Source organism: Panthera pardus, unplaced genomic scaffold (genome assembly GCF_024362965.1).
Source record: "Panthera pardus isolate Hobbes unplaced genomic scaffold, ASM2436296v1 HiC_scaffold_13, whole genome shotgun sequence".
Classification (NCBI taxonomy): Eukaryota; Metazoa; Chordata; class Mammalia; order Carnivora; family Felidae; genus Panthera; species Panthera pardus.
The window spans coordinates 33,752,034-33,896,212 of NW_026526688.1; the positions used below are offsets into that span (position 1 = coordinate 33,752,034).

General features: G+C 39.3%; 1 protein-coding gene across 1 annotated transcript; it reads right to left on the minus strand.

The window, feature by feature from the left end:
- Positions 1 to 44,379: 44,379 nt before the first annotated feature.
- Positions 44,380 to 111,069, minus strand: ADAM7 (ADAM metallopeptidase domain 7). Its single transcript, XM_019467059.2, has 22 exons — positions 111,018 to 111,069; positions 109,920 to 110,023; positions 105,361 to 105,437; positions 89,852 to 89,930; positions 88,226 to 88,302; positions 87,074 to 87,266; positions 85,139 to 85,192; positions 79,657 to 79,728; positions 71,508 to 71,677; positions 69,108 to 69,192; positions 67,606 to 67,736; positions 65,825 to 65,999; positions 63,831 to 63,920; positions 62,622 to 62,817; positions 62,103 to 62,205; positions 60,926 to 61,115; positions 54,498 to 54,578; positions 53,201 to 53,279; positions 52,588 to 52,693; positions 52,116 to 52,215; positions 48,533 to 48,589; positions 44,380 to 44,469 (listed from the first exon to the last, which is right to left on the minus strand). Exons 1-22 carry the CDS (start codon positions 111,067 to 111,069, stop codon positions 44,380 to 44,382), a joined length of 2,361 nt encoding a protein of 786 aa, XP_019322604.2.
- Between the last annotated feature and the right edge of the window lie 33,110 nt (positions 111,070 to 144,179).

Consider the following 144,179-nt stretch of genomic DNA (forward strand, 5'->3'; position numbering starts at 1 on the left):
GGACACAATCCATGAAATAAACAATGAATAGCTAGCCTACATTAAAATTAAACTTGCGCTGTGGCAAAGACAATGTTGAAACAATAAGAAGAGTCACAGACGAGGAGGGAGACCTGATAAAGAAGTATCATCCCAAATTTACAAAGAACTCTTTAAACAATAGGAAAAGAAATCAGTTTCAAAGTTGGCCAGAGATCTATCTCAACAGACACCTCGCAAAAGATGAGAAGGTACAGATAGAAGAGTGAGCATATGAGAAGATGTTCCACATCATATCTTATTGGGGAAACGCAAATTTAAACAATAATGATATACCACTACACCTCTATTAGAATAGACAAGATGTGGAATGCTGATCACACAAAATGCCGGTAAAGACGTGGGGCGATGGGAACTCTGATTCACTGCTGGTGTGAATGCAAAATGGTACCGCCATTTTATAAAACAGTTTGGGGGTTTCTTGCAAAACTAAACATAATTTCACCATATGATCCCACAATCCCACTCTTGGTATTTACCCAGGAAGTTGAAACTTATGTCCACACAAAAACCTACGCACAGATGTTTATAGCAGTTTTATTCACAATTGCCAAAACTTGGTGGCAACCAAGATGTTCCTCAGTAGGTAAATGGATAAATGAACAACCCAGACAATGGAATCCTATTCGGTACTAATGGGAAGTGAGCTATATCAAGGATGAAAAGATGCGGAGTGACCAAAGATGTGTATTACTAAGTGAAAAAAGCCAATCTGTGAAGGCTACCTACGGTTTGATTCCAGCTGTGTGACATTCAGGACAAAGTGAAACCATATAGGCGGCAGAAAGACCAGTGTTGTCATGAGTTGGGAGGGAAGAGGAATGAGCCGAGAAAGCACAGACTTTTCAGGCCAGTGAAAAAACTGTGTGATACCATAATAATGGATGCATGCCACTCACGAAACAGTTATCCAAACGTGTAGAATGAATCCCGATGTAAACTGAGAACTTTGGGTGGTTCTGCTGTGTCCGTGTTGGCTCATCGGTTTTAACAAGCGTGGCATTCTTTTGTGGAATGTGGATAATGGGGGAGGCTATACGTGTGTGAAAGTGGGGTGTATACGGGAAATCCCTCTACCGTTCTCTCAATTTTGCTATGAACCTGAAGCCGCTCTATAACAAGTTTTAAAAATATTGCGTATATGGTCATCTGCCGTACACATGAGGTAGATAAGCAGAGAGGTAAATTTGCATAATGGAATTTATCTATGATGAATAAATGTCTATTGTATTAACAGTATTTATAATTTTGGTTTAAGGACTTAAAACATTTTGTCTCCCTTCATACAGCTTTGTCTTTTTTCCCAATTTGTACAAAGATCACGTCAGGATTAGTGGGGGCAAAGACACCTCTAGGTCAAAATAAATACTATGTAAAGTAAGCTTGAGGCTGCCTGAGTTTTGGAACTCTTCCTGGGGATCTAGAAATATCCAATTACAGACGCTATTTTAAGAAAGAATGTGATTCTATTATTTGGTGGCTGTCTGAATTGCACGTCTTGTTTCTTACCAGTTCAAGTCACATGCCCCCATAACTCAGAGGAGGCTGATCAGTAGACTTGCTCTGTGGTCAGCAAGGCTTTGGAGGGAGGTGCCGTGTGCTTTCATTGTCAAAGAAGTCAGCATCTTTCCTTAACTAATTGTATCTGGTAAGCTCAAAATTTACTGTTGCTATTTTAACTGTTCCGAGAAAACCATTAGAAGGTTTTAGCTAGAGTGTGTCTATGAATATTCATAGATAGTCAGCTTCTGTATTAAAAACCACACCCACATCTCTGCCGTATCTGCAGCATGAATAAGGGCTCTGTAGGGCAACATGAAAACTTGACACTGGGCTGCCTGCAGAATGCACATAAGGGCTGCTTTGCTGTGCTGACTTTTATAGTTTATAGAAAAGCCTTTCTGCTTTACCTTTTTGTGTCATGGAAATGTTTTTAAGCTTCGTTTGTCTGTTTTGCATGATGTGCCTAATCGCAAAGCCCTCATAAAATTAAAATTGTCATTTTCTAAAATCAGAGATTGATATGTAGCTTTAAAAAGAGTGCATATACTATTGTATTATTTTGGGACGTACAATGAAGCAGCATTTTGCATATATACATAGTAATGAAAGTAGAAAGGCGGTTAAATATATAGACAAATATGGTTCATACTAAACATCTCGATAAGGCTATCATTTTGAATTTGAATTTGATATATGAATATAGGCGCATAGATAAATGAGTTGACATAGAGATAAATATTTGCAACTTGCCTAAGATCACATAGCCAGCTGGCTAAATCCATTAAAATACATTTCATCCACATGCATCATTTATGTACATCTATACTGTGTAACACAAAGGTCACCTGGAAATTTCCTGTCCCTGTGGGAAGCAGGGAGCCCTCTATACAAACTTTTTGTCAGTTCTTACGGCCCAGTCTCTCATGACCTCCTCTATCTTGTACATTGTCTTTTAATTGCACTAAGTAGGCAAAGTGGAAATCAATAGATCTTTGAGAATTGACCACGCCCTTCCTGCCATGCCACTGAATCCACAAACACAAAGACATCAGTGAACTATGGACTTACTGAAGCTTTCATGTGAGGACAGGAATTTAAAGCTGAGCATAGAATTTCAAATCTCTTTCGCCATGTTCCTGGCGGGGTTTCTGTGGTCTCACTAAGTATCTGGCCTTTCTTTCTTGTTCTCTTTCCCCCTATTTTTCTCTAAAGCATTTCAGTTCTTCTTTCAATCTGCAGAGTAATACAGCGAATTTGCATATCCCAAATTTGCTTGTCCAAGCCTATCAATGTGTGCTCGACATAAGGCTTTTCTCATTAACATAATGCACATAAGAATAGTTGGGATTATATAATATAAAACTTGCTTTTTTTTTTAAACTGGACACACGATGCTTTTTCCAAACATTAGTGCATCCAGGGTTACATTTTTGACTGCCCCCTCATGGCGTTCTTCCTATATACCCTTTTCCTTCTCCAGTGTTTCAAACTCTCATTTCTATTACAGTGACCTGCGAATTCCTGTCTCAGCTTCTTCCTCCTGGGGTGCAAACCCACACCCAGATCGGCATACTGGACTTCTAGATATGAAAGCCCCTCCACCACCTTAAATTCAACACGTTCAAAGCAACCTTACTATATCCCGCAAACATCCTGCAGTTTCTTTTTGTGCTCCTTAGATCTGTACATGCCGCCGCTGTTTTTACAAGCACCAGAGCACTGAAATCTAGGAGCCACTACTAATCCCACCTTTTCCTTGTAATTAACATTACCTCACTAATGGAAGCCTGTCTCCCCTAAAATCTGTAGTCTTCTTTCCAGGCCCATTAGCCCACTTTGAGAACATCAGTGTTTGTTCTCCTAGGCTCTGGGAACTACCCAAATCCCTTGACTTGGGTTTGGTCTGTTCCAACTCCCATCCGTATTCGTCTGTTTCTGCCAGGGAGAGCTTTCTAAACTAGAAATCTGACTCTCGTTCCCCTCCCTCACTCAAAGGTCAAGCCCAAGTACAGGAAGTATTAAATATTAAAGTACAACGTCCTTCACAATCTGGCTCTAGGTGACTACTGCCCTCATGTGTTCCCATCCCCTCCAGACTGCCAGCACTGGGTCCAGCGTCTTGCTGTGTTCCTCAGTGAGCTATGTCATATCTGATGTTTGGTTTCTGTACCTGTTTAAGTGCTGTTGCTTTGACCTTGAAAGACCTTCCCTGATCTTTTTTTTTTTCTTGACACTGGTAAATGCTGACTCTTCCTCCAAGACCAGACTGAAAAAAAAATCTTTGTCTGAGAAGTTCTACTTAACTCTCGTTCTTTTCTCTCCTGCTTAGCATTAATCCTATCCCTGCCCCTGTGTTCCCTTACACTTTCCTCAACACGTTACTAAGGCATCTGTTGTCTTACATTTTAATCATTAACTTAACACCTTCGTCTCCCCATTAGAGTGGGGACTCCCAAGTCAGGATGGAATCGTACTCAAATTGATTTCCTCCATATTTAGCACGGTGCCTACAGCAAGGTCAGCAGATGCAAATGGTTGAATTAAATAATGGGTGATTCTTACTGAACTATTGATATATGTAGACAAAGGGACTTCAGACGGGCTCTTAAGGTGACCTTTTATGTGACAAAATGTCTCCTCTTGACCCAACTTTAGCCAGGTTCCTCTGAGCATCCCTCCCCGCCCCCCCAACTCATTTATTCTTATTTATTTATTTACTTATTTATTTATTTTTATTTTATTTTATTTCTTGCTAGAACTTGACCTTGGGTCCTGTCCTTGGCCTGCCTTGTTCAGTTTTAGCAAGAATTTTGCTAAGTCAGTTTAGCAATAATCTCCCTACCCTTGATATTTTATTACCCACAGTATCTGATCAAATTCCTGATCCCCCATATTTGATGTATAAACCTCTGGCCTGCCTTCAATAAGAATCCTACTGAGACGGTTTAGCAAGAGTCTCACTACCCTTTACGTCTTCTCTTAGTACTTTTCCATCCCCTGACCCGCTCCCTCTGCTCTTTGGCTATAAATCCCTAGGTCTTTTTTTTTTTTTTTTTCATGCAGAATTAAGGCTCATCTCTCTCCCCTATTGCCATAATCTTGACACCTATTGCAAAAGTCCTGAATCAAGTCTTCTTTTACTCTAGTATATGCCATGTTGATCCTTATGAAGATGCTACCCTCTGCACATACATGAGGACCTCTGAGAGGTATGCTGATCGTTCCAGACCTCTTTTTGTCTACATAACTGAGCTTAGCTAAATGTTCTTCTCAGCCTCCATGATGTTTAACTTACGTTCAGAGAGTAACTTACTGATACGTCAGGATGTGTCCATATTGAATACATTAGATAAACTTTTAAATGATCTCATTAGCACATATATGTGTTTACACTTAAACATGTGAAGGACTGGTTTTATAAAGAATGCAGAAGAATTTGTACATTTAAATGATTATTGACCACTGGGATTCCCTGAAAAAGGCTGAAGAAAGAAAATCACCCATGTCTGAGTAATCGTGAGCATTCATCATATGCTGCTTTCTCTTTTTTCCCTAATCAAAATAATGTCCTTCATGTCCTTAGTCAGTTGTACACTTATTCTGATAATTTTGACACTGATTGAATGCCAGAAGTCTCTTCTGGGGACGTAGAAATTGTAATATTTGTAGAATCAATCCTAACACTTCATAATTACACTTTGGTTTTCTTTAAATATTAAAATATGCCATGCATACCTCAAATTAGATAGTAAAACAACACCTTTCATTGGTACTTTGTTAAATATTTTTTTAAATCTTACTGCTAGACGCTGAGAATGTAAGGGGAAAATTCAGACCAGGTTCTTGTCCTCATGGAGTTTATTTTATAGTGCAAGAGAACGATAGACAATAAGCAAGAAAATATGAAGTCTACCAGATGACGGTGAGAAATGTGGAGGAAAACCACAGCAATTAAAAGAGGTGCGGTTTGTATAGAAGATGCCATTTTATATGGAGTAGTCTGAGAAGACTTCTAAAAAGGTAATCCTAGGCAGGGGCACCTGGGCGGCTCAGTTGGTTAAGCATCCGACTTTGGCGCAGGTCATGGTCTCACGGCTTGTGAGTTCGAGCCCCACGTCGGGCTCTGTGCTGACAGCTCAGAGCCTGGAGCCTGCTTCGGATTCTGTGTCTCCCTCTCTCTCTGTTCCTCCCTTGCTTGTTCTCGGTCTCTCAAATAAACATTAAAAAAAAGTGATCATAGAGGAGAAACCTGGAGAAAGATAGAAACACACACACACACACACACACACACACACACACACACAGAGGAAGAGAGAGAGAGGATTGGTTGGAGGGAAATCCCATACAGAATAAATTCCCAGTGTGAAGGTGAGGTGGGAAAGTTAAAAGTATTCAAACAGCCGAAAGAGGCAATGGTAAGAGAAGATGTAGGTAATTGGAAAACAGGTGGTGGTGGGGCCAGCTCACTGTAAAGCCTCTGGCTCTTATTTTCAGTGAGGTGGGACCACCGGAGGGTTGGGAGCAGAGTGACATAGCTGACTTACTCTTTTTTTTTTTTTTTTTAACGTTTATTTATTTTTGAGACAGAGAGAGACAGAGCATGAACGGGGGAGGGGCAGAGAAAGAGGGAGACACAGAATCGGAAGCAGGCTTCAGGCTCTGAGCCATCAGCCCAGAGCCCAACGCGGGGCTCGAACTCACGGACCGCGAGATCGTGACCTGAGCTGAAGTCGGCCGCTTAACCGACTGAGCACCCAGGCGCCCCTGACTTACTCTTTTAAAAGAATCCTTCAGGTTATTGTGTGAACAGTAGACTGTATGAGGGCAGAGGCATGAGCAGGGAGAATAGTTGAGAGTTCCTTGTTATAACGCTGGGGAAGGTGACAGAAATTTCGACCAGAGCTGTAGCAAAGCAAGTAGTACAAGAGGGCCTTGTTGTTGCTATCTTTTGAAGATTGGCCTACAGGATTTTCTTATAGACTCATGATTGAGTGGAAAGAGAAAAAAGAAAGCAGGGTGACTCCTTGGTGTTTTGTCGGAACAGCATAAATAAGGAGATTACCAGTAACAAGCATGGCAGGAGTGATGGCTTTGGAAGGTAGGAATTGGGTCATAAGGATAGCCAGAGTTCTGCTTTTTAAATATGTTCATTATCTATAACCAGCCCTATCTCCCAGAAAAGGAAGGATTTCTTTTTCGCATTTCGCATTTCCTTTCTTTCCAGCAGTAAGACGTGCCCGTGCAGGGGGCTGTAGGGCTGCATGGTTTGCCATTGCAATGTGAACGAAGTATGCTGTTTTCATCAGAGCCTAGTGGGTTTAGAGATGGGAATGAAGTCTCCCAATGCCATGGCAACCTACCAAAATTTCACAAGGATAAGAACAATGTTCTAATTAATTAAGCCTCAAGGCAGTTTGGCTTGGATAGAACAGTGCCCAAAGTAAGCCTGCGACTTTCTCCCTAGTATTAAAGCACAGATTGCTTTCCTAGCCCCTGAGATTCTTTAACATATGGAAGTGCCACTTCTAGCAAAGAGGCTTTCTGTGCTCGCTTGTAAAGGGTGCTAACATCACCTCAAAAAGAACCCATCGATGCTGTCTTTCTTAAAATAATAGGCAACTCGGGATGTTGCGATCAACATTTACACGTTTCAGAACGCTTGCACATACAGTATTTAATTAGATGCCCTCGCACGCAAAAATTCTATGAAATGGGTTGGACTACCACAATCGTCACTGTCAGTGACGCAATCCGAAAGTTGAAGCAAAACAGGAACAAAAACAAAAACAAAACAAAACGCCCCAAAAGCGAAGGCACTAAATTCCGGAAGTAGTAAGTAGCAGCACAAGGTTGCAAAGGTGACTGCTCCAGAGCCAGAACAAAGAACCGTCTAAACTTGTAGCGCAGTATCCTTCACACCACAGCACACAAATATAGTCAGTGAGCATTTCCCTCTGTATTTATTAATCTCTTATGTAGGTTTTCTTTTGGAACCAGCAGCAACTTCTGCAGTCTACTTTATATATGAGTGCTGTTGGGAAATAAGTCAGAGGAGGCGATTGGCAAGTTGAGGAGGGACCTGCTTTTATTGAGCGATCATAAAATATCTTATATAAGCAACTGGAGGCTATCCAGTTCTTTCTGGTTGCAGAGAAACTTGTCCTCCAACTCCTGGAAACAGGAATTTTAGACTCAACCAATGAAGCTCGAGCAAATAGCATTACCTCATTGCAAGAGCGTTTCATTGGCTGTTCACTTTCCAAGCAGCTTTAGAATAGTTTCTAATACTTTAACCCTTGTGTTTATAAACCCTGCATAGTGCCGTGTTGGAGCTAACTAGATTCTAAAGACATTCTATGCGATGTAACATATGATTAAATTAGAGAAGCAAATGCCACTTCTTTCCATCCAAAACCTATAACTGTATAATGGTCAACTTGAGTTAAAAAAAAATTTTGATTTTCTTTTTGCTGAATCATAATATCTCTATTTGCATGCTAGAAAAATATCGGTCCTTGAGAAAAAAAAGAGCAAAGAGAACCAGAAACTGATGCTCTGCTCTGTGTGCTGGGGCCTCTGAAATAGCCAATATTTTCCACGGGTGATGCCTCCTCACACATTCGTCTTTGTCAAATGAAGAGTTAGCATTGGGTGTAAGTGCCGGAGAGGGGAGTAGAAATAGAAGAAAGATGGAAGAAAACGACCATCACAGCTGAGTGATGGGAAGAGCGTTAAAGGGATCCGGGGGTGGAGAATTCCTGTTGTTTCTCCTGAGCAGATATTTTCTCTTCCGGTTATAGGAACACCTTTACCTGTCTTTCTAATCCCATGGATCCTTTAGGCAAAAGTAAAATCTCACTTATTCTATTTAAAGCAGCTGTCACTAGTCTGACCCCACATTTTGACCCCTCACCTTGGTTCTTCTGTTTCATGGCAGTTCGGCTCTAATATTGGGACCTAGTATATTGTCATCTAATAATTTTTTATGTTGTCAATTAGACTGCAAATCCTATGAGATCAAGATTTAGGAGTTACACATTTTGCACCTGCCTCAGAGAACCTAGCACAATATGTACCTGAAGCCCAGTCAATGTGGTGAGGGGTCAAGTCAGAACTTGAGCAAAAGAATTCAAAAATAACCGTACATCTTAGCTAACAGAATGGGGACAGTCCACTCCAGAAAAGGAGACCTGGGTTTTCTTTTCTTTTTCGGTTCACAGGTCTGTTGGCTCCGTCGTCAGGTTGCTGAAGGTGTAATGAGCTTAGAAAAGAGATTTGACACCCAGCTCTGTCACTTTCTGTACTGTCACGTTGGGTGAGCTATTTAAATATCATGAACTTCAGCTTCCTTATCTAGGAAGATATGGGAGAAAACCGGGAAAAAATGGAGCCTGGTTCCCAAGATAGTTGTAAGGATTAAGGGAAGGTGCATAGATCCACCCACCTGGCCATCTTCTGCACCATCTTTCCTTTACTTTGGGTGAGACTTCTTCATTCTGGATGGTGAGAAAGAAAATTTTGTACTTAGCAAGAACTTTCTGGGATCACTTCCTACTTTACTCATTCCTGCTCAGCTATGAGATGCTGAAGCATTTAACTTGTGCCTTAACCTTCTTCTAAGTCTCTAGCCAAAGCCCCGGAGACAGAAAGAAGTGCATTGGTGGCATCCAACTTGTGAATTACTAGATTCCGAATTACATTTGTCGTCATTGACCTACTTCATCTATGATGAATCTTGAGCATATGAATGTCACCGGGCTATAGCCTTCAGTTTTACCTCTGACTTATAGGCCTCTTTGTTCCAAATGGCTGTGTCTTGTTTCCTGCTCAACGCTTCAGCTCCATGTTGAGGTGAGAGTCTTAACCTCAGGTGCAGCTACTTTATTAGGACTTAAACATCGTGGCTGGCAGCTGGCTTTCCTCTAGACTGGGCTGCACTCTCTTCTCAAAGTATGGGGACTTAATGTCATCAAACACGGGCTTGACATAGATTCTGCATTATCACTGCTCGTAACTATTTGTCTTCATGTCTTCGGGCATTACATTGGATTTCTAGGCAGACAATTAGCAAATGCATCCTTCAAGCTTAGTTAATTCATTCACGTTTCATTTTTTCATCCATTCTTTCATCCATTTCCTTAGAACATTAACTCTATTTCACCCTTGCCTAAGTGCTAGGATGCAGAGTTAAATACACTAGTTAGTTCCACTGGTTTTGATCTGACCATGTCTCAGCTTTACTGCCTACTGCACTTATCCCAACATGACTCAGAGCTGAGCTTGAATTATCCTTAAATGTTACCTTATACTGTTTACAGGAAAAGATATTCAAATGGGAAATGAAGAAAATGTTGTTAACAGATCCAAATGCATATTGAATACTTTGGAAATTTCCTGAAACCTAATTCACCTCAAAGCAATGGCAAATGATCTTTCCTAAGTAGAACTATTTACAGTATAAACAAGGGACCAACAAAATAAGCTAGCACAGAGAAATCTTTAGAAGTATAGTTAAGTAACATATTGCACTTGCCTAGTGAGAGGCAGAGCATGAGCCAAAGCAAATTTAATGCAGGACTCTGTCTTCTCTACACAATTCTAGTTTTAATAGATGGCTGATTTCTTACAGTTCTAATTAAGTAAATGGAAGTAATCAAAACCTTTCCAAGTATTTCTTGCTTTTATTTTAAAAATCAATACCCTGCTTTCCATCAAATTATGATAAGGAATCAAGCCAATATGTAGACTTTACAGAGACTGCCAAGGGTGTCGATTTAAAATGATCTAATGCAGGGACAAATACCCTAAAGTCTTTGTGACTCTCCAGTGCTCGACCCACTTGCAGTAAGCCTGGTGGACCCTGAGCCAGCTCTAATAAGTACAGGGACCATAAATGACAGTTACTCCTCTCTTGTTAGACTTGAGATTAAGTCACACTCTCCAGCCTGCATTTTAGTGGTCCCATGGAATCCCCTTTTCCGCCAAGTTGACCATGGATCTTGTAAGTGGAAGTGAGCCCATACCACAGCCAGAATTTCAGCCTGGCCCATAGGACGCCAACGTGATTTCCATTTTAGAGATTTCTCTGCCTGATTCGGAAATGTTTTTTTTCTTTTTTTCTCTTCTATCTGGTCTCCAGGGTTAGGATCCTGTTGTTCTGTGTCGGTTGTTCATTCATCTATTTTTGCAACAAATATTTACGTGAACCACTACACTGTGCCAGCTAGGTCCTGGGTCAGAGCAGGAACAAGGAGAGACTCCCCTTCCACCGTGGAGTTTGAGGTGATAGATCTTTAACAAGACATTACTAGCAATGTAATGAGTGTTACTACAATGATAGCTGCTGTCTCCGCTAGGGGCTTGATCTCGACCTGTGCTCAGTGAGGAAATTTCCTAGAACCCTAACAACAGTTGACCCGCTTGCCAAGAATTGTGCAACCAGGACTTCCTCCCTCTTCGATTTCCCGACCCCTTGTCCTCCCTTCCGTATGCTATTTCTCCACACTGACCACGTTGAAATTCGTAATTGAGGCCTGGCTCCCTGTTTCACTGTGCTCAGAGCTGCGTGGCCATTGCGTAGCCAATCCAGTGACTTCCAGCAGGGCTCTGGCATTTGTGCCCCAGGATACCACTGTGCCTCATTCTTCCCCTCAGTTCATGTTGCAAAAGTCCCCGAATCCTGCACATATCAGCCTGTTAGGCTACACAGATCTCTCTGCAAATGGATTTTCATGCAAACTTTGACTTGAAATTGTCTCTCTCTGTGGCTAGACCATGTGGGTGCCTTCTTAAGATACGGTGCAGTGTTTCCTTAAGGAACTTGATCCACTTGAGGTTCCCTGCTGTACTATACCCTTTCTGAATCAGGCATGCACTGTTTTCTCACGTGCAAAATGCAAATAGTAAATACTGGTTAGAGGTAAGTGCTGCTAAGAGAGAACACATGAGAAAATACTTCCAGCTAACTGGCTGCAATGCATCCATCCTACACCCACGTGACCAATATTTTTACAGCTGCTTGCTACGGGATACCCTAGTGGGATGAAAGAAATATTATGACCATCGAGATTGGCTTGCTCGTGTCCAAGAGAGTAAAATTTGTTCTTCCTTGACTGTCGATTTTCCCTTTCCTGAAATGAAGGGATTGCGTTGAATCCTTTCCAGCATTAACATGGCTTCTGCGACACTGTTGTGTTTTGCGGATGCTTGAGTATTTCAGCAAGATCAAATAATAGACAGATCTATCCTTAAATGTTTATTACACACAGAGCAAGTACAAGGAATCATATTGAGCGCTTGGTACAGACAGTGATTTCACACGTGATCATGACCGCTGAGGGACTTTTCTACTTTGGAAGAGAAGCAGCACATATGGAAACGTAGAAGTGTCAGCACGGAGTTCAATATTCAATAAGTGACACTAGAGACAAAGATACAGTCCCCCAGGTAGGGGACAAGTGAGTCACGGGAATAAAGAGCAGATACTTGGAATACAGTCAATGATATCGTAATAGCCGGGCAATGGGACAGATGGTAACTACACTTGAGGTAAGCATACCATAAAGTATAAACTTGCCAAATCACCAAGCTGTGCACCTGAGGCTAAGGTAACCTTGTCTCAAGTCTACATAACTCAAATTAGAAAAAAATATATTAAATAAGCGACACCAAAAGTATCTGGAAATCAAGCGTGGGAACAAACTTTTACCGAGAGGCGATGCCCCTTATATTCTTTAATCCTCATGATAAATGCAGGATTTATTTTGGTATCCCTGTTTTGCAAATGAACGATACGGCGCTGAAATAACTCCCGTAACTGAACCAAACGAAAACAGCTGGCAACAAACCACACGCAAGTTAATTTTATAACAGAATGTAGGTTTTGGCACAAAGCCAGACATTTGAGGAGTGCCCAGACTACAAGCTTCTTACCGCGTCATCCGCTACCCAGACGGAGAAGATGTGAGACCACAAAGTGGCACTGTTGATAACTACCATGGAACAACAAGACGGCAAAGAGAAATGACCTGGGAAAACCAGGATGTGCGGGCATGCTACTTAACCATGTTTTATTTAAAATGTGACAAAAAAAGAAAAGGGTGTGGGAATAAGTTGGAGAAGGATGGCAGGCAAGTGTCCCTATCACCAGCTTGGTGGAAGGGCCTCTCTCTGCTCTCCCACCACCTGCAGCTCTGTTCTCAGACCTCCAGTGCCCAAGTCTAATATTCTTTAGCCGCATAGTCTTGATAGCCTCCAATGATTCTTCTTGCGTAGACCCAACAGTCCTTTGCATGAAACTTGAAGTTAGTTAATACTGTGATCATGAACTTGGGATCACAGGATGGGTCCCCCAAGGAACCTGTGAGTTTGAATAGTCACCACCATAACTTGTTTCTAGATAGCTGCCTAATTAATACTTGGTACGTCGAACAGAGGGGTGGTGTTTCGGAGTCACCAACAGGCCTAGGTTTGAAGCTTCCCTTCTCTTCTTAAGTGTGCGATATTTGGCAAGTTACTTAACTTGTCTTCGCCTGACTTTTCACATTAGTTAAAAGGGATGGGGCGCCTGGGTGGCTCAGTTGGTTAAGCTTCCGACTTCCGCTCAGGTCACGATCTTGCTGTTCGTGAGCTTGAGCCCAATGTCGGGCTCTGGGTTCACAGCTCAGAGCCTGGAGCCTGCTTCAGATTCCATGTGTCTCTCTCTCTTTCTCTCTCTGTCCCTCCCCCACTCACGCTCTATCTTTCTTTCTCTCAAGAATTGACAAACGTAAAAAAGGAAGGATGAGGATGGTGTCTCTGAGATATAGAAAATTCTTTCCAAAAATATTTTTATCTACTTTTGGCGTTAGTATCAGATAATTAGAATTTTATTTCTTTCTACCAAGTACAGGATGCAATAAACGGCTCAATAAGCATGATTTTTGGACACTTGACAAAGAGAGTCACTGGTAGCAGAGTTGGATTCGAGGTTACAAGCCTTGGGTGAAGGTCCTAGCTTTCCCATGGGCAAGTTGCATCACCTCTCTGAGTCTCAGTTCCTCCTCTGCATAAATCAGAGCAATGCTGACCTTCACACAGTAATGTCTACCTCACAGGGTCATTGTAAACATCAGAATAAAGTATCCTCTATTCCAAAAAATGCTACCTAAAAGTAAATGATTATAACTTGTAATCCTAGCATGTTTTATTACAAAGAATTTAATAATTACTCCTAAGAAAATGTGTATGGCACTTGGCACCGTTCAAATATTTTTAGGTAGAAACGTACTCCTCGCAGCTCTTGTATCGCCTGTAACCGAAAGGTGAATTATTCGCAGGATTGAATTAAGATCTTTAAAAGAACCCAATTACCATCAGTTTTTGGTGACATAAACTCTTGTCCAGAATTTGCTTATGGGACAAAAGAGTTGCCAGGGAAGCAGTCAGATACAATCCGCTCATCATATCCAGGCGTTTGAAGAACAGACGCCACCCTCTTAATGCACTCCATATGCAAAAATTGAAATAGATCATACCTTAAAAAATACGAGAATGAGAACATTACCGGGATTAGGGCTAGCTCTGATTGGAAGAGATTCGTGGTGCATTGCAGAGAAATATGAGTAGCAATGATGAATCCAGTGATAGAAGTCAGCTTCAGTTCCCGTTTGCAACCTTGGTCAAACAGCCAAAGAAACCAAGAGAAGGAGAGTTCAGCAACTGGCCAGAGAGAACCCCCTGGGGCAAATTTTTCAGAGAAAGGTGATAAATCAGGTGATGGAGAAAAGCCTCCACACTGCTTTCAGTTACTCTAAAAATCAGATTCGATGCAGAAGTTCCCAAGCGAAAAACCTGTTAAAGCAAGCAATCAAAAGTAATTTTGTGTAAAATTTGTATTTTAAAAGGACATCCTGAGATTAATATCCACTGCCCTTGGAAAACATGTGAGCATCTCAATCATGATTCCCAGGGCATGTGTGATGCCATTAATGCCATTATCCTGATCATTATTCCCAGCAGGCAGGACAGTACCATTTTCCAGTTGGAGAAACGGATTGGGTTAGCTGCCCCAAGCTCACGACTGGCCATTTTCAGGCTTGTTCTTTCTCGCTGGTAAACCCCGCCATCATTCAAATATGTCAAGCAGAGAAATTTTATAAAACGCTTTTAAAACTTAAGTGGTTGAAAGAGCTCATGGTTGCCTAGCAACAGAGCTTCCCGAGGTAAGCAATGTGACATACTGAGGAGGTCTCTGGAGAAGAGAGGAAACCTTGCTTCTAGCTGTAGCTTTCTCACCATAGTACGTGGGAAAAGCATTTCAGCACTGAGGCTAACTCGCCAATAAAATGACATGCTTGAGCTAATCATCAGCAGAATTGCATTCGCTATTTTATTGGATGAACCATCAAGTTATAGTCTTAGCCTCTGAGGCACGACACTTGGGTTTAGATCCTCGTTTTGTCATTGATTACAGCATCTTTGGTTATTCCCAAATTGCTTAGTCACTTGCCTCTGTGTAAGACAAACACACGCCGTCAACATATGGATCTTTCGCATGATTTGCTTAAAGAACAAATTATTTCCAAGCAAGCGCAGTGTGCAAGGCACTGACCTTGTACGAAGGGAGTAAACGTGAGTAAAACACAAGCTCCATCTTTCAGAAGCTTGTGGCTCTGCAGAGGGAAAGCATGCACAAATCTTTTGAAAACTTGGAGACAGTCATGCAATTCGCAGTGACGTTAGAATTCCCCTAACCGACTTCTATTTGGCTCCCAAGGTTCCCTAGAGACCCGGACGCCATTTATTTTATGACGAGGTTTATATTGCCAGGTGTCCTAGGAAGTCTGATGCCTCTCCCACATTTTGACACAAGGGAAAACTGAGGCTCAAGGGAAGTGACTTGCCTCAAATCACTCAGCTGATAGGTGGCGAAGGTCAAATTCAAACTCACAGTTTCTGGTTACACATTTCACATTTTCACGTAAGGTGGGCCCCTGACGTAAGGTGCAAATTGATAGACGCACACAACAGCTATAAAAGTAAATGATGGTCTTTGAAAGGAGGGAAGAATTGCATCAGGAAGGAAATGGGGGGAAAATCATGAAAGAAATGGCATTTGAATTGGAGATCGTAGGCCATGTGGACTCACGTCTCTGAAAATATTAGGAAAGATATTTTTGGCAGAGGGGATATTATGAGCAAAGGAAGCAAAATGCGCATAGAAGGACCACGCAGTTCAGGGGCCTTGATTTCAGTCAGCAGGCAATTGAGAGATGATAACCTTTTTAAGCAAAGGAATGGCATCGTTGTACGTATGATCTTGAAGGAATTATATTATGGTAGGTATAAAGGGCCTTTGTAAAGACCAATCAGGTGGCTGCTGCAGTTGTCCAGGAAAAAGCATGAGAGTGTCAAGCAGAATGACAATGGTCAGGGCAGGGACGACAGAATGGACCCATGTGATTGTAGAGGCTCAGAGAATGATATTGTGGGATGAGGTGGGGGAGTGCTCAAGTGACCACATTGTATCGAGTCTGGTTGACAAGAGGGCAGCCATGTTGGTGCTACAACTATAGATTCTAGCATCATCTGCCCATAGGAAAATATTGCCGGGATGAAGGTGGATAAATGGGTAAGGGAAAGATCATGTAGTATTGATAAGTCTGTAGTCACCACACTAAGTAGCAGGGACTTTGATTGCAGGGACTATATTTTTATGTTTTAATGATACCTAATTACGATGTGACATACATTCAGCAAAGTGCACAGATACAAAATGTGAAAATGTCTCTTCACAGAGCAATTGTAAGAAAACATTATCTGCATCCCAAAAGGCACCCGCATGTCCCCTTGATTTTCCTCTTCTCCCCAGAGATAACCACTAATTCCTTCTTAGTTTTCCCTGGTTCTGTCCTTTATATAAAGACAACCATCTAATATAAGTTCTCTTGTGTGTGGCTTCTTTTACTGAAAATTATGCCTGAAAACTCATCTCATCTATGATATTGCACGTAGCAGCAAATCATTTTTTTTTCATTCCTGTGTAGCATCCCATTGTATAAATACACCACGACTTACTTACACAATCTGCTATTCAGTGACTTGAAATGAAAAAGACACTCTCACGCGCGTTATTCTTGCACATTTTTGACATTCTTGTGCATCAGCTGTGTGTACGCATGGGCAAAAACCTGGGAGTGTTATTTCTGGGTCTTAAAATGCACACACACAGGGGCGCCTGGGTGGCTCAGTCGGTTGGGCGTCCGACTTCAGCTCAGGTCACGATCTCGCGCTCCGTGAGTTCGAGGCCCGCGTCGGGCTCTGGGCTGACGGCTCAGAGCCTGGAGCCTGTTTCAGATTCTGTGTCTCCCTCTCTCTGACCCTCCCCCGTTCATGCTCTGTCTCTCTCTGTCTCAAAAATAAATAAACGTTAAAAAAAAATTAAAAAAAAATTTATCTTCCTATTTTACACACACACAGACACACACACACACACACACACACACACACACACATAAGCCTTTTGTATTGTATCAAATCAGTTTAGGAAGAACACACATCCTTAAAATATTGAGTCTTCAAAGCCATAAACATGATGCATTTCTTCGTTTATCAGACTTTCTATTATTTCCCTCCAAAATGTTTTATAGTTTCCAGTGTAGAGGTTTGTATACATTTTTGTTAGATTTAGTCTTAATTACACAATTTTGAGTCTCTCGATAGTTTTTGTTAGTGTCACGAGATGCAATTTATATCTGCATGTTTATACAGCATGGCTTTATTAAATTCACTTAAAGTTGTAACAATCTGGGGGCGCCTGGGTGGCTTAGTTGGTTGGGCAACCGACGTCCGCTCAGGTCATGATTTCACGGTTCGTGGGTTCGAGCCCCGCGTCGGGCTCTGTGCTGACAGCTCGGAGCCTGGAGCCTGCTTCGGATTCTGTGTCTCCCCCTCTCTCTGCCCCTCCCCTGCTCACGCTTTGTGTCTCTCTGTCTCTCAATAATAAATAAACGTTAAAAAAATTTTAAAAAATTGTAACGATCTGTAGCTTCTGTTGTTTATTCAACAATGCAAAGTCACATTATCAAAGCAAATTACTGCCTCCTCTGGGTCTTTGTATTTCTTTTCCTTTTACTTGCCTTAATATACCAGCTAGGACTGCCGATACAATGTTGAATAAGAGTAGCAGTAGGGGGGCGCCTGGGTGGCGCAGTCAGTTAAGCGTCCGACTTCAGCCAGGTCACGATCTCGCGGTCCGTGAGTTCGAGCCCCGCGTCAGGCTCTGGGCTGATGGCTCGGAGCCTGGAGCCTGTTTCCGATTCTGTGTCTCCCTCTCTCTCTGACCCTCCCCCGTTCATGCTATGTCTCTCTCTGTCCCAAAAATAAATAAAAAACGTTGAAAAAAAAATTAAAAAAAAAAAAAAAAAGAGTAGCAGTAGGATTGGTCCTTGCCTCATTTCTCGTGTCAGAGCCAAAGCTACATATTTTTAACTATTAAATATGAATTTTGCTTTACATGGTTGTAGCTGCTTTAAATCAGATTAAATAAACATCCTTTTATTACTATTCGACTAAGAATTTTTGTCATAAATGGATGTTCCATATTATCCAATAACATTCCGTCTATATCAAGATGGCTGCATAATTTTTCTTCCTTAGTCTCTTAGTATGGTGCTTTATATTGATTAAATGTTAATGTTAAATGAACCTTTCTTTCTAGAATAAAGCCAACTTGATTGTGATATATTATCCTCTTTATACCTGAATTAATTGTATTTGAACCTATTTTGCTTTTGACATTTGCAACCATATTCTTTTTTTTTTTTTTAACGTTTATTTATTTCCAAGACAGAGAGAGAGAGAGAGAGAGAGAGAGAGAGAGAGAGAGCATGAACAGGGGAGGGGCAGAGAGAGAGGGAGACACAGAATCTGAAACAGGCTCCAGGCTCTGAGCTGTCAGCACAGAGCCCAACGCGGGGCTCGAACTCATGAACTGTGAGATCATGACCTGAGCCGAAGTCGGACGCTCAACCAACCGAGCCACTTAGGCGCCCCTGAAACCATATTCTTGATTGGCCTGTAATTTTCCATTTGGAAATATCCTTTTCTGTGTTTGGCATCATGTTTATTCTCATCTCATAAAATAATATGGGGGAGAGTTTGCATCTTGCTACTTATAGAAGAGTTAGTGTAGAATTGAAACAGTTAATCGCTTAAACACTTGGTAGAATTCACTGGTTTAGCATCTGGATTTAGGGCTTACTTTGTGGGAAGTTTTACATTTTTGTCAACTCTAGCTTTCATATTTTAAAATTTCGATATTAATATTTTAAAATATTAAAACTATTTTAATATTCAGAATTTCCATTTCTTCTTGTATTGGGCCATGTCTCCTTAATCTTTTATTCTTCCCCTGCTTTCCAATGCCTGGCATGTTGTAATTGCTCTAATACTATTTAGTTTGTATTTAATGAGTAAATGAAGAAACGATTTAGAAGTGGATTGATCATATGAATACATGAGAAAATACCTCCTAGTAACCCAGATTGTATATTTGTGTACATGCATCTACCCTTATACATACATATAAATGTGTGCATGTGTAATTCTAATTTTTTTAATGTTTATTTATTTTTGAAAGAGAGAGAGGGAGACAGATATGAGCAGGGAAGGGGCAGAGAGAGGGAGACACAGAATCTGAGGCAGGCTGTCAGCACACAGCCTGATGCAGGGCTCAAACCCATGAACCATGAAATCATGACCTGAGCCGAAGTCAGACTCTCAACTGACTGAGCCACCCAGGTGCCCCTGTAATTCTAATTTTTAAAGTTTATTTATTTTGAGAGAGAGAGAGCGAGCAAGAGAGAGAGCACACATGAGCAGGGGAGGGGCAGAGGCAGAGGGAGAGAGAGAATCCCAAGCAGGCTCTGAACTGTCAATGCAAAGCCCCACGTGGGGCTCAAACTTATGAACTGTGAGATCATGTCTTAAACTGAAACCAAGAGTCAGATATCTAACCAACTGAGCCACCCAGGCACCCCTGAGGTTCTAATTTTTTTAAATGTTTATTTATTTTTGAGGAAGAGAGAGAGAGAGTAGGGGAGGGGCAGAGAGAGAGGGAGACAGAGGATCCGAAATGGGCTCTCCACCGACAGCAGAGAGCCCGAAGTGGGGTTTGAACTCACGAACCATGAGATCGTGGCCTGAACGAAATCGGATGCTTGACTGACTGAGCCACCCAGGAGCTCCTGTCATTCTACTTTTTAATGAAGCATGGCTATAAGAGAGCCTGTTATGGGGCATGTTAAACCATCTTAGCTTCTCACTGAGAGTAAGAGTAAGTAGACATAGGCTGGATCACAACTGACAAACCCAAATCTAGTCCTGATCTCTGAGAACGTAAATAAACCTTACTGAGATTATCCACAAGCAACGTTACTTAATTAATTAATTGTTATTGATTTATTTTTTAACTTCATTTATTTACTTAGAGAGGACGAGTACAAGTGGGGAGGAGCAGAGACGAGGAGAGACAGAATCCCAAGCAGGCTCCGTGCCATCAGCGACAGCCTGATGCGGGGATTGAACTCACGAAACATGAGTTCACGACCTGAGCCGAGACCGAGAGTCAGATGCTTAACTGACTGCCACCCAGGCGCGCCCACATTAATTGTGTCCTCATCCGAGGTGTCATCTATACAGGGAGTGGGATCCTGAATGCTGCAGATAAAGAGAACTTCTAGATCGTGGACAGACACCTCGTCAAACAAAATCAGCATCGTGTTTGCAGGTGGTCTATTCAGTGTAAACAAAACAGAAACCAACAAACGAAGCAGAAAACACAGTTCCAGCCGCCAGAGTAAATACCAATGAAGCGTACGTATGTCGTAGGGCAGAATGCTATCTAGTTCAGTTGGGATTCAGCTCCGATTTCCAATGCCACTGGGGACAGCAGTACCAATCAGGAAATAGAGAGGGAAGCCCAGGCCAAGGTCTGGGGACTGATGGTGGAGGTTAGTGCAGCTGTTCAGTGGACCACTGAATGTGAAAAACGACAGACAGAACGGCCCCTGGGCTTGGTGAAGTAAGACTGATCCTTGACCCTCCCTAAGGGAAGCAGCCAGTTTCCTTAGAGGCTTTTTTGGTTTTGTCTAATTTCGTTCAGAGCTGAGTCTCTGCCTGCTAGGCCAAGGGCTACAGCAAAGCCTGACGGGCTAAGGCAGCAATGGGCTCATCGTCACCATATTGCAAAGTTTTCGAACCCTATGTGTTCAAAGGAGGTCCAATTCTAAGTAGAGTACCTGTTTCAAAGACAAAATTAGGAGTTTTATTGCCTTACTGCTTTGGAAACCATTTTCTCTTCTCAGTGGCATGTGAAATCGAGACAGGTACAATCTCTGAGTTATACATAAGACATAGAATCAGAAATAGTGCTTCCCCAGTGGGATTCTAACGAGCGTACAGGAGGAGGACGTGCCAGTAAATTAATTGCAGTGGGTATACACAGGCAGGAAGTGCCAGAAAATTAATGGCCTCAAAAGCAAAGCTTATAATAACTGTCGTATGATTAGGGCATTCGTTTTTACTCTAGGATGTGAGAGTGACCTGGGGGATCTGGGGATGTGTCAAATATTTATTCCTACATTTTTTTTTAATTCTGAGAGAAAGAGAGAGAGGAAGAGAGAGAGAGAGAACCAGCAGGGGAGGGGCAGAGAGAGAGAGGGAGACAGAGGATCCGAAGTGGGCTCTGTGCTAACAGCAGTGAGCCAGATGCGGGGCTCGAACTCACAAACCGTGAGATCATGACCTGAGCCAAAGTCGGACGCTCGACTGACTGAGCCCCCCAGGCACCCCTATTCCTGCTCTCTAGTGATTAACTTTTGCTTTCAGGTTTCCCTGTTTTCCACTGGGCCTTTCAGTGTTCATAAATATATTTAATAGAACATTGTGGAAGAGAATAAAAACGGGGAATCATACAGTTCATGAAGCTATTTTTAACATGGTAGTATTTGCTGATATGTACTAATGTTTCCCATATACAGACTCTGTCCTAATGGCCTTACATGTATTAACTCACTTAATTATTACAATAACCTTATTGGGTGGGTACATTATTACATTTACATTTGAAGAAAATAAGGCACAGAGAGGCATGAGCACTGGACCAGGTTAACATGTGTAAATAGTATAGTTAAAGTTCAAACACAGGCTTTCTGGTTCCAATCTATACACTTAACCACTATATACACCCTGCCTCTTAATGATGCCCGAGTGCTATAGGCAATAAGTAGACCAAATTCAAATTTATTCAAAAGACCTAACTTCACTATCTTCTGTGACACTGAGCTGTACTCTAGGTGTGATAAATATATGTCAGACAAGTTGTTAGTAAGGTATAGAGGTATATACCCCAAATTACAGACGTGGAAAGGTACCCAAGTCCAGCTTTTGATTCTAAGATTACTCAAAAAAAGTTAGCGCTCAACTAGGAGCGAGTTCGGGTTTTTCTAGCCCCTGGCTTAGACTTTAGTTGTAACCCAGTCGATTTTAGCCACAACGTTTTACAAAAGAATTGGTTTCCGCAAATTTCTCATACCTGCTCACGGCAGTCTTTTGTCACTGTTTCATGACTTGTTTTGTATTTTGCTCATGATCTAACTAGACTTTTACAGTCTACCTATTTCTATAGCTGGAGGTAGCTGAGGAGACAGACTCCCACATCTTAGTTCAACCTTGCAGCCGCTCAGTACCCTTTAAATAGACCATTTGCAAGTATTCAGTTCTGCGAACGATGAGACCAGAGTCTCTGGAGAACTGGTGTTGCTAACCAGAGGCACCTGCAGTATAAACCAGACTGACGTCTATGCTGTGTGTGAGTACATTCACACAGCGTAATCAATACGGCCAAAGGAAAAGGGTGTGAGTGCAGTCAGCCTGTCGGCTGCTGCATAGAAATGTTGTGACACTGGGACATCGTCTCCTGTTCTTCCACCCAGTAGGTGTTTATTACATTATGCATTGTTAGGTGGCTTGGGGCTGACGGCTGTTAAGTTTCATAGAATCATTCAGATTTCCGTGGTGGTAATGAGACTTCCACAAATCACAAACATTAGATCCTGTGACTCCGGGATCTCTATTTGTAGCATTTTTCATTCTCCGCTTTAACAGGGAGACCTGGTATTTTAGAGATTAGTTCTCAATGGTCTTGGCAATGCTATACCAATTTTATACTTAAAACTGATGGGCTTATCAACCTAGGATAGTGACAAAACCCCAGGGAACTTTAAGCACTGTAATCCTTTCCTTGCCTCTGAAGCTGTACAATGCCAGAACCATCGCTGCTTAGGGCCCCTCCCTGTGTCTTGCCTTCTTTTTTCTTTTCTTTTCTTTTCTTTTCTTTTCTTTTCTTTTCTTTTCTTTTCTCTTCTCTTCTCTTCTCTTCTCTTCTCTTCTCTTCTCTTCTCTTCTTTTCTCCTTTCCTTTCCTTTCCTTTCCTTTCCTTTCCTTTCCTTTCCTTTCCTTTCCTTCCCTTCCCTTCCCTTCCCTTCCCTTCCCTTCTCTCTTCTCTTCTCTTTCTTTTCTTTTCTTTTTAAATCACTATGACTTCCAAAAATTGCTTGTAAAGATTTTCCTCTTCAACCAAGCAATGAAAAAGGAGGCAAAAAAAAAGGAGGCATTTGGGAAATGCAAAATGCTACATAAGTTTAAGCACACTTCTGTTCATTCCAAAGCCAGAACTATACACATATGATTACCTTGCATGAAAGCAAGTAATTGTTTTTGCCTAATTTAGGGGAAGAGTTGACGCATTCGAGGAGTAAACTGGTGAAGACCAGAATTTATTTTCAGCGCTGCCACTTACTGGATATAAGACTTGGACAGATTACCTTTCAGAGCCCATTTTCTAATCTACATAATAAAGGTAATCACACACACACACACACACACACACACACACACACACACACACACTCATACCCCCAGAGACTTGTGACAGTTGAATGAGATAACGCAGGCAAAATGTTAAGCAGGATGTCTATCTTAGTTTTCCTAATGTTTGACATTCTGAATTATTAGAGTGGGCGGTGCTCAGTTTAAGACACAGGCCAACAAGTGGTTCATCCCAGCAAAGTTGTTACAAAAGAAGAGGAAACCCTGTTGGTGTCCTTTTTTCTCTCCCTAGCTGTTCTCCTTGGAATAAGAATCTATGTGGCCCCAGAATAGTGTTGAATGAGTACGGGGAGCTCGTCTTGACTCTTTTGGATACTGCTCCGTAATGGGTCCTTGGAAGTTCATTCATAACGAGAAAATTACATTGGCTAAGACATCAAAGACACATGGTGCCGTGGAAGTGATACCGGAAAAGCGCCAGGTGCCCGGGGTTCTGGTTGCATCTGTTTGCTAGCACATCCTCCAGCCTTTGGGGGTGTTGCTTTCCTCTGCTGAACCAAAAAAAAATGAGAAAAAATGGCCCAATGACCTTGATAGCCCTGAACCATTCTTCAAATTTGTGCAATGAAATGCCTTCATGAAAGAGAGATTTTCTGCAGCTCAGAAAAAAGGCCAGTTGCTAAAGAATTGCTATGAGCTTTCAGAGCAGGCAAGACACTGATTTCTGTCATTTCCCGAATGTGAATTTAGCTTAAGCAGTCTCTGGAGCACTGGCTGTTGGCCAAGCAGGGGCTCCATCACTGAAGAGTAAAGCATACATGACCTTCCTCCAGATGAAATTGTTGACTGTAGACGCAGCAGCATGTTTGGCCATTTCATTAATAGAGTTGTTCTAGACCTTGAGGATTTTACAACAAAGTCATCTGTAGTTAACAGGCATTTCATGTGGAATATTTTTAAGAAACAACCCACGCATTTTGAAAAGCCTATTGTGTATTAAGATCCCGCAATGCGTTTTTGTTCTTTCCCAACACCCTGTGAATCCAAATGTGTTAGACGCCTCCATTGGCATTTCAGCCTCCTCCACATTAATGCACCTTTTCTAGGGCAGGGACCTTGGGTTGCTTTCCTCATTATGCATGGAACGCAGCACGGGTACTCGGTTGTTTATTCAGTCGATATGATAATGAATCCGTGGTCACAAAGATCTTGTGAAACACTGATCTGTGAGTGAAATAAGTGGGCATTCAGTGCAATGACATTCTACCAAGAGATTTAAATTTAGAAAGAAGTCTAACTCGGACACTATCAGATGCAGGTAAGTAATTTTCACCTCTCTGAACTTGAACATCCTCCTTGACAAATGACAGAGTGGAACAAGGTGTCTAGCAGGATGTCTTATCTTAGTTTCCTATGTTCTAGTTCTAAATTCTATGCTTTCATTCTACATATATATTGGAATTTTTGATAATCCCACAATTGTATTTGGAAAGTACACAAGTTTAAGGGGTACTAAAAACTATAAAATGACTTCCCAGCATCCCGATAAATTTCAAGTACCTTACACCTGGCCTTCAAATCCTTCACAACATACTATTTATCGCATCAACATGATATATTTTCTAGGTTACTTTCAACATACAATAATCAACAAACATACAATATTAGAGGTCACAATGGTCCATTCCCTATCTTTGTAAAAACTCCTTGAGGGAAGGATTTCCGTTTCAATTTTCTTTGAGTCCTCACTAACACCTTGCACATAAGAGCAAAGATATATAAAAATAGAAGTGAAGAAATGACATTAAATTTTATTTTCTTTTGAACACACACAAATGAAGGAACAAAGGCAAACAAAGAAATAAACAAACCCCATGAAAGTGTCAGGAAAGGAAAACAGAATGGATCTCCTTCAACCAGAGGTTTTATTTATTTATTTATTTATTTATTTATTTATTTATTTATTTTTAACGTTTATTTACTTTTGAGACAGAGAGAGACAGAGCATGAACAGAGGAGGGGCAGAGAGAAAGGGAGACACAGAATCTGAAACAGGCTCCAGGCTCTGAGCTGTCAGCACAGAGCCCAACGCGGGGCTCGAACTCACGAGCCGTGAGATCATGACCTGAGCCGAAGTCGGATGCTTGACCGACTGAGCCACCCAGGCGCCCCAGAGGTTTGATTTAGATCAGAGAGATAGAGGACTGGTTGCAGGCAGGCAGGAACTTAGCTCTGTAGCACACCTGTTGAAAATTCTTGGAAGAAAACGCCGATCTATGGGGTTGCGCCTAGACACATCCAGAGAGACTGTTTCTGTACAATTATACCAGTGAGTAGCCTATGAAAGGCATTGATTGTTGATGATGGGGCGTCCTGCTTTAACGCCTTTTGCTGTGTGATCCTGATGCAACCACTTCATACCCCTGTGCGTAATAAAACTGTTATTAAATGAGCAAATGTAAAGAATGTAGCACAGCGCTTGGTTCTGCTTAAATGTTCAAAAGTATATTATTTTTTTCCCTTCCACTAGTTGTGTATTTCTATGAGATAAAAAGAAAAAGTCGTACCCAGATCATTTAGATGACCCCAAAGCTTGGGCCACTTTGTGACCTGTAATCTTTTTTTTAATATATAATTTATTTTCAGATTGGTTTCCATACAACACCCAGTACTCATCCCAGCAGGTGCCCTCCTCAATGCCCATCACCCACTTTCCCCTCTCTCCCACCCCCCATCAACCCTCAGTTTGTTCTCACTATTTAAGGGTCTCTTATGGTTTGCCTCCCTCCCTCTCTGTAACTTTTTTTTCCCCCTTCCCCTCCTCCATGGTCTTCTATTAAGTTTCTCATGATCCACATATGAGTGAAAACATAGTGTATCTGTCTTCAGACAGACTGACTTATTTCCTCTGACTGACTTATTTCACTTAGCATAATACCCTCCAGTTCCATCCACATTGTTGCAAATGGCCAGATTTCATTCTTTCTCATTGCCAAGTAGTATTCCATTGTATATACAAACCACATTTTCTTTATCCATTTGTCAGTTGATGGACATTTAGGCTCTTTCCACATTTGGCTATTGTTGAAAGTGCTCCTATAAACATTGGGGTACAAATGCCCCTGTGCATCAGCACTCCTGTATCCGTTGGGTCAATTCCTAGCAGTGCTATTGCTGGGTCATAGGGTAGATCTATTTTTAATTTTTTGAGGAACCTCCACACTGTTTTCCAGAGCGGCTGCACCAGTTTGCATTCCCACCAACCGTGCGAGAGGGTTCCCGTTTCTCCACATCCTCCCAGCATCTGTTGTTTGCTGAGTTGCTAATTTTAGTCACTCCGACCGGCGTGAGGTGGCATCTCAGTGTGGCTTTGATTTTTATTTCCCTGATGATGAGTGATGTTGAGCATCTTTTCATGTGTCTGTTAGCCTTCTGGATGTCTTCTTTGGAAAAGTGTCTATTTCTGTCTCCTGCCTATTTCTCCACTGGATTATTTGTTTTTGGGGGGGGGGTGTGGAGTTTGGTGAGTTCTTTATAGATTTGGATACTAGCCCTTTATCCCATATATCATTTGCAAATATCTGTTCCATTCCATATGACCTGTAATCTCATCAGAGTCCATGCCAAATGGACATGTTTGTAGCCAATTCTGGTCCTTTTCATCTCTCTGCCCTTTTCTCCATTAGTGGTTCTTCTAGACTGCAAATCAAGCAGGGTGTCCTTAGAGATGAAGCATGGGCCTAAAGAATTATCATTGACCCATTTTTCAAGAAACGGAAATTAAAAAAATTGTTCTTGTGTGGCAACTGCTTCTGCATCAGTTTCTGAACACTTGGACAGCTTCTCAGTTTCCAAGTGCAGAATTATGTTAAAGACCTATTTATCTGTCAGCTCTCTTCTGCTGAACAAAGATTTAGAGAAGCACCATAACTATCTGTAAGATCCCTTAACTAAAGATTTCAGTATTTCCACATGAGCCGTACTGGGAGAATTAGCCTGGCTTCTACTGGTTTCCACACTTTCCTGGAGGTCTGTTGTAGTCATTCTGAGGTGAGCACCAACACAGATCCAAAATCCAGTTAAAGTAATTGAAATTGCTAACACAGAATTTCTCCTGTGGTCTAGCTACATTTAGCGTATAACTTCAATGTTTTCCTATTGTCATCTACATCTAATTTAAATATTTCCACCTTGGGGCGCCTGGGTGGCTCAGTCGGTTGGGCGGCCGACTTCGGCTCAGGTCATGATCTCGCGGTCCGTGAGTTCGAGCCCCGCGTCGGGCTCTGTGCTGACAGCTCAGAGCCTGGAGCCTGTTTCGGATTCTGTGTCTCCCTCTCTCTGACCCTCCCCCGTTCATGCTCTGTCTCTCTCTGTCTCAAAAAATAAATAAACGTTAAAAAAAAAAATTTAAATATTTCCACCTAGATGTTAAGCTCTTCTGCCTAGTGGCTCTGTCCACCCATTCAACCCCAACTTTCGTTGCTCCTCAGTACATGGTGCCCACCGTCTATTAATGTTCTACTTTGTTACCCTTCTGTAAATGTTACATTTCTCTGACGTGTATTCCAAGCTCCTTAAGGTAGCCTCATGTTCTTTCTCTTGTCAAGATAAAATTGGTCTCAGGGCGCCTGGATGGCTCAGTCGGTTAAGTGTCCAGCTCTTGATTTCGGTTCGGGTCATAATCTCAGGGTCCTGAGATCAAGTTCTGGGTGGGCTTCATGTTGAGTGTAGAGCCTGCTTAGGATTCTCTCTATCTCCCTCTCTCTCCACCCCTCCTCCACTAGAGTGCGTGCGTTGTCTTTCTCTCTCTCTCTCAAAATATATAAATAAACTTTAAGAAATTATTTTTTTAACAGATCAAATTGGTCTCATATTGTTCATAAAAACTTTTTAAAAAAAAATTTTAATGTTTATTTTTGAGAGAGAGAGAGAGACAGAGACAGAGGGTGAATAGGGGAGGAGCAGAGATAGAGGGAGACACAGAATCTGAAGCAGCTCCAGGCTCTGAGCTGTCAGCACAGAGCCCGAAGTGGGGCTCGAACTCACAAACCGTGAGATCATGACCTGAGCCAAAGTCGGACGCTTAACCGGCTGAGCCACCCAGGTGCCCCCATAAAAACTTTTCTGATGAGTCCAACCTTTGTAATTCTGAGTTTCTTACCCAACCCCTATCCCCCCACCTCCTGCAAACACACCCAGTTTTAAAAACATTTTTTTAGTTTATTTATTTATTTTGAGACAGAGACAGAGAGAGACCGCACAAGTGCGAGTGGGGGAGGAGCAGAGAGAGAGGGAGCAAGAAAGAATCCCAAATAAGCTCGTGTTGTCAGCGAGAGCCTGACACAGGGCTCAATCCTACCCCCATGAGATCACGGCCTGAGCCAAAACCAAGAGTCAGATACTCAATGGACTGACCCATCCAGGCACCCCAAACACACCTACTCTTATGATTGGAACTGAGAATGTTTTGCTCGGGATAAGTTAGCGCTCTGTAAGCCAGGCCCCTTCCCTTCTTATGCACGGTCCAGCCATGCATACAACTTTGCATCCAGGTCTTATGCCTGGAAGGGGAGTTGTGAATAGGAGGAGCAGGGCCTAAAGAGAAGGACGGAGGGAATGCTTTTATTTCTTTATTTATTTTTGCCTGTTTTCCAAGACTGTAGGGAACTGAGTTTCATGGGATGTGTTGTAACTGACTTAACTGGGTATAAGCTGATCTGCTCTAGGGCTCATGTAATTGCACTGGAAAAGGGGGGTCGGGGGGTGGAGGATGAATATTCCCCCTGCTTCTGCATGAAACTAAGTAGAATTAGGACACTGTAGCCATCAGGGTCTGGGCCAATCACAGAAGCCATACATGGGGTCATTGGTGAGTGTTACTGAAAGGGACACGGGGGGAGAAATTGCTGTTTCATAAAGAGGTGTGATTAGGGTTTCAGGAGGCTCAAAAATGATGGTTAAGCATCCCGAGAATGTCAAGAGGAGCTAGGCCTTATCATCCTTAGTCTGAAGGGGCAAAGGAAGCCACTGTTCCTGCGAGGGAAGGAGGGGAGGAGAGGGGAGCCGGGAGAGAGACTGCTGTGGGAGAGGGCTGCATTGCATAGCACCCGCTGCCCTGTAGTCCAGTGTGGAAGGATCAGAGACATAAAAGGATTGCTGTGCTGCCCTCTCCCTACATTCCTGTCTGCTGTCTCCACTTAGACAAACCCAAAGGCAAGGCGAGGGTAGAAAGTGAATCTCAGGGGCCCACGGAGAGTACCAGGGGCCAGCGGCCTGATGATTGGAAGTCTTTTGAGACCTGCAGGAGAGGAATGGACAGCACAGGTGACAGAGATGAGACACAATCGAGCATGCCCCCAAGCAGGTGAGTGGGTGTGACTGAAGGCACCCTGGGATTTGTTGGTGAGAAACCCTGGGGGGACTTCCCAGAAATAACTGGAGGGCATCTCGACGTCGGATAATGTCTTCAAGGGAAGAGCACAGAGAAGTCCAGTAAGACCCAAAAATATACCACTACCTTGTGTCAGAGCCCAGAGGTCCAACGGGGCGGGGGGGGGGGGGGTGTTGCTGCAGAGCCTGCATTGTGGGGACTTCACTTTTCTGCCTCTATTTTGTACAGTACAGAGAGACTTGAGATATGTGGATTGCAGAACACTTCCTATTCTGTGCCCTACAGACCAGGTTTGAATGGCCTACACTTTTGTATTATTTATTGGTAGATATTACTTTCACTATCTAAATCGAAGGGTGAGAACTATTTTTTCCCACATTTGTCATATATATTTAATATCTTTAAGGACTGAGCACATGGCAATTATATATTTGCTGATGGCTTAACAGCCTTTGAAAGTAAGATTTTGATAAAATCAGTTGATGATAGATGGAAAGATAGATAGAGACAGATAGATAAAAGCGACTGTCTGCTTCTGGCTATCTTATCCACATAAACTTTCTAGTGAATGACCCATAAAGATGCAAATGAGTATCTATAAATGAATTTCTAGAAGCTGCTTTCTGGGTATCTCCATTCCCAGTTGCTCATGCACTTAACAGGGGAAGAAAGCTATTACATTTTCTATATCTGGTGTGCATTGTCGCTGGTAAGAACAAAGGATGTTAGGGTATCGGGAACAGGAATTACTGAGAATTATTTTGGTACTTTCTATGGAAAATTAAAGAGAAATATCATCCAAAGCTAGAGTCAATGCTTTGCTGTATGAATACATCAGATCAACTGCTGTGTTCTACAAATGACTGTCACTATGCACTTCATTGTTGTAACAGGGGAAGTGGCTATTCTCACTTAAAATTAAACAATGAAAAACTGAGAGAACAAGACAGGCCAAACATTTCACACCAACCGGATGCAAAAACCTTCCTATTTAGTATACTTAGCGTCCTTCCAAGGTCTTGTGTGTGAGTGTATTTGTTTTACAGTTTATTTTGATTTGTTTTGAGGGAGAGCAAGAGGGGAGGGGCACAGAGAGAGGGAGACAGAATCCCAAGCAAGCTACTCTCTTCAGCGCAGAGCCTGATGCAGGGCTCGAACTCACAAACCCTGAGATCATGACCTGAACCAAAGTCAAGAGTCGGACGCTTAACCAACTGAGCCATCCAGGCGCCCTTGTTTGCTTGTTTGTTTTTTAACTTTTATTTTTTTTTAAAGTTTATTTATTTTGAGAGAGACAGAGACAGTGCACTTTGGGGAGGGGCAGAGAGAGAGGGAGACAAAGAATCCCAAGCAGACTCTGAACTGTCAGCACCGAGCCCTATGCGGAGCTTGAACCCACGCAACCATGAGATCAGGACCAGAGCCGAAACCGAGAGTCGGAGGCTTACCCGACTGATTCACCCAGGCGTCCCCTGTATGTTTTTTTTTATTTCTATTTTATTTTATTTTATTTTATTTTATTTTATTTTATTTTATTTATTATTTTTCTTAATATGAAATTTATTGTCAAACTGGTTTCAATATAACACCCAGTGCTCATCCCAACAGGTGCCCTCCTCAATGCCCATCACCCACTTTCCCCTCCTTCCCACCCCCCATCAACCCTCAGTTTATTCTCAGTTTTCAAGAGTCTCTTATGGTTTGCCTCCCTCCCTCTCTAACTTTTCTTTCCCTTCCCCACCCCCATGGTCTTCTGCTAAGTTTCTCAGGATCCACCTAAGAGTGAAAACATATGGTATCTGTCTTTGTCTGTATGACTTATTTCACTTAGCATCACACTCTCCAGTTCCATCCCCGTTGCTACAAAGGGCCATATTTCATTCTTTCTCATTGCCACTTAGTATTCCATTGTATGTTCGTTTTTTAACTAGGATTTCTTTCTCATGTTATTCATTGCGGAAGCCGCATGGAAGGAAACAGGGGCCCAGTATCCTCATCCTTAATTCTTGTTCTCCAAGAACGTGGAGGGCAGGACCCTGAGTAGCTTTCTGCCCAGGAGACAGGTGGGCAGTGGGGCTGAAAATGCGCTTAACGATCTCCCTTCGGCGCTGGCAGAGAACGAGGACGTGATGCCTTTGTTACGGAAGAAGGTCATTTGTTCTGGTTCTCACTGTTCTAGGGCCTCAGACAGCCGTTTGCTATGGTGACAATGGAGGTGAAATTCAGACGTCACTCATTTTCCACCTAAAAAACACATTGTTTCTTTTTAAATTACAAAAAGTAATCTCCATTTGGCCTTAACTAGTAAATGATGCAAAAGAATACAGAGGAATTTAATGATCGCCTTGTCTCTTTTATTTTCTCTGGCCCATAATAATTATAAACTTTAGAGCCTGAGAGATAGTCTTTCTCAAGGTCCCTCAGGTTCAGACCCCCATATGCTCACGCATGATGTAGTCCACTCTGTGCTCCTCATCTATTTAAAGTTAGTGCTTGCCACTTTACATGGGGTTTTTTTCTTTACACATTGATCTTAAATCCCAAGCTGGTATAAGGGCCTTGAGGACAAGGATGATTTTAAAGTTTTTCTGTGCTTCCTGTCAAATACATTGCCCCATCCCAAACCCACCCTAGCCCACACAGCACCAAAATGAGTTGCCGACCCCATCTTGGCCTTTCCAACCATATTCTGGTTACCATTAGAAACACGGAAATTTCTGGGGCACCTGGGTGGCTCAGAAATTTCAGCGTCCGATTTTGGCTCAGGTCATGATCTCATGGTTTGTGAGTTCGAGCCCCGTGTCGGGCTCTGTGCTGACAGCTCAGAGCCTGGAGCCTGCTTCAGATTCTGTGTCTCCCTCTCTCTCTGCTGCTCCCCCACTCACACTCTGTCTCTCTTTCTCTCCCTCAAAAATATATAAACATTAAAAAATTTTTAAAAATAAGTAAAAAAAATAAAAAACTAACTAGCTAAAATAAACCAAACTTGTAATTTCTTATATTTCCAATATCTTGTTAAAATGTACCTGTCCTGAAGGACAACTTTGTACCTCTTGTAACTAAGGGAAGATATATACTGAACATATGCATAATAGAAAAACGTGAGTGTAAAAAAGGGAAGGGTTTTAACCACACGATTGCAAATATTAACATCATTAGCTGATTGAATTTGAAATTCTTCCATGTGATACGGCTATTCCTTTTCAGGAAACCATCACGACTGGTCTTACACGTGTGTGCGTTCTCTGAATCCACGAACGCAAATTATTCCTAGTGATAGAAGGAAAATTGCACTGTCATCTTCGAAATATTGTGGAGTAATGCAAAAGAGTTCAACCATGAACGCATCCAATTAAAATAGTAAATCACTTTTAAAAACCCTCACGTTATTATCGAAGGTTTGAGCGTAACCGTTCTATATTAGCTGTGCTCCTTAAAGCAAAGAGTTGTGAAACAAGCACATGACCCACAAACACATGACAGCCTCACTGTTTTTGACGAAGAAGCCCAGCCCCATGAATGATGCTGTTTCAGCCCTGCAGCAAAGCAGGGTTCTCGTCTTGATCACTCGACCTGCAGACGGATGATCGCATCTACCTCATTTATTTCGGTGGCTCCCAGAGGCTGTGCATTGCATTTCACGATAAGAGAACAATTTACCCTCATGTGTGTGTGTGTGCATGTGTGTGCGTGTGCATTTGTTTAATTTTTGAATCCTCCCTTTGTGGTGTTCTTTTACATCGCAGCCCCTTTAATGGGTGAACTCTCAAATGCCCACGTGCGGAGAATGCATCTAGGAGCAGTGGACTTGGGCTCCCCTCTTTGGAATTATTCTAGACCACCTCCTGTTTCACTCATTGCAGCCAGTTCTCCACGAAGTACGGCACTCTTCCATTCCAGTTGATTTCAATAGACAGGCTCTCAATGCATCCTTTGTCACTGAGTGAAGGACCTGCTTTGCGCACGTCTCTTTGGATCAGCCTCAGTTTTGTCCCTCAGTTGCACTTTTACATTGTCCTTGTAGCACCATGTAGGGATGACGATGGGACCATCTTGCTGCTTGCTGAATCAGCCCCTGAACACACTGCCTTCAGCCTGCCTGCCTGGGCTCTCCACTGAGGGAAACCAACTTGAAATAATGAGGAGAGATTACAGTGAAGGTCAGAAAAAAAATTGCATTTCTTGGCATATCAATCAGAAAATCAGGATGTTAAAGTTTGATCAAGTCACTTATTTATTTATGTGAACCAGAACTCTAATTTCTTTAAAAAAGTTTTTTATGTTTATTTATTTTTTAGAGAGAGACAGAGCACGAGCACAGGACAGGCAGAGGGAGAGAGAGGGAAAGACAGACTCCAAAGCAGGCTCCAGGCTCTGAGCTGTCAGCACAGAGCCTGATGTGGGGCTCAAACTCACAAACTGCAAGGTCATGGCCTGAGCCGAAGTCAGACGCCCAACTTACTGAGTCGCTCAGGCGCCCCCAGAACTCTAATCTCTTAATTAGATTCCTAAATCTCATGATTGCCATATCTGCTTTAACATTGTTTTTTCATTAGTTTCAAATATCAAATGATAGTATCAAATATAGTTTCAAATATCAAATGATAGGTAAAGATTTACAATGAAAGACAGGAGCCTCTGTCTCCTACTTTCTCATTCTTGGTCTCCATTCACTGTATCCTAAACATTCCATACTTGTCTGAAACTCAGGGTTTTTTGACCTTGGAACTACTGACATTTTGGTCCTAGAATTCTTTGATGGGATGCTAATGGGCAGGAGGCTGTCCTGTGCACTGTAGGATGTTCAGGCACATCCCTGGTCTTGTCCTACCGAGTACCAGAGGCACCCCCATCTTGTTGCAACAACCACAAATGTCTCCAGACGTTGTCAAATGTCTCCTGAGGAAAAAAAGAATCACCCTCATTGAGAGCTACCGCTCCAGAAGAACTAGAAACCACATCTCAGAATCATAAAGACACCTTGTTCTCAATCAGGTCAACTGTTGTTGATTTCCTCTTGGGGACGGCTCTTCTGGAGCTGTCAGTGGTCTTGCTGCGATGAGAGGTGCTCCCTAGGGCTCCCTAGCGCGGCAGTCATCCCAAAAGTTCAGTTCACCCATCTCTGGGAAACGCCTTTTCTTTCCCCTCTGCTGAATCATCTGTTTACCAAATCTTTTGTCTCCTTTATGTTTTTAATCCTCTAAAATGTTGAAGCACAACCTCTGCTACCTTCCTGTAAGTGAACAACAGGTAAAATTTGCATGAATTGTATGGTGAAAATGTCTATTTTCTGTTCATCTGGATTATTAAGTCCGGCTGAGTTTAGACTTCTCGGTTTGAAAAACATTTCCCCTCAACATTTGAACATACGGATCATCTTACTTCTATAACCTTCCGCCCTGCATTGAAAAATATAATGCCCTCCCTGATTCTCCAATCTTTCTTTATAACCTGTATTTTCCCTCTGAAGGTTTTGAGTTCTTCCTTTTAAACCTGATGATTTGAAATTTCTGTATACTTTTAAGACAGGTACTTCACATCTGGGAAGTCACAGGCTCGAGTGCTGATTTTTTTTCTTTTTCCCTTGCCATTTCCTTCTTTCTCTCCCTACTGGAAAATATTTAGCTGTAATTTTATGAATAATGTCTACTTTGGGACTACAGCTAGATACAGCTTAATCTTTTCACCTTCTGCTACATCTTTAAACTATTCTTTTATTCTTTTCCTCCAACCCTATCTCATTAGGCTGCCTTCTGGATATGCTGCTGAACACAACCATATTTTTTTAATCTTAATTATTTTATGGATATATTTAAATCTACAGGCTAGTTTGGTTTCTTATTTCTGTTGTTCTCTGGTCTTTTAACGCTTTAAATATATGTGCCTTTTTTCTATTCTGAATCTGTTAATTCCAACACAAATTATCTTTGGAAACTTTCATCCGCCGGTTATTTTTTCTACTGATTCTTCTTCCTGACGACTTAATTCCGCTTCTGCTTTGCAATTTTATAACATGTCATATCCTGTCCATCGGACCCTGACCGTGAGATAAAAATTGAGTTTGTCATGAAAGTGGCTTTTATATAGCTCTCGATTCACATTTGTCAGTGTTTCTGGACTCTGAAATTTTCCTTGGCTTTCTTATCAATACAACAGTGAATCAGGAAAAACAAAGGTATTCCAAAACCTTTTGGTATTCTGTACCAGGTATATTTCTTTAGCGTTCTAGTTCGCCATATTGCCAGAAAAGGAAGCTGCATTATTAAAGCCTATTAAAAATAGGCTTCATGCCCAGCGTGGAGCCCAATGCAGGGCTTGAACTCATGACCTGAGATCAAGACCTGAGCTGAGATTAAGAGTCGGTTGCTTAACTGACTGAACCACCCAAGCTCCCCTCATGTTCTTCTTTCATACAGAATACATTAACTCCATCCCAACAGCCCCAAATATCTTAACTCATTCTATCATATACTCTAAAGTTTCATCTAAATATCATCTAAATCTGGTGTGGGTGAGACTCAAGGTATGATTCATCCTGAGACGAAATCCCTCTCCAGCTATGAATCTGGCCACTAGAAAATTTAACTGCTTCCCAAATACAATGGTGGGACAGGTAGAGGATAAACATTCCAATTCTAAAAGGGAGAAATTAGAAAGAAGAAAAGGGTGATGGGTTCCAAGCACATCTGAAACTTGGCAGAGAAAACTCCCTAAGATTTTAAGGTTCAGGAATAATCCTTTTTGGCTCTATGCACCTGGTTAGCGGCCCTGCCTTTTTAGACCAACCAGTCCAAATGGAGTGGCTCTGTTCTTTTGACTGTGAACAGTGACCCTGACCCCTCAGGCCTTGGCCTTCTGGCTCTTGGTAGAATCACCATTCCTGCCCACGTTTGAACCACCCTGAGGGTCATTATTTCCTTTTCTTGAAGGATAGCATGTTATACCAGAAAAGCTCTGGTAGTCCATCTTATAGAATCTCAGAAGTCCAACAGCCTTCCTTCATTTCATCCCATCTCTGCAGTGTTTCTAAAGGTATAACCCAATGCCTATCCCTGGCTTCTGCTGAGATGGCTGACTGGATCCATAAATCACACATCAGCCATCTTTTAACAAATTATTATGTAGTCATACTCGTGATGTTCTCTCCAAAATATGCTTTCTTAGTTTTGCAGTATAGATAGGCTCAGAAATTTCCAAATCTTCAAGTTCTGGTTCCCCTATGCTTAACAATGGTTTCTTCAATTCCTCTCTCTCTCTCTCTCTCTCTCTCTCTCTGACTCCTTGCATTTTGTTACAAGCAGCAAGGAGAAACCAGGTGCCCCCTTCAACACTTTGAATAGGAATATCATCAGCTAAATAGCCAAGTTCATCACTTGCAAATGTTACTTTCCATAAAACACTAGGACACAATTTAACCAAGTTCTACGACTGTATAACAAGAAAGGCCTTTCATCTGGTCCAATAACATGTTCAGCATTTCCCTCTGAGACCTCACTAGAAGCACCTTTAACATCCATACTTCTAACAATATTCTATTTGTGATGATATATGTATCTCTCAGAGAAACTTTCTCAACAGCTCTCTTCTTTTTCAATACAAAAAGAGTTACAGAGTTATCTTCAACAGTCATATTTGTGCCGAAATGCCTCTTGAAGGCAATCTATGCCTCTTCTAACATGCATCTCAAAACTTCCAGCCTCTTCCCACGGTCCAGTTCCAAAGTGACTTCCACATTTTTAGGTTTTTGTAACAGAAGCACCCCCCCCACCCCCGTCTCAGCACCAGATTTTATCACTTACCTTGAACCTTGATAACACATATCATTTAAACAACAGAAATTTATTCCTTTGCAATTCTGGAGTGCAAGATCTTTGTGGGGACGTGATTCAGCCCGTAACACAAGTCCAAGGAAAAATTACCTGCTAGCTCCATCAGATACCTCGTAATTCATGGGCATCTGAGTACTTGGTATTTCTCTGCAGTGAGGAATCAGTTGCCCTAGACTAAACACTGCTCTGGACCTGTGTAACGGTCTTAAATGCAAGACCTAAAAGGATCAAATTGCTTCCAAATAACCAACTGCTTTTCAGAACAAAGTTCAAGAATATTTATGGGAATACCAAAAAAAAAAAAAAAAAAAAAATCCAGGGCCAGTAAGGGTGGCATTCACAGTGGATGGGCATCTAATCAACAATGACCGTGCATTAAAGAGGCAGAAAGATATGACCCTTATGAGTAGGAAGCTCAATCAAAACCGAACTAGAACGGACACAGAGTTTTGAATGACTGGACAAGGGTATTGCAACAGTTATTATTATTGTATTTCATATGTCTAAAGATTTAATTGGAGACATAGAATATACAAAAGGTATTAGATGTTTGCATTGTTTCAAGTCAGAGAGAGGAGGACGATTTTGTTGGATAGAATTGGCTTCAAGTGTCCTTCAAAGTTGGGGCTCCTGGGTGACTCAGTCAGTTAAGTGTCTGACTCTCGGCTTCGGCTCAGGTCATGATCTCATGGTTCGTGAGTTCGAGACCCATGCTGGGCTCTGAACTGGCAGTGCAGAACCTGCTTGGGATTCTCTCTCCCTCTCTCTCTGCGCCTTCCCCACTTGTGCCCCCTCTCAAAATAAATAAATAAACATTAAAAATGAAAAGTGTCCTTCAACGAGTAATGCTTCTTCTCCCTTGCCTTTCTCCCTTGAAGGACTCTTATTGGGGCTCAGAGGAAGTAAGTTGTGTCCTCAGCTTAGCAGGGAGAGTCCCAGAATCTGTGGAGTTTGGAGGAGAGCTCCTCTGATCCAGGAAAGCATCTGAGGATGGGCAGGGGCCAGGTGCTGCATGAGCAGCTAAGGGGAACAAGAGTCTGACTCTCAGAATTACCATGATCCGTGTTATTTCCTACTAGTGATCTAACGTCAGTGTGCTTTCTTTCCATTGCCTAAAAAACATAACACATTTCATTTAAATCTAAGCCAGTATTTGATGAGCCCATTTTACATTCTACCCTGTGCTACTGGTCCTGGGTGCTGTTCTAGGCAGTAGCTTCTAGCACAACAGTTGAGTAAATCACGATCTTTATTTTACTTTTTTTTTAATCACTTTTTTTTTAAAGGAAAACTTTTCTGAGTAGTTTTTCCCACTTTGCTCTTCATATCATATGAATTCACTATACGTATTTACATTAAGAGGAAGTTAAAATGGCTCACATTTAACCCATTTTCACCTCCAGGGTAACCTGGTTCTATTCCTTGTATTCTTTTCTGGTGAAGGAACAGGTGGAGCTTCATCTACGTGAAACAGAAATGGACAAGCCAGTATCAACGCTTCCATCTACCCCATCCCTGTAAGTCCCTCATCAGTAAGAACGAAGCAATGTGAAGTCCTCCGTTTTCTCTGTTTTCTACCAACTCTGGTCTCTGCAGAGTTTGGTGTCTTCTAATCCGGACAGTCCGCTAGCTTCTCGCCAATCCGCCTTTCATAATTATGACTGTCTTTTTCCCCCTCAAGTACAAATTTGATCATGTCACTGTCACTTAAGTCCCCTAAGTAATTCCCGCTACCTTTAAGATAAACACAGCAGAGTATGTCCTATACAGGCTACCTTTAACCTGCCCTCATATCACACGTTTCTGCACGCATTATAGTTGAGCTATCCTAACTCCTCACCACGAACAGACCTGAAAGACTCTGGTGTGCTTGGCTGGCTGATTGTCCCTGGAATGCTAGCTCTCTGTTTGGCAAAACTTTGTCCATTCGTTAAGCTCTTGATAAAAAGCTTGCCTTTCTGAGAGATTCTCCACTGTACCCAATAGTATACACCTCCTCTCTCTTCTCCTGTCAGTCACATCTGCCGCCTTCTTCGTCCGTGCAGTTCGTCACGTGACCTCGAGGCCATCCATTTAGAAGCCTGGGTGCTTTCCTGTGAGGCTTGAGGTCCCTTGGGCAGAGTCTTCTACATCAACTATCTTCAGGCATCTAGAACGATACCTCGGATACAGCAAATGTGCAGTGAGCACCTGTTGAACGATGGAGTAAATGAATAATTAAAGGAACAGAGCCTAAATTGTATCAATCCATATTCGTTATTTATTTTATTACTTTTATGCCATGTTTCCCCCTTTGAGATCTAAGAGTACTATTGGTCTCTGCTTGTCGTTTCGGTTTGTTGGCTTTTCGAAGGGTCCCTGAAGAGTCCTCAGGAGGAAGATTATAGCTTTGGCTGGAAATGGGGTTGTGAGATCCTTCATTTTATCCTGCTGCTTTCTGAGTGTCCCCTCGCTAGAAAACGCGGGGGGACTCAGGGAGCAGTATGACACTGGGTTGGGCTTGGGTCTGATTCTTCATTTCTAAAGGTGGGATATTGAGTAGCACAGTGTCCAGCTGGTGCTATTTTCAGCATGGAAACCTGTTACGCCACCAAGCAGCGTGAACAAGATGCAGCAAATCGATTTATTTCTCTCCTGAATTGGTTGGCGGTGCGTCAATATTGAGGTATCCAGTTTGCGCGATGTGCTACCTGGGAGGTTATCTCTTCCTTTCCTCCGCCAGCCTAAAGACGGCAGTAGATAATGATATTTCAAACTATGTCCTTCTGCAGAGAGAGCATCGGACACATTTCTAAGAACGTCAAATTAGTATCCAGCGACTTTCCCTGGTAGACCTGAAGAGGCACACCCCAGAGCCCCATCTCTAGTTTTCTGGGCGTTTTTGTTTTTGTTTTTAAAATGTTACCGTCTCTGGGTAATGAACGTCAGCTTTTACGTCCAGAGGCTGATGTGGATAACGGGAGAGAAAAGGACTCGTTTAAATATAGGCCGAGAAGGACTTTAAGTGCCAGAGGATTTACCTAAAAGCCGTTGGGTTTTTCGATCCAGTGAATCCACTTTTGAACCCTGTTGGAACGACAGTAGACCTGTGAACATTTTCTCCCCTCTAATCATCGCTTTGGAAACCTGGCGAAGACTGGGAAATGAAACGGACGCCTTGTTCTTTACGACAAAAAACCTAGGCCCACCCACTGCCTTGTGTTGGCCCGCCCCTTTCTAGATCAAAGTGGCCTCTCCCAGAAATAAGCTCCAGTGGCCACCTGTGATGTCACTGTCACCCTGGGGGTATAATAGGTCAGTTTAGAAACTGGAGTGGGTTCGGATCGTGGCTTTGGTCTGAGGCTTATGTGCGGATTTCTGTTTCACCCTTGACCGCTGTGTGGCTGGGCACCTCTTATCCCTACCTTCCTTGTCTGTGAGAGAATACTTTCACAGGGCTTTGCAGTGGGCATCGAATGAGAAATACGGAGAGGTCTAGCGGGTGTGTGGAGTCTGAAAGGTGCGGCACGGATACTCTCTCCTTCCCCACAGGTTAAATGTGACCACTTGTCTGGTGCATTCTTCATTTGATTAGAACCAGGAAGCCTTCCTCAGAGCGGGTCGGCCCCTTCATTGACTCTTGCCATCCCCTGATCCACCAGCTGCAGCCAAATGTCAATAATTCTTTTGGTTTTCCTGCCCTGCACGCTGACAATGAAGGAAGCAACAGACATCTTTCCCAGGCATGCTAAAGCGAACTAAAACATTGCCCAGGCAGAGCCCTGTTCTACTGAGTAAGACCTCCCAGGACCTGAAGTAGTACAACACAGAAAAGGTTCCGGGATCACAAGCACCCCCCTTGGGACGGGCCAGGAGAAGGGTTAAAGGTGCTAAAGTCTCAGGCGCACCCCCAAATATGGTTCTACCATGACAGCAGCATGGCAGCCAGGGTCGGGCTAAATTGGGGGGTGGCCCCTGCCCAGCTTGCCTTGCTGTGTGAATCCATGCATCCTTGTGGCTGTGGCTGTGGCTGCAAAGATTGGGAAGTTGGTGGGCGGGAAATGGGAATGGGGGCAAGATATATTAGTTTCCCTTGCACCACTGTGAATGTTGGAAGGACCTGTGCTTCCTCCCTCTCAAAATTATGTTTACACCAAACAGCGTGGTAGTGATGGGAAACATACTCTCTGGAGGGTGAATCCCTGGGTTGACATTCTGGCTACGCTCTTCTGTCCACTGTCTCTCTTTTGGCAAATTATTTTACCTTGAGCTTGATTTTCTCAAAGCGTAAAATGACGATAATAACAGTAGTGAACTCCTAGAGTTACTTTAAGTCAAATAAAATACTACATGCGAAGTGCTTAGAAAAATGCCTGACAAATAGTATGTACTCAGTAAATGCTATATTTGCTCTCCTTGCAGCAAATCACTGATATCCTTGAGCAAGCAGCTGTTGGCTTTTGAATTGACTTACCTAAGCTCTAAAGCAACTCCGGTTCAGTTTCTTTCCGGCTAGCACTTCTATGATCCTATGACGACCCCTTTTTACGTACTTTTGCTCCCGGAGACCCCTGAGGTCTAAAGTTATGTGTATCTTCTTTTCTTAGCGATCAATATCCATTACATATAGTTCCCAATTACAGCTTTTCCTGGAGAAATATACTAATGGATTCTGTCAAGGCCGGGAGATAGCCATTTCCCTTGCATAATGGCTCTCGACTTTCCTAAAAGCCTGAGCTTCCGTCAGAAAGTGATCAGGAAGCGTCCAATAAGCTCAGGAGTCGAATGGATACTTCTCACTCCTTGGTGGTCATTAGTAGGGGGACGTCGATTGTCATGGATGTCCCACCACAAAGTCATAGAAGTCACACAGGCTATGGCTCCTCCTGGTATTTACTAGCCGTTACATATCCCTGGGGAAAGGGGGAGCTCTTCGGGCGTCCCCAGCAGCAGTGGCTAATTTGCTGGCCTTCAAAAAACTAAATAAATAAACAGATCATATAAAAGCAGAAAGCAAAAACAAAATGATCCCTCCGGCCCTCCCCCAGTAGTTTTCAGGAGATGGGGTCATTTGGAGCTATTGACATGTCAGCTTCAACACCACTAGACTTCAAGACTGAAAGCAAACAGGATTTATCTTCAGAATCTAAAACCCTCATTCAAAGTTTTCAGCCTCGGGTTGCCTGGGTGGCCCAGTCAGGTAAACGTCTGAGTCCAGCTCAGGTCCTGATCTCCTGGTTCCCTGAGCCCCAGCCCTGAGCTGTGCTGACAGCTCAGAGCCTGGAGCCTGCTTTGGATCCTGCGTCTCCCTCTGTCTCTGCCACCCCCGCCCCCTGGCACTCTGTCTCTCTCTCTCTCTCTCTCTCTCTCTCGCAAAAATAAGTAATACACATTAAATTTTTTTTTCTTTTCACTCAAAGTTTTCAGGCTGTCCACCCAACTCCCCTTTGCTCAGGGCCTCCGTTTCTGTTTTCCTAACCCAACCCACAACCCTGGCAGAGAAGAAAGGGGTCTGGCAAAATTCTCCCAGAGCTACGTCTTCCATAACCAGCAACGGACTTGAACAAACTTCTTGGTAAGTTTATTTCAAGTCAGGATTTTGCAGGCCTGGTGTTGTGTGAATTCCCTGGGCGAGTTTCCAGCTCATAGATTTAGATTGTTAGGTGGCCACCTAGTGGTCGTTGTAGAAACTTCATCGATGCATTGCGCCATGAGGACTGCCAGGGCCCATGCATGTATTTGTGCCCTAGATCAGGAAGCGATCACTGGTCTTTTAGGATGTGACTTCCCAATTCTAGCACGCCCAAAGAGTGCCTTTAAATTCCACAACCATTTGGAAGCACCGATGCTTTCTGAGAATGGCAACGTGGTCGTGTGGAGCTGGCCGGTGTTTAGAATAGTGGATGCTGTCTTGGGAATGCTGATTTTTGGTTTAGTTTGTGTGGGATCTCCATCACTGCATTCCTGGCAGAACTGACGTGAACGTATACGGGAGATTCCTTCGCACAGTAGTATTTAAATACTATTGCGACAAGTATGAATTCTGATTTACTTTTGAGTGTTTTTTAAAGGCACTTGTACAAACTTAAACTGCAGAATCTATCGCCCACCCTCTGCCCCCTGGAATGTACAGCTGCTGATATGTCTGCTCGGGTTTCGCTTCTTATTTTTGTATTTTTTTAAAATTTTTACTGTTATTATTTTTTTTATTTACTTTTGAGAGAGAGAGAGAGAGACAGAGCACAAGTCAGGGAGGGGCAGAGAGAGAGGGAGACACAGAATCCGAAGCAGGCTCCAGGCTCCGAGCTGTCAGCACAGAGCCCGATGTGGGGATTTAACTCATGAACCGCAAGATGGTGACCCAAGCTGAAGTCGGATGCTTAACCGACTGAGCCACCCAGGCGTTCCTTAGTTTTGTATTCTGTATTGTTTTTCTATGGGTCGCGCTGGGTCTGCATTGCTCAGGGTTTGGTGATTTGCACACAGGTTTTGCTCAAACTCAGCTTGCTGGTAAAGCCCTGGCCCTCGGCCATTATCTGTGGGTGGATTGGGGAGCACAAAGTTCACTCCCCTCTTGGATTTTCCTCTCTGTGGTGCTGTCTGGGAACTCACCTCCACCCAAGCCTTTCCCCAGTTGGCCACGGGTTTGCTGAGGGTTCCTCACACCTGCCATGCTGCTCTCATTCCCAGATCCCCCCATCCCATTTCTGGCTGGTCGTCTCCTTGCCCTTCCTGGAACCACCAATTTCTGCCTAACACAGGGCATCTTTATCCTGTCTGCTTCTTAGGTATAGGCCCTATTGCCGACACATCATTTGAACTCATTTGAGTTCTCACTTCCCAACCCAAACCAGCCCACTGTCATTAAAAAATGTAAATGTCAAATTAGATAAAAGGTCTGGGAAGGAGCAATGCACGGAATAGACCCTGAAGCTCAAGCTTTATTAGCTTCTGGATAAATCCACCTCTGTCCAGGGCAGAGGGTACAGGGACCCAGCTACCGAGAGTAACTCAGTACCCCAAAACACAACATCCCAGAGCTGTAACGAGCTCTGTCTTACTTTAGGCAAGTTCCAGCATCAGGAAGGTTCTCTATCTGTGTATGGGGTGGGAAAGCAAGCAGTTCACAGGCTGAGGAGGAAGACAGAGTTCCTTAGCCCATAAGTCCTGCAGGTCTGTTCTTTCACAACAGGAGTTCTGTCTGCAACTGTTGGTTCGAAGGAAAAGATGCAAACTGTCCAAGGTGATAAGAGCCATACATATTAGGGCTATGAAATCATACCTGGCTCCATAACTGGGGACAGGGACAGCACTCCTGCTGGTTCCCTCCAAGGGAACCATGAAATTGCTTCCTAATCTGCAGACAGTATTGGAAGAAGATCCCTAAGAAACATGGCACAGGGTGGCAGCATCTGAAAGAAGCATAGGTCAAGTCTCTAGGGCCTCTGATAAGTAATAAGGGCAAGCACGGAAAATACTCCCTAAAGTAAAAAGGAAGCTTACCCGGCAGAGGGCCACTGGGGTTATTTGAAGAATGGGGGAGCAGACTAGAAGTCCGGAGTGATTATCTAGGCATGAAGCAGCAAAGCAGGAGGACTCAGGTGATGCCAGGCATATTTATAATTTGAGAAAGAGAAGAAAAATTTGCAAAAAAAAAAAAAAGAAAGAAAGAAAAAGAAAGAAAGAAAGAAAGAAAGAAAGAAAGAAAGAAAGAAAGATCACTGGAAACTAGTAGTTGGCTGAATGTGGAACCCAAGGCAGAGATGATGGTGAGTCTTTTGGAAGAAATACAAGAGCAAGAAGAAACATAGTGAATCAAGAAGACAAGATATATATATTGTTCAGCAACATATGTATTGTTCAAGCAAGTACAAGTATGTGACTGTCCCTTCGTTTTGGACATCAGAAGACTATTGTTTGCTTTAAGGAGTATATACGACACACAATTTCTTTTTTTCACAAGTTTGCCTAAAACATTTGTCCTTTAAAAATCTTTTCAGGTTCCTATTTAAATTCTAGTCTGTTAATACGTAGTGTAATATTGGTTTCAGGAATAGCATTCAGTGAATTATCACTAATGTACAACATCCAGCGTTCCTCACAACAAGAGCCCTCCTAAATGCCCATCATCCATCTGGCCCACCCACCTCCCATCCAGCAACCCTCAGTTTGTTCTATATCCTCAAGAGTCATAAAACAGTTAAATTAGCATCTTTTGCTTTCAGTGGGCAATCGTCAACACTCTTTCTCAAATGAGTGGTTTTAATCAGAAAAAACAAACGCTTATGGAATTCTTGCTTAGGTGTGAAATGCTGAGTCCCTGCTGTCCTTTGCTGATCTCACTGTGTCCTCACATCAGCTAGTCAAGTAAAGCAAGAAGAATCTCACCAAGAATAACCAGCTCTCTTCCTTGCTTTATTTATTTATTTATTGAATCATAAAATTCTCATTTAGCACTTGAAAACTTCACCTTAGTATACAAAGAAACAATTGATGCAGCTTTAACCATTAACAAAAAGAAAATAATACAAGAGAAAGTGCTGAGAACATGGGCATAAGACATATCCGACATCATTCCTTGGACAGCCCCACACACCAGAATCAGGGAAGGCTAGGGACGGAAGAGAAATTGCACAGTAATTGCACAAATCTGTGCACTACAAGGATCTCACAAGCACTTAAGGGGAGCCGTGAGTATTTCTTCTCTGCTGGAGTTAATTTTCTGAAATTCTTATAACCCCTCTGATTTCTCTGTCAGGTTTAGAAGGAATTCTAAAAATTTAGGAATTTAAGATGAGATTCTAGGAATTTAACCAGAAGCATCTCATGTCCTCCTTTGCTGCCACAATTTTAAGGTCTATTCTGTAGCGAAGAGGACTATTCTCCTGCCTCCTTCACTGATAAGACATGAGCCAGACAGCCCTCTACCTTTTAATTATTTAGTGGAATCAGATGACTTCCTGCACCGAATTCCTTGGCGTTTCTGCAGGAGAGAACTTCATTGAAACCAGAATTAGTGGCAATCGTGTCATATTCCAATTAAGGTTCAGTAGTTTTATGATTCCAAAGAAATAAACTTTTATAAGAAGTGTTTTGCTCCTTAGACTCAGGGGTGTAATTTAATATCCTCAAGGTTAAGAGTCTTTTTTAAAGTAACCAGATTGACATTCTTTAGGAAAATTCTAGAGCAAGGAGACTATTTTGTATTAGTCTATTGTATTAGTATTGTATTAGTTTTGTTATTGTATTATATTGTATTAGTCATTGGAAAAACGCGAAGAATCTTTTTGTAGCATATGTCTACACTACAGGCTGTAAATTCTACAGGTAAAGATTACAGAAAGAAGTTGCTTCTCATCAACATTTTCTGTCTTGATACGAACTTTTGAAAAACTACCAGGAATTTGTGTAGCAAGTATCGAGGGAGGGTTATGAAGATCTTTCATCCAGAATCCTCAGCCTAGCCTTGCACAGCCATTTTGGATATCCAGTTTCAAGCTCTAAATAGAAACAGACGGGTAAAAAGAAGTTATTTTCTCTAAAGTCTACGGCACATTGTATTTCAGTTACTCATTGTTATCTGCTAATTACAGTAACTTTGCGGGATTCTGTTGTACTATGCTTGTTCGCATTTTTTCCAGATCTCCTTAGCCATGGCTAATTAAGCAGTCATTATGAAATGAACAAGCCTATCACAAAAGAGAGAAAATCATTTTGTTTTCCATTACAGGACGCCAAACAGTTTTCTTGCATTAAGGCCATCTCTCTCCATTCGTCAGTATGAGACATGTCCATCATTAAGGAGTGGAAGGACCATTAGAAATGTCCTTCCTTCCCCTTTCCAACACAGAAAGTGTGTTGGGCAAGATTTCTTGTGAAGAATGTTTTTTATGGGGGCGGCACCTGGGTGGCTCAGTCAGTTGAGTGCTGACTCTGGATTTGGCTCAGGTCATGATCCCACGATTGGGATTGAGCCCCATGTAGGGCTCTGCACTGAGTGTGGAGCCAGTTTAAGGTTCTCTCCCTCCCTCCCCACTCCCCTCTCTACGTCTCTCTGAAATGAAAAAAAAAAAAGATGAAAAAAGAATGTTTTGTGGGGGAAACTTCTGATTAACCCAGGACATTGTAGAAACTCAACAGAAATCGATGAATGGATGAATGAAGGAATGAAAACAGAAACTCTGAAATGTAGCCACAGTGCTCATTTTGTCTCCTTTTGACAAAAATCACAACTTTTTGATAAATTTTCTAATATAGCCATTGCACTTAAAAAGTGAAATCATCCCTCAGATAGAGTCAGTTATTGATTTAGTAGGTGAAACTTTGATAAAGCAAACATGAAATAACTGTTCCATTAGGAATGATACTTTCTCCGTAATTACCAGTGCTATTTGGTCCTTAAAATTCTTCATGAGAGGGGTGTTTGGGTGACTCAGTCGGTTGAGCATCCCCACTTTGGCTCGGGTCACGATCTCACGGTTTGTGAGTTCGAGCCCCACGTCGGGTTCTGTGCTGACGGCTCAGAGCCTGGAGCCTGCTTCGGATTCTGTGTCTCCTCTCTCTCTCTCTCTCTCTCTCTCTCTCTCTGCCCCTCCCATGTTCACACTCCGTCTCTCTCAAAAATAAATAAACATTTGAAAAAAAATTCTTCATGAGAAACCGTAAGTGTGCATACTCTGGGCAAGAAAAGTCTAAGAAAGAAGTTTTGTTTCTGTTATGTCTAAAATGCCCAAGACTCTGACACTGTTAAATCCTAGCTTGCTCCCATAGTCAGGTTTGAAACTCTCAGACTGAAACATACTCTGTTAAATTGTCTCTTCGAAATTTTAGCACACGGGAGAAAACAATTCCAACCATGTTATTCTTCTGATAAGGACAGAGGGTGTCCCCTCTCCATCAATAGTGGGTCCCAGGGACCTACCTCTTTGGCACTTTGACTGGGATCTGCGATTCCTCTTGGGTCTTTATTTGCAGATTTCTGGAATACACAAATTGTGCTGTGTCAGGAACTGTACCAGATGTCACACGTAGACACACATACACACAAGCACATCACATGCAGACGGTCTCTTCTTGATCCATGAACAATCTAAGAAAGTTTGTACATTGTTATGGGAGACGATGGGGAGATAGTCCTGATTAGTGAAGCCTTATCCGGAGCCATTTTTTTTTCCTTGTAAACTTTGTGGTGGATCTCTCCAACCGTGTATTTGGTAAGAGATTTCCAAACATTTTTCAAGCGCTGGAGTTTCCATTGTGAAAACATCCCTGTTGAAACCCCAGTAAAAATAATTTGTCAAAATGGACGGTACTGGTTGAGTGGGGTATGGGGAGAAATGATCATTCAGTCCCATCCCAACTGGGTGGCACGCTCCGAGATCCTTTTGTGGGAGAGGAGGATTCTGGGGAACCAGAGACTGAAAGCTATCTTAATCACACCCTTTTAGCTACTAATATAGACAGCATAATGAGAATTGTTCATTTGAAAAATAGACAGTTGAAAATCTTGGTGCTTTCAGAGCTTTGTTATATTATTTGACTTTTTCAAGGAACCAGCAAATAGTTAAGTGACACCGAAATTATTACTGAAATGGCCACAGACTAGCACAACCCAACAGAAAGGGGGTAAGGGACCATACCCGTGTGATGTAGTGCGGACTTGAAAAACTGGTTGGAAGTCTCTCCAAGGACTCTGCAGTTCTTTGCTAGGAAAAAGAGATACTATTATCCTTGCAATTAAGTGTTCTGGCAAGTATGACCGTTTTCTAAGCCTGCACAATAAATTTTCTAGCTATCTCTAGAAAACACTTAGTAAATGTACAAATATCAAAACACATGGGGAAATATTCTTCCCTAAGTTATTCTCTTATACTGAAGAAGTCTAAGAACTCACAAAACAAACTTACATTGGAGAAGAGTGGGAGTTTCTTTATGTATTATAGTAAGAATTGACCAAGGCAGATCTTTTAGCATCCGAATGTAAAGTCAATTTCTGAATGTTTGAAATTCCATAACCAGCTATATTCTTGTTTGTATATGAAAACACAATAGGTTCTTGTGCACAGATTCATATCTTAAAATCTTAAAGAGGTTAGAGTGGGAGAGAGCCAAAGCATAAGAGACTCTTAAAAACTGAGAACAAACTGAGGGTTGATGGGGGGTGGGAGGGAGGGGAGGGGGGGTGCTGGGTATTGAGGAGGGCACCTTTTGGGATGAGCCCTGGGTGTTGTATGGAAACCAATTTGACAATAAATTTCGTATATTGAAAAAAAATCTTACTAAATTCACTTTTTTTACTATAGGATTTATTTATTTATTTGTTTTAAGAGAGAGAGAGAGAGCGCGAGCGAGCGCACTAGTGGGGGAGGGGCAGAGACAGACGGAGAGAGAGAATCCCAAGCAGGCTCCATGCTGCCAGCACAGAGCACAATATGGGGCTCTATCTCACAAACTGTGAGATCATGACCTAAGCTGAAATCAAGAGTTAGGTGCTTAACCAACTGAGCCACCCAGGCACCCCTAGTATAGGATTTTTTATAGATGATAGTGTCTTCAGCAAATCAAAAGGGTTTACTCTTTTTCTCTCTAATTTTTTTTTTTTTTTTTTTTTTTTTGCCTTATTGTAATGGCTATAGTCTCAAGTAAAATGTTCAATAGAAGTGGTGGGAGTGGACATCATTGCTGTGTTCCTGTTGTTATAGAAAAGGTATTCAGTTTTTTTAACCATAAATATATCAGCTATAGGTTTTTTGGTAGATACTTTCACCAGGTTCAGAAAGTTCCCTTATGTTCCTAATTTACTGAGTTTTATCGGGAACACAGACTACATCTTTTCCAAATGCTTTTCCCACATCTATTGAGATGGTCATATAATTTTACTTTTTGCCAAATGATACCGTGGATTAGCTTGATTGGTCTGTTAATGTTAAATTTTCCTTACGTTCCTAGGATAACCCTCATTTGGTCACAATACCATATCCTTTTTATGCATTGTGAAATTCAATTTGCTAAAATTTAGTACTTATGCACTTATATTTATTAGAAATATTGGCAAACAGTTTTCTGTGTTATAATGCTTTTCTCTAGAAGGATAACAGAAAAATTCTGTCCTTGTTAAAAGAGTTGGGAAGTATCCATTCTTTCCCATTTTTTGGAAGAGTTTATGTAGAATTGGTAATATTTCATCTTTATATGTTTGGTAGAATTCACCCATTATTATTATTATTATTTGTAGAAAGTTTTTTTACTACAAATTCAATTTTTCTCTTAAATATGGAGATATTTCGGTAATCTATTTCTTCATGAGTAAGCTTTGGTGATTTGAAACTTTCAAAAAGTTTACTATTGAATTACACTGTCAAATATATATATGTTAAAATAATAATTTTTCAAATTAATCTCCATATTCAAAATATTGTCAATTTAATAAGGGACATTACTCTCCTGGGATGTCACCTTTATGATTCCGGATAGTCATTTTGACTCTCGTACTGTTTTCTCTTCGTGTGACTGGAAGTTTGTAAGATTTATTAATTTCTGGAAAACAGCTTTTGCTTTTATTGTCTTCCTACAGGATTTTGTTTTGTTTTGTTTTTAGTTTCATTGGTGACCAATATTTATCGTTTTCCTGTCCTCTATTGGCATGGAGTTTTATTTGCTTTTCTTTTTTTAGTTTCCTAAAATGAAAGCTGATGTCATTGATCTGATACCTTTCTTCTTTTCTAGCATAAGTATTTAGTGCTATAAACTCTCCTTTACTGGTTTCACTACTTCCCACAAATTTGGGTAGGTATTGTTTCATTTTCCTTTAGTTTAAAGTATTTTCCATTTTCCCTATTGATTTTTTATTTGACCCAGGTGTTCTTTAGAATTTATTATCTAATTTTCATTTGGAGATTTTTTGCAATAGTTTTCTGTTACTGATTTTTTTTTTAATTTTTTTTGGCGTTTTATTTATTTTTGAGACAGGGAGAGACAGAGCATGAACAGGGGAGGGTCAGAGAGAGGGAGACACGGAATCTGAAACAGGCTCCAGGCTCTGAGCTGTCAACACAGAGCCCGACGTGGGGGTCGAACTCACGGACCGCGAGATCATGACCTGAGCCGAAGTCGGCCGCCTAACCGACTGAGCCACCCAGGCACCCCTGTTACTGATTTTTAATAAAGTTTTGTTTTGGTAACATTGTGTATGACTCCCATTCTTTTAAACTTACTGACTTGTTTTATGTCCCAAAATATAGTTTACGTTTGTAAATTTTTCTGATAGTGCACAAATCAATATTTTATTTAACTCATAGATTCTGCTGTGAAATAGTGTCTTGCTTTGCTTATGTCCTGCCATTTTTTCCTTCCCCACATGTAGACCAAAGGCTTCACTGGTGTGGAATCATGTTAAACTGTTCTTTAGCACCTCCCATATCACTTAGCTTAGGGCTAGTTCTACTTCGAATACACATGCAACTACTTTTTAAATCAGTCCGCTGTTGCAAGTGACATTGGCTTACGTGGAGGGGATGAATGTCGGGAAAGATGGGCTCAGTCCTTGTCTGCTGCTCATCACCGAAGTATCCTTTATTCTCCACTCCCAGTGTCTCTCTCGGTGGGCTGTCAAGAGGAAGTTGAATATTGACATAAGCTACGGGGTATGCCTGTGGTTAATATTTAATCATCTAGGAGATTTCTAAACGATTGATACTCAGGTTGCACCCTATAACAATTTAATTGGAGGGAGAAACTAAAAAATTCTTGTATTCTTGTAAAAAATCTCTATGATTCCAATGTGTAGCAAAACTTTGGGAACCATCGGGATAAGGGTTTGGAGATGAGAACATAAATATGTAAAAGCTTGATTTACTGTTACTCTTACTTCGTCTTCAGGAAGAGGCTTAGACTTCTCCCCCAGGGAATATCGTCTACAGTGACAGAGCTTATATATCGTTAGTAGTGGTCCCATTTCACTAGACAGAAAATACATACCTCTGGATTTGCTTCAGCTTAATACATTTTTGGTAACGAATTAATAATGTGACAACCCCTACACCAATAATCACCAGGACAAGCACAACAACCAGGATGGATATATCTGCAACATTAAAAAACATAAGCTTTAGCCAGGACATCAACCTTAGGATAAGGGAGTATTAACTGAGCTATTATAATCCAGCTTCTCCCTTACTTAAAGGACTTTAATGTCCCCTTCCTCCATTTTTTTAAAATATAAAGTAGAAGACCAAAACATTATACAAATTATCATGCGTATTAACAACTGACACTCAACCTGAGAGTCCGTTATGTTTAAGAACAACAATCGGCAGGAAATGTGTTGACTGTTAGTTGTTAATTGACTATAAAAAGGCCTTGTTGTGTTACAGTTTCTTAGAAGATCCTATCCAAATATAAGTAGAAGAAGATACATTAATTGAAACAGCAATTGTAGTATACTCAAATTTAGGTGTTTCAATATGCAAAATAGTAAAAAGACCATACAAATCCACACGGAAACACAACATATACGTATTAGACTTGGGAAATAAGGAAAACAAGCTTTCTCATTGTCTAGGCTTTTGATATTATATTCTAGAATGCTTACTGGTAGCATTTAAGTTTTCTCCCCAGTCCACATGTTCCTGTTCTTCCTCACACTGGCACTGAAGTTCAGGGCCATCCACCTGGAAGAATAGTTAATCATATAATTTTATCAGGTTATATGTGTGTTTTGTACCTCGCTTAGCTTGGTGCTGGTTCTACATCACACACACACACACACACACACGCACACACACGCACATGCACACACACTTTTACTGATTAATTAACTAAACTGCATATCAAAATCAACATTGGAAACAAATAAATAAATGAAATTACAAGAAGCAGCAACTTTTGAAGGTGGCCTTTGGACAAGAGAATGATTCTAACAAATTCAAAACCAGATGAATTAGATGGCTTTACTTATCTTTCTAGAAGACATGAGTGTTATTAAAAGAAGAGCCCTGTTAGAGTTAGACATATCATAGCCACACAGCTGGCTCTAACTAGCCTTAGTAATAACGAGATAACGTTAATATGAGAAAAAAGAGTGGTGCAATGTTTTCTTCTTCAAAGACCATTGTGTAATGATTAAGGATATGCACTCTTTCTGTACTTATATTTCAGCTTTTCCTTCAACACAACATCATGTGACTTATTCTCCACCTGTAATATTGGGCATAAGAATAGTACTCGCTTTTGAGGCTGTTATGAAGTGTTTAAAATGTAATATATGTAAAGTACTTGGAAGGGTACCTGATACATATACAACTTATATATAAGTGTTACTGATTAATTGCACTAAGGAAAAATGTTACCCACAAATGCAAACTGCTAGGTACTGGTAGTATCAGGTAGTGTTTAGTAATTATATATATTTATATATATGTGTGTGTATATATACATTTACATATACATATATGTATATACATATACATATACATACATATACATATACATATATACATATACATATATACAATTTTTGTTATTTGGTCAAAAGCTTTCGATTAATGTTGACATTGTTATAATTTTACTACAAGTGACATTATGATAGATCCTTTAGGTTTCAACTTCATATGTACATAAGTTCCTAGGTTTCTAGATTACCAGTCCAATGATAAAACTATATACTTGTAATACTGGCAATATCTATAAGTCATACCTGGTTTGGATCTTTAGATCAATTTTATGGATGATACATGAAAACATGGATCCCAAATGTGTATTTTATTTAAAAATCAACACTCATACACACACACATGCGCACACACACACACACACACACGCTCAGGAATGAAGTTCTATGTAAACAAATGACTGGCAAGACATTAATTTAAAAAGGAGCCAAATCTTACAGCATTTTCACTGCACAGAGACAAGCAATTGGTTGAATTGTAGACCTTTTCGAGTTTCACACATTCACCATTGCTGCACACCTGGGAATAAAGTTACCAATACGAATTAATGACTTGCTCTTAGAATTTACATGATTTTTTTCTATTATAAAAAAAAAAAACACATGTAGAATCTTCTGTAGAAGAAATCCTCCATAAATGTTTGATGAGATATTTGAAATTAATGTAGCGTACAATCAAACACTGTTATATACAAACTCACCATTAAAATGCCTGAATCCTTACTAATTCTTCAAATGTTAACCTAGCAAAGATTCTACAGTTGTAAGTGCAACAATTTATGTTATTATTTCTATCAAGTGTTCTTTTTCTGTTTTTTTAAAGTGTATTTGTTCTTTTTATTTATTTTGAGAGAGAGAGGCAGAGAGAGAGGGAGAGAGAAAGAATCCCAAGCAGACCGCATGCTCAGCACACACCTGGACCTGGGGCTTGATTCCACGTCGGCAAGATCATGACCTGAGCCAAAATCAAGAGTCAGATGATGAACCGACTGAGCCACCCAGGCATCCTGCAAGTTTTCTTTTGGTTCAATAAGATCCATGCTTGCTATACCACCGTTGTCAACTGTGCATTTGGTTGTTTTTCATATCAATTAATCTTCTTATTTATGCTTATTGACTTTGTTTTCCATTTTGCTTGTTACTTTTTTGTACATGTTATAACGAAATTATTGTTGTTTTTGTTGCTTATAATAATTGCCTGGCTTATCTTAGCCCATTTTTTAAATTTTTTCTTTTTGAAAAATTTTGTTACCTTTATTTATTTTTGAGAGACAGAGAGAGACAGAGCACAAGTGGGGGAGGGGCAGAGAGAGAGGGAGACCCAGAATCCGAAGCGGGCTCCAGGCTCTGAGCCGTCAGCACAGAGCCCGAGTCGGAGCTCGAACTCACGAACTGTGAGATCATGACCTGAGCTGAAGTCGGACGCTCAGCTGACTGAGCCACCCAGGCGCCCTGCCCAATTTTTAAGTTTTTAACTGTTATTCTTATATTTACCTATTTGTTTTATCTTTATGTTTTTAATGCTTATTTATTTATTTTGAGAGACAGAGAGAGTATGTGAGTGCGGGCGTGGGGGGCAGGCAGAGAGAGAGAGAGAGAGAGAGAGAGAGAGAATCCCAAATAGGCTCCACACCGTCAGTGCAGAGCGGATTCGGGGCTCAATCCCACAAACCATGAGATCATGACCTGAGCCAAAATCAAGAGTCAGATGCTTAACTGACTGAGCCACCCAGTCACTCCGATTTTTGCCTATTTCTTTTAAAAAACGCGTATCAGGAAGTGTTTTTCCAACTCTATTGAGGTATAACTGGCAAATAAAAATTGTATATATTTCAAGTGCATATTGTAATGATTTTATATACAATGTATACATTGTGAAATGATTACCAAAAACAATGAACACATCCATCCCCTCAAATAGTTACTTTTGTGTGTGTGTTGAGAACACTTAAAATTTTACCCCCTTAGAAAATTTTAAGTATACATTACTGTATCATTAACTATAGCCACCTTCTACATTAAACCTTCAGAATTTACTGATAACAGAAAATTCGTATGCTTTGACCAACATCTCCCCATTTTCCCCACCTGGCAACCATCATTCTACTCTCTGCTTTTGTGACTTTGACTTCTTTAGCTTCCACACGTAAGTGAAATCATACAGAATTTGTGTCTCTGTGTCAGGCTTTATCTTGCTTAGCATACATGAAAAGTCTTCCAAGTTTATCCAGGTGGCTGAAACTGACAGAATTTCCCTCTTTTTCAAAGCTAAATAATATTCCATTATATATATTCCATAATTATGTAGTATATATTATTGTGATATTTTATATGCATATCACATTTTCACTATCCATTTTCCTGTTAAAGGGCATTTAAATTGTTTCCATATCTTGGCTACTGTAAATAATGGTGCAATGAAATTAGGAGTGCAGATATCTCTTCAAGATCCTGATTTCAGTTTCTTCGGTTATGTGCCCAAAGTGAGGGTGCTGGATCATAGCGTAGTTCTATTTTTAATTTTTGGAGGAACCGCTATACTGTTTCTATAATGTCTGTACCAGTCTACATTCCCACCAATAGTGCACAAGGGTTTCCTTTTTTCCACAGCCTCACCAACATTTTTTATTTGTTGTCTTTTTAAAAATTTTTTTTAACATTTTATTTATTTTTTTGAGACAGGGAGAGACTGAGCATGAACAGGGGAGGGGCAGAGAGAGAGGGAGACACAGAATCTGAAACAGGCTCCAGGCTCTGAGCTGTCAGCACAGAGCCCGACGCGGGGCTTGAACTCACGGACCGCGAGATCATGACCTGAGCCGAAGTCGGCCGCTTAACCGACTGAGCCACCCAGGCGGCCCTGTTGTCTTTTTGAGAATAGCCATCCAAACAGGTGTGGGGTGACAGCTCTTAGTGGCTTTGATTCACTTTTCCTTGAAGATTAATGATGTTGAACTCTTTTTCATTTCCTTGTTGGTCATTTGCATATCTTCTTTGGAAAAAGTGTCCATTTAGGTCCTTTGCCTTTTTTTTTAATTGGACTGTTGGGGTTTTTTGCTCTTCAGCTGTATGAATTAGTTAAAACTTTTGTATATTAACTCTATCAGATATATGGTTTGGAGATCTTTTCTTCCATTCCATTGGTTGCCTTTTTCCTTTTCTTGATTGTGTCTTTTGCTGAAGAAATGTTTTACTTTGATACAGCCCCCCTTATTTATTTTTGCTTTTTTGTCTGTGTCACATACAAAACAAAACAAAAATCATCGCAAAGACCAATGACAAGGAGATTTTCTCCTATGTTTTCTTCTAGGTGCTTTACTGTTTCATACCTTAAAGGATCTTGAGTTCATTTTGGTTCATGGTGTAAGTTAAGAATCCGGTTTCATTCTTTTGCATGTGTAGTATTCCCAGAACCATTTATTCAAAAGACTATCCTTTCCCCATTGTGTATTGTTGGTGCTTTGCCAATGATTAGTTGACCATATACACATAAATTTATTTCTGGTATCTCTGTTCAATTCCATTGGCCTATATGTGCATGTTTTAAATGTCGGTTCCATGCTGTTTTTATTACTGTATAGCTTTGTAATATTGTTTGATATAAGGAAGTGTGATGCCTCCAGCTTTGTTCCTTTTTGCTCAAGATTGCTTTGGTGATTCAAGATCTTTCATCGTTCCTACATATTTTTGGATCGTCTTTAATAATTTTCAGTCTATGGACTTTTCACCTCTTGGTTAAATTCACTCCTAAACATTTTTATTGTTTTTGATGCTATTATAAATGGGGTTGTTGTTTTTTTTAATTTCTTTTACAGATAGGTTTTTTTTTTCTTTAGTGTACAGAAATGCGACTAATTTTTCTATGTTGTTCTTTATCATGCAACTTTACTGAATTCACTTATAAGTTCTAATAGTTGCTTGATGGAGCCTTCAGGGTTTTCTCTCTTTTTTAAGTTTATTTATTTATTTTGAGAGAGACAGAGACAGTGCAAGTGGGGGAAGGGCAGAGAGTTTAGAGAGAGAGGATCCCAAGCAGGCTCTGGACTGCCAGCACAGAGCCCAATGCGGGGCTTGAACTCATGAAGCTGAGATTGTGACCTGAACTGAAGCCAAGAGTTGGACACTTCACCGACCTAGCCACCCAGGTATCCCTGGGGTTTTCTATATATAAGATCATATCACCTGCAAACAGAAAATTTAACTTCTTCCTTTCTGAATTGAATGCCTGTTGTTTTTTTCTTGCCTAATTGCTTTGGCTGGTAATTCCAGTACTATGCTCACTAGAAGTGGGGAGAGTGGGTACACTTTTCTTGTTCCTGATCTTAAAGGAAAATCTTTCAACTTTTCACCATTGAGTATGATATTAGTTGTGGGTTTACCACGTATGGCCTTTATAATATTGAGGTGCATTCCTTCCATACAGAATTTGTTGAGAGTTTTTATCATGAAAAGATTCTAAATTTTGCCAAATACTTTTTCTGAATCTATTCAGATGGTCATATGATTTTTGTATTTCACTCTCTTAATGAGGTGTATCATTGATTACTTTGTGTAAGTAGACTCATCCTTGCATCTCATGAATAAATCCTACTTGATTATGGTGTATAATCCCTTTAATGTGCTACTGAATTCAGTTTACTAATATTTTTGTTAGGATTTTTGCATCTATGTTCATCAACCATATTAGCCCATAATTTTCTTTTCTTATAGTTTCCTCTTCTGGCTTTGATAGAGCATAATGCTGGCCACATAAAATGAGTTTGGAAGTGTCTCCTCCTGTTTGATTTTTTGAGATGATGAGAAGGAATGACATTAATTCTTTAAATATTTGATAGAATTCACATGTGAAACCATCTGATCCAGGATTTTTCTTTGTTAGGAGATTATTAATTATTGATTTGATCTCTCTTGGTTTATTCAGATGTTCTCTCTCTTCATCATTTAATTTTGGTACGTTGTATGTTTTTCAGAATTTATCCATTTCTTTTAAATATTCAACTTGTAGAATTATCCATAGTATTTTTTATGATACTTTCTATTTCTGTGATATCAGCTGTGAGGTCTCCTCTGTCATTTATAATTTCATTATTTGAATCCTCTTCCCTTTGTTTCTTGGTCAGCCTGTTTAAAGGTTTGTCAATTTTGTTTATCTCTTAAAAAACAAAACAATTTTGGGGGCGCCTGAGTGGCTCAGTCAGTTGAGCGACCGACTTCGGCTCGGGTCATGATCTCACGGTTTGTGAGTTCAAGCCCCGCGTCGGGCTCTGTGCTGACAGCTCAGAGCCTGGAGCCTGCTTCTGATTCTATGTCTCCCTCTCTCTCTGCCTCTCCCCCACTCATGCTGTCTCTCTCTGTCTCAGAAATAAATAAACATTAAAAAAAAATTTTGTTGGTATTTTTGGATGACTTTTCTTATCTGGAGTGAGTAAGAAACTGATATTTTCTTTAACGTGGTGCCTCATATACTCTACCATTGAAAGTCCTTGAACTTTCTAGCATGTGGTTGGTACACATACCTAAAATTTCACAAATACACATTCCTCACCATTTTGATATTTAGTTGTTATAATGGGAAACTGTAGTAGTTAAGAATATGGATTTGCAATATAGGGCTCCATTAAATTATTAAAATTCTAGTTCCCTTTTTTACATTATGAATTTTGTTTTCCAATTCATTTCTCTATCACATGATATGAATGACACTGTAATGTTTGGGGATGGTGGTATGGGAGGAAAGGAGGTGTATTACAGAAAGAAGCCATACTATTTCAGAATAACTGATTTTTTTGAAAGTATTATATTTTCCATATATTCCTGTGTTTATAAACCTTGATGAGTTGGCTATTATTTTTAGTGTCCATTCTCAACTTTTCATCTTGGAATAATACACCCTTTCTAATCTGGCCTTATTCTAGCTGCTCAATTTCATTTTCTGATATTTCACCCAAAGCTCCTGTCACACCAAAATTTCCCAGTTATCTGACTATGCCATACACACTGTATCTTTGCATATTATGTTAGTATTTCTTTCTAAAAAGCCTCTTCTCGGGGCACCTGGGTGGCTCAGTCGGTTAAGCATCTGACTTGGGCTCAGGTCATGATCGCAACGTTCATGAGTTCCAGCCCTGCGTCAGATTCTGGAGTTCTCAGCCTGGAGCCTGCTTCGCATTCTGTGTCTCCCTCTCTTTCTGCTCTTCCCCTGCTTTCTCTCTCTCTCTCTGTCTCAAAAATAAACATTAAAACAATTTTTTAAAGTCTTTTCTCATTTTGTCTGCATTGAAAAATATTCATTACCTCAAAGCTGAAATGTCACTCATTTAATGGCATCATAAGATGCCTTTTGTGTTTTACGAGTAAAGTCAATCACTTCTTCCTTTGGGCTTGAATGTATATTGGTCACAACACTATGAACGCACTTGTGTTTGATTTTAATATTTAATGCAATCTATGAAGTTCTCAAGTACAGTCATCTTTATATCATTTGTATACAGCATGGCCACTGGCACCACAGTATGGTGGTAATAATGGGCAATAAATGTGGCTGAATGAATAACATAATTGAAGAACCTATAGCTACTTCATAGTCAAACTAATTTGAAAAATTATGCCTATAACTTCACTAGATGTCTACTGTAAGATACTAATTAAGCACACTTATAACATTTACACATCATTTTGTCTAACAGAGATTAGGCGAAATGAATATTTAGTATCGTGTTATTACTACTTTGCTCCATAAAAAATAAAAACATTGCCCATTTGTTTCTGCTTTCGCATATATAGGCCCTCAGGAACCAATTACAAAAAGTAATGTTTTCAAGTGACTGAACCAAGAAGTTTTAATAGAACAAAAGGCTTTCATCTTACCATTTTATCTCCACATTTTGTTCCAGAAGCTACCAGGCCCAAATCTTTAGAATTGTGGTATGAACTAAAAGTTTTGCACTCAGTAGTGACATTCTTCTTTGAAACCTTCTTAAGGTGATTGATCTTTTCTTCTCCAGGTAGAGACAAGTGCTTCCCTCTGCTGCAGTGTATCTTCCCACATTTGACATCTCTGAAGGAAAGGGAGAATATTCTCAGACTTGGGACCAGGAAATAAGGATTTCATAGAGACGAGACCAGCAGTGAAGCAGTTTGGTAACTTTTCTCTAGACCCAGGCTTATCAGTGGGCTGCCGAAGCATCGAGAGAGGCGGGATGAAAGGTTGGACAGTCACAGTCCTGACTCTGGGAACTGTGATGCAGAACGATCGTATTTCTTTAGATCTCTGTGATTGTCACAAATCAACACTAGCTCACGTTTCCAGAAGAATATTTCCTATTAGTCATTTGAGTTAGCATAATGTTAATCGAATCTCTTTCTGGCACAGAGCACCCAGTTAATTCTCACAGCAAACCTATGACTTTGCTATTATTATAACACCCATTTGACAGATTGGGCAACAATTGGAAGGAAGAGGAGGTTAAGGGATCGTCCAGTTTCACCTAGTATATTTAGGAGCTAGGTCAAACTCGACCTAAGTCTTTTATCATTTGTTTTCAGTCCATATCCCTCTGTGGCACATAAAAAAAAAAAAAGCCTTTCTGAGCATAACAAGTCTGGAAGAATAACACAGCTCATGGTTTTTAAAATCAGATCGTTCACTTCTCCCCTTCCTTCCAGTTTCAAGTTCTACGTTTCTTTCTGGATATGGCTTCACTCGCTTCCTTCTTTCTGCTTCTTTCCACCCCTTCCCACTTTACTTTCCTCCTCCTCCTCCTGTTTGCTCTTTCCTATTTTTTGCAGCTTCTCTTCTTCCCTTTCTTTCCTAGGAATTTTAACTCTTGCCCATCTTCCTTCCTTATATTCCACGACCTCCAGCTCATAACTACAGTACATAAATGCCGGTTCCACTGCCAGGGTTGTGTCCTTGCTGCCTCACTCCCTTTCTTCCTAATCTCAATCAAAAGAGGTTAGCAGCTGCCAGAACAAGAGCCATTCTGGTTCTGATTTCACAAAAACACTCTTAGAAAGCACTTGCTTTTCTTTACGTGGTACTTACTTCTCTTCGCAGGGAATTAATCCGTTTTCCTTATTTTTGCAGTATCCAAATCTATTTCCCTTTTTATTCATCTCATAGCAGAGATCAGAACTGTCTTTCACCTCTAGGATCCAAAGTAGTATGATTAAAGTAACGCAATAAAAACATGAATGTTATACATCACAAAATACCTTATTTTTCTAATCTAATTGAAATGTCAGTATCACGGGGCGGTGAGGCAGAATGGGATAAATAAATCGCTTTAAAACTATCCTATTGCATCAGGAAGATATTTTACGGCAGAGTGGGGATATAAAAAAAAGTAACAAACATACCTTAACCCACATACCTAGGCAGTTAATTAACGTTAATGGTAATATCAACTAATATTAAAGGTAATATCCAGAGAGATTCTAGGTGATATCTGGGAAGAATGCCACAAACGGCGTTATCTTCAATCTTGCCCATACATTTTTACAGGATAATAATAGAAATAATGGCTATTATCGTTATCAGCCATTTGCGGTAATCGTCTCTTACCGTTATCAAAGAGTTCAGAGCACTGATCATCCCGGGTGGGGCATTTCCCCATGAAGCAGTAACCTTTTGCATTCTTGCAAGGAACGCCATTTACTTGGAATTTGTCCATAGGGCATGCAGAAGAGTGGCCCGTGCACACTTCAGGAAAATCACATTCATCTTTTGCTGGCCTGCACATGGACCCTGATTTTTTCATCTGTTGAAGAAAAACAAAGAAGACTAAATCTTGGGCACATTCAGGTAGCTTAAGGTTAAGTCAGTAGGGGAGGGTTGGCCCATTTAATTTATCGTAAAAAAAAAAAAAGTTTGAAGGTTGGATCGTGACTTTCTTCTCCATTCCACTGAGAATTGTTATCATTTGTAAATGCCTTGGTGCTTATGTAATTTCAGGAGTGACAGGATGGTTAGAACAGCATTGGGCAGAACCAGAAAGGACATAAAATGGAGAGGTGAGCAAGTGCTCTGCTCATCTTGCTCTGGTACATTCCGTCCCCAGCACACACACAACCAGGACCCCCTCCTGCCTGTATCTATAATGAGGCATCTCCACTCCCAAGAAATCAGATCTCTCCGTATGAACTAGAAAAGTGCCCTGACTCATTGCTGGAGGAAAGTGCGTGAAAATATTCTCTTATTCAGCCATTCAATAGGCACTGAATTGCGATGAGTTCTAGAAAGATTTGAAGATAAAGAAGACATGTTTCCTTTCCTTTGTGAGTTCCGAACATAGTGGGTGAAAGAAATGTCATTAAACCTTTGGACAGAGTCATTTGGACTTCTGATTGCCCTTTCTGGGAATAGATCTCCATGTACTAGTTATTCCCCACTTTTAAATCCCAGTATAATCCTTTTCCCTTCTATTTCACTGTTGTTAGAATGACACCCAAGCTGAGGTTAAATAGGTTGGTAATGATTTCGTAAAGGTTGGCCAAGAACAAGAGTAATGTTGAGCATATAATTCTATTCCCAACAGACCATATGATACCTGCTTCTTCACTCCCCAGACCATAGATCACTGCCAGGGCTTAGACGCCAGAACATCTCAGAAGAAGCTGCCAGAACATCTCAGAAGAAGCTTTATTGGGGCCAAGCAAGCATAACCCTAATCTGGGATTAGTAATGTAACTAGTAATGGACAGACAATTCTGTGGTCCTCTGTATCCTTAATAAACTGAAAACGGAGAACCCAGTCTTAGCAAAGGTCCTTACCTGACAAGATTCACAACATTCTCCTTCGGCACAAGTAAATCCTGGCTTCAACACACATTTGTTTGCATCACAGCAAGGATTGCTGCACTCCTGGCAACAAGCAAAAGTTAAAGATCGGAAATGGGTTGGTAGTTAGGCTCCCGTTTAATAAGCTGTGCGTGTATATAACATATCGTTACTTGTCTTTCGGTTTGAAATGCAAATGCATTATCCTTGGTTATGACATGTATGTGAAGACGATTCCTTGTAACTGGTCTTTGGGACTTTTACTTTGTTTCCTTCCTGTTTGGCCATTCAGTACTCCACACTCAGTGCATTTTCCCTGGCAGGGTACAAAGCCCAAAGCTTCTGACCTTCCATTTTCCTTTCCACTCTTTGGAAGGAAGGGTCCTGCTACTGCTTTATACTAAAGGTTTAATATGAAATAATAGAACTTCTGAAGACATAATTTAACATTTTTCTCAAGATGCTAAGTATTTCAGGCTGGATTTTGTTGCTGTTGTTAACGTTTCATCAAAAACTCATGGACACTTAGGCCCTGTCTCCTCCAATGAAATTAAAATTGCAAAAGAAGGGGCGCCTGGGTGGCTCAGTCGGTTAAGCGGCCGACTTTGGCTCAGGTCATGATCTCGCGGTCTGTGAGTTCGAGCCCCGCGTCGGGCTCTGTGCCGACAGCTCAGAGCCTGGAGCCTGTTTCAGATTCTGTGTCTCCCTCTCTCTCTGACCCTCCCCGGTTCATGCTCTGTCTCTCTCTGTCTCAAAAAGAAATAAACGTTAATTTTTTTTTTTTAAATTGCAAAAGAAATTATCTGCATCCTGTCTGGACAGCACTTCATATGTTAGAATAAAACTGTAGAACTATTTTAAAGAACAGGCACGGGCAGACGCATCAATTTCCAAAGTTAAGAGCCTCTTCACATTTAAGGTGAGACATTTGAAAACTCTGGACATGTCACTGTCCCCACTCCGATCGTGCAGTCTCTGGTTCGCCACACAATTAGATTTATTTTGAACTGTAGAGTGCCTATAGTGTGTGGACCACAAATACGGTCTTCAGTCCAGTAGTATCAACGTGACCTTGGTGGTTGTTAGGAATAAAGGATCTCTGCCTCACTTCAGGCCTCCTGAATTAGAAAATCCACAATTAACAACATCCCCAGGTGATATACATACACATAACTTGAGAAATAGCTATTTAGGACTCATACCTACATGATAAGCTCTCAACCAAAATAGCCTCTATGTTGGAGAAAAGCAGATTAAGAATTACTCTAGGGGCACCTGGGTGGCTCAGTTGGTTAAGACTTCAACTCTCGCTTTCGGCTCAGGTCACGATCTCAAGGTTCGTAAGTTTGAGCCCCACATCCGGCTGTGAGCTGACGGCATGGAGCCTGCTTGGGATTCTCTGTCTCCGTCTCTCTCTGCCCTTTCCCCCCTCGTGCTCTCTCTCGTTCTCTCTCAAAATAGATATTTTTTTTAAATTAAAAAAAAAAAAAGAATGACTCAAACATTTGTCTTAAATCTTCTTCTAAGTGTTCCAGAGACCAAGGCTGTAATAAATATGTGGAAGGTTAGAAGTTTTCTGCTCAATTAAGACAGAGTTTTCTAATCACATGAACTGTCCAACTGCGATATAGACAAGCTTCCTAAGGTCCTGAGTAAAACTCAATTGACTGACTGTGGAGAACACATTCCTACTGGGCATGAGATCAGACTTAATGACATCTAGGGGGTTTTCTCACAAGAAGAGCCAATTAATATATAAACGAGGCAAATGTGATACTGTGGGTCTCCAGCAAGATCATTATGCGTAATTCATGACTTGGTAAGATGCCTTGCAATGAGGCTACGCCAATAACTTGTTTCAAAATGAGACAAAGAAACACATTATTTAACACTTTGCAAGAAATATGGTTGATTAAAGGCTACTTACCTGCCTAGGTTCTAGCTGAGCACAAACTTTGTAATTTAAACACAACATCATTTGCAAATACCTGAACAGGGCCACAGTCGCACTCTTCTCCTTCGTCCAACTTCTTGTTTCCACAATACGGGTAATCACTTAGCTTATCAGAAAATGGGACATTGAACAGGCACGTCGGATTGTAATCCTTCACGTGTTGCAGGTACCGAATTCTGTTGCATTTACTGAATTTTAGTGCCGGAATGCTAGAGTTTAGAGGAGCGAAAAATAAAGATTAATTTTATCCATGCATACTGGTGGAACAGCTATGAAAGTTTTATGAGGGATTTAGAAAGAATAAATATAAACGATCAACTCTAAAAGTCCATTTACTTCTCCTACTCTTGCCTTAGTGGTGTAAGAGAGTAGCAACTGGGCTTTTATAATAGACAATGTCTACTGAAGCAGGCAATGCATGCCATTCTGGTGAAAATACTCGGACTATATCTCCTCCAGAAAGTCCTCCCTGAAGCCCACAGTTTAGACTGAATGGCTTGCTGCCCCGTATCACTTTTTGCTTGTGCCTCTTGCCATCATCTATATAATTGTTTATCATTCATGCAAGATTACAAGCTTCTCAAAGCAAGAAATAGGTCTTCTTCTTCTTTTCCAATAAGCGCTAGTTTAACTCCGTGTCTGGTACAGAGTAGGTCTCTGTAAACATTTGTTGAAACAAAGGATCCATTTGGTAACATCTCACACATCCTAGGAATGCACTATACTTCTGAAAAGTTTAAAGATTCACAAAACTGATATTCACCTCCCTTCTGTCTTCCTCTTGTTTTGACTCCCTTGCCATTATTGACACAATGATTGGGTACAGATGTACTTTTTGAGCCTTAAATGCATTACTTTGGGATGGTGGGGTTCTGAAAAACACTACTAATTATGTAGATAACGATATAAAATCAGCTGTCAGTTACTTAGTTCTTATTCTGTGCCAGTCACCGTAATTTGGGGCTTTCACTATTTTACTTCATTTAATGAATATATAGAAGCACTGACCATCATCAGCAAACACTTTTCTTATATGCAATGCATTCTGTGAAGGAATTCCAAGACATGTAAGGTTTAGGACCTGGATGCACGTAATTCACAGCATGATGAAGGGATATATATATATATATATATATATACACAGGATATACAGTCCTATATTCTGTAACTATTTACAGAGTGTATCTGGGACTTTTCTAGATAGTGTGATGTATTTCATCTATTTGTTCACTATTTGTGAACGAAGCAGACAAAACCCTCTGCCTTCATGAAGTTTATAATTTATTGGAAAAATAAAATAATAAGCAAACTAAATAGCTAAAGCATAGACTATATTAAATAGTGATTAGTACTAAGAATGGGGGGGAATGCAAAGAAGAGGGGATAGATAATTCCCGACAGGGTGTTATGAGGAGACAGGATTGAACAATTGGATCAAGTGGCTGGGGGAGGCTTGGCTGAGAATAACATGTGAGTAAAGATTTGAAGGAGGAAATTAGAGTTTATAACAAAGATGATAAAACGAGGCACATTGAGTGTATCCCTCCCCTATGCACCTTAGTGCAATTTACTAATTAATCATTGCATACTTCTGTAGTATGCTCAGATGGAGTTTTAAATTTTCTCTCACTGTATCACTAGGACAGACACTACCAACTGATAAGATTTAGACCCCATAGGGAAGCCTATCACGGCTGGTTTTGTAAGAGAATTTACGGAATATATTAGGAAAATTTTCACATAATAATATGGAGATCTAATCAAGAGCCAGTTGCAAAATATCTAAATGTCTTCTCTGCATGGTTTGAGCCTCACCTTCCACCGTGATCCATCACGCATCTCTCAAAAGTACAAGTACACGGGTAATCATTATGCTTCATCCCAAGGCTATGCCCCAGCTGATGTGCAATTCTGCTTGCGACTACATTTAGGTCAGGTAAAAGATCCTAAGGCCAAGAAAAGATGTGCATCAGAAATTTCTATAAGATAATGCACTCTAGTACATAGTGTTTTGAACTATTGGTTGAGACCCAGTTTCTAGCTTCTGGTTAAGTAGTACTTATCTGAGAAGCCATGGACTTAGTTATCTCCCTGTCTTGCCCTCGGGTCCTTTAATTATATAATGATGTTGGACAAACGACCTTCTGAGTGTCTCTAACACTAGCATTTTGAAATTCTTTTTTTGTGGCACAGCAATAGTCATTGTTGGATTTCTATAAACTCATTCTTACAAATAGCTAAAAATGATAAGCTAATGTCCTACACAATACAATAAACATTATTGATTTGCCTTTTATATACTAGATATTCAAAGAGGGTAAAAATAAATATGCGAGGTTCATGTTTTCCAAGTACAGTCTTACACTGCACAACAATGTTATGTGATCATTGCGGAGGAAGTTTCTGCTACGAAAAAACCCAGAAATTCAGTGATTTGAAATCCCAGGCAGGGTTGATTGTGACCTGTGTTTTAGCTCTATTTCATGTTTTTATCTCTATGTTAATGACTAAAAAATTAATTTCCAGAAAGGAGTGGGATATTAGGCTACTGTAAAGGTAAAATTCCTCTAATTTGGCTATCTCACTGCACTCATTTGAAATTTATAATGTGTTCTGGACGAGTTGTAATGCCATAATTGGAGTGGCGACAGCCTGTGTTAGATTAGACGGACTCCACTATGCAGAATTTGTGTTATTAAAATACCGGAGTCAAGGCATAATCATAAAAATATCCATTTAAGAAATAGATCATGTACTAGGTTTTAATTTCAAGGTCTTAATAAGACTGAAATAAGATTACTTGGACACCATTTACTAGAAGTTTAGTGACTTGGGAAAAATACCAGATAAAATAGATAAGTCAGCAGTTTGAAGGCCTTATTCTTCCTGAAAATGAATTGCAAGGTTGTCTTGCTATGCTATTTTAAATGGTTTATGCACTCCCTTTTCAGCACGAGAACAATTATCACTTGCTAACTCAGCCATCAAGTTTTGTGCACTTTATGTGTCCTTGTAAATAAAGACACATTATATTTAAGATGCCAAAAAGCTTTCTTAGTTTTTGTATGTTCCTTTGTGTGTGGTGTTCTTTTAAGCTCTGAACAACACTCGTTTACTTTCATTGTCCATCTATAGTTTTTATAAAAGATTATTTTCTGATTTGATAAAAGAAACATAACAGCTTCATCATGACATATCTTGGTGGGAATATATGACAGAATGCATGCGTGTTCTCTTCAGTGGGACGCAGAAAATTTACAAAAGTTTAATTCAAACTTTTTGATTAAGTAACATAACATCAATAAAACACAGCCTACCTTAACGACACTGGAGGAATAATAGGGCAGGCATATACCCCCTGGATAAGAAATTCCTTGTGCATTTGTGTAGAGCCACTTCCCACTGGAAACAAGGTGCAAATACACTCTTCAGTCTGAGGTCATAGTTTAACACAAAGATTGAATTGCTACGAACCCTCACAATGCTAGTACCTTTGCACATAAAAGTGCCTTTTGTTCTAGAGTTCTAGAATTGAGGATGATCTTAGTTGTTATTAAGCTCATTTAAAACCTGTGGTATATTAGAGGCATTGAAACAGTACAGTCCAAAGTTGAAGTCTTAAAAAATGTACTTTCTAAAAACATAATATGGTGAGAGTCCAATTTTCCATGGCTTACTCTATACTCAGCTTTGGATAAAACCACTTAAAAGACCAAACAATTAAGCTAAAAAATGTTTGGAGGGAAAAATACAACACAGTGAGTCGACTCAACACCATGACTAATTAATTAGCTATAGTTGAAAATTTTTAGAAAATTTCCATCAACCATAGAAATTCATAGAGGACTTGATAGGTATAATCGAATATTTTAAAAAGTTGTCATATGAACTATTCTTGGATTACCTAAAAAGACAGATGTAGTTGTGTATGTTAAGGGAATCCAGACCTGATATGCTTTCAAGAACATTTAGAGTTGAACCACTTTAAAGACAGTGATCATGAGCGGGAGGACCACACGTGGAATTTAATTAAGAAGGTTCAAATACAAGGAAGGTGGTCAGGCTAGACGACCACCTTTAATCTTTAACTTTTTTGACCAAGAAGATCAAAAAAGAAACATGCTCTATTTCTTTCTTTGCTTTCGAAATGTTGTACATTTTAGTCTCAGTGTTTGGCTACACATCTTGGAAGAACTTAGAATTCTGGTCTCGCTAGACTCTGGAGATCTTGGAAGAACACCGCCTATGGAAACAAAGCATCAGAGCGCGCACGGTCTGATTTTGCTCAAGGTCACTTAAGAACAAAAGTCACACCATGATAATGCCGTATATATTGTCTCATCCCTTCTGGTTCTCTGTGAACATAGGCAAAAAGACGTCCAAGAAGCTCAACACATAAGAAGTCTCAAATATGATGTCCGGTTAGACATTTAGTAGCCCTTTTCTCATCTCCGTATTTGCAGACGTACTATTGGTGTAAGAAGCTACTTCTCAGGATAAGAGACATTGAGGAAAGCAAAGTTTTCCATTTACAGCCATGTAAATATTTCTAGACTAATTTATTATTTTAAAACACAGGCCCAAGAAATAGGCAAAGAGATTAATCTTGCCCACAACAAAGGTCATGGTGATATTTTACTTTAACCTCTGTAATTTTAGGGCAAACTGGTGCATGAATCTCTGAGTCCAAGTCAGGTACAACTACGACCCCCTGCAGATGTGTGCTGGGGGCCATTCCAGATATAAAAATCAGAACTGATATTATTTTGGAGGTGCATTACACTCTCATCAATCTGCCAAAGAGCTGGACTCCAACTATAGGCTTTGGAAGGTTCACTGTTCTGAGTTCAAACTGAAAGTTAACACTTATGTGATGCCGGGAAGCACATTTATAGGCCATCCACAGACCTTAGGAGAAGCACTGCTATTATAGGAAAATGAAGTGGGTCAAGTGGGTACCATGGTTATATACATAGTAGCCGTAAGGGCACCAGAAGAATTGCCGAAAGATTCCATTGCTCCAAAGGTGTGTTTTCGTAATTTAATTAGGATAACAGGACTATGGTTAACACAAGGTGAAGATCAGTTCGGCTCCACAATTAGTTATCATTTTCTTATAGGCTGAGTAGTGTGATAGGTATTTTGAATTACAAAAATATGATAAAAATGCCCCCCACCCCACTTTAAAGAATGATGTAGTACTGTACGTAAATCCCAACCTTTACTTAGGAATATTAACGCTGTGATAGATTAGTTATTTGTCATCTTTAACAGCAGAAGAGATGCTCTTGAGAGGCTAGTCACTGGATAGGGACACTCTGTTGAGGGAAAATATCCAGGGAATGAGGATATTCCTTTCCACTGGAAAGGTTGGTTTTGGTGGCGCATTGGAATGACATAACATGGAAGGAGTTAGTGTTGGATGTTGATAAGTGAATCAATTCTAAAAGTACATTGCTTACCTAATGACATTTCCAACCCTGCCCAGAACTGGAAATATATCATATGTTTACCTTCTAGTATTAACCAATACTAGAAAGAAAGAATATGAAAAAGTTCACTTAGAAATTTTACGTATGGCTAGACATAACATTTTATCACTGTGTACTATGCAAAAGTCAATTGTTTTAAAAAGTATTTGGTTGCTGTTCATTTGTTTTATTTTCTTTTTTTTATAATCCACCTAAGTTACGCAGGAAAATAGAGAACTTACATACCTGAGTAACAGAACGTGATCAAAATTATTCCTTTTTTTAAGGAATATTTCTTGCCAACTTGAGAAACGCAATAAGGTATTTTCCATGTTTGAATCTATGTCTATTTTATCTCCATTTGTCCACATTTCAAGGCCAACCAATGTCACATGAATGTCCATGGTTTTATAAATCTGTTCAAAGGGGAAGTAAGTTTTCACAGAGTCAAGTTACAGAAGGATCCTTCATCGTTACTATATTCCTTTATATTAAAATAAGTACTTTTAACATGTGAGGTACAGGGGTGCCTGGGTGGCTCAGTCAGTTGAGTGTCCAACTTCGGCTCAGGTCATGATCTCGCGGTCTGTGGGTTTGAACCCCGAGTCGGGCTCTGTGCTGACAGCTCAGAGCCTGGAGCCTGCTTCGGAATCTTGGTCTCCCTCTCTCTTTCTGCCCCTCCCCCACTCACGCTCTGTTTCTGTCTTTCTCAAAAATAAATAAACATTTTATAAAACAAAACAAAACAAAATATGTGAGGTACATCAACAAAAAACACAGGCCTGATTTTACAAATGGTTATTTTGAAACAGAATGTAGAGTAAATTGGCCAGAATCGTGGGTGAATTATCATGACCAACAAAGACACTTGACTAAAAAATCATATTCCCTTGGCACCTCTGGGTGGCTCAGTCGGTTGAGCGTCTGACTTCGGCGCAGGTCTGTGAGTTTGAGCCCCACATCGTGCTCTGTGCTAACAGCTCAGAGCCTGGAGCCTGCTTCGGATTCTGTGTCTCCCTCTCTCTCTCTGCCCCTCTCCCACTTGCACTCTCTCTCTCTCTCTCTTTCTCAAAAGGTAAACATTAAAAACAATAAATAAATCAGATTCCCTTTGAGCTGTCATAAACTTTACAGACACTGGGCTCAAGATGTGCCTAGAATAAATAATTTATTAAGGCTCTGAGATTATAACTGACCTACGTGAATTCACTAACAGTGACACACAGAGGAATAAATGTACCTTATTTATCTCTCCATTTAAGTCATTAGTTGGTTCTACGGCAGATTAGAAGGTTGATATTGATTTTCAAAGACCAATAGCTTAGCTGCCATATTTTGTTTGATTTTTGGAATTACTTTGTAGTCTGAGAAATCTTACTGGAGATTGCTCAAAACAGGCACAAATTGCTGTAGCCCATAAGCCTTCTCACCCTTATTCCCATTTGCTTTTGTAAACTCTAAGCTGGCAGATAGTTTGATGTCATCACAAAAGAAGATAAAGTTTAAGTACACATTATGAGGATTTTGAGACAAAAACTATATATAGCAGCCAATACAAAGTAGATTGAAAGAAAGAATGAATAAGAAACTGAATGGAGAGCTCACAGAATTAGTAGAGGATGCAATCGTTACTACGAAGCGTATCCATATTCATGGATAAAGAAGATATGGTATATAATGGAGTGTTACTCAGCCATCAAAAAGAATGAAGTCTTGCCATTTGCAATGATGCGGATGGAGTTAGAGTGTATTATGCTAAGTGAAGTAAGTCGGTCAGAGAAAGACAAATACAATGATTTAACTCATATATAGAAGTTAAGAAACAAAACAGGTGAACACTGGGGAAAGGAAAAAAGAGAGAGAGGCAAACCATAAGAGACTCTTAGTTACGTAAGAGATTAATGTTATCGTTTTATGTTTTTTTATGATTTTAATTAGCATTCCTTTTCTTCCCCTCAAAGAAATCCCTTTAGCATTTTTTGTAAGGCAGGTCTGGTGGTAATGAACTCTCTTCCTCAGCTTTTGTTTGTTCAAGAAAGTTTTTATCTCTCCATTACTGAAGGACAGCTTTACCAGTCATAGTATTTTTAGTTGACAGTTATTTTGATATTACATCCTCTCTTGGCCTAAAAAGTTTCTGTTGATAAATCTCATTTGTAATGGTAAATGTATAGTCATTGTTAGATTCTGCAATTTGGTAATAGTGGTATATAATTCACGACTCTAGTTTAAAAGCTAAAAAAAAATGAACATAGCAAAAAAAAAACCCATAAGTACAATGTGCACAATGCTATTTGTTACAAAATATTTAAAAACCATGTAAATTATAACAGCAGGAATCTAACATGTAAGGAGAAAAAGGAGAAGTACAAAGTATATGAATTCTAAGTTGTTATCAGGTTAAATCAGGATGTGATAAGTTTGATATCTTATGTAAACCTCATGATAACCTCAAGGGAAATTTTTCTGGCAATTATACCAAGGAATACAATAAAGAAGTCAAAGTGTACTGATACTAAAGATATCAAAACACACACACACACAAAGACAGTAGGATAAGAAATAGAGAAAAATGGATCTACAAAACAACCAGAAAACAATAAACAAAGTGGCAATACTAGGTTCTTACCTATCAATAATTACTCTAAATGTAAACAAATTAAATTCTTCAATATGAAAGACATAGGGTGGATGAATGGATAAAAAAGCAAAATACAACAATAAACAGCATACAAGACACATTGGCCCTATAGACACACATAGACTAAGAGGGAAGGAATGGAAAAAGACATTTCAAGCAAATGGTAACTAGAAGGAGAAAGAAAGAAAGAAAGAAAGAAAGAAAGAAAGAAAGAAAGAAACGAAAGACAAGTAGTGGTAGCTATATTTATATCCAACAAAGTAGATTTTAAACTAAGGGCATTAGTCAACAATAAAGTGGTCAATATATCAAGAAGATATAACTATATATATATATAACTATGTATATATAACTATATATAACTATATATAACTATATATAACTATATATAACTATATATATATATATATATATATATATATATATATATATACCCAATACTGGAAAACCTAAATATATGGAGTGCCTGGGTGGCTCATTTGGTCAAGTGTCCGACTCCTGATTTTGGCTCAGGTCATGATCTCATGGTTCTTGAGATCGAGCCCTATATTGGGCTTTTTGGTGATGGCATAGAGCCTGCTTGGAATTCTCTCTCTCCCTCTGTCTCTGTCTCTCTGCTCCTCTTCAGCTGTGTGCACATTCTCTCTCTCTCTCTCTCTCTCTCTCTCTCTCTCTCAAAATAAACATTTAAAAAAACTTGAAAAAAAGAAAACAAATATACAAAGAAAAACCAGCAGAAATAAAAGGAGAAATAAACAGTAAAGCAATTATAGTTGGGCCTTTAATACCCCACACTGAACAATGGATAGATCAGACAGAGAATCAATAAGTCAACAGTGAATTTGAACAATGCTTTAGCCCTAATGGACCTAACAGACATATATAGAACATTCTATCCAACAACAGAATACATATTCTTCTTATATGCACATAGAATATTTTTGTGATAGACTATATATTAGGTTTCAAAACAAGTCTTAGCGAGTTCAAGAAGACAGAAATCATACCAAGTATCTTTTTTGAATATAAAGGTATGGAACTAGAAACCAATAACAAGAGGAAAACTGGAAATTCATGAATACATGAAAATTAAGCACACTCTCCTACACAATCAATGGATCAAAGGAGAAACTAAAGGGGAAACAAGAGTTTCTTGAGAGAAATGAAAATGGAAACACAACTTATAGGATGCATCAAAAGCAGCTCTAAGAGAAAAGAAAATTCATAGCCATAAATGCCTACATTAAGAGGTAAGAAAGATCTCAGATAAACAACCTAACTCTACACACTGAGGACCTATACATATTTAAAAAACACCAAACCAAAACAACAACAATAAAAACTGAGCCCAAACTTAGCTGAAGAAAGGAAATGATAAACATTATAGGAGAAATAAATGAAGTAGAGAAAAGAAAAACATTGGAAAAGATTAACCAAACTAAGAGTCAGTTCTTTAAAAAGATGAAGAAAATGGACAAACCCTAGCTAGACTAAGCAAAGCATAAAGGACTTAAACCAGCAAAATTATAAATGAAAAAGGGGGCGTTACAACTGATATCACAAAAATTTAAAGGACAAGAGGCTGCTATGAACAACTATATGACAAGAAACATGACACCTAGGAGAAAAGCAACAAATTGGAAACATACAACTTACCAAGACCAAATCAACAGAAATAGAAACTCCGAATAGACCAATTACTAGTATGGATATTGAAATAATAATCGAAACTATCCTAATGAACCCCAGGACCAGATAGTGTAAATATACCAAACATTTAAAGAATTAATACCAATAATTCTCAAACTCTTCCAAAAAGAAAAAGAAAAAGAAAAAACTCAAAGGGAAGGAAACACTCCAAACTCATTTCACAAGGCCAACATTACCTTGATACCCAAACCAGAAATGGATACTACTAGAAAAGAATACTTCAGGCTAATATCCCTAATGAGTATAAATGCAAAAAAACTCAGTAAAATGCCACCAAATTGAATTCAGCAGCACATTAAGAGGATCAGTCACGTGATCAAGTGGAATTTACCCTGGGATGCAAGGGTCATTCAAATAAACAAATCAATGAATGTGACATATTACATTAATAACATGAAAGAAAAGAATCATAAGAATCGTATCTCAACTTGACAAAATTCAACATTTTATTCATTATTAAAAAAACCCTCTTAACAAATTAGGCATAGGTGGAACATATCTCAACATAATCAAAGCCATATATGACAAGCGCACAGCTAACATCATGCTCAATGGTGAAAAAGCTTTTCTTCTAAGATCAAGTACAAAACCAGTACCCACTCTTAGCAACCTATTCAACATAGTACTGGAAGTTCTAGCTACAGCAATCAGACAATAAAAAGAAACAAGGGTATCAGAATTGGTAAGGAAAGTAACATTGTCTCTATTTGCAGCCATTATTTTATCTATAGAAAAATCCCAAAGACAACCCAAAATTGTTAAGATCTACTCAATGAATTCAGTACAGTTGCAGGATACAAAATTAGCAGGCAGACATTTGGTAGCATTTCTAGACAATAACAGGGAAATTTCTGAAAAGAAATAAAAATATTTATCCCCCACATACATGAACATCAAAAATAATAAAATACTTAGGAATAAAGTTAACTAAGGAGCTGAAAGATATGTATGCTGAAAAGTATAAGTCGATAAAATAAATCAAAGAAGACACAAATAAATGCAAAGAGATCCTCTGTCCATAGAGTGGAAGAATTAATAACGTTAAAATACAAATACTACTGAAAGCCATCTATATAGTCAATGCAATCCCTATCAAGATTCCAATGACAGTTTTTATGAAAGTAGAAAACAAACTCCTAAAGTTTCTATAGAACCACAAAACACCCAAATAGCCAAGAAAAAAAAAATCCTGAGACAGACAAAGCAGGAGCATCACACTTCCTGATGTTAAATTTTATGTAAATCTAAAGTCATCAAAACAGCATGGGACTAGCATATAAAGAGACAAATAGTCCAATGGAACAGAAGCAAGAGCCCAGAAATGAACCGAGGCATATACAGTCACCTAATATTTGACAAGGAAGCCAAGAACACTCAGTGGACAAAACATTATCTCTTCAATGTAAGACGCTGAGATGATTGCGTATTCACATGTAAATAAATGAATGAAGATGAACCGGTAACTTATGCCATTCACAAAAATGAATTCAAAGTGGATTAAAGACTTACATGTTGAGTCTTACTATGAAGATCCTAGAAGAAAACAACACTAAAGCTCCTTAACATGGGTCTTGGTAATGATTTTTTGGATATGACACCTAAAAGCACAAGCAATGAAATAAGAAATAAGAAATGGGACTGCATCTCAAGGCTTCTACACAGCAAAAGAGTCCATTAAAAAAGTGAAAAGATGGAATGGGAAAACATATTTACAAGCCATATATCTGATAAGGGGTTAATATCCAACACACCTAAACAACCCATCAACTCAATAGCAAAAAACATACAAATAACCTAATTCAAAAATGGGCAAAGTACCTAAACAGACATGTTTTTCAAAAAAGATGCATGAAAGGCCAATAAGTACATGAAAAGATGTTCAACATCACTAGGCATTAGGATAATGCAAATTAAAATCACAATGAGGTATGATCTCATGCTTGTTAGAACGGCCATCAACAGATGCTGGTATGGATGTGGAGAAAAGGGAGAAAATCAATCAATAAAAAGAAACAGGAAAAAAAAACATAGGTGACTATGAGATATAACTATTTCACACCACATTGTTCCTCCCTTTTAGAAAAATATGGGGAGGGTTTTTAATAGCCATAGAAATAGGCTTAAAGCTCAGAGAATATCTACTTCTGGCTCAGATGTACAAAACTGGAAATAATATCGCTTCTACCCTGACAGAAAGAAAAAGCCAGAGAATCTACAAAGTCATATCAGATCGGACCGTAAGTTAGCTGAGGTAACAGGGCAAGTAAGATGATGCCTGAAATCTCGGGAAAGATTGCTTCTTTAAGGCAGAAATGGTACTGGAGTATCTCCCAGCAGCAGAGCATGCTGAGCGCCATACAAGACATAAGAAGAATTTACCAGACATTTTTAAGGAATTGCTAAAGGGCAAGTATGTGATAGAATGAGTATAGGATCCTCTGAGAGACACAGGCATAAGGAATCTCACACCTATGCTCAGAATCTTCTCCACAGGCCTCCTCTGCATGCCCATGAAACCATGGAGGGCAGAATGGGAGACTGGAGGTCCCCTCCTTTGGTGGGATAGGCTTGAAGGATGACAGAAACTGCTGACTTGGGAACATCTTTAAACCTACCAGACTCTTGCTCTCCAGAAAAACAAAAGCATTAAGCTGCTGTGTGACCTTCAGAAAAAATTTTTTTTCCTGTTCTTATCTCATTGTTCCTTCTTTCCTCGTGCTCACTACGGGCTTAGTTTGCTCTTTTTACAGTTCCTTAAGGTAGAATGTTAGTTGTTTATTGATATTTTCTTTTTAATTGATATATGTTTGCATTTATAGCTATAAACTTTCCTCCCAGAGCTCCTTTTGTTGCATCTCATACGTTTTGATAGGTTTTGTTTTCATTTTTTGTACCAAGATTTTTTTCTTATGCCTTTCATTTATCTGTTGGTCCACTTGTTGTTCAGGAATGTGCTCTTAAATTTCTGCATATTTATAAATTTTCCATTAATCTGGCTGGCATTGCTTTTTTAGTTTCATACCACTGTGGCAGGAAAAGATACTTGATGTCATTTCCATCTTCTTGAATTTGTTGAGATTTGCTTTGTGGCCTACTTTATGATATATATCATGAAATGTCTCTTCTGCTCTGGGAAAGAAATGGTGTATTCTGTTGCTCTTGGGTGAAAAATTCTGCATATACCTGTTGGTTTCATTTGGTCTATAGTGTTGTTCAAATCCAGTCTTTATTGATGATCTGTCTGGATGGCATATTGATTGCTGAGGGTAGGGCATTTTTTTTTTATTCTCCCAGAACTCAAGTGAAAACCTATTGTTACTGAAAGAAGGGAAAAGAAAAACCAGAAAAACAAACAAACAAAAACCTTCTGCCCCTGGAGGACAGACAGGAAGCTGTCCTAAGGCCAGAGCCTTCTAGGTCTCCTACCAGTGAAGGAAGAACATAAACGATGAGAATAATCTACCCAAAGACCCCATGGGCAGAGCTTTCCTAAAACGGGATAGATCAGGGTAACAAAACTCTCTGGGTCCCCTAACCAGGCTAGAGATCACTGAATTAACAAACAAAAACAGATTACTACTGAAGGAGAGATAAGAATTGTGAGTACAGACCTTTCAGCTCTGGCTCTTAACAAAGGCCTGAAGTTGAGGGTGAAGCGGGGACAAGGTGGGTGAAGCGGGGACAAGGTCTCCAACAGTGCTAGGTTCTGGAACAGTGATTTTAAATGCATTAATGGATTTGATTTATGCATGATGAGTTTTCAAGTCTTTATATGTTGCTTTATAAATTTTGTGGTTACTAACCAATATTTGAAATTTATTTAGATGTTAAATGTCATTCACTTCAAAACCCAAAATCTCAGAGCTGTGTTTCCTTTATTGCCTTACAGTTTTCAATGGATTTTGGTTCATTAGTCTATGCAGTGAATTTCTGTGTTTTGGGCCTTCTCAATACTGAGCTTACCACAAAACCCAGGAGATATCTACCCTAAAAGGTATTTTCCATTTGTATTCTTAGATTGATTCAAACGTTATCAGATCTTACCATGTTGACAAAATTGACCATTCCCCAAATTCGATTCCTTATTTTACTGTGAGGATGATTATTCCTGCGACGCTGGAAATAAAACATCAGATCAACATTCATTAATAACAGATGATATGAACTCAACAAAATACTTCACCCACTGTGAGATATTTCCAGGGTGGGGGGGAAACTTATTGGTATTCTTTCTGGTCAGCTAAAAATCGTGGCAATTTATGCAGAATTACATTTTTGATATGAAATCACTACATACAGCAGTTTCTAAAGACATGCTTCAGCTTAGCACTATTTTTAAGATTTTCTTCATAACCTTGTTCCCTTTTCACATCACAACATACTGCATTACGTTGATTTATTAAACCAACTGATAAGTGTTCTTTAGAGTCCATATTTATCATGCTGATGAAGCAAAACTTATTGAAATGTCACAGAAATCCTTATATTGCAAAACAACCCGGAAACTTTATCAGCCCTTCTGTATCCATGGTAGTAACAAACTACGGAATGTAATCAAAGACCACCCTGGAGCCAGAGATGTGATGGAGAGGGGCAGGAAACTGTGACACCCCTTCTCTCCAGGAAAAGGCTGAGAAAACAAAGCGGACCTTCCTGCTCCAGCCTATTCTGTCTTTTGTTCCTAAGAAATGGACTCCCCATTTGTGGACCTTGTTGTTGGCATTATCTATTGAAACCTGATAAAATATACTTTATAATAACAAAAGTATCCTGTAGGGATAAATGCAAATGATCAAGCTTGTTTCATAATAAGAATAAAAAGAAATATGGCTTTTCTGAATCCTACAAATATCCTCTATTTACTATTCCATTGCTCTCCTGTTGTCTCACATACCTAAATACCTCAAAGATATAACGTTAGACTCTCTTCACTTATCTCTCATTCATCCCTCAACCCACTACTCATTAGTTTAACTGCCTCTATTCCACGGAAACTATTCTTGACAGGCACATAAATGTCCTCCTGCTTATCCAGTCCATTGGACACCTTTTCCTCATCTTCCTAGTCATCTCATCTACCTTTAATATTGACCATTTTATCTTTCAAGAAATTTCTTACCACCTTTGTGTCCAATACCCTATCCCTCCTAGTGTTTCATTGTACAGAGTTTCCTTTTTTCCACCATTCCCTTAAATTCTGGGTGGCAAATATGGTTTCACACCAGAATTCTTGGTGACCAGTTGGTAGAGCTTGCCTAAAATACAGTTGAGAAAGATCCTGAGACTGGGGTGCCTGGGTGGCTCAGTTGGCTAAGTGTCAGACTCTTGATTTTGGCTCGGGTCGTGATCTCAAGGTTCATGAGATCAAACACTGAGTTGGGCTGTGGGCAGACTGCATGGAGTCTGCTTGGGATTCTCTCTCTCCCTCTCCCTCTGCCCATCCACAGCTCATGCTTTCACGTTCTCTCACAAAATAAATAAATACACTTAAAATTTTTTTAAATCTTTCTATTTTTTAAAATGTTTATTCATTTATTTTGAAAGAGTGACAAAGAGAGTGAACAGGGGAGGCGGGGGAGAGAGAGAGAGAGAGAGAGAGAGAGAGAGAGAGAGAGAGAGAGAGAGAGATTCCCAAGGAGGCTCCGTGTTGTCAGCACAAAGCCTGATGTGGGGCTCAAACTCATGAACCATGAGATCATGATCTTAGCCCAAACCAAGAGTCAGACACTTAACTGACTGAGTCACCCAGAACCCCCCAAGTGAGTATCTTAGAGATCATAGGGATAGGGTACTTTATCAATCAGTGATTTCCACCAATGGGGGTAAGGAAGACAAATGCGTACAGAGTCTTTGCATCCTTATTGCCAAGGCTTTATTAATGGTTAGTCTTCCCCAGTATCTAGACACCTGTGTTCTGCTTATCCTTTCAACTTGCTGGGTCTGGTTGTATACATCCATATCCTTACTCACCTGCTTAAAATTCGTCACATTGTCTTCAAGATATGTAAACTCCTCAACATGTTTTCCAAAAGCTGCCTTTGTTTTTCTGTCTTACCAGAATACAATAACTCTACATTGTTCTTGCTGTTGCCCTTTATAATCAGCTAACATATACATGTATGTGTGTATGAATATATTACTCATATAATTATAAATATGTACATTCAACACTCTGAATCTAGCATATTAGATGCTCATTAACTATTTGTTAAATGAAAATGAATGATTTACTATAAGAACTTCTCTTAAAAAAATTTAAATATTTAAAGACAATATTAAGGCAGCCTATGTGAGAGTTATGCCCAGTTTAATGCCCCTAAATCATATCAAGCAAATATTTGCCTGGTACCTGGGGTAAAATATTAAATTTAATAAACTGTTCTTACTTTTTACTAATAACTTATTGTTAAGGGCAAAGAAATTATTTTAGCACTCTTTTAAAAGTGAGTTAACATGTTCTCATAAACATGTTAAAGTAAGCCTATCTAGTGCCCAAAACTTACCAACTTCTTTTTTTTTTTTAATAAAATTGACAATTGTAGTTTCTCCTCATTTTTAAAAATATGCAATAATGTTGTGTCTTTCTTTTAAACTAACATAGATCCCATTTATTTTGTTTTATTATGGTGACTAAAAATTTCAGTGAATAAGTTAAAATAAAATGTATTGACAGTGAAAATAAATGTATCTTATTCTCACTTTTGGAGGAAAAAACCTCCAACATTACAGTTTAAGTTTAATATTTATACAGGATAGAATGATTTCGGTAAATGTTCTTTATTTTCTTCCATCTTTTACTTGCTAAGAGTTTTATCAGAAATATTTGAGATGATTTCATTCCTGGGATAAACCATTGCCATGTAAACTTTCTTTGGATCTGTGCAAGGACTGGGTTTTCAACTATTTTTTTAGGATTTTGCAGTTGTTTTGGTAAGTGAAATCGTCTTACAATTTTACTTTCCTGTCTGGATTTGTTATCAAAGTCATCATAGATCGTTCCAGTAATGATCCTTAAGAAATCCCTCTTCCAGATATCCACACCCTTGTGTATTTCCCTCCAACATCGATTCTAGGCTTGACTCTATGGCTTAGTTTGGCTAAGGAGACATTAACTAATAATTGTAGTACAAGCAGGAGCTTAAAAAGTCTTACATACTGAAGCCTGGCCTCTTTCTTGATATTTTAATGCCCAGCTATCATATGAGAAGCACAGGTGAGCCTACTGCTTATGTGGCCAACTGACATTGGTACTACATATCAGTCAAGTGTCTGAAGCCATTTTTACACCAGCCAGCTAGCCCAGTGGAACTGCTATACAAGCGAACCACACTAAGTTTGGGGTTGTTTGTTACACAGCAGTAGATATCTAATGCAAAAGGTATAATAACTGTATAACATGTGCGAAGAATTTTTCCCTTTGCTTATTCTTCAAATTTGTTTGTAAAAGATATTATCTGTTAAAGCAAATTTTGGCAAAATTTGTGTTTAAATGCATGCGAGCCTAGTGTCTTCATTTGTTGAGAGACTGTGGACTGCTTATTTAATTTTTAAAATTCATTACAATCTTTTTTGGGTTTACTATTTCTTCGCAAGTCAGCTTGGTAACATTTTACTGCATGCTTCTGCTCATAACTGTATTGGCACAGGTTGTACATATATTTTTTATTGACGTGTAACCTGTACTATATTTATAGTTATGCTTCCTTTTACTTCTAATTTTATTTGTACTTTTATTTTTTTTTAATAATTATTGGGGAGCCTGGGTGGCGCAGTCGGTTAAGCGTCCGACTTCAGCCAGGTCATGATCTCGCGGTCCGTGAGTTCGAGCCCCGCGTCAGGCTCTGGGCTGATGGCTCGGAGCCTGGAGCCTGTTTCCGATTCTGTGTCTCCCTCTCTCTCTGCCCCTCCCCCGTTCATGCTCTGTCTCTCTCTGTCCCAAAAATAAATTAAAAACGTTGAAAAAAAAATTTAAAAAAAAAATAAATAAAATTATTGTCAGAGATTTCTCTATTTTACCAATCTATTCAAGGAATGAGCATTTGGCTTTGTTGATCTACCAATTGCTTCTTTTTGACTCATGTCTTTTATTAATTTCATGCATTATTAAGATTTTTTAAATTATTCTGTTTCATTTTATAACTTTTCCAGTTAGACTCTTAGTTCATTAAATTTTTCTTTCTCTTTCATAGAAATGTCTAAGACTACAAATATCCTTCTAAATACTGCTAGGCCTCCTGCATCTAAAGTTTTATCTATACCAGTCTTTTCTTTTTGCTGTTATAAATGTTTCATAATTTCAGATTTGACTTCTTCAGTCAGTTAATATTTGGAAATGTATTTTGCTTTAGTTTCCAAACCAATGATCATTTAGTGGCTTAATGTATCAATTTTTGTTATAACTTCCAATCTGGTTGTGGTTTAAAAACAAAAGGGTGCTCTTTATTATATATCTATTTTTTTTCTATTTCTTTTTACTTTCTTTGTGGTCAAATACCAGTTTAATTTTTGGAAGTATTTTATTTGCATTTGAAAAGATTATAGATTGTCTATTTTGTGTGTTTTGGAGATTCTACCAGTTGATTATATCAAAACGATATTTATGTGACTCAGATCTTTTCTACTTGTGTTGAATTTTTTCCTACTTTACCTAAAATTTCCTGATAGAGGGGAACTGAAAAAAAACTTACTCTGCCTGTAACTCTGTTATTTTTTGTTGCACATCTTCTTTGACTCTATTGTTAGGTATATAATCTGAAATATCAGTGGCTGGTTTACAGTTCTTGGAGAGCTTATTCTCCTTCCCATTATGTCAGTTGACTCTTCCTCATGTGATTAGATTTATCTTAGATTATGAAAATGTCTTCATAGAACATTTTTGACTTGAGCTGTAACAGTTTATCAAGTTTCTAATCAAGTTTTACATTAAAAGCTTTGCTTGGCATTTCTGTATCTAAAGAAAAATATATCACGCTCCATATCATTATATGATACGTATTTAACATTTTTGCTTTCCTGTGTGTAATATATTCCCTTCCTATTGCTACAAACAAACAGAACATTCCTTTTCTCTTTGCAGTTTCAGTAGGGAGACATTCTCCGGTTCCCTTTTCAGAGATGGGGCAGCTCATCATGGCTCTGGGCATTATTCAATACATTCTATATACTATATGTCACCAAGCCTGTGAATTTTACTTACTGCTCTGACAAGAGATTCTCTTCTCATTTTTAGGACTTGGAGATTTTCTGTGTTTTCTTCTGAGCTCAACTATAGATTGTGCACATTTTTTCAATTTTGTGTATGTTGTTCATCATTTCCATATGCTCAGAAAAAGGAGGAGAATTCTATTTTGGCTTAGTCTTCTATACTGCCAAAGGACCTTATCATCTCTTATATAAATCTGTTTGGAGAAGCTAAAAACAACATTGAACCCAAAATGGAATTCCGATTAATATTTTTTTCTCTTTTTTAGGATCACTATAGTTTTATAAGTATGAATGAGGAGCAAATATTCATTTGAAAACTTACCACGTTATCATCAGCAACAATGAACAGTTCCACATACTTTTCTTTATGGGTGTTCTGGAAATTTATGAAAAATTTAATAGAGTATGGTCAATGTTTCTCATTTTACGTTAAAATTTTCATGGTAAGAAATGTTAGTATTATTGATACAGGAAGGTGAGGAAGAGGAGTATAACTAATAATTCCAGGAATTTATCTAAAGAAAGCCCCATATATTATTAAAACATGTGGCCCTTTACATCAGATCGTCTTTCACGTAAAATAAGTTGTATTTATTGCAGCATTATTTACAATGGCCAAGATATGGAAGCATCCTAAGTGGCTATTGGTAGATGAAAGGGTAAAGAAGATGTGACACACACACACAAACACACACACGCACACACTGATATTATGCAGCCATAAGAAAGGATACGATCTTGCCATTTACAACGGTATGAATCAATCCAGAAGGTATTATACTAAGTGAAATAAGTCAGACTGAGGAAGACAAATAACATTTCACTTAGGTGTGGAATCTAAAATTCAAAATAAACGAATAAACAAACAAGTTAAACCAGAATCAGACCTATAAATACAGAGAACAAACGGATGGTTGTCATAGGGAAGGAGGGTGTAGGAGGCAAAATAGGTGAAGGGGCGTGGGAGACACAGGCTTCCAGTTATGGAATGAATAAGTCATGGAATAAAAGGCATAGCATAGGAATATAGTCAATGGCATTGCGGTATCGTTGCATGGTGACAGAGGGTAGCAACACCTGTGGTGAATGTAGCATGATGTATGGAGATGTTCAATCACTAGGTTGTACCCCTGAGCCTGATGTAACATTGTCAGCTATACTCTAAATGAATAAATAGAAGAGTTATAAATAAAGAATCATGAATACAGTTTTTAACTTTTTTTTTTCATTTATAAAGCAAATAGCTTTATAATAGCTAAATAGCTCATATAAATAGCTCATATAAAAAGGACTCAACTCCTCAAGAGTGGAGAGCAAATCGTGGGACTGGCTAATAGGACTGACTGTATTCCTTCTACTCCTCTCCTGTCTCTCAATCTCCTACTTTGTGGTAGTCTCAGTTCCAAAGAAATGTATAAAGGTTGCTAATAACAGATCCTTATTTTTTATAAATCAACAATACCAGAAAATTCTGTCTTCAGCTCTCAATGTCATCTATTGAGGTACATGCATATTCTCCGAGTAATAAACCAGAGGCGTATTGTTCAAAGATCTAACTAAGTCATTTTGGGGGGGACTTCTTTTTAGTGATCATTTATTAATTGATTGAATCCATCAAAAACATCAGTTAGGCACCTACTAGGTTTCAGACACAATCTGGACCATGGATACGTGAAGCAGATGGGCACTCATGGATCTTTAAAGGCTAACACCTCGTGAGGATTTGAGGTGATATGAACTAGTCATACAAGAAAGCTTAAAACACATAGGAGTCTCATGGTGCAATCATCTGCCAGAAATTGAACTTGCAATTACTCTTAATTGTCCTTAATAATTAATAATTAGAATATTTGGCCTGATGAAAGGGGCAGACCTTGACTTATCATCAGCAAATCCCCCCTCTCCCAACAAATTGATGGCAGCGACGACAAGGGGAAACAATAGCTCGTAGAGGTTTTAAGACATTGCAAATTTCATTCTTTCCAACCACTTGTAGCCCTGATGGTATAAATCACATGTAGGGTTGCAAAAATTCCCGTTCCTTAAAACTGATGGGACAAACTGAGATTTGCTGTAGGTAACGAACATTTTCTATGTTGATAAAAAGTTTGACATTTTAGATTTCAAACAACGAAGAGTCAGACTCAGGTGGCATGTATATTTCACTAGTTGTGCTCATTTCTCTCTTTTGAGATCAGAAAGGAAATAAGAGGTGCTTATCCTGACATTAAGATGATTTTTTCAAAAAGGCACTTACTTCTGTTTTGAGGTCTTCCGCCATTTTAATAGCATCCTTCGGATCAGTTGTCCTGGTAAAATTGAGTTCCGTACAAGAATAATTGGCAGCGAACTGTGCCTTTGGATTATATCTGAACACAAAATGTTGTCCCTCATCTGAATATTTCACTGGTTCGATGAGGTACCTTTGGTTATATACCCTGAAGAATCCCCTACAGAAAATGGAAATATGATGTATATTCAATCTATACCATTTTACTACTTTATTTCTCACCATATTTCTCTGTTCCATTTTATTGACTTTGCCTAGCTAAGAAAGGAAACTATAAGACCAAGGCCTCATGAGCATCTGGCTGCACACATATTCTGAGTGATAAAAAGGTGAGGTGATATGTGGCCTTTGAATCAATAACGTGCGTAAGAATCAACTCCTCTAGATTTTCAGAAGCTTACCAGCCCAATCTCTACTTTGAAATCTCAGAGTTCTCACAAATATTTTGTGAATTTTTATGTCCATCATGCTTTAATTGTAGAGTAACTATATGAAAGCACAAATACTATTACATGGCAATTTTGTCATTAAAAGAGTCTTTATTCTTGAATATATTGGGATCTACTTAAGTAAAGTACTCATAAATGAAGGCGGAAATGTCTTGTTCTCCTATCCTGCTACCCCACATTTCCTCTTTTATCCTTAAGCCCAAGATCTATAAGGAACTGATACAGACTATACTTCTGGCTTTTTTGATTTCTAAAGACTCTAAACTCCTGAAGAGCAAAAAGCTGTGAAGTGTTGTGTTGTGGTGGGAATTCACAGGACTAGAAGTCAGGAGACCTGGTTTTTCCATAGAGTTCTATCACCAGCACATTGAATGTCCAGAGGCTAGTCTCTGATTTCAGTGTCTCCGACATGAGAGGACAGGCTAGATTATTCCCAGCAGTCTCTGAATCCCTTGACAAAAAATTTGTCTTGCTTAGGGCTGTGCATTAGACATCTTTTTGTCAGAAATGGACATCAGTGATGGGCTAGAAGGGCTACTCATGCTGAAAATATGCAGTAGCTTTTTCCCATGATTTTTTCTATTTATAAGGCTGTTTGAAAGATGAAAAGCAAATGTCTCTGAAAATGCCTTAAGCAAACTTATAAACAAAATAGAGAACTGTGCAATACCTCAGACCATTACATGTGCTGATACTGGCAGAAGAATCAAATTCATGTATGATGGATCCTTGGTAAAAACAGTGATCCTAAAATAGATGAAGAGACTATTTATATAAATACATATGCTCATATTGCATAGATATCACTATACACGTATTTTACGTTCACAATATATCAGCATTGCATTCTCACAAATCACACCCATGCTCCTTCAAGTATTCGCTCATTGCACTCTGTCATTTGGAAAATTTTGAACTCCTTCAGAATCCTTTTATTCTAATTGCATCGTTACTTTGTATGAAGCAGGATGTGGATTCTTTCCTCACAGATTTAGGAGTATATTAGTTGATGAATCCAGTCTCAGAAATGTGACCCTTTTCCATTTAAGTATTTCTCCTTTCATCCACCCTAAAATGTCTACCAAACTACCCTTCTCGTGTTGTTATTATAATTTTTCCCCAGTTGCCTATGAAATCAGTCCAATTTTTTAAAAAAAAGTTTTTTTAAGTTCATTTATTTATTTTGAGAAAGACAGAGGCGGTGCAAATGGGGGAGGGGTAGAGAAAGAGGGAGAATCTCAAGCAGGGTCTGCACCATCAGCACAGAACCCATGCAGGGCTCAAACTCACGAAATCGTGAGATTATGACCTGAGTCAAAATCAAGAGTTGGACACCTAACGGACCGAGTCACCCAAGCGCCCCATGCCAATGTTGTTGATGATTGCTAAAATTAGGTTTCGCTCTCCAGCCAGGTCCCCTCAAGCCCTTTCCTCCTGTGGCCTTGCTTCAGTCAAGTTGGTATCCCTGTCACTCCCTACGTGGTGCTCTGCCTGTAACGGTTCCATCAGGTAATCACCTTTTCCATTTTGTCCATTTTGTCCATGAGCGACACTCCCTGTGTGATCGCAGACCCTCTTAGGCCAACAGCCACCCCCTGCATAAAAGCATGTTGCCCAGTTTTCTTCCATTTCTATTTTACAAAGATTGCCTGAAGGTTTACATTCCATGATTGACACATGCCTTAACCAGGAAATAAGTTTTTAGAAAGTATACTTTTGGTGAAAAGGAATAATGTCATCTTCAGTTAGAAGGCTACAGAGGGCATGGAAAGGGAAGGAAGGCCGTAAAAATAGAACCTGTATCCACTGGCATATTATTGATGATAAATGAACAAAAATTCATTTGGAGAATGAAGGAGAGACCACAATGTTGGTGCAGCAGAAGGCCTAGGCCGGGGAATAGGACTCACATAAGGGTCAATTAGATGGAGGTTTTAAAATAGTTTCATGTCGTTAGTTTTTATCCCTTTAGCCCGATGACAATCTCATCAGGGTGCCTTCTACTTCTTTGGTTTCTGCTTTACCCTTTCTCCAGACTTAACACCATTTGGGGTACACAGAAGTCAGTTTAGTTAAGAAAAAATACATTAACAGTCATCAGTCTGCTTGTGAGACAGTAGTCAGCCTCCTTTAGAGTTTGAAGGGTCATGTTTTCTATTCTAGAATGATTTGTGACAGTATTCAATGTAAGATTTGCCTCTGACATAACATTTTCAGAAGCTGCCTGTACAGCTGGATTGCGTTTCAAAATCCCATGAGAAAATTTCAGAAGACATAGGAAAGTTCCATAAGATACCGTGGTGGAAGGGTAGCTGGTGACGGCCTCTCCTTTTATAGAGTAGTAGGTTTCACTGTAATTTGAGGCTAGGAACTCCCTGGAAAAGAGGGCAGAGAGGTAGTGAGATTTAGTCAGTTTACAAAGATAGCAGATAAAACCAATTATGGGGAAGAGAAGACTTGAGGCTATTTTCAAATCTCAGCATGTTCCTTTCATGCTAAAAACACATAAGCAAAATCAACCCCACTCACACGAAAAGGCTTTCTGCCCAGATTTCATGATTTGGTAAACACTAGAAGAGACTGAAAGAGATTCTGGGAGCAAGTTGAGAAAAAAACTAGAGAAAATACTATCTAAGTAAAGTCATATATATATATTTGATACAAAATATATTTGATGCGTATATCAAATATACATAAAATGCATATATCTTAACATATATTAACCCAACAACTATATATTTAGATAAAAGCAGTATGTATTAATCATAATATAAATTTAGAAAACACAGAAAAGTATCAATGAAACTCGCTACAGAGAGACAACCTCTGCTAATATCTTCATGTAACTCTTCTTGTTTTAGGTTAATTTGTTTATTTTGAGACAAAGAGGGGAGGGGCAGAGAGAGAGGGAGAAAGAGAATCCCAAGCAGGCTCCCTGCTGTCAGGACAGAGCCCAATGTGAGGCCCGAACCCACGAACCCTGAGATCATGACCTGAGCCAAATTAAGAGCCAGATGTTCAACCAACTGAGCCACTCAGGTTCCCCTTCGTGTAATTCTTTATAGTTTTTTATTTTCTCTGCACAAGTTAAGGGATGGCATTCTGAGTAATCAGTAGAATGACTCTACATTCCCACATGCCCTGTAACAAATCCCATGGGTATCCTCAGACCAAGAACTAAGGTCATATATCTCAACTCTCTCAGTACGTGAATACGACAGAAGTACATAGGGAATCATTGGATTCTTCTTACACCATTCTGTAATTTACTTAGTTCTATCTGAATTACCCTATGTGGATAATAGCCATTCTATTTTAAGATTTACCAGGCCCCAAGAAGAAAAGTGGAATATTGGCTCTATTAGAGAGGAAATGGTGACGGAGTAGAGAAAGCCCTAGTATCAGAACCATCACTTGGGTTTGACTGAATAGAACGAGCTCAAAATCACTTTGGAGAGGTAATACGTGCACTATCTTATATGAACGTGCAAAACAAACATTTGTGTAGTTTGTAGAGACATAAACACGTTCGTTATTAAAGTTGACATCATCCTCTCGACATAGCTGTTTACCCAACAATCTTACTTTGTTATCTCATGAATTTGAAAACAGATAGTTACAAAACACAATAAAGAAAATATTGAACTTAAATTAAACATATCCACCTGGGCGATGTTACTCACCCTTCCTCAAAGAGCTGGCAGAACAGTCACAATGTGCCCTACTCCAGCAGAGTCAGTAGATGTCCCTTTATGTCCATGCTTCGTGGACACAACCTGCCTCATTCTCAGTAACTCCCAAAAGGTAGGATTATATGTTCAGCGTGCAACCAGAATGCACATTTTAATGGGGTGAATCATCGTGGGCATCGCTTTTCTTTCCCCAAAACTATATTCAAAAATTTTATTTTCTTAGAAAACAGAGGATCCCACATTTTTCCGATGTGTGAATACAAAGTACTAATATCTCATTTTTTTTAATTTTATTTTGAAATAATTATAGACTCATAGGTAGTTACAGAGATAGCGTAGCAGAATCTGATGTCTGTGCACACCTCCCTCAATTTCCCCAGTGGTTACATCTCACATAATTATAGTACAATAACTATACTATAAGAGCCACTATAAGAGCCCGATGTTCAACCAACTGAGCCACTTTGTGGTTGTTTCCAACAAACCCAGAAATACACACTAGTCTAATGCATGTTTGTGTTCACGTGGCATTTTATCATAGGTGTAATTTGCACCACTGCAATCAAGATACAGAACTATTCCACCAGAAAATGACCTCTCATCTCTCTCACTGATCCCAGGAGTACAATTGCTTCCCCTGAGGGAGGTTGCATGTTTGTTCTTTTTTTAAGTTGCCAAATTGTTTTCCAGAGTGTTATATTATTTAATATTCTCATCAGCAATGTATTAATGATCCAGTATTCCTTATATCCTTTGCCAGCTTTCTGGCGACGTAATTATTGTTTTTGGTTTAGCCATTCTAATTGAATGAAATGATATTTCATTATAGTTTCATTTGCATTTCTTGAATGATTGATGATGCCACACATCTCTCAAGTGTTTATTTGTCACCCGTATATTGTCTTTGGTGAGATGTCTCTTCCTACCTTTCGCCTATTTTCTGATTGAATTGCTTGCTTTATTATTGTTGAGCTCTGAGAACTCTTTATTTTTCCAGACGCTAGTCCTCTGTCGGTTTGCCAATGTCTCCTCCCAATTTGCAGCTTGTCTTTTCATCCTCATAATGAGACTTTGGTAGAGTTAAGCACTTTCGATTTCAATGAAGTCCAATTTATCAACTTTGTCTTTTATTAGTCATGTCAAATGAACTGATGTCAAGTGGAAGAATTCTTTGCCTTAGCCCAAGATCCTAAGATATTAGCTGTTTTATCTAAATGTATTATAGTTTTGCATTCTACACTGACACCCATGATCTATTTTGAGTTAATTTTGACATGAATTTGGTAAAAGCATTGAGATTTAGGTTGAGTTTCTTTTTTTTTTTTTTGTATTTTTTTGCTGGATAGTTTCAGCACCTTTTGCTGAAAAGATTCTACTTCCTCCATTGATTTGCTTTACAAACTTTGTCAAAAAAGAGTTGGCTTTACTAGGGTGGAACTATTTCTGAGATTTCTATTTGATTCCATTGATCTCTGTGTCTATTGTCCTGACAGTCTGACTCTCTCTATAATAGCTCTCAAAGTGATTACTCCTGTTTTGTTTTTTTTTTCTTTTTTCAGATTTCTTTTAGCTACTCCGGTTCCTTTGTCTTCCCTATAAGTTTTGGAATAATCTTGTCTATATTTATAAAAAGTCTTACAGTAATTTCAGTGGGAATTGTGATAACCCTATATATCCACTGGAGAAATTAACATCTTTCCCATGCGGTCTTCCAATATAGTAATACAAAATAAGACCCCACCTATTTACATCCTTTTGATGATTTTCATCAGAATCTTGTAGTTTTCAGTGAACAAGCTTTGTATTTAGTTCTCTGATTTGTAACAGTTTTATTTCTTTTTGAACAGTTGCAAATGGTGTTACAGTTTAAACTTCAGTTTCCTCATGTTCACTGCGAGTGTTTAAATACAATTGATATTTTTATGATGCAATATTCTGTGACTTTGCTGAATGCACTTATTACACCCAGAAGATATTTTTTGTTTGATGCTTGGTTAGCCTGTTAGATTTTGTAGAATTTTCTATGCCAACCACTGTATGTCATCTGCAAGTAAGGACTTTTTTTTCCTTCTACCTTTCCAATCTATATGCCTTTTATTTCCTTTTGTTTCTGAGTTGAACTGACTAGATGTCCTGGGAATATGTTGACTAGCAGTAGTGAGAGTGTATGTATTTGCCTGGTTCCAGATTTTAGGAGGAAAACATTCAGTCTTTCACCAATAATAATCCTATGGCTGTAGGGTTTTGTAAATACTCGCTATCAAGTCAAGGACATCCTGTTATATTGCTAATTTTCTGAAATGTTTAATCATAAATGATTGTTGTATTTTAGCAAAAGCTTTCTTCTGTGTCCATTAATGATATCATGTGATTTTTTTTCTTCTTTCCATTGTTAATATGGTAAATTATGTTGATTAATTTTAGAATATTGGGCCAGTATTGTATTCCTGGAAAAGATCCCATTTGGTTATGGTGTATTACTCTTGTTGTGCCTTGTTGAATTCTATTTAATTTTGTTTATACTATCTTTGTCTGGTTTAGGTATCAAAGTAATGTTGGCTTCATAAAATGAGAAAGGAAGTATTCTCTGTGTTTTCTGGAAGCCATTGTATAAACACCGTAAAGTTTAGTGATATTTTTCATCCACTCTGCCATTTTCAGTATTTATACAATTTGAAGTAATTATTAATATATTAAGACTTAAGTCTGCTATTTTATCTTTTGTTCCTGTTTCTTCTTTTCTCATGTTTTAGTTTCCTTTTCCTGCCTTCTTATGGATTGCTTAAATATACTTTCAAATTCCATTTTGATTTATCTATAGCGTTTTTCAGTGTACCTCCCTGTATAGGTTTTTCAATGGTTACTCTAGATAATACATTTCATACATGTGTATGTATGTATATATAAAACCAATCACGGTATGTCTTGGAATTGTTTGAGATTTATATATTGGAGATTGTCTGAGTTTATCCTGTTTTGAAGTTGTTCAGCTTCTTGAACCTGTAGGTTTTTAGTGTCTCCTTTGCCAAATGTGCGTATTTTCAGTATCAAGATATTCATTTGATATTTTTTCAGCTCCATACTCTTTCTCCTCTCCTTTGGGATCTCTGATGACCTCAGTTTTTCACCTTTTGTTTTATTACCACATATTCCTGAGAGTGGCTTTTTTTTTTTTTCAGAAAATTTTCTTTGTTATTTAGATTGTGTAATTTCTATTATTCCATATTCACTGATTATTTTCTCCTGCCGTCTCTGTTCTTTTTTGTTTTTAATGTTTACTTTGAAAAAGAGAGTGAGAGAGCATGTGCACAAGTAGGGGAAGGGCAGACAGAGAGGGAGAGAGAGAATCCCAAACAGCCTCCATGCTGAGCACAGAGCCCAATGCAGGGCTCAATCTCACAATCATGTGCCTGGGCTGAAATCAAGAGTCAGATGCTTAACAACTGAGCCACCTAAGCATCCCTGCCCTCTCCATTCTGATATTGAGCCCATGCATTAAAAGTTTTATTTTTTCCATGTATTTTACTTTTCAGTTCTAAAATTTCCTTTAGATTCTTATTTATATCTTCTATTTTTTTCTGAGGTTTTCTATCCATCCCCTGAGACATTCTATTTTGTTTCATTTGTTTCAAGCATGTTTATAATTGTTCACTGAAGCATTATTTTTTAATGTCTATTTCCTTTTTTATATTAAATATAGTTTATTGTCAAATTGGTTTCCATACAACACCCAGTGCTCATCCCAACAGGTGCCCTCCTCCATGCCCATCACCCACTTTCTCCTCTCTTCCACCCCCTATCAACCCTTAGTTTGTTCTCAGTTCTTAAGAGTCTCTTATGGTTTGCATCCCTCCCTCACTGTAATTTTTTTTCTCTCCTTCCCCTCCCCCATGGTCTTCTGTTAAGTTTCTCAGGATCCACATACGAGTGAAAACATACGGTATCTGTCTTTCTCTGCCTGATTTATTTCACTTAGCATAATACCCTCAAGTTCCATCCATGTTGCTACAAATGGCCAGATTTCATTCTTTCTCATTGCCAAGGAGGATTCCATTGTATATATAAACCACAGCTTCTTTATCCATTCATCAGTTGATGGACATTTAGGCTCTTTCCATAGTCTGGCTATTGTTGAAAGTGCTGCCGTAAACAGCAGGGTACGAGTGCCATTATGCATCAGCACTCCTGTAGTTTATTTATTTTTAAGAGAGAGAGAAAGAGCAAGCAGGGGAGGGGCAGAGCGAGAGGGAGAGAGAGAGAATCCCAAGCAACCTCCACAGTGTCAGAGCAGTGCCAGACATGGAGCTCAGTCTTACAAACTGTGAGATCATGACCCGAGCTAAAATCAAGAGTTGGATGCTTAACTGACTGAGCCACCCAGGTGTCCCTGTTCACTGAAGTATTTTTATGATGGATGCTTTGAAATTTTGTCTGATAATTCAAAGGTAAAATTCTGCCAGCAGACCCTGTACTACAAAAATCAGTAAAAGAAGTCATTCAGGCTCAAGGGATTGGCAGAAGATGGAAAATTGAATTTCTAAGAATAAAAAGATAGGAAATGATAAATAATCCAGGAAATAAAATTATTTTTTCATTGAATTTCTTTCAGGTACACATGACCACTTTAAGCCAAAATTATAGCCATGCATCATGGAATTCATAATGTTTACAGATGTATACATATCCAAATTAACATAAAAAATCGTGGTATAAATAGACTTATATGATTGTGAAGTTTTTACATTTTATATTAAATGATACAATATTAATTTTAAATAAATATTGTAATATCTGAAATAAAAGCTTAAACCTAAAGCAGAGAGATATTTCTAAAAACCCAATAGATAAATAAAAAGCCAGTAAGGAAGGTAATAAAAAAATCAAATAATCCAAAGATCCAAAAAAGAAGACCATAGAAACAAACAACAACAATAAAAAACTCAGACAGAAATCAAATATTAAATACAACATATCATTCAAAACATTAAATGTTAATGGATCAAACATTATAATTAGAAATCAGATTGTCAGAATTTGCTAAAAAACAGCACCCAACTACTTGCCAAATTACAAGAGACACATTTTAAATAGAAAGACAGATATGTTGAAGGAAATGGATGAAAAATAATACATTACACAAAGAGTAAATATATGAAAGCTAGGATATTATGTTGATATCAGGTAAAATACACTTCCTGACAAGACAGATATTGTATAATGACATAATGATAAAAGAACCAATTTGCCAACATAGCTGGAGGTGTCATAAATCCAGACTTTAAGTTATACTATAAAGCTGTAGTAATCAAAACAGTATGATACTGGCATAAAAAAATACACATAGATCAATGGAACAGACTAAAGCCCAGAAATAAACCCACAATTATATGGTGAATTAATCAACAAAGGAAGCAACAATGTGCAATGGGGAAAAGTCTCTTCAGTAAATGGTGCTATAGGGGCGCCTGGGTGACCCAGAGAGTTAAGCATCTAACTTCGGCTCAGGTTATGATCTCACAGTTTGTGAGTTCAAGCCCCCCTTCGGGCTCTGTGCTGACAGCTCAGAGTTTGGAGCCTGCTTTGGATTCTGTGTCTCCCCGTCTCTGCCCCACTGGTATTTGTACTCTGTCACTCTCTGTCTCTCAAAAATGAATAAAATGTTAAAAACAGTTTTAATGGTGCTGCAAAACTGGACAGCTACAAACAAAAGAATGAAACTGGACCACTTTCTTACACCATCCCAAAAAAATAAGCTCAAAATGGATTAAAGATATAAATGTGAGTCCTGAAACCATAGAAATCTTAGAAGAGAACACAGGCAGTAACTTCTCTGAAATTGGCCATAGCAACATTTTTCTAGGTAAGTCTCCAGGGGCAAGAGAAACAAAAGCAAAAAATAAACTATTGGGACTACATCAAAATTAAAAGCTTCTGTACAACAAAGGAAACAATCAACAAACCTAAAAGACAACTTATTGAATGGAAGAAGATATTTGCAAATGACATAGCTAATATAGGATTAGTATCCAAAATGTATAAAGAACTTAAATAACTCAACATCAACAAAATGAATAATCCAATATAAAAAATGGGCAGAAGACACGAATAGACATTTCTCCAAAGAAGACATCCAGATGTCCAACAGGCACATGAAAAGATGCTCAATATCACTCATCATCAGGGAAATACAAATCAAAACATAATGAGATATCACATCACGCCTATCAAAATGGCTAAAAGCACAAGGATGTGGAGAAACGGGAACCCTCTTGCACTGTTGGTGGGAATGCAAACCGGTGCAGCCACTCTGGAAAACAGCGTGGAGGTTCCTCAGAAAATTAAAAATAGACCTACCCTATGACCCAGCAATAGCACTGCTAGGAATTGACCCAAGGGATACAGGAGTGCTGATGCATAGGGGCACTTGTACCCCAATGTTTACAGCAGCACTCTCAACAATAGCCAAATTATGGAAAGAACCGAAATGTCCATCAACTGATGAATGGATAAAGAAATTGTGGTTTATATACACAATGGAGTACTACGTGGCAATGAGAAAGAACGAAATATGGTCCTTTGTAGCAACGTGGATGGAACTGGAGAGTGTGATGCTAAATGAAATAAGCCATACAGAGAAAGACAGATAACATATAGTTTCACTCTTATGTGGATCTTGAGAAACTTAACAGAAACCCATGGGGGAGGGGAAGGAAAAAAAAAGAGGTTAGAGTGGGAGAGAGCCAAAGCATAAGAGACTCTTAAAATTGAGAACAAACTGAGGGTTGATGGGGGTGGGAGGGAGGGGAGGGTGGGTGATGGGTATTGAGGAGGGCACCTTTTGGGATGAGCACTGGGTGTTGTATGGAATCCAACTTGACAATAAATTTCATATATTGAAAAAAAAATAAAATTGGGTTATTAAAAAAAAAGAATACAAAAAACACTAATTTTAAAGGATATATGCATCTTTATGTTTACTGCAGCATTATTTACAATAGTCAAATTATGGAAGCAGCCCAAGTGTCCATTGATAGATGAACAGATAAGTGATACCTATACATACAATGGAATATTATTCAGTCATGAAAACAAATGAAATCTTGCCATTTTCGAAGAATGGGGCTGGATCTAGAGAGTATAAGGCTAACTGAAATAAACAGTCAGAGAAAGACAAATATATGATTTCACTCACATGAGGAACTTAAGAAATAAAACAAGTAAATAAAATAAAAGAGACAAAGAAACAGACTCTTAACCATAGGGAACAGATTATTATCAGAGGGAAGTGGGGGGGGGGGGAATGGATGAAATAGGTGAAGGGGATTAAGATACAATTATTTTGATAAGCACTGAGTAATATATGGATTGATGAGTGACTATGCCTACACCTGAAAGTAATATAACACTGTATATTAACTACACTGAAATTCAAATTAAAAAAAAAAAAACAGTTACTGGGAACTGGAGGAAAAATAGAATCAATTCACCATAAAAAAATTATCAATATGTCTGAACCTAATAGTTAGGCTTCATAATACATGAAACAAATATTAAAGGAATGGAAAAGAGAGAAAAATGGAAAGAAGAAAAACAATTTCAAATATCATAGTTAAATATTTTGACACAACTCTCTCAGCAATGGACAGAGAAAATAGACACATAAATTAAATAAAAATAATTCTAAATAATCCACCACTTTTTCTAATTGCTGTTTATAGACTACTTCACCCAACACTAAAATACATATTCTTTTCAAGTGCACATGTATGTTTAATAAGTTAGAAACATGCTTGGCTATAAAAAATTGTAATACATTTTTTAAAAATATGATGTTATACAAACTATATTCTTCATCAAAAATAGAATTAAAATAGAAAAATTTGACACAACGATATATTTTTTTTAAAAAACACCAAATATTGGGGGGCGTCTGGATGGCTCAGTAGTTAAGTGTCTGACTTTGGCTCAGGTCATGATCTCATGGTCTGTGAGTTCGAGCCCCATATCAGGCTTTGTGCTGACAGCTCAGAGCCTGGAGCCTGCTTCAGATTCTGTGTCTCCTTCTCTCTCTGCCCCTTCCCAGCTCATGCTCTGTCTCTCTTTCTCTCAAAAATAAATAAACATTAAAAAAAATTTTTTAACTCAAAATGCTGGAGTTAAATAGCCACTCTTAAGTAATACATGAGCCAAAGAAGAAATCTCAAAAGAAATTAGAAAATATTTTGGAATAAATGATAATAAAAATACAACATATCAAGATTTTTGAGATGCATCTAAATTTATGTTTAGAAGAAATGTCATAGCTTTAAATACTTTAAATACTTATGACAGAACACATGAAATGTTTCTATAAAAAGAGAAAAGTAACCATTAAATAAGTGGGACAAATAAAATAATAAAGATAATAAAATAAATCAGTGAAATAAACAGTAACATTAGTAAAATAAAATTTTAGTTATTTGAAAACATCAAATTGATAAACTCCTTTATATTAGTCAAGGAAAAAAGAGAACTCAAATAACCAATATTAGATATTATAAAGAGATTATCTCTAAAGATATTACAGACATTAAAAGAATAGAATAGAATGAGTAGAACGAAAGAATAGAATGAGGGAAAAAAAGAATAGTAAGAATATTATGAAACACCTTATGCCAAAATTTTGACAACTTAGATGAAATATCCATTTTCCTTGTAAATTACAATTTAAAACTGACTCAATATGAAGGGAAATCTGAATAAGCCTTTATTAATAAGATTGAATTTTTAATCATAAAATCTCATTCCCACACATACACAAAAAAATCCTCAAGGCACAGAAAGTTTCATTTAGGAATTCTAACAAACATTCCAAAAATGTCCTTTATAAATATAGGAAAAGAGAATACTTTCTAATTCATGTTATGAGATCACCATAATCCTAATACAAATATCTGGCTATGACATTACAAAAAATGAAAAATACAGAATAATATTAATCATTAACATGGTTTTAAAACCCTTAACAAAATAGTAGTAAACTGAATACAGCAAAGAGTTTTTTCCCAAGAGTGCAAAGAGATGGTTTAGTATTCACAAATCAATTAGTGAAATTGCCATATGGACATTTCATTAGTTGAAGACAAAACACTTGCAGAAAATTTCTCAGGCAACTATCTTAATCTAGTAAGGTAAACCAATGACAATTCTCCTAGCAATATCATATTAATCCTTTAATATTGAATGCTTTCCCCTTAAAATAAAAAATAACGAATGGTTGCCAACTCTCATTACTTCTACTCAAACTGTACTGGAGTTTTTAATCATTGGAATAAGATATAGAAATAGAAGGAATAATGACTAGGAAGAAAGTAGTAAACTGTCAATATTTGCTGTTGAAAATCCTTAAGCAACCTACAAAACAATCAATAGATTCATAGATGAAACCCTAATAGAAAAATAAAATAATGAGAAGCAGTTCTGCTTACAAGAACGCCACAAACATTACACATGTAGAAATAAATTTAACAAAAGACATGTGAGAGCTCTACACTATAAACTATAAAACACTGTTGATAGCAATTAAAGACCTAAGTAAATATAGAGATATGACATGAAGAGTTTTAATGTTATTGATATCAATTCTCTCCAAATTGATATGCACATTCAATAAAACTCCAAACAAAATTCCAGGGCTTTTAAAAAATAAAATTAACAAATAGGGCGCCTGGGTGGCTCAGTCGGTTAAGCGTCCGACTTCGGCTCTGGTCATGAACTTACGGTTTGCTTCGGATTCTGTGTCTCCCTCTCTCTCTGCCCCTCCCCTGCTCATGCTGTCTCTCTCGGTCTCAAAAATAAAGAAACATTAAAAAAATTAAAAATAAATAAAATAAAATTACCAAATAGATTCTAAATTTTAGAAAAATGGAAAGGATCTAGAGTTTTTAATTTCTGAAAGAGTAGAACAAAGTTGGAGAGGTTACCCAAACTGGCTTTTGATTTACTATAAAGCTGCAGTAAACAAGACAATGTGGTCGCGGATTCAGGATTGAAAAGTAAATGAACAGGATAGACTAGAGAGATCCCAGAAATAATCATTGGATCTTGTTTAAGGTATGAAAGCAATCCAATGCAAAGAAAGGCAATGTAACAAAGTGGGCTGGAATAACTAGCTAAGCATATGGAAAGATAAGAACCTTGACCTTCCCACAAATTGCCCACACACGCACACATTCACGATAGCAGATCAAATCTAAAAACCAAAACAATGAAGACGTTAGAAGACGGTTCACATAAAGCAATTACCATAAATGAAACATGTGATAAATTAAAATTGTTTTCAAATGATAAATTTTTACTTTTCAGGAGACACAATTAAGAAAATGAATAAAAAAATCACAGAATGGAAAACGCCATTAACAGATATATTTGACAAAGAGCTGATCTTCAAGATATAAAAAGATAATAAAAAAGGTTTTCAACAGGGGCTGCAAGTTTATTGAAAATGAAATATTACCACAAACTCACTAGTGTAACTAAAATTATAAAGGGGAGCCCCTGGGTGGCTCAGTCAGATAAGCCTCCAACTTTTGATTTCTGCTCAGGTCATGATCTCACATTTCGTGAGATTGAGCCCTGCATCCGGCTCTGTGCTCTCAGTGCAGGGCCTGCTTGGGATTCTGCCACTCTTACTCTCTCTGTCCCTCGCCTTCCTCTCTCTCTCTCTCAAGACAAATAAATTAAAAAAAAATTATAATGATGAAGACGACAGGGAGCAACTAGAATTCTCATATGTTGTAATATACAAAATTGTACAAACACTTTGGAAACTGATTGGAAGCCTTTTATTTATTTATTTATTTATTTATTTATTCATTTATTTATTTTTATTCTTTTTTAAAAAATTTTATGTTTATTTTTGAGAAAGAGAGAGAGAGAGAGAGAAGAGAGACAGAGAGAGACAGTGCAAACAGGGGAGGGGCGGAAAGAGAGGGAGACACAGAATCCGAGGCAGGCTCCAGACTCTGTGCCGACAGCAGAGAGACTGATGTGGGGCTTGAACTCACAAACGTCAAGATCATAACCTGAACTGAAGTCGGATGCTTAACTGACTAAGCCACCCAGGCAGCCCCAATTTTTTTTTTTAAATAACACTCTATGACCCAGAAATTTCACTCCTTGGCTTTGACCAAGGAGAAATGAAAGCATGTATCATATAAAGGCTATACAAGAATGCCCATTTAAGCTTTACTTGTGATGGCCAAATTCTGGGAACAGCTTAGGCTGTCCAACCATGGGAGACTAAATAAATAAACTGTAGTATATTTATACAATGGAATAGTACTCAGAAAGTAAAAGACTCAAACTTCTGATACTTGGAACTACATGAACGAGTCTCATTAATGCAATGCTGAATTAAAGAAGCCGTATGCAAAAGAGTACATGCGGTGTAAACCTATTTATAAGAACTTCCAGAATGGACAAAAATAATTTGCAGTCGATGAACCTCTATGAGCAGGTTTTGAGGGGAATCGGTTAGGAAAAAACAGAAGTAAATTTTCTGAGTGACACTTCTTCTGTGGTTCATTTTTGTAAAAATTTGGGTAACACAGGTATGCGCATTTGCCAAAATTCAATGAATATACACTTAAGATATGTGCATTTCTTTGTATAAAAATTTTAAATGAGAAGAAGAAAACTGTAAACAAATCTTAAATTCTAATGATCTGCTGCTTGTTGAAGTGTGTAGTGGGAAGTTATGTTAATGTCTAAAATGTATAAAAATAAGATGATGGATGGATGGATGGATGGATAGGGGAATGGATAGACAGGAAAATAGGATATAAAACAAACATATTAAAATGTTAATGGGTATATGTGCATATGTATATCTTCTTGGGATTATGGGTATATGTGTATTCATGGGTATATAAATGTTCACTCTAAAATTATTTCAACTAAAAATAAAATAAAATAAAATAACTTCAACTTTTCTCTCTGTGTGAATTTTTTTTATAACAAACTGTTGGTTAAAAATGAAAGACATACAACAGGTAAATAAAATACAATCATATTTGTGGTTATTTTCAAAACACATAGGTATAACTTTTGGTAAAGTGCTTGATTATATAACATATTCTAAATTAATGTTTCTTTTGCCTCATATATACATACACATGTAACTTTTCAGCTATTATTGGATTTACTATAGTGAAAACTAAGTTGACCCAATCAGTGTTTCCACTGGATGAATAAAAATCTGATCTGACATGGTTGGTCTATGAAGATTTACCTCTATTTCTCAATCTCAGCTTATAAAATAAGTATTCGGTATGGTTAAAACCAAGTCAGATGAAACTCACAGGGGAAATATGGGAAAAAGTGGCTACAAAAAACAAAACCCAAGACAAAAGTCTAAATTAATAAGATCAAGTTTCTGTTTGTTACCATAAGATATGAAAACATCTGAATAAGTAGTATTCACAGATTTGAAAGGCTCCATGGTATGCACTAAATTCACTTACTTCTTGGAGGGGACTAAAATAATGTTGTCCATCAGAGGCATCAATATTAGATTAAACTACTTTATACGTCCACAAGTCTATAATATGCCACTCCAGGCTGATTAACAGAATTACACAATAGCTAATGTATAATGAGATTTGGCTACTTGAGGCATAGGCAGCATGGAGTAATTTCGAAAACAGGTAGATCTGAGTTAGAGAATCAGCACCATCATCTGCACTGTGACCCTGACAGGTTTTTGCTTCAGTGAACCTATGATTTTTCCTCAGTAAAATAAAAGTAAAATCATATATTTGCTTGTATGGATATTGTGGGAATTAAGAGAGCACTCTGAGAGAAGGCATATAGAAATTGCTCAATAAATGCTAGCCTTCTTCCATCCTGAGAATGTATGCAGAGTCTGAATAAATTATCAATAGAATTATGTTCTTAGATTAATTCTATTTCTGTGCATCTGTCCAGTGGGCAACTCTGGAGTGGAAGAAAGGTTTTTTGTTTGTTTCTTTGTTTTATATTTTTTGTTGCTGTTCTTTTTAGCTAATAGGCTAGAGTCTCCATTCTTTTTTTTTTTTGAGAGAGAGAGAGAGAGAGAGAGCGCGTGTGCACATGCAATTGGGAGAGTGGCAGAGGGAGAGAAAAACAGAATCTCTTTGTTGTTGTTGTTTTTATTTTTAAAAAACTTGAATATAACTTATTGTCAGATTGGTTTCCATAAAACACCCAGTGCTCATCCCAACAAGTGCCCTCCTCCATGCCGATCACCCACTCGCCCGTCTCCCCCACCCCCATCAACCCTTAGTTTGTTCTCAGTCCTTGAGAGTCTCTTATGGTTTGCCTCCCTCCCTCTCTGTAACTTTTTTTCCCCCTTCCTCTCCCCCATGGTCTTCTGTTAAGTTTCTCAAGATCCACATATGAGAATGAATCTCTAGCAGGCTCCACACTCAGCAGAGAGCCAGACATGAGACTTGATCCCACAATCCTGGGATCATGACCTGAGCCAAAATTAAGAGTCTGATGCTCAATCACCTGAGCCACCCAGGTGCCCTCCAATCCTTCGGTAGAGTTATCCTTCCACTTAGCATTTAATAATTCTTCATGATTTTAATGTTTGGGTCTGGGAGGCAGAGCTATTGTGTATAGGAATGGCCCAAAGAAAAACGATGGAAATTTAACAGTAACAACACAGAAGTTGTAAGGGAAGCTAAGGAAGAAATGAAGGCCATTAGAATTATTTAGCTAACACAAGATAACCTGATGAAGTAAATTCTTCCCAGTTCTGGTTTATTCTCCCACAGAACTTGGTTTGATATCTATTTTAAAGAACTTAGCAGTCCACTCTAAAAAGCCATGTTTTTCAAATTTCCTTTGTTCCACTGATTCACAAAGGACTCCAAGTTTCCAAATAAAGAGTAACTCGGGAACGGAAGGGCAGTGTCTGTAATTGTTGTTAAGATGTCGAAATGCAAGGGGCTTATATTAGAAGACTAGGAATTCAGCATATATACAGGTAACAGTGACTTGACGAATTCACTTCGCTGGCAGTTTTTACAAAAGCTGACATACTACAGACTAATACATCTATAAGGTGGTGAATTATAACAGAACTTACCTTGATTTTAAAAGGTGAAGTATTAAGGTTTTTCTAGTTAGCCTTAGTTCATACAACAATTCTTCTTCATAAGTTTCCTGCAAAACAATATCCATCGCATGGCTTAAACGTGTGCTCATTTGGTGTGTGTCGGGGTGGGGAGTGGGGTGGATCCTGGGATAAATTAGACTTTATCATTCTATCTGGCAACCCAGCAGTAAGAGCCAGACAAAATGATCAATACGGATTAGGCTGAGTGAACGAGAACCAATATACGGAAGATTTTGCTTGTAAGTTATGTTTTCGTTAAATTTTTTGATGGGCATTTTTTCTAGTTATAAAATAAAATGAAATGAAAGGAAAATATTTATAGTCTCTGCTCATAGAGCTTTTGTTTATGTATTTTTAACAATTTTGGGTATAGAGTTTTATAGTCTACTGTCTCACATAAAAATAAATTATGACCATGACCATTTTCCTATCCCAATAAGTGTTTTTCATAGCATGTATTTTATGGCTGAAAAGCACAATGTGAACTTATTTAATCTATATCCATATCAGAAATTTGATTTGAGGTATTCACTGTAGTTAGACATAATTTCTTTATCGGCAAGGTGGAAAAAATTCAAAGCTTTTAGAGAAATACTGCAAAATAACCTGAAGAAAGGAAGCACAAAATTAGAATTTCACCAGAAATTTACAGTGGTTCTTGGTTTTTTGCCTTAGATGTTAACAGTAATGAATTGATAACTTATTGTGACAAATTGTTTTCTTCGATGACCATTGGGAGTGATATTTTTCTTCTGTTCATTTAGTTTATGTTGTTATTTGTATACTCGTATATGATTTCCTAATTTATATCCTTTAACTATATTCTTTTGTGGTATTTTCTTTCTTTATAATTCATAAGAACTATTTATAATTTCAGGATTTACAGTTACTGATCATATGTCTAGCACATTTCTTTAGTTTATTGTTCACCCATGTATTCAATGGGTGTCATTTCAGGCATGCTGATCATACGGAAAATACAATGGTGCACAAGATAGAGGTCACTGCCCTTATGGAAGCTATAGCTTGGCAAAGAAGAAAATCAATCAAACGTAACTGAGTATTATTAAGCATCACAATAGGAGAAATGAAGTGACTGTGTGAGGGATGTAGAAAGAGGAGTCAGGGGCAGAGAACAGCACATGCAAAAGCTCTGAGGTAAGAAAGAGCTTGACATGTTTGAGAAATCCAGAAGAGTTCAACATGGCGGGAAAAGCAAATGTAAATTGAATAAATACGAAAAACGCCAAGGTAGGAAGGCGCCAAATCAGGTACCAACTAGTTAGTCACTTAAGAAGATTTGGACCTTATCCTAAGAGCCAAGAGAAGAAAAAAAGGCAGAAGTAGGTATGGTATTTTAGGTGGTTTACTTATTATGGGTAATGGATCAGCAAAAATCACAACCGTAGGCAGGAAAAGCATTTAAAGACTGTTGCCGGATTATAGGTCACTTGGGCAGGGGAGTGGCAGCAATGATAAGGGGGGGAGGGTGGATAATTTCAAAGGATATTTATTTACATGCTGGAATCAGCTCAGTGATTCTTTGATGGGGGAGGCACAAGTGAGGAGTGAAGAATTCCCTCAGGCTTCTAGTTTGTTTAAACTATGCTATTGAAATGAGGGTCTTCTGAAAAGGGGCAGCTTTGAGGAAAGGAGAGGGGAGTTTTGCATTTGTTGAATATGAGGTGTGCATTAGGGCATTTTTAACTGCAAGTTTAACGTAAAACTAGGACTTTATCATAAACACATAATTCACAGTGGGCCAGCAAGAACTGGGTGTTTATTCAAATAAAAAGGGTGGATTTGCATTTACAAACACGAGGAACCGTATACATTGTGTATTAGCTAATATTCAGACACTATTGTTAATATTGTTAAATGTGACATTATCGTTATTCTTGTCATTACTATTGTTTCTACATGAACAGAATTTTGTGATTTTATATTTAATTTAGAATTTTATTAATCTTATTTAATTTAAATTTTTTTTAATTTTTTTCCTCTTAACGTTTATTTATTATTGGGAGACAGAGAGAGACAGAGCATGAACATGGGAGGGGCAGAGGGAGGAGGAAACACAGAATCCAAAGCAGGCGCCAGGCTCTGAGCTGGCAGCACAGAACCCGACGCGGGGCTGGAACTCACAGACCGCGAGATCATGACCTGAGCCGAGGTCGGACGCTTAGCCGACTGAGACACCCAGGCGCCCCAAATTTGTTTTCATTTTAGAATCATTTGAGACTTAGAGAAAAGTTGGAAAGATAATACAGAGAATCCCCATGGACCCCACAACTCAGATTTCCATATTGCTAATATCTTACATGGCTATTATGTACCTATCACAACTTATGAACCAAGACTACCATTATCAATTAATGTATACATTTATACAGATTTCCTTAATTTTGTTTAAAGTCCTGTCTTAGGATCCCATCCAGGACAGCACATTACATTCAGTCATGCTTCTTTAGGATCCTCTATGACAGTTTCTCGGACATTCTTTATTTTTCTGAAAACGTTGACGGTTTTGAAGAGTAACAATCAAATATTTTATAGGTTGTCCCTCAATTTAGGTTTTTCTGAAATTTTTCTTATTACTGGATTAGGATTGTGGAGATTTGAGGGAAAAAGGTGCCATTTTCATCGCATCATACTAAAAGTACTTACTATCAACATGAGTTATTACTGATGATGTTAACCTTGATCGGCTCACTGAGGTGACATTTGTCAGCCCTTCTCCACTTCAAGGTAACAGTGTTTCTCCCCTTCCATGTTCTTCTCTATGGAGAAGTCATTATGCACAGTCCATGCTTAAAGGGTGGGGAGTTATGTCCATCTCCTGGAAAGGGTAGTGCCTATGTCAATTTTTTCACTCTTATGAATAGATTCGTCTATCCCCCCTCAATTTATGGAGGGGATATAGGTTCATGGGCATTAATTTATCTTTTTTTATGGTCCAAAACTATGTTATTAACTTTGTTGCTCAAATTGTCCCTTCTTTCACTACTGGGAGCTCCTTCCTTTGGCTCCTATGTTCTTTTGACATCCTCCCATCGATGCAAGTTTGGGTTGTTTGAGAATTTCCTCACTTTCTGGTAGCATAAGATGCTTCAAACTCATCTTGTATAATTCCTGCCCCAGGCCAGGCTCATCTTGCATACTCATAATGGGACTTTTAAAGCTTTTATTTTGAGAGAGAGAGAGAGAGAGAGAGAGAGAGAGGACACACGAGGGGGAGAGGCAGAGAGAGAGGGAGAGAAAGAGAAAGAATCCCAAGCAGACTCTGTGCTGACAACACAGATCTAGGGCTCGATCTTATGAACAGTGAGATAATGACTTGAACAGCAATCAAAAGTTGGACACCTAACTGACTGAGCCACTCAGGTGCCCCCATAATGGGATTTTTAACGTAAGTCCTGATTTGCACAATGGTGGCACAAGATTGGCTTTGCCCTCTTGGATGAGTACCAAACTTCAACCAATAAAAGTTTTGCTTTTTTTTTTTTATTGTTGACCTGCAATGTTATATTAATAAAACGTTTAAGAAGGTGATAAAGGAGTTGGAGATCAAGAGAATACACTATTTGTAAGGAGATAACTAGAGAAAAAATGGCTAGACATTATTTGCCGATGGCCGCAGGTAGAGAGTTGCATTTTCATGATCTCAAGCCATGGGAAAGACATTTAGGTGGGATCTTTTGGAATGCTGAAATGTGTCATGCTTATGACTGAGAAACCTAACAAATGAGAGCATGGAGGGCTGGCTCTTTTAGTCTTGGAGGGAAGAAAAGCAGCTGCCCTGGGAAAAGTTTACCCACTCAAAAAATGTTGGAGCAAAGTGACAGTCAGTATTCTCCATGGACCAAGTAAGAAACCTAAGGCTCACAATGCAACTGCCTGGTAATAAATATCTAAGGACAGTCATTGAATGCCTTTCATAGTAGCGGGAGTTGAAAAATTACCCAATTTTGAAATTTGTTTCCTATTATATGTATTACATATTGTCTGCATAAACATTTAGGGTTTTTTTTTTTAAATAAAATCTTAAATGCTTATGTTTTAACACCTGAATAAACACTATTCTAAGCAACAGGCCAAATGTGTTCCCGTGAAAGTTGTCCAACTTTGCTGCAGAAAGCTGCTATAAAGCAAACAAACCTGCATATTACAACTCTGAGAAAGCAAAATGCTCAGAGATTACATTCCACGGGCACCAGCTCAGAACAAACGAAGTTGCCTTAAATCAGTCCGGAAAGCTGTTAGTGGAAATCCTCTGTTAGTGGAAGGTTTTAAATGGCACCCCCTAAAATCCAAATTTTACTCCGTCTTATGTCCTAATCCATCAAAAGCTTGCTGCCTCCACAACCCTCACCCCCACCAAGCACACGCTGTACCCTGGGTGGTGGGGCGGGGGGAGTCCGCAGAAACATCGAGACTCCTCTCTTGTTCAGTTCGGATTGGAGCACAAGCTGGCTTTCTACATATCCTGTGAATGCAATAAATCCTATTTATTCAATCCAAACGTGTACCTGTACGTCATAATCATGGATGTGCCAGACATCTCTCTTCTGCATCAGAGGAAGCCTTTTCGGATACACCAGTTCTTGGCCCTCTACTCCAAGGATTACCTTTTCTAAAAGGAAACATAAGGGGGAACATACATCCGGCATTAACATTCACCCACAGTGACTAGAGAACAAATATTCTCACAGAGTTCACTTGCCCTCAGTTAGCAGTCATGTACAGCATCACTAGGAAGTAGATCCCCATTCACAGGTGAGGAAATTGAGACTGTCATTTCCAAATTGGGAAAATATAAGCAAAATTGGAAAGTAGACCAAAAAACCATGAGGTCCTTTGGCTTTTTCCATCTCTCCACCTTGTTCTGCGATTGCCTGTCTCCTCACGCCTGTCTCTGGATTCTGCCCCCTGTCCCAGCCTGCCCTGGGATGGATTGTAGATGGTAAATTACCGATTTTAGTGTAAATTACCAATTTTTGTCTCCCAGGAACATTTGCGTTTGAAATCTTGACCCTCTTAGATACATACAAGTCTTTCTCTTGCTAAAAAAGGTTTGAGGTACTCTTGAATCAGTGCTGGACATAATATTCTACACAACCGGTGGCCATCTGTGAGGTGAGCCCTGGTAACCTCCCTGAAGAGCGATAGGGAGGAAAGACCATACGATTTTAGAATCTGCTATTATCTGAATCAAATAAGTTTTACCAGTTTATTAGCAGTGTGACCATAAATACTATATCCATTCTCTCTGATCTGTATATATTATTCTCAATTCCTTTATCTATAAAGTGGAGACAGTAACTTAGAATTTTACGTGTGCTAATGTACAAAGTGGCCAATGGCCAGCTCGACGTGTGCAATGTTGCAGATATTCAGAAATGTCCATTCCTTCCTCCTTCTCGGTGTAAATCAGAATATATAAGACCGAGAAGGTGTCTCATAGAATCTCAGTATTTGTCATAACTGGCCCAAGTCCTATGCTATGTTCTCAGCGAAATCATCCATGGGAATTCCTGTTTTTATCATTTACAGTTTAAATTTTGTGACTAAAGAGACATTACCTCATAGCCTAGTAAGAGAACCCTAATAAAAAGATTAAGACATACCTTTAATCTGAGAAATGAGTATGATCATGAAAAGCAAAGTCCCGGGGAACATTCTGAAGGATTCTGGTGGAAGGGGGCACAGGTGCTTGAGAAAAGATGAGCACAGCTCCCTGCCCTTGCTTCCTCAGCGGGGTCAAAGCGCCCAACAGATGGACAGGCAGTTTTGATGCAGCACAAGGAAGTGTTCCTTGCTTGTGTTGCATCATTTGTGAGGTGCCTGAGGCTAAAACCCGGAGGGTTGACATCATGTACTAATTAAAAGGACTACTGAGGTGCTGTCATGGGGGTGGACTGGGCAGAGATCCCTGCTTCGTGCCTGATATAAATACAATTCTAGAGGTACTAAAAATCCTAAAGTGAAAAAAAAATCATGTGGGTCTTAGAAAAAAAAAAAACATTAAAGAGCGTTTATATAAACTTGGGTTGATGAAGGTGCATAGGAAGAATGCCACGTGTAGGAATTGTAAAGGAAGATTTGTTAAAACCAGTTAGAAATACTGAAACCTTTTTCCCCTAGCTATTAAAGAAAAGCCTATGCCGCATGGGGCAGGGGCATAATGGCCTTTCTAATGGTGCCCCAAACACAAGATATTAATTCATATTCCACCCCCAGCCTCCACTCCTACCCTTATAAAAGAACCCAGAGTCCTGAGGCAAGAAGAGAAAATGAGGGGAGATAACTTGATCTCCCCTCACCCCACCAGTTTTATCAAGATATAACTAACAGACAGCACCGTGTAAGTTTAAGGTGCATGGTGCAATGACTTGATTTACTCTTATTGTAAGTTATATCCCAGTAAGTGTAATTAACATCCATCATCCCCTACAGATGCAGACACAAAAGAAAAAAATGGCTTTTTCTTTGTGATGAGAGCTCTTAGCATCTGCTCTCTTAACAATTTTCAAATACACCATATAACAGTGTTCACTATATTCTCATGTTTTACATTTTGTCCCTAGTACACATTTGTCTTGTAACCGGAAGTTTGCACCTTTTGACCACCTGTATCCAAACTCATTTATGAAAACATGTTCATGCCATAAATCACATATAAATTTAAATTAAAAGACAAAAACTCCAGGAATGTATGCAAGGTAAGGGTAAGTGTAAGGGTAAATATCTTTATAATATGGAACTCCTTCAAATCAATACAAAAAATAAGACATTAATAGACAAATGTGCAAAGAACCTGTATAAGCCTATCTCTATGCCTATGATCTCTTCTTACGTTAGGAGAGATATCCCTTTGCCAATATAATCCTTTGGTGTTTGGGATTCTATCTCCTCCCCCATCTCATATTATTGATTATCCCTCTAATATTCCCATAAATTGAACCAATCTATGATAACTAGAAGCATTCTTTTAATATTTAAATAAGTTTAAGTCTCTTCCTTTCAAAAAATCCTCCCCTCAATCCTATATTCCACAGACCCCTACCATCACCTTGTTTTCATTCCCTTTTCAACTAAACTTTTCACAAAGTTTATCTCTACTTCTTCTGGCAATTTTCTCCCTTCTAGCTCATCCTAACACATTGTACTCTGCCTTCATTATTCTGCTGATATAGCTGATCAATCTTGCCTATCATTTCACAATTTCTATATCCAATGGCTATTTTGGTTCCTTATATTACTTGCCCTCTTAACAACATTTGGCACTCTTGACCATATCTTCGCCATTGAAATACTCTATTTAACTCCCTCGACACAGACCTTTTTAATGTTTTCCTAGCCCTCTGGCAACCTGTGCGTGCATTTCTTTTTTTACCCAACCTTTAAATTTTGGAGTTCCTCAAGGTATTATCCTATACCCTCTTTTCCTCTAATTGTATGCCCATTCCAAAGCCATCTTATCATCAGTTACGGCTTAATTATCATCTCTCTGCGATGTCCCACATTTATACAGCTAGCCACCTGAATGGTAGACCTTTACATCCAACTGTCTACTCAACATCTTCACTGGCAGGGCTCAAAGCCCCTGCAAACTCAGAAGGTGCAAAACTTGTTCTCTGTCTTTCTTAATGATGTCAATATCCATTCCACCTTGCGAGTCTGAAATCTGGTAGCCATCATTGATATCTCTCACAATCGACCAAATTTCATTCTGAAACAAGATTCTCTTTTTTTCTGAAAACTTATGTTAGTTTATCACACACTTACGCATCTAAGTATTTTATTATCTACCTCCTCCAGCAGACTATAATCTCCAGAAAGCAAATATTCTGTTTGTTTTTGCTTACTCTGGTACCACAAACCTAACAGCGTGTTGCAGATAGACACGACATTTAATATAAAATTGTTGAATGCAAGAACATAATTTGCAGCATCATTATTGCCTGGTTACACCCTCATGTGTTTCCAGAAATTTCGAACATCATTGAAACAGCTTTAATGCAAATGATCATCTCTACCAGTAGAGTCTATGACACTCTTTCAGGTCAGTGCAAAAGAGAGGTGAAGACTGATGAGTGTCCTCAGGGTATTCGACCCATTATCAAACCAAACAAATACTCATCCACACATCAAATGGAACTTACCAGCTTATTCATCATGACAGTCGAAAAGATCATTTTAAATTGGGTGACAGGAACTATATTGAACTTGCCTTTGTTACAGTCAAAGCTGTGGGAGATAGAAGAAACAATTTTTAAAATACAAATTGTGAGGGGCGCCTGGGTGGCTCAGTCGGTTAAGCGTCCGACTTCGACTCAGGTCACCATCTCGTGGTCCGTGAGTTCGAGCCCCGCGATGGGCTCTGGGCTGATGGCTCAGAGCCTGGAGCCTGCTTTGGATTCTGTGTCTCCCTCTCTCTCTACCCCTCCCCCATTCATGCTCTGTCTCTCTCTGTCTCAAAAATAAAGAAATGTTAAAAAAAATTTAAAAAAAATACAAATTGTGGAATCTCAATTATTTATAGTGTCATGGTAAATGGTAAGGCTTTGAGGCCTTAGTCTGGTGTCTTTGTTCGAGTGACAGCCGGACTAACTCTCTGCCGTATCTAAAGCATTACAGATACAGTATTATCTATGGTTAACCCAGGTGAAACAAACAAGCACTTTCAAAGAAGAAACATTTTTGTAACTTACTCAAGCCACCCGCTCAACAAATGGAAGGCAGAGATTAAAAGAAAATATCTGCCTGACTCGGTGTTCTTTCTATGATATCCCGGTGTCCCTTTTTAGAGAGGGAAACAAGCTTTACTCTTTCTCAAAATCCCACTCTAACCAATCTTTCAAACTTGGAGAATGTTGCACTCAATTCCAAACCCTACCAAGTTGCTAGCACAGAATAGTGCAACATAATACAACTAGTTCATTCATTGTTCTCACTCTTGCTCACAGTTTTCTGTTTAAATTAGCATGATCACTAAAGTATATGAAACTTTTTTTTTTTTCCAAAAAACAATGAACCCTGGAACGGATTTCAATATCAAAGGGAGTCCAAATGTCAGACAACAGCCGATTTGAAAGAAAGATTAGACATGCATGAGAATGTTCTGTTCTCTTCCTATTTCTCTGTTACAAATTAGCGAAGCAGCCTCTCTTGGAGGTTCTCTAACCTACTCTTATCTTGCTCTCTGCGAGAGGTTTGGAGGCTATAGATTCTGGTGTTCATTCCTTATTGCCACTAGGATCAGCATTTTGCGAAATAGTCTTAGAGCCCCCCCAGCTTTGTGCAGACCTTGTACACTTTCTCCTTTTGACCTCCCTCACAATCCAGATACTCCTCGGGCTTGCCCTCTGGGGCTCCCTTCTGCTGTTCTTTTCCTCAATGTTGCTCCCACTCTCCTCGCTAGTGACTTAAAGAGCAACCCCCAGACCCTCGTAAAAACTTAAAGGAGTGTGTTCACAATGGAGGCCCCAGGAAGGATGATAGATGGTGCAGAATGTATTCTAAATCAGAAATGAGCAGCAGACCCCAAATGCTTACTCTTGTGACTACCTTTGTGAAGAGAATCATGAAGGAAAGGGGCACTAAATACAAGCGAATGAAGAGAAGAAGGTGAATAAAGAAAAACATTTAAATTGTAACAAGGAAAAAGCTCCACAGAGAAATACTGGAATAAAAATGAGCATTTTTCTGTCCGGCTTTGAAAGAAATAGCAGTATAAAGTACTCCAAAACCACAGTAATCAAAGGAAAATTGTAATTCTCTTTGTAGACGCTGATTTCAGCCTATTAATTGTGTTTTAGGTGCATCGAAAAGAACACTAGGTTCAAAATCAGGAGCTCTGTGTTCTCCTGTGACTAATTCTACTACCTTTGGCAAATCACTGATTTTCTTGGCTCCACTGCCTAATTTATAAATTGGGATTGTCAGACTGTTTGAAGTCTAAGATTATTTTTTTAACATCAAAATGCTATTTCCATGCTTTCACTTGTTGGGGTTTTTTCCCCCCTTTTCTTTTTTTTTTTTAAATTTTTTTTTTTTAACGTTTATTTATTTTTGAGACAGAGCATGAACGGGGGAGGGGCAGAGAGAGAGGGAGACACAGAATCGGAAGCAGACTCCAGGCTCTGAGCCATCAGCCCAGAGCCCGACGCGGGGCTCGAACTCACGGACCGCGAGATCATGACCTGAGCTGAAGTCGGACGCTTAACCAACTGAGCCACCCAGGCGCCCCTTTCCCCCCCTTTTCTAACACCTTCACTGTAAGTGGGAATTTTGATTTGGGAGAATAATGATAAATTTGGGACTTTTTTTATCACTATCATATTTTTTGTATTTCTAACTACAGGTTTATCAATAATATGCATAGGAAACATCATGTAACAAATACAACAAGAGCCATAACAAATTGACTCACTTTGTCACCCAGAGGGACAAAGTTATTCCTGGGGAATGGCAGTCCCAGAGTGAACAGAAGGTGTAGTCATTTCACCTCTTTATTCTGATAATCACATTGCTTAGCTAGTGACATCGAACAAATCACTTGATATTCCTAGAGTTTGGGTTTCCTCATGATAAACTAAGGATGAGAGTGTTTTTTTCTGTTTTTTTGTTTTTTTTTACATAGGATTGTTTTGTAGATTGAGGTAATCAATGAATTGTGTTACTGAAGGGTTGACATTATTTCTTACTCTCAACCTAACTGTTTCATACCAGCTTTAAGAAATGCACTAAATTCAGCAAGGCCAAAATGGTTTAAAGAACATAGACGTAAAACTAACTGGTGGTAGGATAGAAAATGAAATGCAGTCTAATTAGATTTTTTCCTGTTGGATAACCAGGCACAAGATGATGGCTCTCATGTTTCCATTCATCAGTCCCATTTTCCTACACAACTATGCCACACCTTCTCCTCACACCTCAACAAGCTGTGATTTTCTTCATCTTTAAACAAATTAGAGTAAGTTTCTTGTTCTTACTTGCCCGCCCAGCAGTTTCAATATTTGTGTTTGAATCCCTTTACAACAAAATGCTCTCAATACAGTCACTGCCCCTGATTCTTCATTCTTTCTTTAAGCCACCCCTATCAGGGACAAGAGACAATCTCTTTTGTCCCCACTACTCTTCTGAAATGACTCATTGATGTCACCAATGACTTCCACATTTTAAATTCAATGGTCAAGTGTCAGTCTTAATTTCACTTCTTTGCCATGTTTGGTTTCTTATTTGAGCCTTTCTTTGTCTTTGTCTTTTTTTTTTTTTTTTGACACACTTTTATTACTGGACTTCTAGCCCTGCATTTTCTCCCTCATTAGCCATTTCTTCTTGCTTTACTGCACTCCTTTCCCTCACACCCTAGACCTTTAATCATTGGAAAGTCCTAGGAGGGCTCACTGTCTGAACATATTCTCTTTTCTGTCTACACTAATTCCCTTGGAGATCTCAACAAATCACAAGTCTGGGGCGCCTGGGTGGCTCAGTCGGTTGAGCATCCGACTTCAGCTCAGGTCATGATCTCATGGTCCGTGAGTTCGAGCCCCGCATCGGGCTCTGTGCTGACAGCTCAGAGCCTGGAGCCTGCTTCATATTCTGTGTCTCCCTCTCTCTCTCTGCCCTTCCCCTGCTCATGCTCTGTCTCTCTCTCTCTCTGTCAAAAATAAATAAACATTAATTTTTTTTAAAGCACGTCTTAAAATCTTTGGCTATGCTGTTGACTGCCAAATTAATATGTCCCAGAGATATTTCCTTATCAGTTGTCTATTTGGCATCTCCATTTTGATGTGTACTGGGAACCACAAATTTAACTTATACCAAAACCAAACTCCTCGTCTGCATTCGCAAAAGTGTTCCTCTAAATGTCTTGCTCATCTCAGAAAATAACAATGCTGTAGATCAATATAACCACTCAAGCCAAAGACCGTGGGGCTGTCCTTGGGCCATCTCTTTCTCTCACACTCCATACATAACCTGTCAGGACATCTTGCTGGCTTTTTCTTCAGAACGTACTCAGAATCTAACTTCTTCTCATCAGCTCTACTGATACCACACTGAGCAAATCCACGATCATCTCCCTCCTGCACGGAGGACTACCACAGACCCCTGATCAGTGCTTTCATTGTCTATCCTTGCCTCTCCCTAATAGTCTATTTCCCGAAGCAGTTGGAAATCTTTTTTTTTAAATTTTTTTAACGTTTATTTATTTTTGAGACAGAAAGAGACAGAGCATGAACAGGGGAGGGGCAGAGAGAGAGGGAGACACAGAATCTGAAACAGGCTCCAGGCTCTGAGCTGTCAGCACAGAGCCCGACGCGGGGCTCAAACCCACGGACCGTGAGATCATGACCTGAGCCGAAGTCGGACACTTAACCGACCAAGCCACCCAGGCGCCCCTGGAAATCTTTTTAAAATGGAAGAAGTAACATGTCATTCCTCTGTTTAAAATCCTTCAGTGGTTTACCACCTAACCAAGTAGAAGCTATATTCCTTGTAACACTCTTAAAGTCCCTATATGATCTGGTGCCCTGTTACTCTCAAACCTCATCATTTACTCTTCTCCTTGGCTCTTTTCAGCTACTCTGTCCTTTTTGCTCTACCCAGAACCAATATGCCAACATGTTGTCAGTTCAGGGCTCCATCCCTTACTTCAGTTAGTTCTTTCCTCCAATATGCTTCTTCAGAGGAGGAGCCAAGATGGCGGAACAGCATGGAAGCTTTTTGTGTGTCTCGCATCTGTGAAATACAGCCAGACCAACACTAAACCATCCTACACACCTAAAAAACCGACTGGAGGATTAACACAACAATCTGCACAACCTGAACCACAGAATTCAGCAGGTACACAGTGCGGAGAAGTCAACTTGGGGAGTGAAAAGGTGCAGGAAGGCAGGTGCTTTTGTGAGTGGAGAGAGGACAGAGACTGGGGTGGGGGGAGAATACAGGAAAAGCACCCCTCCCCAAAAGCAGCAGGAGAGAAGGTGGAAATTGGAAACAGCTTCAGGGACTAAACTAAAAACGGAGAAAGGAGAAAGGAGAGAGTTTAAATTCCATTAAGACTGTAAACAAGGGGAGCGCAAAGTTTGCAGCTCCGTAGCTCCATATCTGGCGGTGCCCTGGAGGGAAGGGCGAATCCCCAGGAGCAGAGTGGGGTCTGGGAGGTTCTTGGGCCACACAGGGGAAAGCGGTTCCACTGCTGGAAGGACTGTTGAACCCACCTGGTCCCAGCAGACCCCAGAAAATAGCCATATTCGCTGGTGCTGGAACAAGGTCGTTAAGGGTGAAGCCTGGTGCCAGGTGTGTGTTGTGATTTTCCATCATCCCTGAAACACCGCAGCTACACTGTCTTGCAAACTTTTGTGGAACGGGCTGGCACCTGGCCAGTCTCAGGGCACTGGCAGCAGCAGGGTCCAGCAAGCATTCTTGGGTGCAGCCGACATTCACCCATTGCTCATTTGGCCATTGCTCGGTGAGACCCTCCTGCAGAGGGGTGGAACGGGTCAAGGCCGCAGTCCTTCGGAAGTAAGGGGCCAGGGAAAACAGCCACATCTGAGACAAAACTCTGGAGAGAGGTACTGCCCTGGGGCCTGGTCATGGAGAGTGAAAAAGTAGGGAGTGGATGAAAGCTGAAGACAGAGGACGGGTGCACGATTGCTGATCCGGGAGAACAGACTGGGTAAGCTGGGTGGCGCCATTTTCACCACTCCTGCACATGGGCATACACACCTACGAGCTCCACAACAATCCACCCCAGTGGGCTAGCAGCGCCATCTAGTGGAGAATGGAGCTGTTAAACTGAGCCCTGCCCACCTGGGCCAATTTCGCTCTCAAGAACACAGATCTCAACACCGGTTTGGTTTATGAACTATAAAGTGCTACATAGACTGACTTCTAGGGGAAAACGAAATAATTTCAGTCCTACTTCAATCTGTTAGCAGGTCCATCTATTCAATTTTCTTTCTTTCTTCTTTCTTTCTTTCTTTCCTCTTTTATTATTCTTTTCTTTTTCTTGAATACAGAAAGAGAAAAACTCATTTTTACTTTCAATTATTATTATAAAAATATTTTTCTTTAGTTTTTATTACTATACTTTTTACTTTTGAGCAATTTCTTTTCAAATTCTTTTACTTCCATCATTTTATTTTAGTCTACTTCAGTGTATTCACATTTTCAAATTTTCAAACGATTTCCTTTTTTCGTTTCTTTTTCTTTTTTTCTGTTTTTCGTTTCTTTTCTTTTCCTGAATGCAGAAAGAGAAAAACTTCATTTTTAATTTCAATTTCTATTAAAAATATTTTTCTTTAATTTTTTTACTATAGTTTTTGCTTTTATATATATTTTTTCAAATCCTGTTTACTTCCATCATTCTATTTTAGTCTACTACAGTGTATTCACTTTTTCAAATTTTCAAACAATTTCTTTTTTCTTTTTTCCTTTTTTGTCTTTTTTCTTTTTCATTTCTTTTTTATTAAATACTAAAAACGAAAAATCCATATTTCTTTTTAATTTTTATTAAAAATATTTTTCTTTATTTTTTTCTACTATATTCTTTACTTTTGTGTATATTTTTTCAAATTCTATTTGCCCTCATTATCTCAGTTTAGTCTACTTCAGTGTGTTCATTTTTCAAATTCTCAAACGATTTCCTTCTTTTTCTTTTTTTTCTCCTCCCCCCCTTTTTTTCTCTAATCTGTCAAACCACTTTCAACACCCAGACCAAAACACACCTAAGATCTAGCATCATCTATTCGATGTGTGTGTGTGTGTGTGTCTGTGTGTGTTTAATTTTTAATTTTAATTTTTTTAATTATAATTTTTTTAATTTCAATTTTTTTACCTCGTTAATTCCTTTTCTCCCTTCAAGATGACAAAATGAAGGAATTCACCCCAAAAGAAAGAGCATGAAGAAATGACAGCCAAGGATTTAACCAACACAGATACAAGCAAGATGTCTGAACCAGAATTTAGAATCACGATAATAAGAATACTAGCTGGAGTCGAAAATAGATTAGAATCCCTTTTTGCAGAGATAAAAGAAGTAAAAAATAGCTAGAATGAAATTTAAAATGCTATAATTGAGCTGCAATCACGGATGGATGCAGCAGCGGCAAGGATGGACGAAGCAGAACAGAGAATCAGCAATATAGAGGACAAATTTATAGAGAATAACGAAGCAGAAAAAGAGGGAGATTAAAGCAAAAGAGCACGATTTAAGAATTAGAGAAATCAGTGACTCATTAAAAAGGAACAACATCAGAATCATAGGGGTCCCAGAGGAGGAAGAGAGAGAAATAGGGGCAGAAGGGTTATGTGAGCAAATCATAGCAGAAACTTTCCTAACCTGAGGAAAGACACAGATATCAAAATCCAGGAAGCAAGAAGACCCCCATCAGATTCAACAAAAGTCAATCATCAACAAGGCATATGATAATCAAATTCACAAAATACTCAGGCAAGGAGAGAATCATGAAAGCAGCAAGGGAAAAAAAGTCCCTAACCTACAAGGGAAGACACATCAGGTTTGCAGCAGACCTGTCCACAGAAACTTGGCAGGCCAGAAAAGAGTGGTGGGATATATTCAGTGTGCTGAATCAGAAAAATATGCAGCCAAGAACTCTTTATCCAGCAAGGCTGTCATTCAAAATAGAAGGAGAGATTATAATTTTCCCAGACAAACAAAAATTAAAGGAGTTTATGACCACTAAACCAGCCCTGCAAGAAATTTTAAGGGGGACTCTCTGAGGGGAGAAAAGATGAAAAAAATTATATATATATATATATATATATATATATATATATATATACATATATATATATATATACAAACACCAAAAGCAACAATGATTGGAAAGGACCAGAGAACACCACCAGAAACTCCAACTCTACACGAATCATTAAGGCCATAAATTCATATCTTTCAGTACTCACTCTAAACATCAATGGACTCAATGCTTCAATCAAAAGACATAGGGTAACAGAATGGGTAAGAAAAGAAGATCCATCTATATTCTGTTTACAAGAGACCCACTTTAGACCTATAAATACACCTTCAGGGGTGCCTGGGTGGCTCAGTCGGTTAAGCGGCCGACTTCGGCTCAGGTCATGATCTCGTGGTCCGTGAGTTCGAGCCCCGCGTTGGGCTCTGTGCTGACAGCTCAGAGCCTGGAGCCTGTTTCGGATTCTGTGTCTCCCTCTCTCTGACCCTCCCCCGTTCATGCTTTGTCTCTCTCTGTCTCAAAAATAAAAACGTTAAAAAAAAAAATTAAAGACACCTTCAGAATGAAAATAAGGGGATGGAGAACCATCTATCATGCTAATGGTCGCCAAAAGAAAGCTGGAGTAGCCATACTTATATCAGACAATCTAGACTTTAAAATAAAGACTGTATCAAGAGATGCAGAAGGGCATTATATCATAATCAAGGGCTCTATCCACCAAGAAGACCTAATAATTGTAAACATTTATGCACCCAAATATATAAATGTGGAGCTCCCAAATATATAAATCAATTAATCACAAACATAAAGAACCTCATCGATAGTAATACAATAATAGTGGGAGACTTCAACACCCCACTCACAGCAATGGACAGATCACCTAATCAAAAAATCAACAAGAAAACAATGGCTTTGAATGACACACTGGAACAGACGGACTTAACAGACATATTCAGAACATTTCATCCTAAAGCAGCAGAATATACATTCTTCTCCAGTGCACATGGAACATTCTCCAGAGTAGACCATATACTGGGACACAAATCAGCCCTAAGTAAGTACAAAAAGATCGTGATCATACCGTACATATTTTCAGACCACAATGCTATGAAACTCGAAATCAACCATAAAAAAAAAATTTGGAAAGGTAACAAATACTTGGAGACTGAAGGACATCCTACTAAAGATGAATGGGCTAACCAAGCAGTTAAAGGGGAAATTCAAAAGTATATGGAAGTCAATGAAAATGATAACACCACAACCTAAAACCTCTGGGACGCAGCAAAGGTGATCATAAGAGGAAAGTATATAGCAATCCAGGCCTTCCTAAAGAAGGAAGAAAGATCTCAGATACACAACCTAACATTATGCCTTAAAGAGCTGGAAAAAGAAGAGCAAATAAAACCCCAAACCAGCAGAAGACAGAAAATAATAAAGATTAGAGCAGAAATTAATGCTACCAAAACCAAAAAACAAAACAAAACAAAACGAAACAAAACAGTAGAACAGATCAATGAAACCAGAAGCTGATTCTTTGAAAGAATTAACAAAATTGATAAACCACTAGCCAGTTTGATCAAAAAGAAAAAGGAAAGGACCCAAATAAATAAAATCAAGAATGAAAGAGGAGAGGTCACAACCAACACAACAGAGATAGAAACAATAATAAGAGAATATTATGAGCAATTATATGCCAATAAAATGGACAATCTGGAAGAAATGGACAAATTCCTAGAAACATATACACTACCAAAACTGAAACAGGAAGAGATAGAAAATTTGAACAGACCCATAACCAATAAGGATATTGAAGTAGTAATCAAAAATCTTCCAAAAAATGAGTCCAAGGCCAGATGGCTTTCCAGGGGAATTCTACCAAACATTTAAGTAAGAGTTAACACCTATTCTCTTGAAACTGTTCCAAAAAATAGAAATGGAAGGAAAACTTCCAAACTCTTTCTATGAAGCCAGCATTACCTTGATCCCAAAACCAGACAAAGACCCCACTAAAAAGGAGAACTATAGACGAATTATAGAACCATGATGAACACAGATGCAAAAATCCTCAACAAGATATTAGCCAACCAGATCCAACAATACATTAAAAAAATTATTCACCACAACCAAGTGGGATTTATACCTGAGATGCAGGGCTGGTTCAATATCTGCAAAACAGTTAACATGATTCATCACATAAATAAAAGAAAGGAGAAGAACCATATGATCCTCTCAATAGATGCAGAGAAAGCATCTGACAAAATACAGCATCGTTTCTTGATAAAAACCCTCAAGAAAGTAAGGATAGAAGGAGCATACCTCGAGATCACAAAAGCCATATATGAATGACCCAACGCTAATATCATCCTCAATGGGGAAAAGCTGAGAGCTTTCCCCCTAAGGTCAGGGATGTCCACTCTCACCACTGTTATTCAACATAGTATTGGAAGTCTTAGCCTCTGCAGTCAGACAACACAAAGAAATAAAAGGCATCAAAATAGGCCAAGAGGAGGTCAAATTTTCACTCTTCGCAGATGACATGATACTCTATATGGAAAGCTCAAAAGATTCCACCAAAAAACTGCTAGAACTGATTCATGAATTCAGCAAAATTGCAGGATGTGAAATCAATGCACAGAAATCGTTTGCAATCCTATACACCAACAATGAAGCGACAGAAAGAGAAATCAAGGAATCGAACCCATTTCAGTTGCACCAAAAACCATAAAATACCTAGGAATAAATCTAACCGAAGAGGTGAAAACTCTATACACTGAAAACTATAGAAAGCTTATAAAAGAAATTGAAGAAAACACAAAAAGATGGAAAAAGATGTCATGCTCCTGGATAGGAAGAACAAATATTGTTGAAAAGTCAATACTACCCAAAGCAATCTACATATTCAACGCGATCCCTATGAAAGTAACACCAGAATTCTTCACAGAGCTAGAACAAACAATCCTAAAATTTGTATGGAACCAGAAAAGACCCCAAATAGCCAAAGCGATCTTGAAAAAGAAAACCAAAGCAGGAGGCATCACAATCCCAGACTTCAAGCTATACTACAAAGGTGTAATCATCAAGACAGTATGGTACTGGCACAAGAAAAGACACTCAGATCAATGGAACAGAATACAGAACCCAGAAATGGACCCACAAACGTATGGCCAACTAATCTTTGACAAAGCAGGAAAGAGTATCCAATGGAATAAAGACAGTCTTTTCAGCAAGTGGTGCTGGGAAAACTGGATGGTGACATGCAGAAGAAGGAACCTGGGCCACTTTCTTACACCATACACAAAAATAAACTCAAAGTGGATGAAAGACCTCAATGTAAGACAGGAAGCCATCACAATCCTCGAGGAGAAAGCAGGCAAAAACCTCTTTGATCTTGGCCGCAGCAACTTCTTACTCAACACGTCTCTGGAGGCAAGGGAAACAAAAGCAAAAATGAACTACTGGGACCTCATCAAAATAAAAAGCTTCTGCACAGCGAAGGAAACACTCAGCAAAACTAAAAGGCAACCGACGAAATGGGAGAAGATATTTGCAAATGACATGTCAGATGAAGGGTTAGTATCCAAAATCTACAAAGAACTTATCAAACTCAACACCCAAAAAACAAATAATCCAGTGAAGAAATGGGCAAAAGACACGAATAGACACTTCTCCAAGGAAGACATCCAGATGGCAACCAACATATGAAAAAATGCTCAACATCACTCATCATCGGGTAAATGCAAATCAAAACCACCATGAGATACCATCTTACACCTGTCAGAATTGGTAACATTAACAACTCAGGCAACAACAGATGTTGGTGAGGATGCGGAGAAAGAGGATCTCTTTTGCGTTGTTGGTGGGAATGCAAGCTGGGGCAGCCACTCTGGAAAACAGTATGGAGGTTCCTCAAAAAACTGAAAATAGAACTACCCTATGACCCAGCAATTGCACTACCAGGCATTTATCCACAGGATGCAGGTGTGCTGTTTCAAAGGGACACATGCAGCCCCATGTTTATAGCAGTACTATCAACAATAGCCAAATTATGCAAAGAGCCCAAATGTCCATCGATGGATGAATGGATAAAGAAGATATATATATATATACATATATATATATATACACACACACACACACACACACACACACATAAACATACATGTATGTTATGTATCTATATATACACACAATGTATATATAGTGTATATATATACGTACATATATATGTATATATACACATATGTATATGTACATGTGTATATATGAATATATGTGTGTATATATATGTATATATATATATATATATATACACACACACACACACACAATGGAGTATTACTCGGCAATCAAAAATAATGAAATCTTGCCATTTGCAACTACGTGGATGGAGCTGGAGGGTATCATGCTAAGTGAAATTAGTCAGAGAAAGACAAAGATCATATGACTTCACTCATATGAGGACTTTAAGAGGCAAAACAGATGAACACAGGGAAGGGAAACAAAAAGAATATAAAAACAGGGAAGGGGACAAAACAGAAGAGACTCATAAATATGAAGAACAAACTGAGGGTTTCTGGAGGGGTTGTGGGAGGGGGGATGAACTAAAGGGGTAAGGGGCACTAAGGAATCTACTCCTGAAATCATTGTTGCACTATATGCTAACTAATATGGTTGTAAATTTAAAAAAATAAAATCTTAAAAAATATGCTTTTTCAGCAAGTCCTTCTTTGCCTGCTCAATTTTAGATGCACACTCTGCATAAAAACATCTAAGATCTCTTTATCTGCTTTCCCACTTGGTCATTGAAGAGTAAGCACATGATCAGCACAGAGACTTTTAACTATGCACTTGTTTTTTTTTTGTTGTTTGTTTGTTTGTTTGTTTATCTACCTGCACTAGGATGTAATACAATCTTTTGTGTCTGTTCAGTGCTATATCCCCGACATCTAGAGTTGTATCTCACACAAGGGAGACTCTCAATAAATATTTTTAGGGTAAGTTCATTTGAAGATCTTGTCCTTATAGTTTATGTTTGTTTGTTTTCCAAGAAACTGAACATTACCAATGAATGACTGAGACTCTGTCCTCTTCTGCCTTTTTGAAGAGGGTTTCCCAGTAGCCTGGGTGGCTAAATGTAAGGAAACCTAAGTTGTCATAACCAGATGCTGTATGTGTAATATTTTAAGACTACAAACTAGAAAAGACTAGATACTGCTTTTAGCCAACAGATCATCTGATTGGTTGGCCTGCTCAGGTCTTGCTCCCCCTGCTTTTTTTTTGTTGTTTTTTTTTTTTAATTTTTTTAAACATTTATTTATTTTTGAGAGACAGAGAGAGACAGAGCATGAGCAGGGGAGGGGCAGAAAGAGGAGGAGACAGAGAATCTGAAGCAGGCTCCAGGCTCCGAGCTGTCAGCACAGAGCCCGACGCGGGGCTCGAACTCACAAACTGCCAGTTCATGACCTGAGAGGAAGTCGGATGTTTAACCGACTGCGCCACCCAGGCGCCCCTTCCACTACTCTTTTTTTTTTTTTTTTTTTTTTTTTATCAGCACACCTGCTGAGCTCTCCTTTCATCTTCCTACAGGTTCAAGTGAACCATCTTTTTCAGGGTTGGTTGAACACAACTCAGTATACCTATCAGTCCTTGTGGCTTAATCATATTCTTTATTCCAGGCCACTCTCCTCCTCCAATTTGACAAATATGATAAGTCACTTTGGGGTGAGGGCCTGCCCACCCTTCCTGAATCCACACATGTAGTACTACATTCTTCAGGATACTTCTGTTACCCCACATAGCCCATGCTGCCCCCTCCTTTCGCTGAATCCTAAGAATGCTTACTTCTGCCCTACAGTCTGTATGTAAGGGGTGTGAGTACCTCTGAGGGAGTTTTGTTGCTTTTGTCTGCTTGTTTCTGTAGGCTAAATATAGTGAAGGCTAAGGTGTTTATGTGCCAAGCCAAAGGTATCTTCGAAGTATCTAGACCTTAATTAAGTGATATATCTGAACTCGCTTGCCTTCTGCCTCTTAACATTTGCAAAGTCAGGAATTATTCGTGAAATTTTTACTGTATCTTCTGAAATATGTACACACCTGTTGAAATCAGAGGTCTGGGCTAAGATGCACGTGTCCCTGCGGGGTCCAACATCTCTAGACCTCGCACGTTGTCGGGATTCAATAAACAGTGGTTTAAGGAGGTGATTACTTTAGCATAACTTTGCTGCTGCGCTCAGTTTGCAGAAAGGTGATAAACATTATAGATTTCCTGTGCCCGAAAACAAATTTCCACAACTCTTGTTTTCCCAAAAATCAAGTTCCTTTGGGTCTCTCTATAGCTAATCCAAGGCTGCATAACAGCTCCAGACGCACCCGTGACCAAGAGCTCTTCAAGGACTGGGAGTTGAGGTTACATTCGGATTTCTAATAGCTTGACTATCCATCATGCCTTTCTTCTGAAAGTAGGAATGAATACGATAGCATCTCTACAGTCTGTCCGTTCAAATTCGGCAGACTGCTTTCACCCACAATTGAACCTTCCAGTACAGTCTGTACCAGCAGCGCTCCATTAACCATGAGGAAGTGGCTTGGTACAGCCCTCAAACCCGCGCCAGAAACGCCCCGCATCCAGGTTGTCTCCTTACAAAGGGAAAGTTGAGGCAGGAAATGTTGGCACCCAGCTATTCCTTCGCTCAGAACACTTTCAAGCCTTGATTCAGGCTTGAAATGAGCCCTACGACCTCATGATGCAATAAAACTTAACCCCTTGAGCACTTACTCTGTGGGGCACTTGGACATTCAGTTCTGACAAGAGGGAAATTTGCCTGCTCAAAGGTAACCAGCAACTGGTGGAACTTTGCATAGACCCAATTATCTTAGGCTATTAATTTATGAGGTTCCCACGCTTCCGTTCTCATTTCTGAGGATTACAGAGAGAGCCTGTCTGTGCTAGTGACAGTCGCACACAGAAAAATGTTTTAAAGTCTCAGAGTAATCAGCATCTGCAGGAGGTTTGAAATCAAGGGACGCGTTCCCCTTCAACTTTAAATATCAGCCACAAGTCATGTAACGTATTTGGAACCTTTGTCTTCCACTCTGTTGTGCTGCCTGTTCGTGCCTATGGTTAGAGACAGAAATAAAAATTCAAGAGTTTTCAATTTGTTTTCGAGGCACCTGGGTGGCTCAGTGGGCTAAGTACGACTTCAGCGCAGGTCATGATCTTGCACCTCACGAGTTCAAGCCCCACCCCAGGCTCTCTTCTGTCAGCACAGAGCCCTCTTCAAATCCTCTGTCTCCCTCTCCCTCTGGCCCTCCCGCACTAGTGCATGTGTGCTCTCTCTTTCTCTCAGAAATAAACAAACATTCAAAAAGTAAAATTTTCTTTCATCAGAATTTCTTCTTTTAAAAATAATACTCCAAAAAGGGGTGGGGGGGCGCGCCTGGGTGGTTCGCTCAGTTGAGCTGCTGACTCCTGATTTCTGCTCAGGTCATGATCCCAGGATCGTAGGACTGGGCCCTGTGTAGGACTCCACGCTGAATGTGGAGCCTGCTTGGGTTTCCTCCTTCTAACTCCCTCTGTCCCTTTCCCCTGTTCAAACTCTGTCTCTCTCAAAAAAAAAAAAAAAAAATTATACTCTTTTATCCCTAATTGTTAAGGAGGATTCACAAGAAAACCACTTCCTTTCTCTCTCCCCCTATGAAGTCAGGAAGCCTGCCTGTGTTGTGTGGTGTGGTGTGGTGTGGAACAGTGGCACCGTCCCTCACTTCTGTTTGTTGTTATGGTTCGAGATCCTCCCGTCTTTGTGCCTCCCATTTCCTCTGCTGAACTTTCTCGGTTGTTTCCATGGAACAACACATACTTGTAGCTATTGTAACAATCATTGACACAGGGCCAACAAATATTAGTTAGATGTTAGTAAGATGCTGAGATGTATTCTCTGGTCGAGTATGAATTGAAGTGAAATTGTTTAAAAAACAGTGTACATGAAGTCAACTCACATCTGAAACTCTGACCGATTCTGGAGCTGGGTGCTCGGTGGAGATGTGTTTAGTAAAGGGCCAGGTTACATGGGATTGGGAAGGTGGGCCGTGTCATGAGATGAAGCTCTCCAGAAGGTTGGAGATGGATTGGGAAGAGGTCTGTTTGCCAGAGTACGAAGGTGCTAATTTATCCGGAAGGCAATATTCGCAAAAGTTTTAAACACAGAAATAACGTTGTTGGTTCTTTCTCTTGAATGAGAAGGGTATTTAGGATAATGCATTGGAGGGCGGAAAGGAGAAAGTGGTTTTGATTGGGCCAGACCTTCCATCCAGGAAGAATAATGTTGGTTTCATTCACCTTGAGAAGTTTTAGTCTTATCCCTCAGATTGAGGAATTCCATTCCTGGGACTTTTCCTTGTTAGAGAAAACATATCCCAGCTGTACTTAGTATGAGCTACTAAGTGCAATGATTTGGAACACACGATTTGGAAGACTGCCCTATGATTTGCTACAAAATTAAGAAATAAAATCATATTCACTGTATTTTTTAAGCCAGTGGGTCAAAATACTATGGTCTATGGGCCACAGCCAGTTTTGTAAATAAAGTTTTATTGAAACGCAGCCACGCCCATTTGTTTGTGTATTTTCTATGGCTGTTTTCATGCTGCAATGGCCAAGTAGTTGTTGGATCAGAGACCACATGGCCCATGAAGTGCTAATATGCCGTCTAGATCCTTACAGAAAATGTATACCAATTCCTGTCTTAAGCAATATTGTTTTTATATGTGCGTGTTATTTTTCTTTTTGTCTCTTCTTCTAAAGTTTGGAAGAGTTTTGAATCAGCGAAAAGATAAATATTCGACAGCAGTTACGTTGTTGAGATCCTGGGTCAGCTTTTGCGAATACATTTCAGGCCAAGGACAGATAGACATAATGCAGTTGTGTTATTTGACACTGGAGCTCTCATGGAAATAATTATATTTGCTGCTCAATCTCTACTAACTTTTTATATGACGTTGAAAAAAAACAGAATTAAATGTCACTACGCATATAAAATGCACAGTACAGTGCTTGTGATGTAAGAAAAGGTTAAAAATTGTTTTTACGACTTGCATTGAATTTTAAATCATACCCAATTAGTCGATGTAAAAACAAATGTGAACTTATTTAATCAGAAAATCTCTTGCTAACCTCAAATTCCAATGTGCATGACAACTGTAGTCACAAAAGGCATTCTCTTCTCCAGACTTTCAGGATAAGAGAAAAGAACAAAATATTATAATTTTTCAAGACCATGAACCACCATAGAGAGCTGGGCTACACTGGAGGGTCACGACAGTGAAATTAGGAGACAAGTTGAACTTCAGGCATCTCATCTGGGAGGCCCATTCTTACATTGTGATTTAATTCAGCCTATTCTGTCAGAGCTCTCTGGATGAGATCACTTACATACACCCCCTTTATATTTAAATCAATGATTTTATATTAACATATTGCTAGACTGAGCCTCTAAAGCACCCTAAACACAAGGAAACAGTTAGAACTTTTGTCTTCAAGTCTACAGGGGAAAAGTAATGACACAAATGGGGAAAATCAGCAACTAAGCTGATGATATAAACAATTCATTATAAAACGGACATGAGAAAATGTATGGTTAAAATGAGAACATGACTCTCAGACACTAAAGATACTATAGCAGCAAAAGTTGTATAACATATCTCTAATATTAAACATGCAAAGAGTGTAAGTGTAGATTTCCAGTGGGGGCAGCAAAGCCCTGGTTGGATTAAGAAGTGTAAAACCCTGGGGGTGCCTGGGTGGCTCAGTAGGTTGGGCAGCCAACTCTTGATTTCGACTCAGGTCATGATCTCACAGTTCGTGACTTCACGTCCCACATGGGGCTCTGCTTTGGCAGAGCTAAGCCTGCTTGGGATTCTCTCTCTCTCCCTCTCTCGGCCGCTTCCCTGCGCATGCTCTCTCTCCCTCTCAAAAATAAATAAGTAAACTTAAAAAAAAAGGAAGTTTAAAACCCCGACTTTGATGAAGAATATGACTGCAGCATACTAATCATATAGTTGGGCAATCGGTCAAGCCAAGAAAGATGTTTCAGACAAGGCAAGAACGAGTGAGTATTAAGAGATTAAGCAAGCTGGGAGGAATTGCAATCTCTGTGGTAAAATATTCCAAAGTCCACACAACAAAAACAGAAAGTAAGCCAATAGATTTTAAGGATCAAGTTTCTTAAAGCTGCCGTTCACTGAAGTTTTCTGTGTGCCAGGAACTGCTCCAGCTTGATATATATCAGCATTAAATCCTAATATGAACCCTTGGTAGAAGGTAAAATTGTTATCTCCATTTTGGGTCATGAAGTCGAGAGGTCAATAGCGAGCAATAAACCAGTATTTGTATCTATAACCAGCTTCAAGAGCCCTTGCCTGGAAACATGGTGCGATCCTGCATCCTGGGAGATGAGCAGTCCTTCCATTTATGGGAGGCCCACAAAGGCATTTAGTCTTTCTCTCCCTCCAACCCTTCCCAAGAAGTCATTTGCATTCAGCAACTAAATGATTTCCTTAAAATATAAGCCTCGTCAATTTATTTTATGGCTGAAAACCTTCTAAAGGCTTTCCAACACACTGAAAACAAAAGCCAAATGTCTTATCCTGATTCACAAAGCCCTGCTTATCTGACCCCTGCTTACTTCCCTGACTTTATCACCTAAAGATAATTTTGTCAGCTTGATTACTGTTCTAGCTCTAGTGCTTGGAGATTGTCTGACAATTTATAGTAGACACTATATTTGTTGATTAAATTAAAATCAGAGATGACCAGGCGAAGCATTTCAATTAAAAGTAGGGATTAGGGGTATGTATTTTAATCCAAAAGCAGATGCTCTATGCTCTCGGGACATTAGCGACGCAAGTGAGACGCAAGTGAAAGATAAATGTGTTTGGCAGTCAGGCAAGAGTGTAATCCTTCAGGTTAACTCCAGTAAGGGCAGACTTATGAAGGATTTTAAACTAAGTGTGGACCTAAGATTTATAAAAATATCTGCTCTTAGTTGTTTCTAAGAGCAATGGTCCAGTCAAAGGAGAAAAACTAACGCCAAGCAAATGAGACTCCAAGGAAATAAATGTCCAGCATAAATGTATAGCTATGAAATTCTTTGCTTCAGGTTATTTCTTCTAAAATAGATTTTCTGCTAATTACGCAGGTACAGCCATAACTCATTATTTTATTACATGGAAGGCATAGGGGAGAGAAGAAGGAATCATTTTTTCTAAAGATGTGTTTTGTTTCAAACTATTTATTGTACTTAGATGGTCCCTGCATTGCCTTTTACTGACCAGAGCTCTAAAAAAAAATTTTAATGCTTATTCACTTTTGAGAGACAGAGAGAGAGACAGAGTATGAGTGGGGGAAGGGCAGAGAGAGAAGGAGACGCAGAATCCGAGGCAGACTCCAGGCTCTGAGCTGTCAGCACAGAGCCCCACACAGGGCTCAAACCCACGGACCACGAGATGGTGACCTGAGCTGAAGTCGGACACTTAAGTGACTGGGCCACCCAGGCGCCCCAAACCAGAGCTCTTAAGAAGAGCTGAAATGGAAATCTGAAGAAAAGGCCTCTCAAATAGCCAAAGTTACAGAGTACTGCACATATGCATACAGGCATGTGCACACACACACACACACACAGAGAAAACAAACAAACAAACAGAAAAGACAAGAAAAAAAGAAGAAAAAAACACGATGAAACCAGGATGGAACTATTTGTTTCGTCCACTGGGTCAGCTAATGCTGTATCTCTTTGGAAGAAAAAAAGGAAAACTTGTGTCTCGGAATATCTAACCTTATAATAAGATTTCCAGGCATTCTTTCCATGGACTCTGGGGTACCACTCTTTGTTGAAAGTGTACAAATGATTGTGGCATCTTGAGTTCCCTTCCTGTTGATGACGGAGATGGTGGTGTTATGGAAGATAAGCAGTGCTTAGATATTCCATCTGAGATAGGACAAAGAGGAAAACACTTTTATTATTGTTATATATTACCTTTCACCTGTTGAATGCTGACTGTTCACACTACTAGGCAATTTGTACATCTCTGTTAAACTTCCAAAAGACTGCAGCATGGAACCATACTTCACTTAGCGGGTGTGCATCCTGAGTCCTCATCTGTAAAAGGTGGGGCAGACGTGAGGGGTACGATTTCACAGATGACTCAACCAATTGCACCTTCCAATTTCCACACAAGTAGTAACTGGCAGAGTAAGGATTCCAAGCCAAGTGTATCTTCTACCAAGCCAATCCTTTTCAGGATACCGCATTGTCTCTAACAAAGGTAACTTAAAAACAAAACCTACCTTCTGTCAAGAATTATGATTCAAAGCTTTTAGAAATCTCATCTGGGTTATAGGAAAATGGAAAAATACCTGGAAGTAGATATTTCTGAAGAAAGGCAAACTCCATCAGTACTGCAAATCAATATGTGTCCCAGACGTATCTTATTCTAAAATTAGCTCTAAATCCATTAGCGTTGTCAGATATTGAAAGTCTCTCCTAGCTCTAAAATGCTCCGTTCCTAATAAAGAAATCTGACTTCAACCACATGCCCTGGGCAAAAGCACTTATTCTGAAAGAATACAATCACCAAAAGAACATTTTAAGGCAACCTAATGAGTTTTCCCCCATTTTACAATAAAGTAGTTGGGGTCTCTAATTCTCTGAAGCTTATTTTAATTTCCCAAGTGGAAGTAAAAAAAAAAAAAACCCAGAAAAACCAAAAAACCAAAAAACAAAACATGGTCATTTTTTTGGTGTAAAAATAACGGGTTTATTCTGCTTATTTGTTTTGTGTATGTGTACATGCGTGGGATGATCTATATATGTATTTACTCTAAAAAGAGTCAATTAACTAGGAAACTAGTTGAAATGTCTGGGGTTGACTGGAACAATAAGTTGAAGAGAGCAACTTCAAGGACTTTACCTAAAACTACTTTCTCCTATGTTTCATGGGAATATACATTTTATGACTTTACCATTATGTTTCTAAGGAATGTGAGTGAATATTTTTTGCGTTTCTGCAGATGTGTGGCTTTCTGAATCAATTTTGCAGAAACTTCATACTCTGACCTAAAAGCAAGTCTTGACAAGTTAATTTATACCATAGATATGAGTTTATATTTGAAGGGAAGATGAGGCTTGGGAGATATTCCTGTAGGTCATTAAAGCCTGAAAGTCTGGAGCATATCTGGCTTTTGGAGTTATTTATTTATTTATTTAGATTATGTGTGTGTGTGTGTGTGTGTGTGTGTGTGTGTGTCTTCTTTTTCTTTTTTTAAAATTTAAATCCAAGTCAGTAAACATATAGTGTAATAATGATTTCAGGAATAGAATTTAGTGATTCATCACTTACATAGAACACGCAGTTCTCAACCCAACAAGTGCCCTCCTTAATACCCATCACCCATTTAGCCCACCCATCCACCAACACCCCTCCAGCAACCCTCAGTTTGTTCTCTGTATTTAAGAGTCTCTTATAGGGGCGCCTGGGTGGCTCAGTCGGTTAAGCGTCCGACTTCAGCTCAGGTCACGATCTCACGGTCCGTGAGTTCGAGCCCCGCGTCGGGCTCTGGGCTGATGGCTCAGAGCCTGGAGCCTGCTTCCGATTCTGTGTCTCCCTCTCTCTCTGCCCCTCCCCTGTTCATGCTCTGTCTCTCTCTGTCTCAAAAATAAATAAAAACGTTAAAAAAAAAATAAGAGTCTCTTATGATTTGTCTCCCTCTCTGTTTTTACCTGATTTTTGCTTCCTTTCCCCTATGTTCATCTGTTTTGTTTCTTAAATTCTACATATGAGTGAAATCATATGATATTTGTCTTTCCCTGACTGGCTTATTTTGCTTAGCCTAATACATGCAAGTTCCATCCATGTTGTTGCAAATAGCAAGATTCATTCTTATGAATGAATAAAATGTTCCATTTTATGTATATGTATACATACAATATATATGTGTGTACGCACACACACACACATACACACACAGACCAGACACACCACATCTTTATCTATTCATCCGTCGATGGACATTTGGGCTTTTTACATGCCTTGGCTATTGTCCATAGTGCCCTTAAAATTAGCATTTTTATATCCTTTGGATAAATGCCTAGTAGTGCAAACGCTTGGTCATAGGGTAGTTCTATTTTTAATTTTCCCACCAGCAGTTTCTCCACACCTTCACCAAGATCTGTTGTTACCTGAGTTGTTAATATTAGCCATTCTGACAGGTGTGAGGTGGTATTTCATATTGGTTTTGATTTGTATTTCCCTGATAATGAGTGATGCTGAGCATCTTTTCATGTGTCTGTTAGCCACCTGGATGTCTTCTTTGGAAAAGAGTCTATTCAGATCTTTTGCCCGTTTCTTCACTGCATTATTTGTTTTTTGGGTGTCAAGTTTGACAAGTTCTCTGTAGATTTTGGATACCAACGCTTCACCTGATACGTCATTTGCAAATATCTTCTTCCATTCTGTTGGTTGTATTTTAGTTTTGCTGATTGTTTCCTTCACTGTGCAGAGCTATTTATCTTGATGAGGTCCCAATAGCTCATTTTTGCTTTTGTTTCCCCTGCCTCCTGACACACGTCTAGTAAGAAGTTGTTGCAGTTGAAGTCAAAGAAGTTGTTGCTTGTTTTCTCCTCTGGCATTTTGATGGCTTCCTGTCTTACTTTTAGGTTTTTCATCCTGTTTGAGTTTATTTTTGTGCATGGTGTAAGAAAGTGGTCCAGGTTCATTCTTCTGCATGTTGCTGTCCAGTTTCCCCAACACCATTTGTTGAAGAGACTGTCTTTTTTTCCATCAGATATTCTTTCCTGTTTTGTCAAAGATTAGTCGGTCATACATTTGTTGGTCCATTCCTGGGTTCTCTATTCTGTTCCACTGATCTGAGTGTCTGTTTTTTGTGCCAGTAACACACCATCTTGATGATTACAGCTTTGTAATACATCCTGAAGTCTGGGATTGTGATGCCTCGAGCTTTGGTTTTCTTTTCTGGATGGTTTTGGCTATTTGGGGTCTTTTCTGTTCCACACAAATTTGGGGATTATTTGTTCTAGCTTTGTGAAAAATGTTGGGTGCTTTTTGGGTAGGGATTGGATTGAGTATGTAAATTGCTTTGGACAATATCGACATTTTAACAATATTTGTTCTTCCAATCCATGAGTATGGAATGTTTTTCCATTTTTTTGTGTGTCTTTTTCAATTTCCTTAATAAGCTTTCTATAGTTTTCAGTGTATGGATTTTCCACCTGTTTGGTTAAGTTTATTCTTAGGAATGTTATGGGTTTTTGTAAATTGGTAATGAGATCGATTCCTTGATTTGTCTTTCTGTTGCTTCATTATTGGTGTATAGATAATGCAACCAATTTCTGTACATTGATTCTATATCTTGCAACGTTGCTGAATCCATGTATCACTTCTAGCAGTTTTTTGGTGAAGTCTTTCCACATAGAGAATATGTCGTCTCTGAAGAGTGAAATTTTGACTTCCCCCTTGCTGATTTGGATGCGTTTTATTTCCTTTTGTAGTCTGATTGTTGAGACTAGGACTTCCATTATGTTGAGTAACAGTGGTGAGCGTGGACTTCCCTGTCTTGTTCCTGACCTTAGGGGGAAAGCTCTCAGTTTTGTCCCCATTGAGGATGATATAAGCTGTAGGTCTTTCATATATGGCCTTTATGATCTTGAGGTATATTCCTTCTATCCCTACTTTCTTGAGGGTTTTTATTATGAAAGGATGCTGTATTTTGTCAGATGCTTTTTCTGCATACGTTGATTTGTTTTGATTTATTTGTTTAGTTTGAGAGAGACATTTTGAGAAAGACATTTATTTTTGAGAGACCATGGGGACGGGGTAGGGGCAGAGAGAGGGAGACAGAGAGAATCCCAAGCAGGCTCCCCACAGTCAATGCAAAGCTTGACATGGGGCTTGAACTCACCAAACAGTGAGTTCATGACCTGAGCTGAAACCAAGAGTCAGAAGCTTAACCGACTGGAGTGGTGTATTTCAAAAGATTAGAGTGAGAACCCAGGATCCTTTCTATTATGTCTCTAAGGAGCAAGGTATTTTCTCCCTTCTTTATGGAGTGGAGAGAAAGACAGATGTATTTTTCTCCTATACATAAGCAGAAAAAGTCCATTTTTCTCTGGCCCTTGCATAAAGGTATTTTGGCTCCCCAAATAAATTTTCCCACCCGGTTCTTTCTTTCTGAGACTCCTGTCCAGTCTCAGGACAGGAGTTGAAACAAAGGAAGCAACAGTTATTATTCTAGAAATAATAATAAATAATCTTTCACTGATCCAGAATGCCTCTTACTCACATTTGGAATAAAATTAAAATGAGGAATATTTAAAAACTCAAAGGTTTACTTTTTCTTCTTATCTACTTCAAATTTATATTTTTGTTTTGTACATCATGTATCATGAGTTACCTTTAAATTATTTTAACTATGTAGTTAGGAATATGTAAGTTGGTGTAGATAGAACGATACATTAGATGACCGAGAAAGAGAAACAACAAATATTGATTGATATTCATATTTACTAGTGCACGCCTATCAATAATTACTTTAAATGTAAATGGACAAAATTCTCCAATCAAAAGATAGAGTGACTTAATGGATTAAAAAACAAGACCCATCTATACGCTGCCCATAAGAGTCTCACTTCAAATATAAGGACACATAAAGACTGAAAGGGAAGGGATGGGAAAAGATACTCCTTGCAAATGAAAGCCAATAGAACCTGGGATAGCTATCCTTATATCAGACAAAATAGACTTTAAAATAAAGTTTGTAATAAGAGACAAAGAAGGACATTACATAATGATAAGAGGGTCAATCCAAAAAGAGCATATGTTTGTAAATATTTATGTACTCAACATAGGAACACCTAAATATATAAAACAAATATTAGAAGATCTAACAGAAGAAAATGGAAGCAATGCAATACCAGTAGGGAACTTTAATACTCACTTACATCAATGGATATCCCATCCAAACAGAAAATCCATAAAGAAACTGTTACCTTAGGGGAACCTGGGTAGCTCAGTTGGTTAAGCATCTGACTCTTGATCTCAGCTCAGGTTTTGGTCTCAGGGTGGTGAATTCAAGCCCCGTGTCAGGCTCCATGCTAGGTTGGAACCCGCTTTAAAAAATAAAATTAAAATAAAATAAAATAAAATAAAATAAAATAAATAACTGTGACCCTAAATGATACATTAGACCAGATGGACTTAATAGATATATACAGAACATTTCAGCCAGAAGCACAGAATACACATTCTTCTCAAGTATATATGGGGCATTCTCTAAGATAGATCACATCATGACACAAAACAAGGCTCACTAAATGTAAGAGGATCATTCTCTTGAGGTGACTCTGGGAGGACTCCTGCCTGGGGAGCTGGTCACCAGAAAGACAAAATCATGATCAGAAGCTTAGGATTTTCAGCCTCCCCCCTCCCCCCCCTTCTCCAGAGAGGGGACAGGGGCTGGAAAAGGAGTTAAAAATTGATCTTGCCTACATGAGGAAACCTCCATAAAATCCAAATTGTAGGTGGCTTGATAGGTTTCCAGCTTGGTAAACATACCCATAAACATATCCCAGGAGACCAATGCACCCCAATTCCATGACAATAGAATTGGTAAACATTGGTAAACATATCCCAGGAGACCAATGCACCCCAATTCCATGACAATAGAATTGGTAAACATTGGTAAACATATCCCAGGAGACCAATGCACCCCAATTCCATGACAACAGAAGCTGGTGCCCACAGGACCCTCTCAAGCCTTGCTGTTTCCACTGTGCCCTGTTGAAATCCTGACCCCCAGAGTCAGGGAACACACTAAAATGTTTTCTGCCACTAAGTTTTGAGGTGAGTAGTTATAACATTAATAATAACCGGATTCGATGAATCTTCCAAATATGCTGAGTGAAAGACACTGAGCATAAAGAATGCATACTGTATGAGTCCCTTTACTTGAAACTAGAAAGCACAAACTTGATTTATAGTAATAGAAAGCAGATCAGTGATTGCCTGGGATCTGGTTTGGGGGGGGCGGTGCGGTGAGGGGAGGTCAGGGCTCACCAGAGAGAGGTAGAAAAGAATGCTCAATGGAAACTTTCTATATCTTGATTTTGGTAGTGGTGACATTTGTCAAAATTCATTGAACTGCATCTTAAAGCAAGTACATTTTATGTAAATCATACCCAATAAAATTTTATTTAAAAAAAACAGAAACAAACAAGGGGCCCCCGAACTTAAAAAAAAAAAGGTGATATCTACACGCTCAAAGCATGGGTAGATGCCTGCAAATATTTGTCCGTCTGGTGGTCACTAAATCAATCACAGCACCAAATCTCTGGGAAAAAAAATTGGGGCAGGACAGAGACAGGCCTCGGGCTGCCTACAGTGTTCCAACACAAATGCTACCTGCTTAAAACTGGAATTTCAGTGGTCCGGAACAATTAGGGTTGTTTTAATAGAGTACAAAAATAAAAATTGTGATTTGCTCATTGTCTCCTAGAAGTTTTCAGGTCCTAGGCATCTTTATTTCTTAGCGATCAGGAAGGCCAGTTGGCAGCCGGAGAGTTCTCTATTTCTGACAGCAGGTGTCACAATTGCCTAATAAAAGAGAAGCAGTGTGTTTTAATGCAAAAGAGAAAGGCAATAATCACCTTAAAATACGGCTTTAAAATACATTCAGTTAGTACCATGGACATGGTAGAATTGACGTGGTAATGAGCACTTTTCCTCCATTGACAAGCAACAGGCTGGTAAGCTACAGCACTGATTTCACGATAGTTATAGAGGGCAAAAAAGGGAATGCTACCTCATCAGATGTGTGCGTCTGTGGGTGCATGCATGTGTGTGTAAAACCGTATATCGCATCCGTATATACGACAAGCAGTATCTCAATTTTATAAATCCTAAACACGTGAGAGAATGTCACCCTTAGCACCAGGGAAATGTAGTAACGAACCACGTGCTATTTGCTTCCCAGTTTCCCAGACGTCTGTCCCGTTCCATTTTCCTTGCAGAGATTCCCAATGCAGAGACTCCAATTCCGGAGAGCGCCAACTGAGTGCTAATACCTCCGCTGGCCACTGCTTCGTGAAAACAATAGAGAACCTTGAGGCCGGCAGGGCTGGGGATCGTGAAGGGTGGTAGGGGTCACCGGGTATTTGCTGAGGGACGCGGGAGCTAGTACTCTCCTTTCCATTTGTAGTTTTGGCATGGGTAGGAGAGGAATAAGGAACTTAAGGAACTCTCTCTGCTGTCTATAACAGGAACCTGTAGCAAGTGCCTGCTGTTCTGCTACTTGGCCTATACTAAGAGCTCAATGAATGCTGGGAAAATAAACCAGCTTATAATCTTCGGACAACATCCATCCCGACTATGGCAAGAGACCAGGAGAAACTTCATCTTTCAGTTCAGCAGAGGCTCTATCTTCCTTTGCTCCCATTCTTAGAGAAGGTTTTGCTATTGTTTCATTTTTTTAAAGTAAATTCGCCCTCAATTTTTCATATAATGCATCTCTGCACTCAATCCTGGGTCTCTCAGTTTAGCTAAGACTATCATCCTTCTTGGTGGATGTTCTTTTGTAACAAGAGATCTATGGGTACTGTGTCAAAAAAAGATGTCCTCCAATAGCCACGCTATGAAAAATACCCTGGCGTATTCCAGGCACGGATACATCTGCCTCAAATATATTTCTTCTCTACTTCTATTGATTCCACAAGGACAAGAAGTATTACCCTAAGTAATCAAACACGTCAACAATAATAATATAAGGCAAAAAAGTATAACTCCTTTAAATTACTAAATTACCAATGAATATGGGATATTTCCTCCCATAGAGATAGCCCTCTCCAGGGTAAAAGCTGAAAGATCCAGCCTCTAAACTGAATTACTGGGCTAAAGCTGTTGCCTAAGCGAAATATGGATGATACCAGTGGTCTGGAGGATGGGGAAGAGAGAGTGACGATCATAGCAGCCTGGTTCTGGGTGGGAGGATACTGGGTTTGGAACAGCAAAGCCCTCCCATAGCAGGATTAGGGAAGTGAGGTGTCAGGACAAGGAACAGGACACACACGCCAAACCCAGACTAAATAAGGACTGGCAGTCACTGAACCGGCTGCACAAACCAATTTAGGAATGGCCGTTGGTGTCTGGATGATGTGACAAGTCAATGAAGAGCATTGGCATTCGCAGTCCTACAGACGATGTACAACAAGGAAAAGTGTATAAAATTAGGAGACACAAGCGACTGGAACTAACAAGTTAATTTAGCAAGATCATACATCAGAGGCGAAGATCAATGGAACAGAACCCAGTCCAGAAATTGACTTGTACGTGCATACTCGTTGACAGTTGCCTTTGAATTGCGTCCAGATAACTCACTGGGGAAAAGACATTGTCTTCAACAAATTGCGTCAGAACAACTGGCTACATATATGGTGAAAATGAACATTGGAGCTCACCTAACGCCACAGGTGAAAATTAACTCGAAATGCATCATAGACCTACCCGTAAAAGTTACAACAATAAATGCTCTGGAAGAAAACCTAAGATAAAAATTTAACAATCAAGGGGAATAAAGACGTAATACAGAGCACATAACCATCATAAAGGAACAAAATGACAAACTAGACTTCATTAAAATTAAAAACTTCTAACCATGGAAAGAGCATTCAGAAAACAAGCAACGCAAGTTTCAGCCCGGGAGAAAATATCTGCGTGCTCCGCACAGGCCCTGGGACACAGTTGTGTGGAATCTGCAAACACGGTGGTGACCACAGATGATTCAGTGCCACTCAGGACCCTTCCATCCTCGGTCCTCCTTCAAGAACTATGCTCAGGGAGAAAGCGATTCTAATCTGAAATGAATAAGGAAGAGCTTTATTGGAAACTCTAAGTCCCCCATGTGGTTTCAAATCAAGTGTAGAACCAAGTGCATTTGGGTGAAGACAGAGGTCAACTACTTACTCATCTCGATAGTTCACAAGAGAGCCATTGATGCTGTCGGACTGAATGGATAAGCCTTGGCCAGCTCTGCAGCTTTCAGCCTGAAAGGATCAACTTTGCTAAAGGGTCTTGAGGGAAATGCAGACCTCGCTGTGGTAGAGGCTGCAGGTCTGACTTGCTTTAGAAACAGGTCCTACGGAATCTCTCCGTGGAGCTGGGTTTCTTCCACCTGCCATGATTGCACACCGCCCAACCAACCCACCCTGAGGCCTCCAGTAAGGGCATTCTCCCCGTGGTAGCCCGTGGGGACATACCAGGGGAACAGAGAATTTGCCAGAGGCTCCGCACCTGTCCACATCACACCCACAGGAGGGCGCCCAAAGCCCAAGATTTTGTCTACAAGGGCTCGCATCAGCTGACAGTCCACAAAACAACCAAAGGCCCGGCTGAGCTCCTCTCTAAGGTTCAGAGCTTCAGACTAAAGCCCGCTTGCTCTGACCCTGGAATCATCTGCTTTGCTCAGCAACAGCTCACTGCCCACAGCCCCTCAAATGCGTGAGAAAAGTCGAGCAGAATGAGATGCCAAGACAGGAAGTCAAGAAGTCCTTTCTCCAGAAGAAGGGCCTGAGATCGGCCCCCCAAATCCCTGGGCCCGCTGGGCTAAGGGAATCTGCTTCAGGCTTTCTGTCACCGGCTAAATGGGCTCCTAGTCAAAAGTGTTTCCTGTAGGGAAGTAAGTGGCTTTCCTGCCAATTTATGGGGAGGGGCCTAGTAGATGGTTCACAAGTGGGATTTTTTAGGGATGAGCAAGGATCAGAGATTGAGGAAGAAAGGTTAGTAAGTCATAAAATGGAATCTTCTCCATGGAAATAAAGAAGAGGGCTGAGGGAACCGGACAAGGTGGCCACAGACGTACCAGTCCTTTGGGCTCGAGCTTGTTGAAAGAGCAGAGCTGCACTTGAGGAAGATGACTATGTTTATATTTGTGTTTCTGTGTTTGCATCGCATAAATCCTATATGATGGATTTATACTGCTATCTATTTCTTGCTATTATGAAGTATACAATAAAGTTAATTTTGGGGGAAGCACTTTTTTTTAGCTCTGCTTAGAGAAACCCAGGGAAGAAGCCTTTAGTTTTCATTATTTAAGATGTGTTTGTCACAGAGGAGGAGTAGCTATATCAGGGACTGGCCTGGTAGATCAGCAGACATAAAATAAACGAGTCCAGTCCGGGAGGACAGGAGGACTCACGAGGATACCCGGGGGTCCTCATGGGAATAGTTGAGGAGTTATGGATTTTTTCTAAATGATGGATTCTGTTACTAATTTTTTTTTTAAATTTTTCATACTTTTTTTTAATGTTGATTTTATTTATTTTTGAGAGACAGAGAGAGAGAGAGAGAGTGAGAAAGAGAGAGACAGAGCATGAGCAAGGGAGGGGCAAAGAGAGAGGGAGACACAGAATCCAAAGCAAGCTCCAGGCTCTGAGCTGTCAGCACAGAGCCCAACGCGGGGCTCGAACCCACGGACCGGGAGATCATGACATGAGCTAAAGTCAGTTGCTTAACCAACTGAGCTACTCCAGTGCCCGGATTCAGTTACTTATAAGTAATCACTATAAAGCTGATCTAACTGCGGAGTTCTAATCTGGTTCAACACGACTGATCTTTCAGACTGGATTCTCCCTCTCAGCTTCTTCCTATCTGTTTACTCCCTTACTTTACCTGATTTCTCAGCCCTTTCTTATACCCCATGGACCATGTTCTATCTGAGGAAATAGTACTCCTTTTACTCCAGAGATGGATGTGTATGGGGGGAATCTCTTCTTCTTATGGGTTTATCTGTTCTTGATTATTGTCATTTGTCTATGAAGATACCAAAGTTCAGGTTAATGTGACTTCAGAAATGAAAAGTTCTGTCAGTTTTAGGTTGTCGCGTGGTGGTGGTGGTTTTGGAGATGGGTGAAGCTGAAAAGCTGTAACTCCCTAATATTATATTTTGATATTTAATGGTCTAAATGAAGAATGACTTTATAGTCTCCTGCAACAGAGGGGTAT

Excerpts from the sequence above, each read along its gene's own strand:
- ADAM7 (XM_019467059.2), bottom strand. The coding sequence starts at position 111,069 with ATGTTCCCCGGGACTTTGCTTTTCATGATCATACTCATTTCTCAGATT. Across the intron at positions 88,303-89,851 it reads CCAGCTACCCTTCCACCACG|GATCACTGTTTTTACCAAGG; the intron begins GTATCTTATGGA and ends CATCTATTTTAG. Across the intron at positions 62,206-62,621 it reads CTCTGAACTCTTTGATAACG|AGGTGAAAGACAGTTCTGAT; the intron begins GTAAGAGACGAT and ends TTTGGATCCTAG.